A 139,977-nucleotide genomic window follows, 5' to 3' on the forward strand; every position below is an offset into this window, starting at 1 on the left:
GATGGTAGGTTGTTCCATAGGTATGAGGCGCTGATATGAAACGAGTTCCTCAGCGTCTCCGTCGCGAATGTCGGAATATCCAGAGGTATCACCTCCCCCCTAACAGGCCGAAGTGTCACGCGGAAGTCAAAGTATGCCAGTACGTATGATGGTACGGCTGTGTTAAACATTTTTCTTAGGAAACAAACAGTGAAATACTTCCTGCGTCCGGCAGTGGTTAGCCACTGCAACTCCCGCCTGTATGGGGAAATGTGCTCATCTCTTCTTACACCATAGATGTACCGAATTCCTGTATTCACGAGCCTCTGAAGTTTTAGGTCGAGTTCATGCGTCAGGTCACAGTATACGAGGGAACAGTAGTCTATAAGAGGAAACAGGAGGGCCTGCACTAAGTGCTTGCGCAACCTGAGATTGGTGCTTTTCCTGAAAAAGTAAAGCCTGTACATTAGTGTGTGAGCACGCTTACACACTTGTGTAATATGCTCCCTCCACGTAAGCTTAGAGTCGAGCACCAATCCCAGATTACGCACGGAAGATTCAAAGCTGACCTGGGCACCCCCTATGTTAATGAAAGTGTTAGCTGTTGAGGGTAATGCGTTTATGTAGTAGGGAGAGCCCAGGACAATTGCTTTAGTTTTAGCAACATTAAGTTTTAGCTTATTCTGTGCAGCCCAACCAGTAATCCTCTCAGCATTGGCACTCATCTTGTTTGATAAAGAATCGAGCTCTTCGAGGTGGCATTGACTGTAAATTTGCAAGTCATCCGCGTAGATGAGATGGAAAACATCGGTATCAAGGCAGAAACCGATGTCATTGATGTACAATGCAAACAGCAGTGGACCCAGAACGGACCCCTGCGGAACGCCGATGTTGAGACGCCGAGGAGAAGAACGTTCGTTATTGTCACCAACGACGGCCTGCTCTCTACCAGAGAGGTAGGAGGCAAACCAGCGGATGACTTGCTTTGAGAAGCCGAAGGTGGATAGCTTTCTCAGGAGCCTGACGTGACACACAGTGTCAAACGCCTTGCTAAAGTCAAAGAGAAGGAGTAGTGTTACTTTCTTTTTGTTTATCCCAGCTCTGGCATCATCAGTTAGCTTAATTAGGCCAGACTGAGTGCTGTGACCAGTGCGGAAGCCTGTTTGAAGGTTATCTAGTAATAGCCTTGATTCAAGGTATTCTGAGACTTGCCTATGCACTAGCCACTCCAGAGCCTTGGAGAGAAAGCAGAGAAGTGAAATCGGACGGTAATCAGTCAGGGCTGTTGGTGAGCTGACTTTGTTGAGTGCGCGCACAAGTGACATTTTCCAGGCAGATGGGAAGCAGGGTTCGCTAAGGGACAGGTTGAAAATATGACTTAGTAAGGGAGAAAGAACCGGCAAAGCTTTTGAGATGACAACCTGTGGGATGCCGTCGCTCCCCCTGGCCTGAGTGTCAAAGTGCGATACCGCAGCCAACACGTCCGATTCCGTTATAGGTTTGAATTCGAAATGTTCCGGGAGGTCAAGACATTCCAGGGTAACAAGATAATCCTCAACAGCAGGAGCCAGCGGATCATTTGAGATCGCGCTGAAATGCGTGTTAAGTTCATCTGTGGTGAATCTAGATGGTAAGGGGGCCTTGGTGGCAGAAATTCCAAGTTTCTCCAGCTCTTTCCAGATCTCAGCAATATCAGTTAAGGTGGACAGGCGTGAATAGTAATAATTCAGCCTGGCCTCCTCGACTTGTTTGTGAGCATAGTCTCTAGCTAATCTGTAAGCGCGTCGATCTGATTCGAGCCTGGAGTCCCTGAAACGCCTGTAAAGTCTATTGCTCTTGGATACAAGGCCACGAAGAGCCGCAGTGTACCACGGGTGACGTTGTCGTCCTGGAGTCACAGTCCGCAATGGAGCGAGGTGGTTGATGGCGTTAGTGAGGTTAGCGTTGAGTAAAGATATGCAGTCGTCAAGTGATGAGGTGGTGAGAGATGACCAGTCACAGTCGCTAAGAAAGTCTCTCAGCTTCTCAGCGCTGATTCCTTTAAAGTTTCTGTATGAGTATGTATTTGGTACGTAGCGTGGAATCTGTACGTCGAGAGTGGCCGTGATAAGGTCGTGTCCGTTGATGAAAGGTGCGTCTGTCTTCCAGTATGACTGCAGGCGATCCTGCTCGTCGATTAGGCACAGATCAAGCCAGGTGTCAGAACCCTGTTTATGGTGTGTGGCACCATAGGGAACGGACGAAAGGGAGTTCTCATCAATGAAGGCCCTGATGAAATTGGCATCTTCAGATGAGGATAGTTGGTCAGAGTTAAAGTCCCCCATTATAACCTTCGTGGAGTAGTTGTGCATGTGAGTTGTTAGTTCGTTAATAAAGTTAGGGCCTTGGAAAAAAGGAGCATGAGGTGGACGATACACAACCCCCACGAAGATGGGAGAAACTCCCTTGGCCGATATCTCACAAAAGAGGTATTCAGGCTTGCCTGGCTTGCCGGACCATTCACCGTCGGATGTTGAAATAACACTAACCGTCAGAGATTTGTGTATATAGAGGGCCACGCCTCCACCGTTTCTGTTTCTGTCTCGTCTGTAGAGCAGGTAATCATCCAGCGAAGGGATGGATGTCACCTTCTCGCTTAGCCAGGTCTCAGTAACAGCTATTACGTGGAATAAAGAGCGAGTGGATAAAAAGAGCCTGATCATCTCAATGTGACCCGTGAGAGAGTTCGCATTAAAATAACAGACCCTTAGACCTTCAGACAGAGATACCTTAGAACCCGATGAAGACACGGCGGATGAGCTTGATGGCGGACGTGGTGGGATGAAATGTATGTGTGGCAGCTTCATTGTGGAGTGATGTTTACGGCGAGCGGGATCCGAGCTAAAAAATTATCCAGCTCGGCGTCGGTGGTAATGACGGTGGCACGCTCGTTGTCATCGTTGCAGCGGACGAACAGTCTCCCGTCCCTGACGAACGTTCGGCAGCCCTGCCTCCTCTTGGCTTCCAGCCTAGCCCGTGAACGCAGCTTGTGGACGTCGGTGGGGAGTAGCTCATTGATGTTTATGAGCCCTTGGTGGTCAGGGCTCAGAGCTTTGGCCTCCTCCATCACGGTTGCGTCCAGCTCGTTGGTGTGGAGCTTGCGTTTACGAGCTTTGGCAACGACGATTGCTCGTGCTAGTGCACTCGACGAGAGGGTGACGGCCAGTGGTGGCAATCTGCCGTCACTCCTGGCGGTGTTCCGGGGTGCATCGAGCCTACCCATGACCCTGACGGATGCAATATCTCTCCGCAGGACCGTAGGGTCAAGTGCGTTTATGACTGCAAACGCGAGAAGATGCAGCGAGGTCTCACGGGTGTAGTGCAAGCCCGTGATAACAACAACACTATTTGAGGTCTGCTCCTGCCGTCGTTTGACCTCAGCCAGCTCACTGCGGAGGCTGCTAATTTCCGCAGCGCTGCTGCTGTTGTTGCTGTTGTTGTTGTTGTCCTGCTGCAATGCTGGGCTCCTCGATGAGAGATCTTGGACTTGCGCCTGCAACTCAGTGATGGTGGACTCAGCATTAAGTATGCGAGTCTTGAGTGCAGGCAGCTCATCGAGGGCCTTTAGGCGCTTCTCCAGCGGGCTAAGACGTTGCTCAATTCTCGAGATCCTCTCCGACACGATGTTTTGTGTCTGGATGGCTTCCGCATGAGCATTGCGGATGTCATCGAGAGCTTCACGAATGTCCTTCAATGCAGCTTCGATGGTTGGTGGTGAGCGAGTTGGTGAAGTACTTCGTGAAGTGCTGGCTGATGGTGGTGCCGATCTCGTCTTCTGCATCCCCGGTTGTTTTGGGGTCGTCTTAGCCGCTGTTGTCGCAGTCACCCCCGCCGCCGATGTTGACCTGGGCCCCGCTTTGGCACCCTTGGCGTCCGCACAGGGAGGACAGGCTATAAACTGCCTATCGTTTACCACGACTGTCTTGATGTTGATGGTGTTCAGACATTTGACGTGGTAATGGAGCTTGCAAAAAGCACACCTTTTCGGCTCCTTGTGCTGAATAGGCTGTTTACAGCTGCCGCATTGCCGAAAAGGCACTTCCCCGCTCTTTTCGCCGTTTTCACTCATTTTCGTCGATAACTTACTGGCAGTCGGTAGAGCAGAAATTCGTGATGTGATGTTGAGTTATCGACGGAGTGGTAGAGTCGGTGTTCGGTGCAGAGAGAGAGAGAGAGAGAGAGAGAGAGAGCAGTGCGAGGAGACGCGTGTGCGTGAGATAGAGACAGCGCGAGAGAAAACCCTATAGCTGCGCGGCTGCAGCAGGTCGGGCTTGCCACAAGCGGGAGGCATAGCCCGCGCGCGCGCGCGAGAGAGAGAGAGAGAGAGAGAGAGAGAGAGAGAGAGAGAGAGATCACACTGGCCGCGCGAGAGCCGAGTCGAGCGCGTACGTGTGCGAGCGAGAGAGAGAGAGAGAGAGAGAGAGAGAGAGAGAGAGAGACAGACAGAGAGAGAGTGAGGGAGAGAGAGAGAGAGAGAGACAGAGAGAGAGTGAGGGAGGGAGAGAGAGAGAGAGAGAGAGAGAGAGAGAGAGAGAGAGAGAGAGAGAGAGACAGCCGTCAGCGGACTGGACCTGGGCCTGTGGCCCGCCGTCTGTTGCACGAGCGTGGCTCGTGTTTAAGCGTCCCAGTGTAAGCCCTGCGTGGCTAAACTGTGCGCGGGAGGCACTACAGCCACCGTATTGTAGGGAAGGGCTGGGCGAAATACATGTGCAATAAAACTTAACCATTGTGTGTGATCATTTTCCCCTCTCCCTAGCGTTCTCCCAAACGTGATGATCGCGGTCAAATCCTACGTTTAGAAAAATCCTAGTGCATGCGAGGCTCTAGGTGTTGCGCACCTGTGTTGGGAGGCACAGCGTCGCAAAATACAATAGAAATAATTTAAAAATAGTAGTAAATTAGCAATGCGCAATTTGATTTCAAATATAATATACTAAAACGATACCTTGAAAGGATTTTTGAAACTCGAACACTGTATCAACTCTAGATTGCGTTTTTTTTTTGACTTTGTAGAGGTCAATTGCAATTTCGATGTGGAATTAGGTGTGTTAGGTAACATGGGTAACTGCTTGGCTGAATTTGAAGCTTGACCTATTTCATCTGAATCAGAATCTGCCTTATTTGTCTTCAATCTCTTAAACGATGATTGTTTTGAAGAACTCTTAGACTCGACGCTATCTTCAGAATCATATTGCTAATTATGGAGTAATTTTTAGTGAACGAATTCAGGTCATAATTATTAGAAGTGATGATTTCAAGATACGTACGAATTCGCTTAGTTTTTTCTTTGAGCTAGATTCATCAGATTCATGTTCATTGAGTTCATTCTTCGTGGAGAATTTCATTCTGATTTCAGGATGATTAGTCATAATGTGCGAACGTAGATTTGTAGTATTGCCACCAGACTTGACGTGCTTATTGCAACATTTACATTCACCACCATCAGAAGTCTTGATGAATTAGTTCCAAATGTCGCTTCTACACCTTGGCACTAAAATAAGACAATAATTTTGTAATTAACTTATGTTTAATCAATTTTTAAGACCTGACTTACTTTTTCTATCTAGTATCTAGTAATTATTTTACTCAAAATCAAAATCTCCCTCGTCACTTATACTTAGATCACTATTTCCTTCAATTAAAACGGTATCAGCCAAACTTTCATCCGAGGAATATAATTCTAAAATGTAGTCAAATATAGAGCCTAAAAGACTATTAATCAATGAAGTATTGTCCAATAATTTTATTTGAATTTGAATTAGGTATAATTCTTCTGTTTTATCTTTTCCTTTTATATCATTACACCAGGACAATATTAGATCTAAAGTTTTTTTCTTTCTTTTCAGGATTGTCTCTATATCACGCAGTTCTTGAATATCATAAAAAAAAACTAGATTTTAACGATAACCTAAATACTAAACGTAACAATATTACTTTTTCGTCTTCTAAATAATTAAGTAAATTAGCTATAATAGCTACTCTATCATTATTCATATCTGTTAAAAACATGTTAATAATTACGTATATGAAAGGATAAATTTTGAATTTTGATATTGATTAATTACGAAAATTTCAAATTGAAATAATTTAAAACAATGTATAAAATAATATTACATTTTCTTAATTATTTAGTTGGATAATGGAATTAATTTATATGCATACTGTTTTTGGATTGGAGATTGGAAAACAATAATGTCGTCAGTCGTGTTAGAGTTTAAGATGATATGACTATTAAAGGATCCATCACTATAAAAGTTAGAAAATATGATTGAAATTACTATAATAGATATAGACTTGTATAGAATTTATAAATTAATTACTTACAAAGTTAAAGTTACGCCGCAAGCTGTGAACTTGAAAGACTGGCTTGTAATTTACAATACGCTTAAGCGAAGACGAACTGAAGACTGAGGTTGTTAACTGACACCAAGCCACGGATACCCTGCAAGATTTGAAAAAAAATTTAGACATAATCCTAAACTAGAGAAACATTTATACCTAGTTTGACTTTCGCTTATTACTCAGCAGTATACTCAACGCCCGCTTATATAATGTAGTGACTAGTGGGAGTTTGGAATTTCGAATGAAATACGAATCGCGAACGTCAATATTGTGATCGTCAATGTCGTGGGAGAGAAAAAAAACTACTGTCTATCGTGCTGATACAGGCGGTCAACTAGCGTAGCTATAAGAATGCGTGCAATAAATTTCTTTGAACCCGAACAAACCGCAAACGACTAATCGTGTATATATCAGTATACATACATACATACCTGTTAAGTAGTCAACGTGTAGATTTTCGCCGGACCGGCCGGACCGATTCCAAGAACTCTCTCGCTTGTCGTTCTCTACTAGGAACTGCCAAAGTGCACTTTATGATGCTCCGAAATACCGCTCACCGGCTCACCTCGTCGTCGTCGTTGAAAATCGCCCGCCGCGTCTATGTTGATGCGTATGATGAGCTCTCACTCTCGCTTGTCGTTCTCTACAATAACAGGAACTGCCAAAGTGCACTTTTGGTTGCTCCGAAATACCGCTCACCGACTCACCCCGTTGTTGTCGTCTTTGAAAATCACCCGCCGTGTTCGTTGATGCGTAGCTATCGCAGCCGAGTTGCCGAGTGTGCTCCCTCTCTCTCTCTCTCTCTCTCTCTCTCGCGCGCGAATGCGCTTCACGATATCGGTCTATCGGACATAGTCCAAATCTCTCGGCGTTCGTGCCTTCGTCACAACGCAAGCGCGCACTCTGCGCCCCTTATGGAGCTCCTCCCCACTCTCCAGTTTGAAATCTCACTATGTCACTCTTCTTACGTCCCGACGCGACAGAAATTTTTCTGTTGACCAAAAAATTAGGTAAAATAAACTATCGATATTTACGTATAACATATTGATACTTTCAATAATCGGTTAGTAAAATATCGATAAAAAATTCCGATATATTGAAACAAAAATATCGATATTTGCACTTATCGATAATTATCGAACATCACTACACTCGACCCTTGAAACAGGTTGCTATCTCCTTGATAAAGAGATGAGAGTCGTAGCCGCTGAGGTTGTGGAATATCACGGGTATGGTTCTCGAGTCGTTGTAGTTGGTGTTGCACTTATTGTGCGCTGGACCTCTGTATTTGAAACACATACACAGAACAATGTGAGGTTAGAAATAATCAAATTGTGATGACATAATTCAGTATACATACCTCCCAGTGAGGTGACAATGATCCTTGACCTTCGTGTCCTCAGCTGAGAATGGCTTCCGACAGATGTAGCAGACTATAGCTCTCTCAAACTCTTCTCTCTCCGATGCTGTGAGAGCATTCATAGGTTTGGGGTTCTTGTATATCTCTTTCATTTCTACAGTCAAAGCTTGCAGGCTCTTCACGAACCACTCGGCTGAACTTTGCGAGCCTTCGTCTATCTGCCTGTAGCACTTGTACTCGGAACGAGAATCGTCGAAACTAAATCTGAGGTAGAAGCCGACACTGAATGGCTCGTGCTGCTGGTACGCACGCTCGTCGTCGTCGTCGACAGGTCGCGACAGGCACTCGAAGTCGGCGTAGACGACGAGAGGCACTCGCTCTCTGTGCCCAAAGTTTTTGAACTTGAGGATGTTGTCGTGTTTCGTGGGCAGTTTCACTTTGCACTGATTGACTTGTGCGCAGTCGACCTCGTGAGCCCGCAGTTTTAATTGATTACGAAAGTAATGGAGACACCTTTCACAGATATATTGTTTGTGTGCTCGATTCGACAACTGCGCACTCACTAGCCTCGACAGGTCTTTTATCAACACATAGTGAAATTTAGGCAATAGCTCGATGTCGTCATCGTCCTCCACCTCTTCATCGTCGTCGTTGTCGTCCTCATCCACGTAGTAATCTGCTTCTCGAACTTGACGATGTGTTTCGGCGGCACTGGGAAGTCAATACCCTCAAAATTTAATTCGTCCGCGAATTCCTGGTACTTTGAAACTCTATCTACATGATCTGGTACTGGATGCAGCGCAGATAGCACAGCCCACTTGAAACACTGGTTGTCGTTGTTTTTAACGTTGATGCATGCGTGCTTCAACTTGATGAGGGATGGTAGATCGATGTAGGAGCTTCCTCTCATCGGATTCAACTTGTTCACATTCACCGGCATATCGCTCTTGGAATTCTTCGATGTCGCGTTCAATGGGCTGTTGGACGTTCGCGGTGTACCACTCGTTGAAGTCAGTGGTCTGATAAATCGACGCACTCTTCGTGTTGTAGTACTTGATGTCCTTCGTTCCCTCGTCATTCTTGACGATCACGTACTCGGCTGCTAGCACTGTATTCACTTTTACAGCATTGTGTTCACGGAGCGCGAGCTCGATCTTCGAGGCGAAGAGAGCTCTAGCGTCATCCATGAACGTGGATATGTCCAGATGTCTCGCAAAAGCCGACTTCACTTTGTTCCAAGCTACACTTGGCTGCTGGAGGCTTCCACCACGCTTGACACAACAGCTCATTCTGTATCGCAGGGTATGCAGGAGTGCCACTGGCCCTGGTGTCTCCAAGAGGCGCTCGAAGGTAGCGATGTGATCGGGTACAATGACGTTGGTCCAGCGTTCCACGGATGCATCGTCGATGGCACCCTCAACCATGAGACTCAGTGCCTCCTGCATCATTGCGACGGCCTCCCTGCAGTCCTCTACAGAAGCCATGGTGACCCTGAAGAGTGTCTTCTTCTTCGTAGGCTGTTTTTCCTCTAGGTTTTCCGAAGAGTTGTTCACTCCTCGAAAAACTGTTTATACTGAAGAAATCTCGGACCCCTGGCTCCTTATATACACCTAAAGGTGCTACAGGTTCGAACAGATATTGGCAAACCAGCATCGGCTTGAAAGAAATTCTGATCTACGCTCGCAGAGATCTACAGGTTAGAACAGCTTCTCCAGGACCTGCATGGACTCGCAGGGTCTCAGTAAGTTCTGCCGATCGATCGAACATGCATCGACTCACCATAGCAGACGTGGTGGGGTAAGCCTCAGAGAAGGGTATAAAAGCGGTTAGAGCAGCGAATCAGTTGCCATCGAGATGGAGTTTGTAGTAGACGTACAAGGCTTCAAGAGGTCGGTGAACGACTTTGTATTCAAGGAGGTGGCCGTGCTCTCTGCCGTCTGTCTACCTCTTCCAGCCACCATCTAGCTGGGACTACTTAGTTGCCAAGTACAAGAGCGAAAATCGATGGTTGGAGTACAACTACCACGGGATACCCTGGAGCTCGGGTGACATCTGCTACGACGAGGTCGCCACCACAATCCAGAACGTGCTGCGAGATGCGAGCAAAGTCTACGTCAAGGGCCGAGAGAAGAAGAAGTGGTTGATGGGAGTGACGATGACGTACAACATCTACGATCTGGAAGAAGTAGGACGTCCTTCACTGCAGAAGCTCCAGGAAGCCACGATTACCAACACCGTCTGCTCGCATCATACACCGAACTGGGTTCCGATCTGTGCCGTGCACAACGCAAAGATAATGAAACAATGACTACTCAGCAACCGAGGTATTGACGAGGTCGACTGTGGATGGAGCACCGAGTGTCTTGCCCCCTCGTCACCACTCAGAAACTATTACAATGATGTACAAAATATGATTGAATAAAGTTAAAAAAAAGAGAGATAAACGGAGAGGTAAACGAGTCGCGCATGCGCTTCTCACCACTCGTGATAAGAGGCTCATTAGTGACGATAAGTTGGTAGTACCTCACAGGTGAGAGCGAAGGTGGGGGCTCTCATCACCTCTCTAAAAAAAAATTAAACTAGTTCGCGCTATCTCTGAGTGGTAAAAGCAAGCTCTAGGATTCAAGGTCATTATTAATTTAATAAAAAAAAATTTTAAAGTTGTTACTTAAGGACACGTCACAGGCGTCTAATTACTATAACAGATCGATTAGAAAAATCCATCGTCGGCTGTGACTCAAATGGTAGAGTGTCGGACTTGCAAGTCGGAGGTTCGAGATTCGCGCCCGACTCCCGTCACTTTTTTTACAATAATAAAAACTGTAACAAAGTTACGTAAGTGGTGGAAGCATACTATCGGATTCAAGGTCATTTTTTTCTTCTTTTTTTTAAGGAAGTGATGAGAGCCCCTACCATCGCTCTCACCTGTGACAGCCAATCAAGATTACCTCTCCATTCGACTTCCTTTTTTTTATTGTTTTTATTTAAAAAAAAAATACAATTAAAAGTCCTTAAAATCTAATCTGCGGCGCTTGGCGCCAATCACCTGCGATGGTCGGGTGGCCTTGCGTACGCAGGGACTTTCCGGGGAACGTTTACGAGATGCGCGCTTCTTATCAGCAGAGGGTACCGGAGAGCGCACGGGAGAATTTTCTTTCTCCTCGTCGTCACTCGATGGTACGCTCTGCTGACGAGGAGGGCACACCTTCGCCAACTCTTGCATCACGAGATCGCTGTTGCTGGAGAGGTAGAGGTCGCGCTCCAGCAGAGCCCACTTCCCCGGTACCTCCTTCTTCGTCGATGGGAGGCGGGGGAATGAGTCTCCCACCAGCAGGGCCTTCTCCAGAAGGGAAGCCGCCGCCACCAAGCTCGTGTCGGACAGAGCAGAGCTGTGCGCCAGGGGAGACCACGAGAGAGGAAAACCTTCCTCCGAGCTCGTCGTAGCCATGGTCTCGTCGTCGTGTGTTAACTATGAACAAATGTCAAAATTTAATTATTGACAAAAATCTATGTAACATATTGATACTTACGGCAAATGGTGTCACAGGTAGCTCCATCGTCCTAGCCCTCTGCAGACGAGAATCATCAAGATGGTCAGGTAGGCTACAGGAACAAAACATTTCTCTTAGCTCTTACTCTCAGGCAAGTTAGACAAATAATGACAGTTCCCCGCTCTACGACTTCTTTTTATAGGGTGAGTAGTCGAGACAGTCTAGAACTTGCATAGCGATATTGGATGCTGCGAGTACGACGAGCAGTCCCGAACCTGCATACAGGATATTGGGTACTACGAGTTTAACGAGCAGCTTTAACGCCACGCGTGACGTCCAGGTACCCCTGCTCCATGAAAATGACCCGGAAATGACGGCATTGTGCTTTCGTTCGTGCCGGTGGCATAAAGCCGGCACACATGGCCGTCATTCTGACAAAGTTTCGTGCCGTCGCAATGTGAGCAGGCGTGCTGGCACGCTGTGCCGCCAAAATGTCAAAATTATGACTTCCCGGATGGCAGGAAAAAAAAATTGTTGAAAATTCCAACGAAAGATGTCTTGGGGACGTCCCCGATAACATCGCGTGCCAGCATTGTGCTGAGCACAATGCCGTGTCATTTCCGGGTCATGGAGCAGGGGTACCTGGACGTCACGCATGGCCCATTCCGAGCAGTCTCGGTGCCGTCATTCCGTCGACATCATGTTATCGGCGGGGATAATCAGCATGACAGCACGTGCCGGCACATTGCGGTCACAGCGTGCTAGCACACCGTGCTCTCCACCGGCAGAAATTCACTATACATAATTTTTAATTTATATTAATAACATATTTTGTAAATAATAAGAATATTAATTTTAATTTGTATGTTTTTTTATTTTTTATATAATTTTTTGTTCATCATAGACTGCGAAAGAATGTATGAACGAACAACGGGGTCGTCTATAAGGCACTCAATTTGCATCACTTCGTCGCTATCTTCGCTTTCTTCTTTATTTTATTCATTTTTCCCTTCATCATCTTCTTCTGCAGCATAATATTCTTCATTTTCTCCTCTTTCTTCCATATCTTGCGCCTCATACTAAAATTCAGCAACTCTCTCGAAGTCATTCTCTGCACAATTGTTGATATTTTCTATATTCAGGGGGAATGGGAAATCCTCGGCATTCTCGACATTACGAATATCGGCAATGGTGGTTATCACGTTATTATTATGTGGTCTGAAAAACAATTTTTTTCTTAATAAAATAAAAAGAATAGGCGGAAGGCAAAGAAGAAGGCAGGTAAGGAAGAAAGGAAAGAAGGAGGGTGTGAAAGCTAGCAAGGGTGAAGGGGAAGGAGAAAATGAGGAAACAAGGAAGAAAAGGAGGGTGAGAGCTAGGAAGGGCGAGATCGAAGAAAGGGGAAAGGAGGGAAAAATGGAGAGGAGGGTAAAGACGAGAGCTGATAAAGGTGAGAGGTAAGAAGGGGAAAAGAAGAAAAGAAGAGTAGGAAAGAGGTAGAACGGGATGAAGAAATAAGGGAGGAAGGAAGAGATGGATGGAGGAAGGAGAGAAGGGTTGGAGGGAGTGAGAAAGGGATGAAAAAACGGAGGAGGGAAGGGATGGAGAGGGACGCAGATCAAGAAAGACGAAAAGGAAGGGTACAAAAATAGGAACGGTGTTAAAAATATGCCAAATAACTTTAATAAAGGCTACTCACAGTACTAAGGTACTGCTGTGTGACTACAGGATTTGTTCGTTCTGCACCTGCTCCATCCCCCTGCTGCTCTTCGGAGTACTTGCTTCAAAGCGTTCCTTGCTCCCATCCGGAGAGCAAGACCTGGGTCTGGTCTGCCGAGGTGGTTATTTTTTTTAAACTCCACCACGTTCTTTCTCCTCGAAGCGTTTGTTTCAAAGCGATCTTCGCTTCCATTCGGCGATCGAGACCTGGATCTGGACTGTCGAAGTGGTTGCTTTTTTTTAAGCCTCTTCACCTTCCTCCTTAAAGTGCTTGTTTCAGAGCTATCCTCGCTTCCATTCGGCGATCGAGACCTTGATCGTCGAGGTGGCTGCTTTTCAGCAGCTTTTGCTGCAATTTGGCGCCGCAAGTTCTCTTTAAGAGCCTTCAGAGCTTTGGTCACGGCGTCCGAAAACTCCGTGCTGTTAGGCTTTTTAAACTTATGGTGTAAGGACACCGCTTCTGCAAAAGATAAGTAATTATATCATCAACATAATAAGGGGAAAAGAAGGAGGGAGGCAGAGAAGGAGTAAGTGAGGAAAGAAGAGATGAAGGGAGGATGAAAGGAAGGAAAGAAAGAGCAAAAAAAAAAAAAGAAAAAAAGGATAAGGGAGAGTGAAGAAGGGCGTGAAAGATAAAGGAAGAAGGAAGAGGAGGTACAGGGAAGAAGGGCATAAAAAGGAAAAGGAGGGAGAGACGAATGAACGGAGAGAGGACAGGAGTTGGAGGGGAAAGGGAGAGTGAGAAAGAGAGAAAGCAAGGGCTGTATAGAGACGGGAAGAAACATAAAAAGAGGGAGGAAAGAAGACACAGGGGGAAAGGAATAGGGAGGGAAAAGGGTAGGAACAGGGATAGAAAAAGCGAGGGAAAAAGGGAACGAAAAAAAGAGGAGGAAACGAAGAAAGGAAGGGAGGAGGGATGGGAGAGGAGGAAGAAAGGTGGAGAAAGTATTATTATCACAAAAACAAAATATTACCTTGGCAAGTTGTTATAAAGCGTAATTCAGAGAGATTTGTAATATTTTTAGTTCGTTGGCCAAGCCAAGAAAATTTTTTCAGCAAATTCTCCGTCAATGCAAAACTGTTCTTAAGGTATATTGAAATACAATCGTCGACGTTGTGGCCACCCAAATACGCTAGATAATCGACCTGCAAATTATATATTCATTAATACATGTACACACACAAACCCACACACACACACACGCGCACTCAAACACACAAAGCCACACGCACACGCACATATACACACGCGCGCGCGCGCTCAAACACACAAAGCCACACGCAGACACACATATACACACGCATACAAACACACACACACGCACACACAGATTGATGTGCATACAAACACAGGTGCATATGCATACACCTTAATATACTTACAGTTTGATTGTACGTGTCGTCATCCACATTTTCGAAGGAAATCAGATCCTGGACACTTTTAAAAGGCAACCAGCTTGGAGGATTTATTTTGCCAACTTTCTTTTTCGCCGTAAGACTCTGCAACATTGTATTGTTTTCCCTAAAAAATTAAACCATCTTAATAACCAAGAATCTTGGGAATAATTTTCCTTAAAATTTTACCCCCAAAATTTTATTTAGCTACAAAGTTAATTACTTTATTACTTACGTAGTCATACGCTCGCAGACAGATAATCTTTTTCCGAGATCACTACAATTTGAGGAAAATGATAGATTAGTATCGATAAAGCAATTGTAGACTTGTCATTGTCTTACGTCAATGACTGGAGAACTTTTCTTTGGAACTCTTCCGTAGTAAGGTTGGATGTTGAGGCTGTTTAACATTAATAATTGAATTGAAGCATTTTTAATTTATGGTAATTAAGTAGTCTAATAGTCAGTTAAAAATTCAAATTTCGCTTCACAATTGTTTGTAATTTATAATATTTATCGTAATTTTGTTTTTATTATTTGTTATAAGAACATAAAGCGAGAAATTTGAATTTTTAAATATGAGCAGCGCTTTTAAACTACCTTTAGGTATATCGGCTCGGCTACTTGTTCTTTTATCCGTCATCGTCTCGTGTCTACTGTCAGGTGTCATTGTCTCATTATTAAATGACCGTATGTCGTCCACATCTTCCGTTAATATCATGTGTTTCTTTGTCTTACCGTTAGTTGCGTTAGTTGCAGTTCGTATATTCTCAACTGTGTTCTTTGTCTTATTTGTCGGTTTGTTAACGTTCGTCAAGGTGGTGTTTGTCCGCGTAATATCGTTTATACGCGTCTTTTGTTGTTGTGATGTCCTCTGTAGCAGTTGAAACAATTTAGCATTTTCAGCCTTTGTCCTCTCCAAATCAGCCATGAGGTTGGACACAGCTGTCGCAGGAGTAGGCCCCCCGAAAGTTTTTTGTTTATGCGACATCTGTGAACGTTAAATTGTGTTCATTATATATGCTAAGAAATAGTACATTATACAAACAAAGTGAAAGTACAAGATTTTTTTTCGACATGTATACTAAACGAGCATACCATATTTCCGAGAGTACTATTTTTCTCTGGTCACATTAATATTCAATTTCACCAAACATCGAAAGGTTGTGATCCGGAATAATGGAAGAAAACCTACTAATGGGAGGAATAAAGGAGGAATGGGAGGGGGGAAGGGCGGGAGAGAGAAAAGGAAATAATGAAAAATAGAGGATGGAAAAGGGGATGGGTAAGAAGGAGGTAGGAGGACAGACAGGGAAGAATGTTAAGAGGTTTAAAAGGTGAGAGGGAAGTAGGGAAAGAGGGAGGAAAGGAGAGAGGGTGGGAGAAAGGATGGAAGGGAGAGGGGGGGGGAGAGCCGGAAAGAGGGAGAAAAAGAGGTTGAATAGTTTGTGGAAGAGACGGTATAGAGTAGACAAGTGTATAAGAAATAATGGAAAATGGGAGGAGAGAAGGGCAGGGCCAAAGAGTAAATGCAGGGAGGGAGAAGATCGGAAAAGAAGGTAGAAGGCAAGAAGGGAAAGCAAAAAAGGTATGTGAGAGAAAGGGAGGAGGCGAAAGGAAGAGAGAAAGTGCATTAGGGAAAGAGGAAATAAGAGAGAAGGAGAGAAAAGAAAGGAAGAAATGAAGCCGAAAAAGAATGAATGAAGAGATGAAGGACAGATCAGATGGAAGAATGACGGGAGGGAAGGCAAGCGGCAGAGGAAGGGATAGAATGGGGGAGACGAAAGGAGACACTGGGAAGTAGGCAAGACGGTAGGAAGGGAGAGAGATAAATGGAGGAAAAAAGTGAATTGCCACCGCACAGATAGACACCAACACACACACACACACACACACACATACATACACACACACGTGTTCGTATTTAGGCAAACATAACTTAAGTATAGAATTGTGCTACATACAAACATATGTGATATAGTTGCATGGCTGCCAGAAGTTGCTCTTGTACAACTTTCGAGTTGGAGTGGATTCCTCCAAAGTCTAGTGTTTATCAAAATGAGCTGGGTCCTTTATGGAAGGTTTCAGGCATAAAGAATTGTTTAGGCCGTTACAATTCAAAAGTATAGTCTATGTTATTGTCGAGGAGTTAGCCCCTCTCTTATCGTCGAAATATCGCGTGATTGCCACGTCGAGCTAGTCAGTTGCGCCTGCGAGTCTCTAGTGAACAGACGAACTAAAATCAAGCTTTTATTCGCGAGTCCGTACGGCAAAATGTAACTTGAGTCGTAATTTTAAAGACCTACAGAGAACTCTCTAAATTGTGTGTGAATGTGGATTTTAACATTAAATAGTTATTTTTATTATTAAGTGTTTTTATTTCTGAAACCTCCTCATCCCAAGATCGAGCCTTTTCGTATGTCGCGTGGCTTATAACTCTGCAAAAGCACATACAAAATGAAAATAGCTCACAATCTCAGGTTAGGTTTTCGATGAAATTTCACGTTGGTTTAGAAGTTTGCGCATTTTAACGAATTCAAATTACGTTTTTAGATAAAATCTCAGGTTGCCGAACCGTCACACCATTTGAACTCAAAAATAATTATTATTATGTACATGCGAAGAATGTGAATACAAAATCTAATATACTAAACAAAATATTGGAAAATAATCTGGAAATCGAATAGCCTTTTTTTATTACTAGCGACTTTAAACGCTCCACGTCCGTTCTTTTTTTTCATTTCCACTTTTCGAGATTAGGAATTCAAATATACGCAGAAATCGCGCGCGAAAACGAACAACTAACTAGAAAACGAATAAATTGATTACGATGTATTTTTTTAGAGTAGGATATGCGATAATGAAAGGAAATATTTGAAAGAAATAAAATCAAAGACGAGATTAAATGAAATAAATACACGTACTAATCACGATGCGATGATAAAATTTTAGTAACAATGAATATTTCTGAAACACAATCTTTTGTAGGTAGTCGTGGCCAGTAGGGCATCCTAAAACATTTGCTTTCTATTTCTTCAAATCTTATAAGAGAAAGTTGTGGAGATAACTCAGAGCAAAGAAAACATCAAAAGATGAAGAAGGACAAGGAAAATCATACTAGTTTTGAACAAGCTCAAAACTTTTGACCAGAAGATAGAAATCTTTGTCGTTAATTACAATAACATTTTGAACAACGCAAATTGACTTATTTCGAAGAATGAATGTATTATCAGACTGAAAGACTGATAATACCTGAGATCCTCCATAAACTACTTTTTATATTGCCTATAGGTATAATCAATTTCAGGTTCTGGGCCATCTAAATGTGAACTGATAAATTTTAAACAGTTGCTATCAACATGCTTCCTAACGTTAACAGAAGAATTCTTAGCACGGCTTTTGGAAATTTGTTCCAAATGTTGAGCGGGTTTTCTGCACAATTTTCTAAAATACGTCATATTATTTTCATATGGAAATGCAGAGAAAGAATCTAAAGTTCCAAATGATCTCACAACCTCAGCAAGATGTAACAAAACATGGGTGTTCTATGAAAGAAATTCAATGCTCTTAACATCTGATGCTCTATCAACAAATATTTGTATGAACTGTTCTGCTGATGATCCGTATCCACTTGCAATAAATACTCATCCTGCGTACGACGAGCATGATCAAAACCACGATAAACCATTACTCCTGGACGAATAAACTCTCCTCTAACCCAGCATCTGGAACATGGAGCTTTAGAATTATATCCACAGTGACCTAATGAAAAAGATCGCGCAGGTGTATCAGCAATAAAACATCGGAATTTCAAAAATTTAGTTTTGCCCTGAAAATCTATACCAGTTTCAGAAATTCTATTAAAGTCATCGACAACGAGCTGAAAAAACAGTGTAGCATCTGTTGGCTTTTTCTCACCTTTAAAAATACCAACAATCTCTGGAGCACTTTTAGGAATATTTACAATTCTAATTTGAATGGGCCACATAATAATTTTACTAGCTTTATCTAGTGATGCCTCATCAGTGCTCATATCCACTTGCAGAATATCAGGAATCATTTCCGGAGGAGTGGAGAGAATAATACGACTAAGCCCCTATTCAATACCTAAATGAAGATACTCCTCTCCAGCAATTTTCAAAGTAGGAGTAGAGAAATTAGGAGTCTTCAATATTGTTCGGGGATCCTCATGCAAAGTAGAAAAACAATCATGGGTTTTCAGAGCTTTCAAAACAATTTTAATTTGCTGATGATTCATATTGGCTTCTGTGAAAGCTGTGGCAAGATGAGCTTCAAATGCTTCGATATTGCCTAATGCATCGCCTTGATTAGATATTACAGAAGAATTTAACGAATCCAAAGATTCAGTCGTCGATGTATGGTCTGACATATCCTGAAACCTGTCACTACTCTGACCATCATCACTATTGAAAGCTACATCATCGGCCGCGTTATCATTCAAAACATAATTTTCACTGTGCGCTGAGTCACTGAGATTATGGCAAATGAAATCACCACAAGAAGCTTCAGATTCATTACTAATGATGCTTTCAGAGGACACTTGTCGTGCTCTGTTAAATAAACGGGCTCTATGATCATAACCACATAATTCGAGGGGTTTATGAGTACGCATGGATTTGAGTTTATGCATGGTTCAATGAGTTTGATTTAAATAAAATAGTCAATCGAATCAACTAAACTTCAAGTTAAAAAATCTATTAATTCTTAATCGAATCAAATAAAAGTGAATAAAAAGCTAAAAGCAAGATTATTTATATCATAACTGTCAAAAAAATTAAACAAAGGGCCAAAACAGAAGCTACAATTACGTTGATTATAATTACAATAATTTGTTCATCAAAGGAAATAAGAAAATAAGGTCTGTGATTAATGCAATTGTCAAAACAAAATAAATAAATAGCAGGAAAAGCAATTTTTAGATAATGAAATTCACGTTTGTCAATCTAGAAAAGGAAAAAACTAAAGGTCTGATTTCAATTTTCTTCCGGTTAAATGATTTATTAAACTTAAAACTAGGGATGTTTTTACCCCCGACCGCCCCTTAAGCGCAAATAATTGTAAAAAGTAAGGTTAGTAAAAAAAATTTAATAGTTATTTAATAAGAAATGTAGTTTTTATGATAATTAGATATTATACAGCTGCTAAACAAAATAAAGTGGCTAAAGTAAGGTTAGTTTAAAATGTTAATAAATTTTTCACGGAAAAAATATCTATTGTTTTATAAAAGCACAACAAATTATTTTAAAATTATACGGGCGATATCAGAGTATCTGTCTCTCTCTCTCTCTATATATATACACACATCTATGTGTTTTTTGTTAATAATTATTTATAAAAGAGAATATAAAATTTAGTTTTTATGATAATTAATACCGCTGTTAAACAATATAAAGTGGCTAAAGTAAGGTTAGTTTAAAAGGTTAAAAAAATTTTCACGGAAAAAAATATTGCTTTATAGGAATACAACAAATTAATTCTGAAATTATACTGGCGATAGAGTCTGTATATAAACACACGCACACACATATATATATATATATATATATATATGTGCATATGTGTGTGTTTATCAATAGTTAAGAATTAAGTAGAAAAGAGAATAAAAATGAAGCATGTATAATTATTAGACTAACTGACAAAGCAAAATGCATCAAGTACAAAATATATCAATAAAATAAGGTTATTTTGCAAATTTACATATTTTACGACACGGGTTCGACATCTTTTAATTACTTAAACATTGAAATATTATAAAAAACTATGAACGAATGACACAAGAGATAGATGAAAAATAATAATTTAAAGGAAACTTTTACACCTTTTGTAGATGCGTTCCGAGATCCAATACACTCTTCAAAAGCTGCGAGTTTTTTGCAAATCCAAAAATGCAAAGTCCCAAAGTCTTGTCAGCTGCTGCACCACAAGACACACAGACACTCGTATTAATAAATAATTATTCGCTGCAACTTCTTGTACGACTGTTATTTATTAATTTTGCGTGAATGCGAGGAAACACGTGCTTTCGGTGCGAAGGATACACTGCAAATGACGCGATGCAATATGGCGGGGTGAACGTGTACAATTGGCGCAAAAATGCTGATACATGTTTATAATGCCATATACACCAAAAATATCAATGAAAATGTAGATAATAAAAATAAATATATTAAATTTTCTTATTATCTGTGTATATTTGTATTTATTGGCCCGTATGAAATAGCTTTGAGTGTTAGCACGACGTGCCATCCGTGTGCTTTCCCAGTGCCAACCGCGGGGCACAGTTTGTGGAACATGCGTGCTGTTGATGTGCCGTCATATACTGTCAGAGCTTGAAGCTCTACACGCGGGAAGGCACATTGACGGCACAGGGCAGTCATGGAATACTGGCACACCATGCACGCCACACGTGATGTTATCTGGGCGTCATTTCCGGGTCATGAAGCAGGGGTACCTGGACGTCACGCGTGCCCCATTCCGAGCAGTCTCGGTTCCGTCATTCCGCCGACATTATGTTATCGGCGGGGCAGGGGGGGGGGCTGGGCGAGTACGGATGATCGATGAGAGCCAATCGCATTGCGAGTTTATGGAGTTTTGAAATTTTGCGGGTGACTCGGGTGGCGGGCTTTTAAACTAATGAGCGCTTTTTATTCTGCGAGGTTTTGAGTGTTGACCAAAGTAGATAATTTGACGTTTGCAGTTTTGAAATATTGAACTAACTTTTTTTTTGCTTAGTTAATATCGCCAATCGTTAATGCGAGAGGATGGTTTAATTTTATGGAATTTGGATTGTTAGAGTAATGGAAATTTCAAACAAGATTAATTGCATAATAGGCAATGATTTTAATATTCAGTTTAAATTTTATTATGGAAGTCTAACTTTACATACACATGTGTACAAACTTTATATTCACAAGCACAAATATGTTCACAATATATACATGTACACATACATACTTGAACCTTAATCTTATTACAATGATGAGACTACCTTCTTAAACTCTTCGATCTTTTGCTTTAACTCATCGAGCGCCTCTTGATACTTGTCAAAATTATTGCTTTCGATTGCGTCGCTTAACATGTTCATATAAGCGAAATTCATTATAGCCAGGCAATTTTCGCTTCCCAAAATTTGTAAATTCACATCAAACACTTCAACATCCTCATCGTTGGACAGCGCTGATGTTGAGTTTGACGAGTCATTCTGCGGCAAGCTGATAGTTGACTGTAGCGAATCTTTGCCTCCCAAAATTTGTAAATTCACATCAAACTCTTTATCATCCTCAACTTTAGACATCGTTGATGTTAAATTTGACACGTCGTTCGTGAGCTGCGGCAAGCTGATAGTTGGCTGTAGCCACTTTGCCGTTGACTCTGTCCAGTTCAGCATTGATTGTTGGAAGCTCGTTGATGGTTCTTGAGAGTTTAGTGTATATTGTGGCGAATTTGCTGTTGGCTCTGACCAGTTCATTATTCGTTGTGGCAAGTTCGTTGACGGTTGGTGTACACTTAGCATATATTGCGAAAAGTTTGCCGTTGACTGCAACGATCTGAGCGTTGGCTGCGGTGCATCTGACCTTGGCCCTGGCAAGCTCGCCGATGGCTGCTGTAAACTCGGCATATATTGCGGAAAGTTTGCCGTTGACTGCGACGATCTGAGCGTTGGCTGCGGTGCATCTGACCTTGGCTCCGGCAAGCTCGCCGATGGCTGTTGTAAATTTGGTATATATTGTGGAAAGTTTGCCATTGGCTGCGACGATCTGATCACTAGCTGTGGAAAATTTTCCGTTGGCTGCGGCAAATTTACCGATGGTTGCGAGACGTTCGTTAACTGTGATTCGTTCATTGGCTGCGGCGAGTCTTCGTCTTCCAAAATTTGTAAATTCACATCAAACACTTCAACATCCCCATCGTTAGACAGCGTTGATATTGAGTTTGACGAGACGTTCGTTGGGTATGACTCGTTCGTCGGCTGTGGCGAGTCGTTCGTTTCCTGTGGCGAGTCGATTGTTGGCTTAGGCGAGTCTGCCCTTGGCTGTGGCGAATCGTTTGTTGACTGTGACGAGTCGTTTGCTGGCTGTGGCCAGTTTATTGAAGCTTCTGCCAAACCAATAATATTTTTTTTAAACTTATTCAAGAAGAAGAAAAACGAAGATTTAGAGCAAACTTACCATTTGCTGGTTCTTGGTGCTCTAAGAATGTCACCAACGTTATAGTCTTTTGATGCTTCGTTGTTCTCTAAATCTGCGTCATTCTGTTGTTCTATAACAACCATTTCGTCAGTTTTTTTCTGAATTCTTTTGGATTTTTAGCTTTGTGCCAATTCTTTTGCTCCCACAGCTACTGATCACATTGCTCGACAAGTGGATGACATGACCCACACATCCAGAGGCACAGGCAAAATAATTATGTATTATTGCGTTAAAAATAAATTACTGTTGAAACCAGTTCACCTTAGATTGATAAAAATGCATCCATGTATTTTAAGTAACTATCCCAACGATTTTATCAATATTAAATAGAAGAATGTTGATATTTAAAATTACTCAACAGATGTAAACCAAATTGTAATGACAAAGTAAGTATGGGTCATTTGGCTATGAGGATTTATACGTACTGTTCACCTATGTATACGCAATAAGCGTGGTTAGCAGTACCAATATCCTTGCCTTATAGTACACAGTAAATCAAAACTGGGAATTAGCAATTAGCAGTTAGCAAACGTATAAACCAACTTATGCTTTCCGAGAATAGAATCTTTCTTCAATAACTGTATTAAATCATAATACTTCACTGACCAAAAAATCAAAAGAAATATTTACGTTAAAATCATCAACTACTTGAAAAGGAAAACAACACTGTTCAAAGCTCTGAATTTTCGGAACGGTGTAGTTACTTATATAGTTATATATACAGAAGTAATAAATACAGATCTCAAAGTCAAGGAAAAAACTAAGGTCTTTTGGCTCTAAGTATGCTATAATAAATGTGGTTAGGGATATTAATATGCCTGCCTCACAGTCTTAAAATTTTCGATATTCAAAGAATTTAATTGCAAGTATAGTTAAATAAAAATCCAACTATGGTTAAATTAAAAAACCCAGTGATAGTCAGTTTAAAGGCGTAGAAAAAGCCATACAAGAGAAAATAGAATTTCGGGAATGTATAAGATAAATTGATGCAATTCTTATTATTATACAAATTATTAAAAGTAGTACCTCCGACAACACAGGATACCATAGCAAAATTTCACTTTCGAAAGTTGTGAGGTCGATGAAAAATCCAAAAGATCGAGCTCAATTCTGCTTCAGCGGCGAGTTAAAAGCGGAAGAAGAAGGACAGGCAGTTCCAGAGGGATGGCGAAGGGAGCACTGCAGGCCGAGAGAGCGATGCGTATGTCACGAAGGTTCGAACGATAATCGCAACTGAATGTATGTACATACTTGAGTATCATATTTCCACGACTGTCGGCTAGCGTTGCCAGTTCAGCTATATAAGATAAGTACTTATTTTGAAAATGTTCGTTTGGCAACGGAAAAAACGTAGGTTGGCGGGCTTTTAAACTGATGAGCGCGTTTAATTCTGCGAGATTTTGAGTGTTGATGAAAATAGATAATTTGACGTTTTTGGTTTTGAAATATTGAACTAACTTATTTTGATCTTCGGTTAATATGGCCAATCATTGATGCAAGGGGCTAGTTTAATTTTATGAAATTTGGATTATAAGAGGAATGGAAATTTTAAACAAGATTAATCGCAGAGACAATGATTTTGATTTTAAATTTAAATTTTATTACACTATTCTAATTTTATATACATATGCGTATAAACCTTATATTTACATTCACGAATATTTTCACAATATATACATATATACATACATACTATAACCCAAATCTTATTACAACGATGAGTCTGCATCTCTTTGCAGCTCTGCAATCCTTTGCTTTGTGTTATCGAGCGCCTCTTGATACTTGTCAAAATTATTGCTTTCGATTGCGTCGCTTAATATGTTCATATAAGCGAAATTCATTATAGCCAGGCAATTTTCGCCTCCCAAAATTTATAAATTCACTTCAAACACTTCAATATCCTCATCTTTAGACTGCGTTGATGTTGAGTTTGACGAGTTATTCTGCGGCAAGCTGACAGTTGACTGTAGCGAATCTATTGATTTTCGCTTGTCACGGGGACTCGACGTTTTTGATAGTTTCTCTTCTCTTCCTTTTTCGCATCTCTTTTCGAACAACAGCAAATTTGTATTAAAAGTGATTGTCTTCCATAGACGAATCTATTTTCGTTCTCGAGCGTAAAAACCATTAATGTCGCTCTCCTGTTGATGCCAGTAACGCAATTGGTATTGCAATAGAAAACGTAGTCTATTTGGAAGTAATCACGGCCAAGATTCAGCAGTCCTGTAGGCGTTACAATCGATAAAAATACATTATTTGTATCTTCTTGGTACAAGCTACCTCATTGGTAGGTCCCAAACGTAAATTTCATTGACAGTGATTCGACGTGATTATTTTCTGCCAAGTCGATTTCCTTGTGGGCTCGACAGCGTTGGGCTGGTTTATCGCGACTATGGCTAGCCTGAAAGATCGTGCACGCTCGGACACGAAGGTTGAATGAGCTATTTTGCTAAGCAAATTGCACTGGCAGCACCTTATTTATACTTAGGGATACTTTGCGGAGTTGCTTTGAATACTGTGGAGAGAAAAAAATGGTTTCAATATTAGTATTTTGAGTGATACGCGATAGTTGCTGAGATTTAGAATTTCTAAATTTAAACTTACCACAAATGATTTTTTATAGCACTCGTCACGGTTGATGAAAAGTTGAAAATTTAGTTCTCCGGAAAAATCGTCTGGATTAGTTAAAATCGTTGGCGCTTCATTTGTCATCGGCTCTATAGCGGGTACAGCTTTTGACGTGACTGCTTGTTCTCTGTACTGCGCGTTGGCGGTGCATAGATCATCGAGCAGTCTCTGTCCATTTCTCAAGGCATTCGTGGCAAAAACAGCGTGCAGTGAGACTACGCATAGGGCCAATCTTATACGATTCAGCCATTCTTTGCACGTTGATCTGTTGGTATGGAAGAACGTGCGTACAGGCTTGGAGTGCGGCAATAAAGCGACAGCGCAGCCCTCAGCTGCATTATGAATAACGCGCTCAAGATGCTCCAGAAACTCGACCAGTTGTCTGACTCTCGTATGCTCGTGCAGCGAGTAGTCGAGACCGCGTTTATCTTTTTTAGGAATTTCAGCTGTACAGGAAATCTCACGCGCCAGTGTCCTGAGAACGCCTTCAATAGTTGTGAAAGTTTCCTGAGGTTTACCCAAGGTGGTACGGAGTGTTGCGCAGCCTCAAAGCCACCCCAGAAAAATAGGAATGTGCGGTTGGCTAGGGCTAATTCGTACATCTTTGCTATTGTTTCGTTATCTGATATAGTCGGCCAGCACAATATGAAAACTTCTGATAAACCGAAGGCGTCGAAGTAATACTCTAGTAAAAGGAAGGCCATGTAAGTTTTAAAATGTTGAGCTTGCATTTCGCCATTGTTGCTTCGCATATGTAGTCTTTGTGCCAAAATTAAAGATTCGCACGAGTAGTTTTGTATGTTCCGGAATTTCTTGTCATCTGATAGTAAGCCAGCCTTATTCAGTTTTGGAATAACTATGTTCAGCGGAATGTTCATGAGTAGATGTCCATACGTTTCACGGACAGTTTTGTCCAATGAAGTCAAGTGTAGAGTAGCCAAGTCAACAATATTGGAATAAATTTCCTCTGACCATGAAACCTGTTTTGCTTTCAGCAAACTTTCAATATTTTTGCAGACCGCCATAGAAACTTTGTGATTAGTCGTTGCACCGCAAACCAATAAGCTCGAAACCACCGTTTGACATTCTTCAGTTTTACTAAGCACTCCGATATAATTTTCAGCCTGCAAGTAAATCTCCTGTATCAAGTCGAGCAGCAAAAGCAGAGTTTGATCAGGTGCTCTTTTATTTTCAATAGTCTTTGCAATGAGATTCAGAATTATGGACAAATGTCCGCTGGTCGGCGAGACTGTAGGCACTTATAATGTTCCAGAAAAAATGTCCAGCGGACGGCAAGAACTTGTGCCTGTTATTAAACTGGAACTTGGCACGAAATGGTTGTATCTGAAACGAATAAATACTTTTATTTGTAATTTTCCAAAAATTATTGCTGCCAGTAGACAAAAAATTGTTCACTCACCTTGAGCAATGAGTAAAAAGCAAAAACAAGATATGATATTGCAATAACGGACTCTCCACAGACAATAATGGATCGTGTGGTCTTAATTTGACAGCCAAGAGCATTTGGTGAAATAGTAAAAATCAGATATGTGAATTTCATAGATCAGCGTATCATAAAGATATGAACAATTTGAAAAATACCAATATCAGAAAGTGCTCGCAATAAAAATATCAATACGATTTCTGCGTTTCTCCTATGGTACTGCGAATCTGTAAGACGGTTCTCTTGTACAAGAGGCTCGATTCCGGGTATGATCGTCTTATAGGAATTTTCCAAATCGGCGAGGATGTAACGATAAGCCTCCTGTAGCAACGGGATATTCTTGAGACTCAGCAAGCTGTGATATACTCCGAAAACTGCATTTTGAATGACGACAGTGCTTCTAAAACACAGCTTCACGATGGTTGAGTTTTTGCCTAACAGAGTATGCACTAAATCCAGCGGCAGATTGGCCGAGACCTCTTTAATTACTTTGGATATGGTGTTGAGCATAGACACGATGGAATCGTCCCAGAAGATACTGACACGCTGTAATTGCAGATCAATAAATTTGTACAACAGATCGTGGTTTTTGGAGACCCGGCTTTGTAGGTGTCCGAGCAAAAGATAAATGCATTCGTTGGCAACGACGACCAATTCTTCTTTCTCTTCTTCTAGCCAATGCGTCCCAGGCATTTGGCCACCTGTTGTTTTGCTTCGAGACTCGGTCCACTGTACAAAATATGCATAAGAGTTTCGCATATAACATCCAAATTTCGCCTGATGTACCTCTGATTTTCGGGCGCGACAATGCCCTCCTGCAATTGCTTGCAAAGAGCCAGAAAGTGATCGTAGTCATCTTCTCGACACAAACGCCTCAAAAGCTTAGAAATTCTCGAATCCTCTGTCGAAGCAATAATATTTTTTTAAACTTATTCAAAAAGAAGAGGAAAGAAGATTTAGTGCAACCTTACCATTTATTTTCTTGTCATCGTAATACTTGTTTTCTTGGTTCTTCAGCGATTCTTGAAATTTTGGTCTCAATGAAGAATGCGAGTAACTGCTATCGGCATTTGGCTCGCGATCGACGACGGTTTTCTTGAAGGCCCGACCCCTTGTCCCGCCGCTGCTTCCACCTCTCCCACGGTCTCCACTGATACCCCCGCGAGCCATTCGAAATTCATTTCGTGGTTCACCACTGGATCTTATTACAAAACCACATTGCTCAATGAACAAATTTGCTTCATGCAAATATGGTTAGATATAGCAATAAGATCTTTACCTGGTTTTGAACCTCGAAAAACTGTGGTCAGCTGAGAAGGTGCTTGAGTTTCTCTGGCAAATGAACAGAGTGGCTCTTGGTACTCTGAGAATGTCACCAACGTTATAGTCTCTTAATGCTTCGTTGTTCTCTAATTCTTCGTCGTCCTGTTGTTCTATGACAACTGTCTCGTCACTTTTTTCTGAATTCTTTTGGATTTTTAGCTTTGTGCCGATGCTAGTGCTCCCACAGCTACTCATCACATTGCTCGGCAAGTGGATGACATGATCCACACACCCAGAGGCGCACAAACCCTTAGTTTATCTGCTTCTGTCTGCTGCAATAGTACACTTATAGGTTAGAAGTTACTGAAACAATATTTGCGAAAGCAGGTAAATATAAAGAAAACTATTATTTGTAAAATACTTGTTCTATGATAAGGTTAGATTATTTGTTTGCACAAGTGAACAGACATTGGATTATACTGTTGTTTCCGTAGTTATGTGAACTGAACTTGAATTTAGGTCACTTTTTGAACGACATACGACTTTTTTTGTAGTTTGATAAGATCACTTCCAACTCTGTCTATTTACGTTCATATAAAAATAATGTATGTTCTACGTAGATATTTCTCACAGAAAATAAATCAGAAGGTTTGACAATATAATTGATGCTTATTTAGATGAATAAAAAAATAACCTTGAATTATAAATATCACTTATAAAGAGTAAAATAATTATGTATCAGTCTTAAAAATAAATAACTGTTAAAAGCAATTCACCTTAGATTTATAAAAATAAGCATTTATAAACTATTAAATAATAGGACTATTGATAAAATCCTTATCAATAGTTCTATTTTAAAACTCTCTTCTATGGCTTGTGTTTTAATAAGGCATGCGTTACTGCATAATCTCACATATAGTGCCAACTCTAGTTCATTAAAACAGTGTGAGTAATTTTATAAAACTGAATGAATTCATGCATTTATAGTAACTTTTCTAAAAATTTTATAAATATAAATTGATAGTATGATAGTCTACAAATTTCTCAAGAAAAATATTGATTGTAGAACAAAAACCACTGGTTGTAATGCTACTAGTTATAAAAAAAAAACTCGATCACTCTTCAGTAAACAAATCACAATTTTTCAAGAGACTAAGGTAAAACCATGATAATTGTATTAAAATTATTACCCAAATTCAATCGTTCGACAATTATCATTTATCAACCTCACATTGTGAAACAATTCAGCGCGTTCACGACTTAGGGGTATTACACGTAAAAAGGAATAGCGAGGAATAGAGCTGCACGAAGTTCGCGAATAATTTGTATAAATCGTATCGGAAAAAAATTAGATAATTGCGGAATCGTTATAAAAGTTTGTAATCGCAAGTAAAAAAATTGTCAGTTTATTAGTTTATTTATAAAAAATCAAAAACTTTTTACGCCGCGAGAAAGTAGAAAAATACGTTTTTCTTGTAAGATATTGATCTGAGAACATTGAAACCACTGCGAATCGTTTGTAAATTAATTACCGATTCTGTAAATATTGCCTTTATTGCGTTATTCGCTATAGATACTGATTAATAAATTAATTATTTTTTCGTCAACTATGCTACACCAATTCGGGCGGTTCGTGTACCATATTCCGTTCGATGATTCGAATCAGCTGTTCCTATATCGTTACGCACGTGTACTGCAGTGACTATATAATATACGACAACAACGATAAGTCGGTTTGTGCAAGTGCATCGCGGATTCAGAAGTGTGTACAGTGCAGCGATGGTCTCCTGGTGCAACGGCCTCTTCAGGGAGTATTGGCTTTCAATCTTATTCTAACTTTAATAAGTCCAGAAGTAGTGAAAGTGTAAATTACTAGGTCATAACCTACAAATTATATACTCCATCATAATATCTCTTTTATTTATTTAATAAAGTCTAGATAACAAACGGGTTTTTATACTGCAGTAGTCGATTCTTTATTGTAAATAAAGTCACTTATGGCAAAAATATTTTAATTATTAATGTTTTTATCATTTTCTATGTCTCATTTTTTGATGATTAATTTTTTGAAATCTAATCAATATTAGATATTTTTTAATAGAATTTCATGCCTAGTTCTATCACTTTTTATCATTACTTTATTACTTTTACAGTAATCTTCAATAACACCAATCAGTCTACGTGCCATTAGATCATACTTGGATAGAAGAGCTTACCGTTGTAGCTACTACTGTTATAACTACAGGTATGTCCTATCGTACAAAACATTTTGAACCTTCAATGGCTAACTTATAACAAATATTAGGAACTTCGTGCAGCTGAGCGCCACCGCTCCAGTCAGTCCCGCTCTGACCACTCGACCGAACACACATCTGGAGAGACGCAAGAGAGCAGCCAATAAAGAACTCAACCACAACTCCTGCCTTTTCTCTGTTCACCCCGACCACGTCATCCCGACATTGGTGACCCCGACTGCAACATCACCAGGAGCAGCGAACGACGCAGCTCCACGGCTCTCCAGCAGCGGACAACGACGCCTCTCAGCGCGTCTCGGCGGACAGCAACGGGTCGACGCGACCACCGCCATCTTTCCTTTGTGTTCGTGCTGGCACGCCGGCGAACACAAAGACATCACCATCGCCACACATCTTCCTCACATCCTCCCCACGAGGAAATGTGAGACGATTCGAGAAGGAAAAGTTCTCCTTTCTCGTGACTTTCCAAACGCGTGCAGGCACGCCGGCGCGTTTTGGAAAAAGCAACGCTTTGTTGCGCAACGTGGAAGCCCTCGCCGCGGGATTTTGGACTTTTGCGCGAAGCCAACGCCACCGGCGCCTTATTGCATCATTCGCAGCAATCATCAAGCCTCAAAAAAAGGATTTAGCGTGAAGCAACCGACACCGGCGCGTTTCATCAGAACCACATCGGTCAGTTCCGCACTTATTACCGATGAGTAAGGTGCGGCGGAATGCCGCTAGCCTAAACATCTTGGCGGAGTGTAGAAGGAATTGTAAGAATGAAACAGAAGAGTCAAAGATAGCGAAATGTAAACAGCGATAAGGGTAGAGACAAAGGCCTTATTGAAAGCTTGACGCGTCTCATAAGGGAGAACAAGAGCGGACCTCAGTCCGGGTCCGACCGCGTTGGCGATCGCAAGATTCGCGTTTCATCGTTGATGATCGTTGGCCATTGTCACTTTTTTTGTTGTTGCAAGAGTGCTTCTACTTTAGTCTCTTGAAACAAACTAGTCAACTATGATGAGAGAAATCAGCTGAATACACGTCCAGATTCGTCGGCTGTATGCAAGGGCGAAACCCAGGTACTGCATTGCGTCGAGTTCGACAGAAACGGAAAAGGGACCGAAAAAGATACGTCGCTGAACCTCCAATTCACAAAGAACAAGACTGAATGGTTAGCGAATCACATCTTTCCGCGTAAAAAATAAGGGTAAGAGAATTTACAGCCATTCGACGTTGTTCGACGTTGCTAATTTTCAGAACTTCTCTCTCTCTCTCTCTCTCTCTCTCTCCCTCCCTCTCTTCGCCACAGAGACGCTGAGGAACTCATTCCATATAAGCGCCTCATATCTTTGGAACTCACTACCACAACCACCATGCACACATAAGCAACACTACCTCAGTCACCCTCTTTAAACAAAGAGTCAGGCTATACATCTACAACTCAGAAAACTCATAGCTTTCATTCATTAATATTTAATTTATAGCACGCTAACCTCAAAATGCCAACTTTATTGTCGATTTTGAGGTTGTCATGCTATAAAATATCGTATGAGACTGTTGTGGGAGGAGTTGTTCTACCTTGCTCGAGGTTTTTTGCACGAGCGAAGCAAGTGCGAAAAACCTCGAGCAAGGTAGAAAACCATCTCCCACAACAGTGTCATAATATACTATTATGTATCACCACTATCAATCATCGAAGCATCTATAATAATCTAACTCTGTGCTTTTCGTTTGCAGATGGCGGTTGCAGCTGCTGCGGCGTCGACAAAGGACGTCGAACATTTGGACATTTGGGTGTTCGAACGCGTTTTCTACGAGAATCATCCCGGCTGGAAGCGTTTCGACGATTGCGCGGGTCACCTGGCAAACTACGCCATAGTCGAAGATGATTTGGAGAGTCTGCGCGACGCGACTTTGCCGAAGGATATCGAGGGTCTGTGTATCGATTTATCCTGCTATACGTATCGCAAAGAAGACAACGATCCGAAAGTGGAGAATTTCGAAAAATTGAAGTTTCTAAACGTATTGGAAGCCAGCTTGATAAGCCTCGATTGCATCCGCGGACTTCCGGAGTTGCGAGTGCTCGTCTGCAACGGCTTCGCGCTTCAGGCTCTCTCGAGGCTTCGCGACGACGAGCTCGCGACTAGCATCGCCTCCTTGCCAAAACTACGCTGTATCGTCACTTACGATTACGAGCTCTTCCCCGACTCGCTCTTGCTCCCTCACGTTTTTCCGGTGTCTTTGCGCAGCCTAGCCTTGATGAGAGCGTGCAATTACGACTACTCGTTTCTCCTGCACTTGCCGAATTTGGAAAATTTGCACTTGGATCTGAGCAACTGCGAGAATCACAACGTCCTCGACACGCTGCGTCGATTACCGTACAATAGTAAGTTGCTGCGTTTCGGCACGATCGATCAAGAATTACTGCGAAACGTTCAAGCCGACAAGTTGTACTCCACCGCTCAAAACCTGCTCGACGGCTGGCCCAACCTTCGACAATTGAGCGTCGACTTGCCCGGTTTCGGCGTCACGAAACAAAAGACCCTGCGTTTTCCGAGGACTATTCAAGTGCTTAAGTTAACAAACTGTGGTCCTTTTAAGCTCAAGGCTCTGCTACTAGATTACAAGCAGCTCAAATTTCTAGCGGTTTTCACCGATCGCGTCAACTCGAAGGACCTTAAGATTCTTCGCCACTGCTATCGCACGAAAACAATGTTCATGGGCAACTTTAAGGTCTATTTACGCGAAAAGTTCTCTACAACAAGCAAGTATCACTTTATACTGAGCAAAAGTAGTACGGAAGACGGTAGTACATCGTATTTTAATTACGTTTACGAAAATTTCTATAATTGAAAAAATTCAAGTTTGAAACATCGAAAAAAGAATGGAGAAATTTGTGGAAATATAAATAGATTTTAATTCATAATTTACTAATATATTTTTGAAATGCATCGAAACATATTTTGTTGTACCTTTATAGTAATATTGATTAGAATTTTAATATTTAAAACAACAATTGACTTGATTGTTAATTTTACGTATTGTGAGAAGAGCGTTTAAGAGAATACAAAATAAACCAGTTAATTAATATAAATAATAATTAATAGCAATAAGAGCCTTATACTTTTGATTTTATTTATATGCCTACTTTCACTTTCATTCATTTCGTGCCTTTGTCCTTGCAGCTTGTTATGGGATTCATCTCTCTTTACATCAACTTTCAGCCTTTCTCTGGCCTCTATTAAAAAATGGGATACATTATAAAAATTAATCCAGCAGAGGAAAATATTTCCTGTTCGCCGGTCTGGAATACAAAAAAATTTATAAAATTTGCTTAAAATTAACTGAAAACTAAAATAATTGTTAAAATTGCTGCTGCGACGTGTTCGTAACCATTAGATTAGGTCTCGGTGCTAATGCCGGTCAACCCCAGCGTTTGCAATATTTTTTCTGAATATTCTCTCCATCACGTATTGTCGTCATAACGTTTACAAAACTGGTATTAGCTGTTCTGTTGTATCCACTTCTTTATCCTTCCTTTTGTCTTGTAGTCTTTAGTTATTGTTTCTGACCTCACGAGCAAAAGCACGAGGCCGGCCACAAGCTTTGGCTTTCGGATGTGTCTACGCGAGAGTTGCGTAAAGTCGCCGCTGAGAATTAATTGGAACTATCTGAACGAACGCAATGACTTCACGCAAGTCTACGGCCGCTATACAGAGAACTTGCGGTAGCCTCCGACTCGCGTACGGCAAGCTTTTATTTTTTTCTTTTAGCCGCGGATTTCGAACGGCGCGGGTCTAATGCTGGGCGTAAACGGATCCCTGCTGCTCGTGGAAACTCACTGAAGGTGAATATTTCTTGAAAGTGCGAGCTTTCGCTGCGGTCACCGGTCACCCAATACGCTTTTCTCGTAGAGAGTAAGAAGTGCTCGTGTGCATAGCGAGCTTCGAGCTCCGGGCGCGCTTCGCTCGTTGCTCCAGGTTCACCGACAGGAGTTCGGTGAAAAGTCTCGATTCGAATAGAGCACCTTGGTCTGTGGTGACCGTGGTTGGTGAGTCGTACCGACAGATCCAATTGTCGTAAAAGGCACGAGCAACTGTTGCTGCCGTTGTGTCCATGATTGGGATTGCTTCCGGCCATCTTGAATATCGATCAATGATCGTAAGGAGATGAGTGTAGCCGTGGCTATTGGCAAATGGGCCAACTAAGTCCAAGTGTACGTAATCGAATCTCGCGTCTGGCGTGACAAAATGGTTAGGTAGGAATTTGTTATGTTTTGTGACTTTAGATTGCTGACAGTCGAGGCACGATTTGCACCAAACAGCGATATCGCGGCTCATATTGGGCCAAACGTATACTGCTGTTGAATGAGGCGACTCGTGACCTTTACTCCAGGATGCGATTGTGAATGGAAATTTTTGAATTAGGTACAGTGGTGTCTAATACATTTGTACCTTTGTGTCAATTATCGACTGAAGATTACTCAACATCCTTATTTAATAAATTCTTTGGTGAAAATATCCGAAGTGGCTTAGCAATTCCAAAATTTTTAGTTTTGGACTATTACACACATCATTATCTTACAGCAAATGAAGTTTTCAATGAGTACTTACCATACGAAGAATATTTGCTTTTGTGTTACGATTATTTAACTGGGAAAGCTCAAATATTACCGAGAGTTATTATTTATACTCACAACAGATTTTTGATTATCAAAATAAAATATTGGGAATGCATCAACAGGATACAACTTCCATCTGTAAAGAGATTTCATCTTTACTGTGTTATTGTACTAAGTTTACAACAAAATTTAGATGATTTTCAACGCAATTTAAAAAGCATCTTCATTGTCTCCAGTAGTCAATATCAAAGTAAAATTACACATGAGAATTTTGAGCTTATTAAGTTACAAATACAAGAATTAAATGTGGAAACACTTTATAGCAATGAAGAACTAGAAAAAATAGAGAATAAATTCAAACAAATTGTAGACCTTGATAATGTTATCAAAATTAACTGTGATAAGTGTAAATGCATTAAAGACTTTATAGAGAATATTTTTATAGAAGCTAATCAAATAATGATTACACAAAATGATCAATCATGTGAAAATAATGTGTTTTATAATCCACAATTTTGCGAAGAATTGATGAAACTTTGTATGGAATTTGTTCTTTGGTCAAATATTATACAACAAAATAGCATTACAAGTTCATCCTGTGATTTTACTGCACTATTAGATAGTTATAAAGTTGACTTTGATAGATACTTATCACTAAAATTCGAATCAACACCAAGACTAAATGAATATTTATTAAAAAATATTGATTATGAGAATGAAAAGTTAGAATATTTAAGAAAGATTATTCATTCAGAAGCAAGTAGAAAAACAAAAGATAAATATTTTGACTATAGTTACATGCAGTATGAAGAAAATTGGATGGGTCTTAATAATTATCGAGTAAAAGCTAAAGAGGAAAACAATTCAGAAAACTCTTCAAGCAGTGATGATGAAAGTATACTAGACACTAATAATGATAGTGATGGTGTTGATTTTGAAGAAGTAAGTTTGAATATCAATACATTTATAGACTCTGTTTGCCAAGATAATAATGATAATCATATCTCACACACACATGCAGTAATATCTGAAAAGTTGGTTCCCATTGAAAATGAAAATACAAAAGTTGAATCACAATATGTGCATGATAAGCACGATAATAAAATTTTTCAACAAAATGCTGTTACTAAACAAAACAATAACACTAGTAAGAGTAATAAAAAAGTTCAGAAATCAGAATCTGCAATTGCAAAAAATAATTTCAATAGAGGAAAGTTTCTTAGGCCTTGTGAGGATATCTATTTGTTGCAACAAAAACCAACACAATCCTCTATAAAACGTCAAGTTATTAAAAATTCCAATCAATCTACATCTAATAAGATTAATAAACAAAGAAGAATTCTTGCTACTTCAAGTCCTTTTGATAGTCTTTTAAAAATATTAACTTCAGCTTATTGTAATATCCAAAAATTTCAAAATTTTATAACTCAACCAACAAATTATACAATAGAGGAAATCACTGAAGAGTTTTTCAACATTCTTCAAAAATATGTTGAGAATTTCAACTTTAGACAGCTAAGCTCATTGAGAGTGAAATTTGTCGAACAGGCTTTGTGGCTCAGCAAGTCAAAAGTTTTGTTGGAGACAATCTATTGGTGAATTTTATAAAAGAATTATGCCATCAACCATAATTGATAAGTATGAATGTAACCAGTGTAACATCATATCATATCGACATGAAAAATGTATAAATATGTCATCTACAGAAATAATGTCTGAAAATTATATAGAAAATATTATTAAACACCTTCATATACCAGATAAATGTGATAAATGTGGTCATAAGATTTTTATAGCAGATTTTAAAATACAAAATATTTTATGCATTGATATTGAAGACACAGTCAAAAATAGTGGATCATGCTTACTCAAGTTAGGTGAATTAGTATCACACATAAAAATAGAAGAACAATCATTTATTTTGATGGGAATAATTGGTTTTCAAGAACCTTTAGGAGAACAAACAACAAGGCACTATTTTGCTTGTTGTAGAGGCATTCAAGGATTTTGGTTAAAGTATGATAACACAGAAGAATCCAGCAAACCTATCAGAATCAGCGATAAAGCTGCATCACTAAACGGAGCAATATTAATTTACATAGAATTTGATAACAAGGTATAACTAGAGGTTAGTAAAAATTGAATTACTGATGTCCCAATTAATATTAACGTATAGGAAATTTTATAAAATCTTGTATTATTTTTCAGAGATCATCGTCGCAGATAATGTACAATTATATTGCAAGAAACACTGGCAGTCTGTTTTAAAAAATAATTAATGCATGATTATTAATAAATACATTTATTTAATTGTAGTGTAAAAATATTTATTGTACATAATTTTTTCCTCTTCTTTTCGTCAGATTGCATACAAAAAATTCGAGGGTATTTTAATATATGAAGCTATAATTAGTTTTTACGTTAGAATTTTACAAAATTTTCAACTTTTCATTTTGTTAGTTAATTATAACATTCACGATTTAAAAAATTATTGTTAAATACTAAGGTGAACTGTATGAAAAATTATAAAAAAAGTGAATACACACCAAGAGAAGTCAGTGCAGCTAAGAGATTCATTTTAACAAAATTATTTGAACCAAATCACCTACTCAAATCAAAAAGCTGTACATAGGGCTTCAGGTAAACATAAAGAAAATATAACATTATATAAAAATTGATAAGGTAAATAGTTATGGAATGAGTTTTAAAGCATCTGTGCAAAATTTCAGAGCTCTACGTTCAAAAGAAGAGAAATGACTGAAATGTTAATCTTGCTTATTACGATACTTGAGAGTTGTCATTAATTGTAGAGCTCTAAAATTTTGAACAAAAGCTTTACAACTCATTACAAAACTATTAAGCTTATCAGTTTTTATTTAAATTTATCCTCTCTGTACCTTTACCTGGAGACCTGCATACGGCTTTTCACTTTGGAAGTTTGATTTCCTACAAAAGTCTTGTTACAAGGGATGTCTAAATCCTTAATAATTTTTAAATATAATTGAAAAATTTCTAAGGTAACTGGTTAACTAATGGTACCTTTTAGCAGTAAAAAAAAAAGGAAAACATTGAACACGCATTAGTATAAGTCACTGCATTTTAGAGGTTCTCTTTATAATAAATCACCCCCTCAAACTAAAAAGCCGAGCATAGGGCTTCGGATAAACATAAAGAAAGGATACAATTAAATAAAAACTGATCAGGTAAATAGTTTTCTAATAAGTTGTGAAACATCTTTACAAAATTTCAAAGCTGTACGTCAAAAGCAATAGAAATGGCTGGAAAATTCTTGCTTATTTTGACTTATGACTTTCTTCCCATTGACAAAAAATAACAATAAATTTTGAACTAGACAGCTGAAATTTTGTACAGACGTTTTAAAAATTATTTAAAAACTAATTACCATGGCAGTTTTTATTTAACTTTATCCTGTATAGATGATTACCTGTAAACCCACTCGTGCTTTTCACTTTGCGACTCACATTTCTGTGATGGTTTTTTATAGAGAATCTATTAACCTTTGAGACTTGCATTACTGTTATCTAGTATAATTTCAAGTATAGAAAAGCATTGTTACTCAAGCTATACCTTAGTATTTAACAATAATTTTTCCTTTCAAGTATTAGAAATTATTTGCATATTAACAAATTGAAGTATTTTTAAGTTTATATTATTTATAATTGTTCAAAATTATTGTTGCTTTTCCACACTTTAAAATTAAGTAAAATACCTCAATAAAAGTCACTGACAATGATAAATAAAAATTGCTATGGTAGTTACTTTTTTTAAGGATATACAAAACTTGTTGAACATAATGACAATACTATTAAAGTAGTTTTTAATCTAGAGGTCTAAAAACTTGTACAGATGTTATGTTAATCATTAGGAAACTATAGCTATCATGGCAATTTTCGTTTATCTATATTCGGTTCCTATGATCACCTAAACACCTGCTCACGGTTTTTCTCTTTGCAACTGTAATTGCTGAGATGGAGTATCTCTAAGCGTTTACAAGTTCTTTTTTTACTTTCTGCTGTATTTTTAGGACCAGATGGTCATAATTACTTGAGTTGAATTTTCTATTTTCACCTTCTGGACCTAAAAATATGGCAGAACACAGATTTATTTAAGCTAGTCCTGACAGATCCTCTGTGATTAGCTTTTCTAAAGTTTACTCGCAAAATAACATATATCCTGCCAAAGTCTGAGCAGATGAAAATTGAAACAAAATATTCAGTGACATTTTCGAAAGTTATTAAACAAAACATTATGTATTCTAATTAATGAACTTAGAGTTTCAATTTTCATCTGATAATACGCTCTGTATCCTATTTTGATAACACTATTCTAAACTAATCCTACTCCCTCACATTCTAATCCCTAAGTCTATTTCATCCCCCTAAGAACACTTTCGCACTTTCACTTGTAACACAGCGGTCTTCACTCTTGAAACAGATGAAACAGCTATCCAGCTGTCCTGCACTGCATCAGTCGCACTGTTGTTTACACCATCAAAGTTGACGGCCTCGAATCTGAAAAATTAATAATTTTAATATTTTGATCACTTTGTTATATTATATGTATTGTTCTGAAAATGTCCTTCATGATACACTCTTGGCGAAAGGTAATTCAATAAGTATTGAAGACTTCACTCCAGTGAATACGCACAGCAGCACAAATAAGAGTGGATACCGGTGAGACATCAGTGGTGCAGGAACTTATGCAGGAACAGTTTGCTCGTTCGATGAAAAATAAATGAATTAGTATGTTGCACAAGATATTTCAATGAGCCAGGTGACCAGACCTGGCCAAATGTTATTTATGTGATTATTTAGTAATGTGGTGAGATGTTTACGATTTCAGATATTTCAAAAATCAACAAAGAAATTATTATGTAATCTCAATTAATATTTTTTGTAATATAATGATAGTAAGTGACGACAGGTCTGGTCACCCTGATTACAATGTTTTGAAGCACCTAATATTTGTTATAAGTTAGCCATTGAAGGTTCAAAATGTTTTGTACGATAGGACATACCTGTAGTTATAACAGTAGTAGCTACAACGGTAAGCTCTTCTATCCAAGTATGATCTAATGGCACGTAGACTGATTGGTGTTATTGAAGATTACTGTAAAAGTAATAAAGTAATGATAAAAAGTGATAGAACTAGGCATGAAATTCTATTAAAAAATATCTAATATTGATTAGATTTCAAAAAATGAGACATAGAAAATGATAAAAACATTAATAATTAAAATATTTTTGCCATAAGTGACTTTATTTACAATAAAGAATCGACTACTGCAGTATAAAAACCCGTTTGTTATCTAGACTTTATTAAATAAATAAAAGAGATATTATGATGGAGTATATAATTTGTAGGTTATGACCTAGTAATTTACACTTTCACTACTTCTGGACTTATTAAAGTTAGAATAAGATTGAAAGCCAATACTCCCTGAAGAGGCCGTTGCACCAGGAGACCATCGCTGCACTGTACACACTTCTGAATCCGCGATGCACTTGCACAAACCGACTTATTGTTGTTGTCGTATATTATATAGTCACTGCAGTACACGTGCGTAACGATATAGGAACAGCTGATTCGAATCATCGAACGGAATATGGTACACGAACCGCCCGAATTGGTGTAGCATAGTTGACGAAAAAATAATTAATTTATTAATCAGTATCTATAGCGAATAACGCAATAAAGGCAATATTTACAGAATCGGTAATTAATTTACAAACGATTCGCAGTGGTTTCAATGTTCTCAGATCAATATCTTACAAGAAAAACGTATTTTTCTACTTTCTCGCGGCGTAAAAAGTTTTTGATTTTTTATAAATAAACTAATAAACTGACAATTTTTTTACTTGCGATTACAAACTTTTATAACGATTCCGCAATTATCTAATTTTTTTCCGATACGATTTATACAAATTATTCGCGAACTTCGTGCAGCTGAGGAATAGCAGCTTACAGCCAATCAGAAGTAAGCGTTAAACGGACTTGTTCCTTATTGCGGTGGTGGGGAGAGAACTTGAAGGAATGAGTCCGTTTAAAGATTGCTTCTGATTGGCTGTCAGCTGATTTTCCTCGCCTTTTTACGTGTGATAGCCCTTATGCTCATATCATCATATGGCTGTGTCTACATTGGCGCTCTGCGCGCACCGAACGCCTCTGTAAAGTACTAGAACCAAGTGGACAACCTCTAAATGCTTTTGAAAATTAAAATTTTTTGAAAATAGTATATTGAATATTTATGATGAAAATAGGTGAAAATAGATGAAAATATGAAATTCAAGTTTAAATTACAAAAAAATTGTCGAATAAGCTCCATATGCTTGTCGAATATTTTCTCTCAAATGTGGTTTAGTCCACTACCTTCGGAAAACTGTTGCTTTTCTTCGTCTAATTATTAAAGACATACAATAAAGTAGATACCAGCCTACTTCAAAATAAAAAAGAAGATCTGGACGCATTGCTTACACTTTTTGATCAAAAGACTGTATTTTTTTTATTTAACTCATAAAGCTCAACTATTTACTTACTACCCAGCAAAAAATTTAACAAGAGGTTATATTTTCCAAACTGCAATAGCGAAAATAGCAGACGATAAGTATGATGCAGTAGTGTTTAGAAGCTACTTAGTGTAAGAATTAAGAGGTTGGCCGCTTGGTCCTAGTACTTTACAGAGACACTCGGTGCGCGCAGAGCGCCAAGCGCGAGCCAAGAGCGCCAATGTAGACACAGCCTATGGAAAAAGTTTCCTTTCCTCACGAGAGAATTACCAGTAGCTGCACCGATAAATAAGAATATGTTAAACTAAAACTAAAAAACAAGAATCCTAAGAACCAAATCTAGTTACACAAGATTTGAATATCATACGTAAATATTAATATATGCCATAAACTTAAATCTACCTACTCCATGCACAGCGAGATGCAAATGAAAAAATAATACTAAACTAAAATCTCCTTAAACCATTCACACCAGGCACGGCAAGTTGCTAACATAAAACGAAAATATTAAATCCTAAGTACATAAGCCTAAGCAAAAATCAAATTAAATTTTTAAAAATGTCTGCACGTTGAAGAAAGGCGAGCGAGCGCAAGAGTGAGATTAAAAACTAAAATCCTTAAACCCACCTATCCCATTCAGTAAGAGTTTGAGTCGTAAAATATTATTTCAAATACGTCGGCATATTAAAAAGAGGCGAGCGAGCGTGAAAGTAGCATCAAAAACCAAAATTCCTAAACCTACCAACCTCACACAGCTAGAGTTTTGGTTTTATCTTAGTTAATATTATCGTCTCTCTCTGGCTCGCCTCCCTTCGATAAGCGGACGTTTCTAAAAAAATATTTTCTTAGTCAATCTCTTTTTCCTTTAACCTACCCCACGCTCCCCGAGCTCAATCATTTATTTGTAAAAACTCCTCGCGACAAATCGGAGGAAGGCGAGCAATTGCGAGAATTATATGAAAAACATAAACTCTCAAACCCATCTAACCCATGCACTGCGAGTTTACGTACTCGACACAACTGTTCTGACAATCCGAGTTGCATCCACATCAGAACAGTATACAATGATGTCATCTGCGAATGAAATAGTTTTGACATTATGGGTAATCTTATAGATGAGAGCGCAAATATAGACGTTGAACAGTAAGGGACTAAGGATGGAACCCTGTGGGAGGCCCTTATTAGTTGAGCCTTGGTTAAATTTGGATCCATTGAAGAATCCGAATAATATTCTATCATTTATACTATTTCTGATGAACCTCAGGACCCTCGGGGGAATTCCCATTTCAGACAGGATCTTCAGTAATTTCTCCAAGTTGACCAGATCATATGCACCCTCAAGGTCAAGGCTTAAAACACCCAATTTAAGACCTCTTAGTCCAGCCAGTCAAATATCAGTATCTAAAATACTTAAGCAATCCTGGCAAGATCTATTCCTACGAAAGCAATAAAATGAGTTGGGGAGAATATCTTTGTTTTCAGTGAACCACTGCAAGCGGTCATTGATTATTCTTTCCATAATTTTAAGGAAGCAATTAGATAGTGCTATAGGCCTGAAGCTCTTATTATTTCCTTTAGGAATGAAGCATACATTGAAAATCTTCCAACTTTCAGGGAACTTTCCTGAATCTAGAATTATGTTATATAGTTTAGTTATGAAAAGGGTAGTTATCTCGGGAAGATTTTTAATTAAGGCATATGAGATGGCATCCGAACCCGGGGCAGATCTACTTTTAGCCTTTTCGATTGATGAAATTACTTCTGCATCGGAGATTGGTGCGTTGAGGACACTATCTGTGCAGAAAGTATAATTTTCTAAGATCTCGGTATTATGGTAGTGGTAAGATGAAGAAACTTTATCAAAAGTAGCTTTAAGAGCTGGGTCTTTATCAACGGAAAAAGAGAATCCCTAGAAGTAGGAAGATCGTTATAGAATCTATTCTTATATCTTTCAATAAATTGAAAATTTTTAATCAGGGAGTTGGAAGGATTTAACGTACCTAGAATGATTTAAACTTTGAAAATTTGATTTTTGATAGACCTCTAGAGGCATTTTTACAGGTTTTTAAATAATTAGCTAGGTTTTGACTATTGGGAGTGTTTCTAAAATTCCTGAGAGCGTCTCTTCTCTCATCTACCAAGGATGAACAATCCTCATTCCACCAAATACAACTTCTGGGTCGTTTCTTAGGTTTTTTTGGCGATGTCACAAACCTTTCCACCTGATAATGATACTACTTCATATATGGAATTTATGAGTGCAGCATACATTTCAAGGCAGTTGTCTGCATTTAATCTGTCGATATTTGGAGTATGAGTAATCATATTATCCGTAAACTGTTCCCAATTTATCTTAGACAGCCTGATCTTAGATAGATCGTGGGTAAGAAAGATATCCTCTAAGCGGATGGAGTGAAGAAGAGGAAAATGGTCGTTTCCCATTGAATCTTCTAGTATCTCCCAGTTGATTTTACTATGTAGGTCAATTGAAACTAGTGATACGTCTGGGCAACTTTTCTTGGAGAAAATCCTGGTAGCTGATTCATCATTGAGGATTCGAAAGTGTGGTGAGAATTCCAAAAAGTCACTTAAGGTGTTACCCAGTGCATTCTCAAGTTCGCTACCCCAAGCTTTGCAGCAAGATGAACAATTCTCTAACCAATTTGTAAGAATACGTGCATTGATATTATTGTTTGGTGGATTATATATAAAGTTAAAAAAGTAATTTTTAGATTCTACTTTGATAGCTAGATACTCAACAAAGTTGGGAGTGGAGGGTATGGTAATCTTTTTGTATTGGATATTCTCTCTGATATAAAGGGAGAGACCCCCTCTCCTGAAGGTCCTGCGTCCATTGGTTCGAACCTCTTTAATGAGGTTGAAGCCTTTTGCCGGATAGTGGTAGTACTGGTCATTGAGAAAAGTTTCAGAAAGAAATAGTATGTAACACGAGTTAAGAATTTGTGATATATCTGCCCACTTTCCCTTGAGCCCCCTAACGTTCCATGAAATCACCTTAAGTTTATTCATGTTAGATTGAGTATAGCAGATTCATCCAAATTTAAGTCGCTGACTGTAACCTCTGAACCCAGCTCCTGAAGAGCCTTCAGTACTTCAAACTTTCTTTCTTTGGTTTGTTTAGTTTCATTTGAGTTAATTTTTGTAGATACAGGTTTGGGTGGAGAAGTTTTGGGTGATGGTTTTGGTGCTTTCTGAGAGGGGGTGCTTGAAGGATTCACTCTTTTTTGCTTTGATGGGGAGCTGGGGTAAGGTTCATCAAGCCTAAATCGTGCAAATAGTGGAGGGAAGAGGCTTGAATCCTGCGACGGCTGCGACTCATTTCTCCTTGGGGAGGCCAAAGAACCAGGACTGTCAGATTTATAAGAGGGAACATTTTATATTTCTTTGAGAGTTGATTTCTGATGTGAGTTGGAAGATGGATTATTTTTAAGTTTATTTGCAAAAGAGGAGAGTTCAGGAAACATGCTCCCTCCATCTTCATCATCACCTTTAGCTTGGTAAACATTCCCTTTATCTTTTTTTTTTTAAAGGAGTTGATGACATCCTTTGAGAGGGAAGAATTTGAGATGGATCTGTAAAGGATCCATCTTTCAGAGATGACTGGACTCTGGGAGCAGGTGTCCCATCACCCTCCTGCACACCCCGTTTGGGTTCAGCCTCAGTACTGTTCAAAAATGCAATATTATTCATGCCCGAGTCTTCAGAATACTGTAATTCAAACAGCTCTCTCTTATCCAAGAAAGGAGAGTTTGCGTCAAGGAATATTTTAGCCTCTGTGTGCTCTAAAGAAGATTTAATTCTGTCTGAAAATTTCTGTTGAACCAAAACTGTTGCTTTCTGCTTACTAATCTTCTGAACAGTCATCATGGAATTCACCTCTCTATGAAACTCAAACCATATGTACGATCTATCTGAGGCTTTATGAGGGCCCTGGCAATTTGGACATTTAGTCTGATTTGGGCATGAATCTGAATTTGAATGGTCATCCTCACCACAGTTTACACATCTAGGGGTGTTTTTACAGGCACCTGAACCATGTCCGAAACGTTGACAATTGCAGCATCTCAGTGCAGAAGGTACACAATAGAAGAATGCCGAACATAGCTATGTATTTAGGGAGCTGTCCCTTAGCGAAGATCTTTACTTTGTCTGAAGGAGATAGAGTCGGGTTTCCATCCTTAGTTCTGATTACATTAAAGGGGCACACCACCTTTGAAATTAAAATCAAAATTTTTCATTAAAAATGTATAAATACTTATATAAATGAACCAAATTTTTATTACTATTCTTAGACATAATTACCTTTATTTTGATGGTTTTAGACCTTCTATATACCTCTATAATACCTACGTATAGTAGGGAGTCCATAATTCACTTACCGTAAGATTCCAAAGGAACGAATGGCCCAAATGAGCTCAAACTCTAGGATATTATTTAAAAGTACATTAGTTATGGTATGAATGAGGGGATTTGGTTTAAATTTCATAGAAAAAAAGTTACATGATAGTTATGTTAAAATTAATCAAAAATTGATTAAAAAATCAGTAATATGCTTATAAAACTTTTTCTATGAAATTTAAACCAAATCCCCTCATTCATACCATAACTAATGTACTTTTAAATAATATCCTAGAGTTTGAGCTCATTTGGGCCATTCGTTCCTTTGGAATCTTACGGTAAGTGAATTATGGACTCCCTACTATACGTAGGTATTATAGAGGTATATATGTAGAAGGTCTAAAACCATCAAAATAAAGGTAATTATGTCTAAGAATAGTAATAAAAATTTGGTTCATTTATATAAGTATTTATAAATTTTTAATGAAAAATTTTTATTTTAATTGCAAAGGTGGTGTGCCTCCTTAAGTGAGAGTGTCTGCGTTTCAAACACTATCTTGTTTCCATATACAATTAATAAAAGAAGATGCCGCGTACGCGAAATTGGAGGCAGAAATGTTAAATTATTATAGTACACAGTCGTTGTTATATTTTTGTGAAGAAAGTTTTACAATTTCAATGGAAAAATCTGATTCACCAGTGTTACACAAGGAAAAACTCCACGAGTTAAAGCTATGAAAAAGAAGAAGAAGAAGAATGAGGAATCCAAATTTATTTTTTCGATGATATAGTGATAGAATTTTTTTTCATTTTAGGGAAACACGATAATTGCAGTGAAAATAATGGGAAGATGGTTACGAGGAGTAACAGAAGAAGGATGCCCGCAACGATGCCGTCTAATAGATAATGGTACATGTGTGACTCTGATTGAGTCAAACGAGGAAAGTGGCATTTATCTGTTAGAAGCCCGATTTCTTGCCTTACCTCCACGATCAATTTTAGCTGGACTTGCTTTCGTCATGTCCATATCGACAAATGGTCTCCACTTGTTCCGTCGAGACCCGAGGTGTAAGTTCCGCCGTGAAAACGGTGTCGAGCGAACTCAGCGAGGTCGACGTAGAGCATGTGGCTCCATCTCCCGTGCTCGAGTTGAACAAGCGGAGTCGCGACTTGCCGCGCTCGCCGGCAGCGCCGAGTCAGTTGACGATAAGACGCCAAGCTTGACAGCTCGTGCAGTCAAGTTAGCGAATGATCGAACGACACTTTGGCTCTTGCGAACCCGTCCGTACGTCCATCGAGTGCTTCTGGTGCTGGTGCTTGTGCTACTCTCTCTCTATCTCCCTCTCTCTCTCATTCTCTCTAAATCTCTCTAATCTCGCTCCTTGTCTCTTTCGCTGCATGCTACTCGCGTTCGGCTCGCGCCCGGTTCCGCGAATCGTATCTCGCGCGCGTCGAAACGTGCAAGTCGGTAGAACTGCGCTACCGACTTGAGTCAGTGGAACTGCGCCACGGACACGAAGCGAAGATTCTCTCTGAGAATCGCACGAACACGACACACACACGAACACGACACACGTTCTTCTTTTTCTTCGCAGCTTGTAAGAACTTCGAGAGGGGTTTTATGCCTCACGGCTTTCCCCTCTCAATTTGAGCGTGATTAAATATTCTCGATTTTCGCTCAATCGACTTCTTTATTTCTCCCACACCTCACTCCTTGCGAACTCGAACACACACACAAAAAAAGCGGGAATATTCGCCTCAGAAAATTCCGCGCGCGACAATTCATGGTGCCTCCTGTGAGGTGTGGATCGACAGTTCGGCCAGTCAGCTAAGGACAAAGGGTTCATCAAGGTTCCCCAGGTCATCGCATAGACGTCTTCCCCTGGGGTCACCTCTCCAGCTGCCGCTTCAAGGTCAACGCATTGTCAACGCAACAAAAAAAGATAAGTAGCGTTTATCTTTTTCAAAGTGACTCTACGCGTGTGTGAATTTCGAACACAGCGCGGCGTTTGTTTGACTTCGCGCGTAAACACGAGGTCGCGCGTTGCGGCGAGCGGCAAACCGTTGTTGTGCCGGACGAGCGAATTCCGAGAATCTGAGCGCGTCGAGACACGTGCTCGCGCTTCAGTCCGTATAAGGGATTTCGGTATTTATTATTTAGCGTGCGTATTCACTGACTACTAGGCAACATGGACGCTTTAGTGGTACAGTGGAACAACTAGACCGAGCAACTTAGGGATTTATTGACAGACCTGTCGATAGTTATTAAGTCGAAATCTGCTGTTCTTCACGAGTGTAAAGCGCGCATGGAGGAAATCGTCATGCACTACAAGACTCTCGGTAACTTATTCTATAAATTAGATGCAGTCCACAAGGAAGCCGAGAGGGAGAAGTTCAATGACTTGAAGAATTTCTACTTCAAGGTAACCGCGTACATCCGATCCGCCGAGGATAAGCAGAGCAAGACTCTCGGTAGCGATACTACCGTTCCGTTAGGGCATTCGACTCTTCTAGACATCTCTCGATTTTCTGGGTTGCCGACTATTGACTTGCCGAAGTTTGATGGTCGACTAGAAAAATGGAACGCGTTCAAAACGACTTTCAGGAACGAGATGGTGCGATTGAATATCGACAACATCACAGCGTTCCACTATCTAAAAAAGTCGTTAGTCGGAGCAGCCGCTAATTCGCTCCACATCTTGGATCCAAGCGATGGCAGCTACGATGAAGCCTGGCGACTTTTGGGCACGCAGTACGAGCACGTTCGGCTCATTGCTGCTTCTCACATTGACGCAATTTTATATTATCCTGTCATCACGGAGGTCTCCCATCGATCGCTAAAGGACATGGAAACTTCGGTCCGGCAGCATCTGGCAGACTTAAAATCTCTCAAGGTCGTTCCTTCCGATTACTTCGTGATCCGCACTCTCGAACGAGCATTGCCCACAAACATCAAGGACAAATGGATCAAAAGGATGTCCATCGATGCAATTCCCGATCTCGAGTCGTTTTTCAGATTTTTGCAGGAAACTAGCAATTATCTATATGCCCAGGAAGGGGAATCCAAGGACGCCAAGGCTTCAGCCAAGCGGACGGTGGCGCAGAGCGAGAAAGGGACCAAGTTCCGGCGAGGTAACGGGCAAGCTCGAGCGCTTGTAACGAGCTCGTCCATTTCCTGCTACTATTGTAGCGGCGAGCATACGATCTATCGGTGTTCGTCGTTTGCTGCGTTGTCCGTCCAGCAACGATGGGATGCTGTGAGGACGAAAAAACTATGTAGGAAGTGCTTGCGAACGCACGAAGGCAAATGCGAATCCCGCAATTGCAAAAAATGCGACAAGGATCACAATACGCTCTTGCACGAGGAACGAAAGACAGATTCCTCAGGCAAGAAGCCGTGACTAGGCGTAGGAGTCCTTAGCACCGTGTCCAGGGCTCTCCAGTCTCAGCTCATGATGAGTGCTGTTGTTTTGATTAGAGATGCCGATGGGGCGTACATAGAGGCTCGCGCGCTCCTGGACACGTGTGCAAATGCGAACTTTATGACCGCGGATTTAGCTAAACGATTGCGTCTCCCTACTAGGCCTTGCTCGATTCCGATCGGAGCAATTAACGACTTGCGAACTACCACGAAACATTGCGTCGATGCCCAATTTAAAGCGTTGCATTCGGACTTTAATAAGCGTTTAACTTTCCTCACCGTTCCCAACATAACTAGCGTCACTCCGGAGGAACCGTTTCCTCGCGATTCGATCAGGCTACCCAAGAACATCAGGTTAGCGGACTCTCAATTCCATCTCCCTCGACAAGTCGACATTTTAATTGGTTCTGGAGCAACGTTGTCCATGCTTTCTATAGGTCAAGTCAACTTGTCTAGGGAAGGAAGCGAGTTATATCTTCAGAAGACTCAGCTAGGATGGGTGATCGTTGGTGGTATTGACACCGACAAGATTTCAACGGTGTCGTGTCATCTTTCTCAGTTAGAAAAGCAGCTGGTTCAATTTTGGTCTCTGGAAAAATGCTCCAGTCCGGTTGAGCAGGCTGACGACAGGTTAGAATGCGAGAAATGGTATGTCGACACTACGGTTCGACTGTCTGACGGACGGTACATGGTGAGATTGCCGTTTCGGAAAAAGGACCCGGTACTAGGGGACTCGAGGGCGCAAGCTCTCAAGCGGTTCCGGGGATTGGAACGGCGATGCAGCCGTTCGTCCGGCATGATGGAAGAATTCAGTCGTGTCTTTCAGGAATATCTCGATTTGGGTCATATGTCTTTGGTGGTCGACGAGAATGACTCGGAATATTATCTTCCATTCTTGATTGTCGTTAAGAATTTGAGCCTTACTACCAAGTTTCGAGTCGTTTTCGACGCATCCGCTAAGTCGTCGTTAGGTGTGTCTTTAAACGATCTGTTGCACGTTGGACCTACGATTCAGGACAAACTTTACGTTCATCTAGTAAGGTTTCGATCGCATAGGTACGTTCTCACTGCTGACATTGAAAAGATGTATCGGCAGATACTTATCCATCCCGAGGATCGCCGATACCAACGCATTTTCTGGTATCGCGACGGGAAACTACAGGTGTACGAGTTGAACACAGTTACGTTTGGCGTATCTTCTGCTCCATATTTAGCGATTCGAACTATTCATAGGCTCGCGGACGACGAAAGCGCGCAATATCCCCGAGCGGCCGAGATTCTCAAGAGGGATATGTATGTAGATGATCTGCTGACAGGCTCAGATTCTTTAGATGAGATTATGAAGGCGCGTGATGAGATAATCACCGTCTTAAAGCATGGTGGATTTAACATCCGGCAATGGGCCTCTAACCATAACCATGCATTAGATAATTTAGATGAGAAGGTTCTGAGCTTGGCACCAGATGGCGAGGACGCGGTTTTAAAAACATTAGGCGTTTCCTGGGCCTCTAAACGCGACGAATTGGCTATCGTAGTCAAGCCCGTAGAAATCCCGCCTAACGTAACTAAACGCGTAATCTTGTCGGAGATTGCGAAGATTTTCGACCCAGTAGGTTTAGTAGGACCGGTAGGTTTGCACGCGAAGTGGATCATGCAGGAGTGTTGGAAGGAGAAAGTTTCTTGGGACGAATCAGTTCCACAGAGTTTGTTTACGCTTTGGATGGACTTCGCGAGTCAGTTGTCGTCTCTCTCCAGCGTTTCTGCACCACGCCATGTAGTTTGCGTTAATCCCTCGCGCATAGAAATTCACGGTTTCAGCGATGCGAGCAAAAAGGGCTACGGCGCTTGCCTGTACGCTAGGTCCACCGATAAAGACGAAAAGATCACTGTACGATTGATCTGCTCCAAATCTAGAGTCGCCCCTTTGAAAGAGCAGACTATTCCCCGTTTAGAATTATGCGGAGCCGTGATCCTTGTAAGACTTCTTTTAGAAACTCTTCCAGCTTTAGAATTTTCCATTGACCGGATCGTTTTATGGTCCGATTCCACTATAGTCTTACATTGGTTACGGAAATCCCCGCAAGATTTGAAGCTATTCGAAGCTAACAGAGTACGCGAAATTCAAGAATTAGGAGAGCGCGCCAGTTGGCGATACGTCCCTACCCAACACAACCCAGCTGACGCTTTATCCCGCGGGCAACTCCCGAAAGAATTCCTGCGAAACGAAACGTGGTTTACCGGGCCTACCTGGCTACGGCAAACGGAGGCTTCATGGCCCGCAAACATCGTCGAATCGTCTCCGGATATACCCGGATTGAAAAAAGGAGTCTGTCTCTTCGTCGACAGTGCTAAGGATCGCATGTTCCTATCGCGTTTTTCTAAGCACCGCATGATGCTTAATGTCGTTGCAATATGCTTACGATGGCTTCCTTCGGGCCGACAGTACCGAGGAGAACCCATCACGGTCGCGGAGAAACGCGATGCTGAAACCCGCGTGTTTCGAAGCATTCAGCAGGACGCGTTTTCCGATTCAATTGCATGCTTGACGAAGGGTATTCAGGTGAAGGGGTCGCATATTGCGGCACTTAACCCGTGTTTGGACGCGAATGGAGTTGTACGTGTGGGAGGACGTCTGAAGAATGCAGATATCCCTATAGCTAGTAAGCACCCCATACTATTGCCTTCAAGGAATCATGTCACGGACTTGATCATCCGTCAAGCTCACGAGTCGAACTACCACTCCGGTGTTCAAAGCACTCTTTTCTATTTGCGACAACGTTTTTGGTTGATTGACGCAAAAAATCAGGTTCGTCATGTCATCCGCGAGTGTGTCACGTGTATTAGGCACAAGCCCCCTCCAATTCACTGCAAGATGGCAGATCTCCCGACCGCTAGGGTCACCGAATCTCACGTTTTTTCTCACGTAGGCGTAGATTTCTTTGGTCCCCTTTCCATTAAAGAGAAAAAGCGATATAATCGTACAGCCCTCAAGGCGTATGGGTGCGTTTTCGTATGCATGGCCACAAAAGCGGTGACCATAGAGATAACCAGCGATTTGACCACCGAAGGTTTCCTAGGCGCGTTCGCTAGATTCGTAGGACGTAGAGGTATTCCCCAGCATGTATACTCCGACAACGGGACCAATTTCGTTGGGGCCAACAACCAGCTTAGAGAACTTTTCGCACTCCTCAATTCAGAAGAGTTCAAATCTAAGGTGAATGCCAAAGCTCTTTCGTTAGATATTCAATGGCATTTTAACCCGCCCTTATCTCCGCATTTTGGTGGTCTATGGGAGGCCGCGGTAAAATCATTTAAGCATCATCTCAAACGCGTAGTGGGTGGGCAACTTCTCACATTCGAAGAGCTCTATACTCTCGTGATAGAGATAGAAGCAATTTTAAATTCTCGACCCCTCTGGTCAATCTCTGCCGACCCCAATGACCCAATAGCGTTAACCCCAGCTCATATTCTGATAGGTAGGCCTATTACAGTTCTGCCAAGCGCTGATTTAACATCTATTCCAGATAATCGACTGTCCATTTGGAAGTTCATCACCAAAGCCCGACAGGACTTCTGGAAGCGGTGGCATTTGGAATATCTCCACGAGCTCCAGCAGCGTCAAAAATGGCATGACTCTACTGGAGAACTACGGAAAGGAATGGTCGTCATCCTCATCGATAAAAATCAGCCTTGTACGCAGTGGCAGCTGGCAGTCGTTCAAGAGGTGCACCCGGGAACCGACGGACTCGCTCGAGTCGCCACCGTTCGAGCTTCACGAGGGACTCTGAAGCGGAACATCACTCAGCTGTGCCCTCTTCCCACGTCTTCAACGGAAGAAGCTGAATGAATTATATATATTTATACTCACATACATACACACTCAATCACATGTACAACCGTCGAATGTACACCCTCTCGAACGATGATTTCGTTTGCTCGTGTTACTCGCAACGGGGGGAGAATGTTCCGTCGAGACCCGAGGTGTAAGTTCCGCCGTGAAAACGGTGTCGAGCGAACTCAGCGAGGTCGACGTAGAGCATGTGGCTCCATCTCCCGTGCTCGAGTTGAACAAGCGGAGTCGCGACTTGCCGCGCTCGCCGGCAGCGCCGCCGGCCTCGTGTCGCGCGCGGCCGGACGAGCGCCGAGTCAGTTGACGATAAGACGCCAAGCTTGACAGCTCGTGCAGTCAAGTTAGCGAATGATCGAACGACACTGGCTCTTGCGAACCCGTCCGTACGTCCATCGAGTGCTTCTGGTGCTGGTGCTTGTGCTACTCTCTCTCTATCTCCCTCTCTCTCTCATTCTCTCTAAATCTCTCTAATCTCGCTCCTTGTCTCTTTCGCTGCATGCTACTCGCGTTCGGCTCCGCCCGGTTCCGCGAATCGTATCTCGCGCGCGTCGAAACGTGCAAGTCGGTAGAACTGCGCTACCGACTTGAGTCAGTGGAACTGCGCCACGGACACGAAGCGAAGATTCTCTCTGAGAATCGCACGAACACGACACACACACGAACACGACACACGTTCTTCTTTTTCTTCGCAGCTTGTAAGAACTTCGAGAGGGGTTTTATGCCTCACGGCTTTCCCCTCTCAATTTGAGCGTGATTAAATATTCTCGATTTTCGCTCAATCGACTTCTTTATTTCTCCCACACCTCACTCCTTGCGAACTCGAACACACACACAAAAAAAGCGGGAATATTCGCCTCAGAAAATTCCGCGCGCGACAATTCACCACTGGTCACCTCGTTCTGCTGAAATATTTCTTATGGTCGCCGTAAACCGCATTTTAAGATGCGTTTTTGCACAAAAAGGATTATTTGACAATTCAGCTTACGTATTTCTAAGCAGTGTGGGCAAGGAACGTGGAGGTATGGTTCGTGTGAATCCAATGCTTGTCGCATTTGACACAGCCATGAATGATCTCACCGGAATGCATCATCCAATCTGGCCATCAGATAATTTGCGTTAATAATATATAAATTTCATATAAAAATAATAATAATAAAAGTAAACGAAACATCTATCAAACTTATTTTTCTCTTTCTGTCTTTTAACCTTTTTCTTGACAAGAATATTAATAAAATTTAAGACGGAGGAGGAGGAGGAAATAAATAAACATACGTATTTCACGTAAAAATAATTTGAAATACAACTACAATTTTTTCTTTTACAAAAAATTTATTAAATCAGTTGATTGTTACAAAAATATACGTAATACATGAGAAATTCTTAAATCTAGAATAAATGCGGTTATATAATTCACTCATAAATTTTTAATACGTAGTAATGTAAATTAACAAAAGTCAGATTTTTTTCTTTTCTTACAAGATTCGGATTTACAAGATTGAATGCAATAAGAACATGAGTTTGATACACATTTAAATTTTTTCTTTTTTATACTTTTCATAATTTGTTGGAAAATTAACATGCATAATTTGTAGTTACTCCCTGTGTCGCCACAAAAGAGTTTAGAAAAATCCATAGCACAATTATAGGGACACATAAAATACAAAAAATCCACACAATAATTGCCGCACACATCGGAATCGAAACTCTGCAACCGACTTGTAGACCACGTGAATAGTGTACAATTTCATCACAATCCGTCAAGGTGATACGACACGGTTGGTTGTATACCGTAGGAGTCGAAATAAACGCCATAACCGTTTTTGTCAACAAAAATTGCTATCCAGTGAGCACCAGGTAGATGATGTTATTGAGGATAAGCAATAATAGCGACCGGTCTCGTCCACACCCTGGGTAACCGGTCTGCTGGGAAGACTCCGACGGTCTGTGCTGATATGCCCCTCAGTGCCTGCTGAATCTGTAGTGAGTTCATCGTAAGGTTTCGAGTAGTAGGGCTCTTCTTCTACTTCTCTCCCTCTCTTTTTTTCTATTAGCCCCACGACCACTGCCACCAGTACCACTTTTTAGTCTTTTTACAGCTTTTGTTTTTTCTTGCTAGTTCGCCTTTTCTTCTTCTTATTAGCGGTCTTGCGTGCACGACTGACGTACTGCAACTGTGACGCTCGTTTGAGCACCACCCCTTTATAGCCGGAGCCTTCCATAAGTTCGCTTATTTTCTCATTAGCCGTACGTTTTAGTTTCAGTCCAGACACGGCTAGGCGATTGTTGAGGGAATCCTTAAATGACATTATTTTCTGTCACATCGTCGAGGACATTTATACCTGCTCTCAAGGCATCTCGGCCGACAGCTCGGGCTCCTTTCGCCAAAAGCGGTAATGCTCGTCGAAATAGTCCACCCAGGAAGGAACCAATACCATGACCGCGCTGCCCCCGCGAGCCTACATACACACTCGCAATACCTCGCCCCCCACCACCACTCTGTGCACTATAATATGTGTCGTAGTAATTCATTTTTAAAATTCTCTTCTAAAATGAAGTGCAACGGTCAACGTTCTAAACTCGAATGGTATTGAACTCCCAAATTGATCTCTATATTAATATCTATAATTTGGAAACAACTGTTCAAAAGTGGTATATAATTAACAGGTGAATATCGTTTAACAATAGTACTACCGTATTTATAATCCCTTGCTTCAACATTCACAATACTTAACAGAGGCGCATGTGCGTCTCCTACACTACAGGGTTCACAAATGTTTGAATAAATAAAAAGTTGGTCGGGTAAAGCGTGAGCGAGAGTAGCAGGTTGGCCAGCTACATAATCTCTAGAAGGTTGCGACGGTGCCTTTTGCACGTCGCGTGAAGGAAAGTTAGCCAAACGACGAGAACCACTGGCGACAGCTAAGTTGCCAGTGCTCTTCTAAATTTTGTGATATTTTTCTCGAGGCACATCGCGAGTGTGCGTAGTGCACGTGAAAATGGAACATCACCGGAGCGGAGGAAGGACGGCACCGAGGAAGAGAGAAGAGAAACTGAGAAAGGTGTAGAGAGTGGCATTGCTGCGCTAGTGCGGAGATAGGGATAGTGAGAGTGCGAGTGAGAGAGCGTGAGAGGAGAGCGCGTGCGCCAATCGCCGAGCCGAGCCGAGCTTCGCGCCGTCTGGGCAACGAGGAGCGGGGAAAATGAGCGGTGAAAGGCTGATACGCGTCGGTTTTCGGCCGATGGGACCGCGCGCGAGGGGAACCGAGGGGTGGGAGAAGCGGGAGCGAGCGGTGAAGAGCGTGGTTTTCTCCCGTTTGCCCACTTTTTGTATGACGCCCGAGCGGAACACACGCGCCGGAGAATTTGAGTTAGTGTCTTTGTGTTATTTATTGTGGGGGTGTAGAGTTCGAGGGTTATCGCGGGGACGGCTAGAAGAAGACGAAGCGAGCAGCCAGATCGAGAGGACGACCTGGACTTCCGAGGCCACTTCAACCGAGGGAACGAGAGAGGAAGCTGCGCCAAGGTCATACCCAAGAAGTTGCCATTCCGAGTCGAGCTGCCAGAGTCAGTCTAGGCGTCGAGGCGAGAACTAAGTATGTACTCAGAGACGAGTTGGGAGATTCGCGGACGTGATCGTGTGAGGAGCACGGAGGCGAACGTGAGAGAGAGAGAGAGAGAGAGTGTGCTGGTGAGAGAGAGAGAGAGAGAGAGAGAGAGAGAGAACGAAGGAGAGGGAGAGAGATGCGTGATCGCGGACGCGAGGATATCATCGAGCAGTAACCGCGTCGTCGAGGAAATTCGGTTTCGGTCGCGACAATGTGGCTCGCGTGAGAGAGCGTCTTTGTTCTGATATTGCGACGCGACACGCGGGATCGGAGGCGAACGCGAGAGAGTGTATGTGTGAGAGAGAGAGAGAGAGAGAGAGAGAGAGAGAGAGAGAGAGAGAGAGAGAGAGAGAGAGTAAATTCGTAGAGATTTTGTACTGGATCGGAGGACGGGTGAGAGAATAAAGTGCTATAAATAGAGAACTCCGAGAAAATGAGGAGAAAACGTATAAAAATTAGTTGTGCGGGCCTTCGGGCCTCGTGGGAGACTTTCAAATTTCCCCGAGTTTGGCCACGTCACAAATGGCGCCCATAACGTGGGGCTTGGTCGAATATAATTAATTGGAAAATTAATTTTGAGAGATTTTGAGGTGTGAAAGTGTGTGTGTGTAAGTTGCCTTGTGAAAATTTGTAAAATTGCGTACGGATCTAAGGTGGAAGAGCAGAGTAAGTATCTGCTAAAATATCGATTTTTTATATATATATATATATATATATATATATATATATTTTGTGCATGAACTATATTTCTGTTCCCCCGAAAAATTCGTACGCGCACGAAAGAACAACAAACGTCGTGCGTTCCAAGAGGAGTCGCCGAAGGGTCGAGGGGAGGGGTTCTCGGAAGAAACAGAAAGCGCGCGCCGCGGCGTGTTTTTCGAGTAAGCAGGCGCGCCGAGTTGTTTTGATTTTGAGAACAGCGTTCGACTGTTCGGCTTCGCGACCTTTTCTAGAAATATGAGTTCGGTAAACGAGCACAAAAAGGTCATGCGTCGTCTCCTTGTGAGACGCGAGATGCGTGCACTTAAGTTCGAGGTAGGAAAACTAGCCGCTGCGGAGCTCGTCGCCGAGTTAGAAGAGCGACGTTGCAGCACGGCTGGGAACATAGAGGTATTGAGAGACCGTTAGCTGCGATAAATCCGAGTCCTAGAATAAACGACGGAGGATCTAGATCGCATTAATGTGTTGCCATCGAGTCCAGACGGTGCGCGTAACGCGCGTCAACAGCGGCAACGAGAGCCGATCAGCCCGGATAATCATGAGTTAGAGCTGTAGCACTGTAGCGTTGGGAGCGCGACTAGACGTCTCATCGAAACCGGAGAATTCGAGGTGCATAACCAGCCATCGAGAGCATTTGCGGGAGCACCAGGCGCCGAGATAGTGACAACCACTTCGTCTACGACCGCGATTACAACGTCGGTACTCATGACGACGGCCGGTCATGCACGCGCGCCAACGTTTTCGACGGCAGGTGCGCCAATAGTAGGAACATTTAATAGGCCGGTGGCGAACATAGGGTTAGGAGAGCCGCCTCACTTTGCGCCGGCAGAAGTGCCTAGCCTCTATGATCCACCGCAGGCTCAGTGGGCATATTATTATGCGCAAATGATTCAGGGACAAGGATTACCCGTGAGGCCGCCGGAGCCGCTGGCGCCACCGAGACCGTTCGTAGAACAGCCAGCGCGTATCACGCGGGCGGAGAGAGACGGATCGCTGGCGCCGACGACGTCAGTTCAGGTATCACGCATCCCCGTGTTAGGACCGAGAGCGTCGGTTGCAAGGAGTGGCACCGCGTCTTCCCCGAGTACCTCGCGTTGGCATACACCGGCGCAGCACCTGCGGGAATCATCGATTGCGGACGTGACGGGCACAGAGCTTGGGAGTGTAGACTCGCACGCGACGCAGAGCTCTTATCGGGCGATGTATGTCAACAGTCGGCACCGAATTCCGTCGCGGACTCAAACATTCGAGCATGCGAGAGCTCGCCCGTCATGCGTGCCGCGAGAGATGGAGAGAGTCGTATCGTATTTCGATGAATCGAGTGACGAAGAGAAAAACCGCGGATCAGAGGGAAGGCCAGTAAATGAGAGATACGAATTGGGGAAGACCAAACGCACGGAAACGCGTCACGAGGAACCGAGGAGAAAGAGTATTACGAGCAGCTAAACGCGAGCCAAAGCGATCGCGAAGCCAGCGTTCGGAGCGAGAGTTCGAGATTTTCAGGGACGAGAGTATGCGATCAGATGTAGAGAGCGACCAGTCTCTTGAGCGGGAACCGCGGGCTAATCGACGTCGCCGTGATTCTTCACGTGAATGCCGTAAGCAAACGAACGAGAGGATACAGGCGATTAAAACATTGATAAGCTGGGACATTAAATTCTCGGGCGAAGATAAAAATGAGGATCTTGAAGAATTTCTCGAGCACATTGACGAGTGTCGTGAAGGATCAGGAATACGCAAGCGAGATTTGTTAGCTGCGTTACCGTGTTGTTTAGGAAAACGAGCGCGTATCTGGTACCGAACAAATCGAAACGAATTTTATTCGTGGTCGGCATTTTGTCGAGCGTTTCGGCTTCAGTTCATGCAAGATTACGATCGCGAGGAGTTAATGGAGGACTTGTACAAGCAGACATAGGGCGAGGGCGAAAAGATCGCAAACTTTATAGCGAGCTTTTGCTACATAGTTTCTCGCTTTAAACATCCGCCTTCTCGTCGAGAGCAAGTAGGAATCGCGTATCACAAATTGCATCCGAGTTACAGAGACGCGATAGGCGATAAAGTCATAGAGAGTCTTGACGATATCGTGAGGTACGGTCGATTGTATGAGCGCAAGAAGAAAATGGATTTGCGCTACGCTCCGCCGCCACATGCGGATAAGATGCATGTGCCGGGGGCAGCTTATACGGGATCGACGTGTAAGCAGAAAGTAGCTGCGACGAAGGACGAGGAAGTCGCGGCCGTAGACGGTAATCCGCCGAAAAATAACGTGGGAAGTAAGAAAGGTAAGGGCCAGCAGAAGAAGAGTAACGAATCGGGAAGTAAAACAGAGTCCAAAAGCGAGACAGGTCGAAGGCGCCGGCCGGAGAAGCGTATGCTGCCGCTGTGAATCGCGGAGACGCGCAGAGGCAAGGATCGTGGGCATGGCGTACGAATAATCAGGCACAGGGTGATAGCGGGGGTCGAAGCGGACCTCAGGCGCAAGCGAGCGCGAAGCCACCACAGCAGGCAAAATTCTCGTTAGGAGCGGAGGCTTCAGCAGGTAATAAACTGCGCGTATTCGTAGGCGCGTGCTATACGTGTCAAGGCGTGGGACATCGTGCGTCTCAGTTCCCCAAGGTCAGATGCTTCGCATGTAATCAGAAAGGCCACGAGAGCCGCAGCTGTCCTAATAGCGCGCCGGGCAAGGTGGACACGGAGTTCGTAGGCTTTAGGCGGGTGTACTGCCAAAACTGCGGCAAGCAGAATGTTATGTTTCAGACCTGCCCAACGTGTTCAGAATGACGTGCGCGGTTGGGAAACGGGCAGACCGGGGGATTGAAAAAGTAACTTTGATTCCCCGGAGAAATTCTAATTCGCGTAGCGATAGTAGTGATGACGGGATGTTCGTTTTCACGAATCCGTCGATTCGTACAGAGAAAGTATCGTTGAAAGAGTTAGGATCGAAGGTGAGAGTAGAAACCGGGAACGAGAAGTTGAGAGAAAGGGTTGAGTCGTGTGAGCGAGTAGCTTCTCCGGAAAACGGGACGGGCGGCAGAGACAGAAACCGTCGTTACGTTAAAGAGAGCTGACGAAAGGGCCGCCGTGTAAAAGAAATTAAAATCGCGAGGGTTCGGTCAGTTGATTAACGCGAGCGAGTCTTTATCGACATGGCGTGATGGTCTTTCTGCGCTATCGGGAGAAGAGTTCTCGAAACGTAGCATTGAGGTCTTACGGTTGAGAAGCGAGTCGCGTAAATCAGGAGCGCAGAGAGTAGATTCGAGTGACGAGGAAGAGTTAGCGTACATAAATTTAGGCAAAATAGCGAAGGCAATAGAGACGCTTACCGCTGAGCCGGAGTTGAGAGAGAATCGAGTAGAGAAACAGCCTGTCGATGCTGAGAGTAGTAGAATCGCAGACAGAAAAGACGTGTCGGATAAGAGTAATATCTCGAATACGGGCTTGGATCTGAGGCAGAGTGAGGGAGACGGATGCGAAGAAGTAGTTGTGAGCGTAAGCGCGGATAATCGAAACTTCATATTCGTGAGTATTGGTGGTAAAAACTATAAGGCGCTAATGGTCCCGGGCCCGACGCTTTCGATGGTAGGACCGCACGTGGCAGAGAGGTTTAAGTCAAGGCTGCGGCCAACGAATATGCGCGTTAGAACGGCAACCGGGAAAGTTAGCCAAGTGCAGGAAATCATGCGAACGATGCTCGAGATCGACAGTCACGCACATTCGGTTGATTTTAAGGTGGTGACGGATCTCGATCATGACGTTATATGAGGCATGGATTTCTGCGAGAGTTTAAATTTAGATACACGATTAGGTCGGAAGTTATGGCGTGTTTTTGAGGGCGCGTGGCATGCTTATTTGCGTAACGAGAACGCAAAAAGAGGTAACACAGTGATTTTTGCAGAGTGTGCAGGAATTCTCGAGTTAGAGCAGAGTTAGCGTGAAAGAGTCGAAGAACTTGTAGATCGAGTGTTAGCCGACCAACCGAGTAGCAACGGTCTGACACATTTAGCAGAACATCACATCGTCGTGACGGATTTCCGGCCGATTAGGCATAAATTCCGCCGCAGATCGCCGATGATGATGCAAGTAGCTACGGAGGGAGTGGAGAGATGTTTAACGAGGGGATTATCGAGCGTTGTGCGAGTGATTATACGAGTCCGCCGGTTATGATAGCCAAAGGAGATGGAACGTACAGGTTCTGCGTGGATTATCCTGATCTTAATAAGGTAACGAGAAAAGACGCGTATCACATGAAAAATATGGATTCAATCTTAGATCGGCTACGAAACGCACATTACCAGTCCAAAATCGATTTGAAACAGGCGTATTTTCAGATTCCGCTCACGAAAGAAAGTCGAAAATATACGGCGTTTGCTGTACCGGGCTCGGGCCTTTGGCAGTTTAAACGCATGCCATTTGGCCTGTGCAACGCGCCGATGACACTGCAACGGTTGCTGGACGTGCTATTCGGACCGGAATATGAGCCGCACGTATTTAATTATTTTGACGATCTGATAATCGCGACGGAAATGTTAGAAGAGCACTTATATTGGACCGAGAAGGTGTTCAGGAGGTTGAATAGCGCAGGGTTAGTGGTGAATAAGTAAAAGTGTAATTTTTGTTGTCCGAGCGTGCGTTACTTGGGGTTTCTTTTGGATCGAGAAGGGTTGCGAACGGATCCGGAGAAAATTGCGCCAGTAGTCAATTATCCGGCTCCGAAGATTTTTGGGAATGGTCGGCTGGTACGCGCGGTTTATCGCGAAGGATTCGGAATTAAAAGTACCGTTAGCGAAACTCCTACGCAAGGGACAGAAATGGACCTGGGGAGAGGAGCAACAGGCTTCGTTCGAGGCGTATAAAAAGGCCTTGACGGAGGCGCCGGTGCTTGCGGGACCGGACTTGTCGAAGCCGTTCACGTTACAGTGCGACGCGAGCAATCATACAATCGCAGGCGTGTTGACGCAGGAGAAAGATGACGGAGAGCATCCGATCGTGTACGTGAGTTGAGTGTTGACAGCGGCCGGGAAGAATTATACAGTAACCGAGAAGGAGGCACTCACGGTTCTGTGGGCAATTAAAAAGCTGCGACCGTATTTAGCGGGGTATCCGTTTCGCGTGATCTCGGATCACAGCGCGCTTAAGTGGCTACGTAATTTGAAGGATTCGACGGGCAGGCTCGCGCGCTGGGCGATAGAAATGCAACAGTGGGACTTTGAAATTATACACCGTAAGGGCGCGCTGAATCATTTTCCCGATGCGTTATCGCGTGCTACGGAACAGGAGGAGGACGAAGTAGCGGGATTTTCAGAGGTGCGTGATCCGAAGTATTTGCAGATGATGAAAGACGTGTTGCAATTTCGACTTGGTTGAAGGGCGCGAGAGCGACAACACGTGTCTCGAGCGAGACCGACAGTTACGATAGTTTTAAGTGGGAAGAAGGTGAGAAAAAATAAAAAGCAAGCAAAAAAGGAGGAAAGATAAAGTGTAAGAAGAAGTGTGTGAAAGAAGCAAGAAGAAAAAGTGAATAGGAAAAGAAAAAGAGAGGAAGAACAGGAAAGAGGGCACAAAAGGTTAGAAAGCCACGAGTGTCATGGCGGACGGTAAACCGAAAGGAGCGGGAAACAGCGGAGAGAAGAGTGCGGAGAGCAAAGATAAGGAGGAGAAGAAAAAAGTATTAACAAGGCAGTCAACTTTAGAAGGCTTAGTAGGAGGAAGAAAAGTGACGTTCAAAGACGAGGCGGAAGTGAAGAAAGTGTGGGATGAATTAGGAGCAATGAAAGAACAGAACAAGAAAATGAAGGAGAAAATCGCGTAAGAAGGAAAGGAAAGAGATATAGAGATGAGGAAAATAGAAAGTGTAGTGAGAGAGCTGAAAGAAGAATTGAAAAGTGGAAAGGAAAAGATGGAGGCCATGGAAGAGAAGGTGGAAAGTTTGGAGAGCACGGTAGCGGAGCTGAATGAGAGGCTAACGGCGGCAACGGAGAGGCAGGCGGAGACATCAGCCGAGACGGGAGAGGAGCGGTTCGACGCCGGAGCAACAGAGGGCGCGAGAGGCTCCACTTGGAGCTTAAGGAGCGGGACGAGCATGCGGTCGATGCGCAGCGGCAGAAGCAGAGCACGAAGCGGCAACAGCTGGGGCAGCGGTGCGTCAGATGCGTTCTCAGGGAGAGAGGTGAGTCTGATGAAGAAGATGTTATATGATAAGGATAGGGCGGAAAGAGCATGCAACATCGTAGTGAAAGGATTGGCCGAGCACATGGTAGAATTAGAAAGGTTGATAGGAAAGAAAGATGAGGTGAAGGATTGGGTAGAAAAATTAATAGAGGAAAAATTAGGAACAGAAGTAAAGGTAGAGACAGCGAGAATAGGAGGAGGAAGAAGTAGGGTAGATAGAGTCGTAATTGCTAAATTAAGAAGCGAAGAGGAGAAGAGAAAAGTGATGAAGAATAAGAGCAAGCTAAGAGGGACGAACATTTATATAGAGCATGATTTAAGTTATGAGGAAAAGAGAAAGCAGAAGGAAATTAAGAGATGGTGCATGGAAAAGCAAAGGAAGGGATGGAATATAAGAATAGGAATAGGTAGGGTAGCAATCGACGGGCAGTGGATAAGGTGGGAGGAAGAAGATAGATTAAAAGAGATAGAAGCTGAAGACAACAAAAGACAGGAGAAAGTAACAAAGCAATTAGAGTGGATGAGGGAAAATAGAAAGGAGAATAGGTCGGTGGTAACAGAAGGAGAAATAGGAGGAGAAAAAGTGGACGGAGAAGAAAATTTCGAGTAGGCCAGAAATGGAGATCGGAACAAGAGAGGGAGGAAAGGAAGGTAGGAAGAAGAGAAAAAATTTTTACAAGTAAGCAGAAAGAAAATAAAGGGAAGGAAAAATGAAAAAAAAGGGAAGAGGAGAAGAGTAAGGGAGGGACAGGGGAGGCAAACACAAAGAAGCTACTGTTCTGGAATATGGCAGGGTTATGGAATAAGGACATGGATTTTTGGAGATACATCAAAGGGAAAGACTTCGTAAGCCTGTCAGAAACATGGGTGGAAAGAAAAGATATAGATAAAGTAAGAGATTTATTACCAAAGGAGTTCGAATGGGAAATAGTAGAGGCAAAGAGGACACAAAAAAGAGGAAGAGCAGCAGGGGGTTTTATTATAGGAATCAAGAGAAACTGGAGCAAGGAGGAGATAGTAATAGTGGAGGAAATAACAGAAGGCTTAATTAAAACAGAAATCAGGGAACAAAAGGAGACAGTAAAAATTTGGTCAGTATATAGCCAGAAGAACACGGATAAAATAATAAAAAAATTGGAAGAGATAGAAATAAAGGAAGAGGGGAAAGTGATAATAGGAGGAGATTTTAACATCAGAATAGGGGAAAAAGGGGGCTACATAGACATAGAAAACGGTGAAACGAGACATAGGAAAAGCAAAGACAAAAAGTGTAGCAATGAATGGGAGAAAGTAGTGGATTTATGCGAAGAAAAAGGTTGGAAAATTCTAAATGGAAATAAAGAAGGGGACGAAGAAGGAGAATACACTTTTATAGGAGGTAGGGGAGCAACGGTCATCGACTACATAATAGTAAATGAGGAGGTTTGGGAAGAGGAGTCAAGGTTTGAAATTCAGGAGAGCATAGATTCAGACCACGCACCACTAGTTTTAGAATATAGGAATGAAGGTCAAAAGTCAAAAGAGGAAGTAAAAGAAAAAGGAAAAACAAGGAAAGTATTGATATGGGAGGAAGAAGCGGTGGAAAAATACAAGGAAAAAACAAAAGAGCTGTGCAGAGAGATAGAAGAAAAGGAGGAAGATAGCATTGAAACAAGATGGAAAGACACAAAGGAAATAATAAAGAAAGCGTGGATTGTAGAAGAAAGAAGGGTAAAAGAAAGAAAACTAGGCTACAGGAGATGATGGAATAGGGACTGCTCAAGAATGAAAAGGATAGCAAAGAAAGAGTATAAGAAGTGGAAAAAAGGGGAGAGTAATAATGCAAAGTATAGGCTAGCTTGCGACGCTGTGCCTCCCAACACAGGTGCGCAACACCTAGAGCCTCGCATGCACTAGGATTTTTCTAAACGTAGGATTTTACCGCGATCATCACGTTTGGGAGAACGCTAGGGAGAGGGGAAAATGATCACACACAATGGTTAAGTTTTATTGCACATGTATTTCGCCCAGCCCTTCCCTACAACACGGTGGCTGTAGTGCCTCCCGCGCACAGTTTAGCCACGCAGGGCTTACGCTGGGACGCTCAAACACGAGCCACGCTCGTGCAGCAGACGGCGGGCCATAGGTCCAGGTCCAGTCCGCTGACGGCTGACTCTCTCTCTCTCAAGCAAGCCCGACTTGCTGCAGCCGCGCAGCTATAGGGTTTTCTCTCGCGCTGTCTCTATCTCACGCACACGCGTCTGCTCGCACTGCTCTCTCTCTCTCTCTCTCTCTCTCTCTCTCTCTCTCTCTCGCGTGCGCTGGCCAGACGCCTCGCGCAGAAGACGTCTTGGTGTGCGCCCGCACTGCACACCAACACCCTGGTCTCTCGAGTTCTCCCTCTCTAGTGTGCCCGCACCACACTCGTCTCACTCTCTCTCTCTCTCTCTCTCTCTCTCTCTCTATCTCATTCTCTCTCTCTCTCTCTCTCTCTATCTCTTTCTCTCTCTCTCTCTCTCTCTCTCTCTCTAATACTTTCTTACTCGCTCTCTCCCTGGTGGACGTCCGTCGGTGCTCCCGCCGGCGCCTCCCTGACTCTCGTGGACCTGGTGACGGCTAGCTTCCTCGGCTCTCCCACGCCAAGGCTGCTGGTTGCTCTGGTCCTCCGGACAATGATGGCGGACTGGCTAGCTTCCTTCCTCTCGTGCGGATGGTTGCTGGCTCGTCCGGGCGTCGGCACTTGCTCGTGCCAACGCGCTGCACCTGTGACTCTCTCACACTCTCGCACACTCGCACAACCTCGGGAGACTCTCCTAATTCTCCTCGTAACAGAGGAGGCCACGTATCTCTCTCGCACGTCGACGTACTCCGTCGACAGGCGTGAGAGAACTCCCCGATTTCCCGCTCGTTCTCGCGCTCACTCTCCACTCGCGCTCGTCGGGCCCGCGCATCTTCCTCGCGCCTGATTGGCTGGCAGTCCGCGCGGATAGCGAGTCGCACATCGGCTCCCGCTGATTGGCTCGCGACATGCGGAGGACCAATCAGCGCGCGCGCCGACGAGGCTCACTCTCGCGCCAACGATGCTCATTCTCGCGCTAACGTGGATGGTTAGCCGGCCCGTTCTTCGAACTCGAGGTCAGGCTGGCACCGACAACAACAATCCAACTCTCTTGTTTCTTCCGCGCACTCAGAGCTTGGCCGCATCGAACGAGATTCCTCGTATCGACGCGGCTGCGACGTTTGCAACGTCGCAAGCTAGAATAAAACGGAGAAGGAAATGCAGGGAAAGAGAAAAAATTTGGAAAGAAGAACAAATGAAAGAATTAGAGAACATAAAAAGGGAAAGTCAGGTTTGGGATTACATAGGAAAATTTTGGAAAAAGAAAACAAAGAAAGGTATTAAAAATGAAATCTCAGAAGAACAATGGAAAACACACTTTAAAAAACTACTACAGGGATCTGGGACAAAAAAGGTAGGAGAAAAAAGGGAAATGATAGCAGAAATAAAGAGGGAGAAGGTATTACGGCAGACGAAATTTTCCAAGCGTGGAAAGGCATAAAGAGGAGGAAAGCGCCGGGATGGGATGAAATCCCAAATGAAGCATGGATACACGGTAGTCAGGAAATAAAGGAAAAGCTGGTAGCAATAATAGGAAAAATGTGGGACGGTGGGGAGATCCCAGAGGACTGGAAAACGGGGGTCATAGTACAGATATATAAAAAAGGAAACGTAAACGAACCTAGCAATTACATTGTTGCCGACGGCGTATAAAATCTATGCAGAAGTGCTAAGGAAAAGACCAGTAAAGGAAGTAGAAGAAAAAGGGTTATTGTCAGAAAGTCAAGCAGGGTCTAGGGAAAACAGATCGACAACAGATAACATTTTCACACTGGACCATTTGATAAAGAAAAGTAAAAGAAATAAAAAGAAACTATACGCGTTATTCATAGACTTGAAGGCGGCGTTCGACACGGTAAACAGAAAAAAACTATGGAAGATTCTAGGAGACATAGGAGTAAGTAAATATATAATAGAGCAACTGAAGGGAATATATGAGGAAACCAGGGTGAGGGTAAGAACAGAAGGAGGAGTTACAGAAGATTTCTGGACGGAACTAGGACTAAGACAAGGCTGCGTGTTGAGCCCAATTCTGTTCTGCCTATATATAGGAGAGTTAGAGAAAGAGTTTAGGAAAAGGAATATAGGGGGAGTAGAGACGAATGGAGTTAGGATATGGAACCTAGACTATGCAGACGACATCGTACTTCTAGCACTGAATAAGGAAGCAATTCTAGACATGATGGATACTCTAAGAAGATTTTTAAAAGAGAGAGACTTAATATTGAGCACGGAAAAGACAAAGATACTGATTTTTAATAAAAAAGCAAATGAAAGGAAAGAAGTATGGAGATGGGAGAGAGATAGGATAGAAGAGGTAAGAGTATTCAAATATCTAGGATTCACGTTTAATAGGGAGGGCAACTATAAAGATCATATAAAGGAGATGAAAAAGAAAGGCCTAGCGGCAGTTAAGGAAGTATGGGGATTAGGAGAAAGGTCCTGCAAGTATGATATAAAAGTAAGAAAGATGCTATTCAATTATTTAGTGAGAAGTGTAATGGAATGCGGAGTAGAAATATGGGGATGGGAAGAAAAAGTAGAATTGGAAAACATTCTAATATTGTATTGGAGATGGAGCTTAGGATTAGATTTTTGCACGCCTAAGTACTTAATTCAGGAGGAAGCGAAGTTAACAAAGCTAAAGGGAAGATGGGCTCTGAGGGCACTGAAGTACGAAGATAGGATAAGAAAGCAAGAAAACGGGAGACTAACAAGGATATGCTGGGAAGAAAAATTAAAGAACAGGAAAGAAGATGAGTACATGATGAAAAAAGAAAAATATTTAAACAATATAGGACTTAGCACGGTGGAGGTGGAAATTTTGAAAAGATTAGAAAAAGATATAGGAGAAGAGATTATAAAAAGAGAAAAAGACTTACAGAAGCAGTGGCAAAGAGAGAAAATAGAACAGTCCAGATATAATACAAGATACAAAGAGATAGTAACGCTAGGCAGACCAGAGTACCTAAAGAAAGAGAACAGAAACATCAGGGAAATAGCTAGGCTTAGGTGTGGGAACGTGGAAAGTGCAAACAGATACTGGGAAACAGAAGAGAATAGGAAATGCAAGCTATGTAGGAAAGAACTAGGAACATTGGAACACGTAGTCGAAAACTGTGAAATAATTAGGAAATGGGAAACAGATACAAACAAAAATATAGTAATAGGATTAGAGCAACTGAAAGAGGTCTGGGAGGGAAGAAGAAATAAAGAAGTAGGAAAATGGGTAAAAGAATTAGAATTAGAAATCGAAAAAGAGAGACGGAGACAAGGGCAGACATAGGACACAAAATGGGGAAAGAAGGATAGAGGGTAAAATTATAAAAGGGCAGAAAAACAAAACGTAAATAAGTTGTAAAAAGAGAAAGAGCGCAAAAGTAGAGATAAGAATGTAAAAATGCTGTAATAAATAGGAGGAATGAAAATGTAAAAATAAAAAATGTAAGATTGGAAAAGGTATAAGTGTAAAAAAGGCAAATATGTAATAAGGTAAATGTGTAAAAAATGTAAAAATGTAGAAATATAGAAACTGTAAAATAGATGGTGAAATGTAAGATGTAAAATATAAAAAAATGTAAAAGGTAAAATGTAAAAGATAAAAATGTAAATATGTATAGATGTATAATTGTATAAATGTATAAATGTATAAATTTAAAAATGTATAAGGTAATGCCGAAATTAAGTTAAGATAAAACAATGTAAAGGTAATAAATGTAATTGCAAACCATAATGATAGGAGGGAAGAAAGAGGGGAGAGCATGGAAATATAAAAAAGGGAAGCGCAATACTGTAAATAGGGCAAAGATGGGTATGGTTACGTATTGCTACCGTTATGTAATTGCTAGAGTATAATAAAAGATTGTAAAAATTTTTTTGTTAAAATCAAGTCCATTTCTGGGCCATGTAAAAGGCTGAAATAAACCATTATCTTCCTATATTATATAGTCATTTTGGCAAGACTCCCCCCCACCACCCCCCCACTACCCCCCCCCACCACCCCCACCACCCCTCCACCACCCCCCACCTTGGCCCCCCCACCAAAACACGTAAAATTCTTTCATTTTTCTGTTATTTTCGAAAATCTCAAAAACCCCCCCACCACCCCCCACCGCCCCCCCCCCCCCCCATCGCCCCCCCACCATCGCTGTGGCGACTGTGGTAGCTGTGGAGCCACCGGAGCCGGAAGAGCTACGTATGCTGAATGTGTCATTGAAATGGCATAGCGCGGAGCAAACCCTGGCACTCGAGCAAGCAGCCCAGGATCAGTCAGACGATGGGATCAGAGGCGGGGAGACAGAAGGAGTTAAAATTATTGAGACCGAGAAGACTGAAGAGTTTTTGGCAGAGCCGACGAAGAGTTTGCAGCTAAGGGCAAGGAGCGAGCCAGACCCGCAGCTACAACAAGTAGTAGAGGAGAAGAAGGCTATAGTCAGCATATTGTCGGACGAGTATTTCCCGTCTGATCCTGACAAGAATGCCTGGTTTACCAGTAAAGTGTCACCGATGCAGCGTAACAGCAAGGGTCAACCCGCTAAGGGATGGTTGCCAGTCGTTGTTGACGCCAGCAATGACGACGAACTAGCCTGGGATCGAGAAGGAGAAGAACACTCAAGAGAGCCTCTTCGTCGATCGATCAGATCGGTGGTGATCGAGCCAAAGGAGAGAGAACTCGGCAATCACCGTTCGCCGGCGAGGAAATCGAAGAAGAAGAAGGAGAACCCTCGACGACAACTAACGAAAGAGGATTATTTTTCAAGGCAGCCATCTCCTCCAAGGTCAATTACGCCGCCACCTGGTCCGACGCGAAGACGTACCAACCAGGAGCAAATTCCTTGGGACGATTTCCGATCGGAACGAGAGAGAAGAGTTGAGGAGGATAGAGCTACGACAAGATCGCAGTTTCCGATCAAGAGGCGCGGTACATGGGCCGGCGATCTTCAGCCCGTACCGAACAATCCCCTGATAGATCCCCCTCCATTCGCATGCTTTAATTGCTGGCAAGAAGGACACTGTGTAAAACAGGGCCCTCGACCAGTAACGCGAAGCTATTGCCGTAACTGTGGAAGGAATGGAGTGGATGAAAGGACGTGCCCTCGCTGCAGTCAATTGTACGAGGCACATCAGGCGGAGTTGAGGGAACGACGTTCTAGAGACAGCAGCCGAGCTGAACATTCAAGGCAGAGATGTCCAGAAGATCCTCGAGGTCGTTCGCGAAGCAACGTCCGCGACAACCAGGATCTGAGAAGAGAACGACATTTTCGAGAACAAGAGCGAAGAGAACAAGTGAGAAGAGAGCAAGAACGAAGATAGCAGGAGGAGAGACAAAGAAAGGCTGAAAGAGAGAGAAGAGACTTCTTGTTCCAAGAAGAAGCAAGAAGCTGGTATCTTTTTCTTATTCGCACTTATTAAATTTCTCGCTCCTGTAAAGCCAACCGCATGCCCCGGATCAAAATATTGTTTCTCAATTTCTTGCATCATTATTATGTCATTGCAACCGTGATTCATTCCAACGTTTAGTTATAGGAGTAGATGTGAATTGTCGCGCGGGAAGCCCCTTAGGCGTGGATTCCCGCTCGTTCTTGTTTTTTGAAGCTAATCGCGGCGTGCAAGCAGTGATAGAGAGAAAATGAGAGAAACCAAGAGAGGACGAGAGAGAAAGAGAGAAAGAGAGAAAGAGAGAGAGAGAGAGAGAGAGAGAGAGAGAGAGAGAGAGAGAGAGAGAGAGATTAGCTGAAGCACCAGCACCACAACACTCGGCGGACGTACGGAAGAGCGAGATCGCAAGTGAGAAGTCGTTCGATTCGTCGCTAGCTAAAGGCAGCACGAGCTGTCAACTGCTTGGCGTTCGAGAATCGAGATCGAAAACTGTCTCGGCGCTCGTCCGACCGCGCGCGACTCGAGGCTGGCGGCGCTGTTGGCGAGCGCAGCAAGTCGCCACGTAGATTACTCAACTCGAGCACGAGAGATGGCGCCACGGGTTCTGCGTCGACCTCGCGGAGTTCGCTCGACACCATGTTCACGACACCATCTTCTCCTCGGGTCTCGACGGAACATCCTCCCCCCGTTGCGAGTAATGCGAGCAAACGAAATCGTCGTTCGAGAGGGTGTTGTTCGAAAGCGGAACTTGCGATTGAGTGTGTATGTGTGTGAATGTGTGTGTTCAATCAGCTTCTTCCGTTGAAGACGTGGGAAGTGGATACAGCTGAGTGATGTTCCGCTTCAATGTTCCTCGAGAAGTTCGAACGGTGGCGAGTCGGGCGAGTCCGTCGGTCCCCGGGTGCACCTCTTGAACGACCGCCAGCTGCCACTGCGTGCAAGGTTAAGCCTTGTCGATTAGGATGACGATCATCCCTTTGCGCAGTTCTCCAGTAGAGTCATGCCATTGTTGACGCTGCTGGAGCTCGTGGAGATACTCCAAATGGCACCGCTTCCAGAAGTCCTGTCGGGCCTTGGTGATGAACTTCCAAACGGATAGTTGGTTATCTGGAATGGAAGTCAGATCAGCACTGGGTAGAACTGTAAGAGGCCTACCTATTAGAATATGCGCTGGGGTTAATGCTGTCGGGTCGTTGGGGTCGGCAGAGATCGACCAGAGAGGTCGGGAATTCAAAATCGCTTCGATTTCTATCGCGAGTGTATAGAATTCCACGAAGGTAAGAAGTTGCCCACCCACTACGCGTTTAAAGTGATGCTTTAATGACTTTACCGCGGCCTCTCACAAACCCCCGAAATGTGGAGATAAGGGCGGATTAAAGTGATATTGGATATCTAAAGAGAGAGCCTTGGCATTTACTTTAGACTTGAACTCCTCTGAATTGATGAGTGCGAAGAGTTCCCTAAGCTGATTGTTTGCACCAACGAAATTAGTCCCGTTGTCGGACTAAACGTGCTGGGGAATACCTCTACGTGCTATAAATCGAGCGAACGCGCCTAGAAAACGTTCGGTGGTCAAGTCGCTGGTTATTTCTATGGTTACTGCCTTTGTAGCCATACAGACGAAAACGCACCCGTACGCCTTAAGGGTTGTTCGATTACACCGCTTTTTCTCTTTAATGGAAATGGGGCCGAAAAAATCTACGCCTACGTGAGAAAAAGCGTGAGACTCGGTGACCCTAGCGGTCAGGAGATCTGCCATCTTGCAGTGAAGCGGAGTGGGTTTGTGTCTTATACACGTGACACATTTGCGAATGACATGACGAACCTGATTTTTAGCATCGATCAACCAAAAACGTTGTCGCAGATAGAAAAGAGTGCTTTGAACACCGGAGTGGTAATTCGACTCGTGAGCTTCCCGGATAATCAAATCTGAGACGTGATTCCTTGAAGGTAGCAGTATGGGGTTCTTACTGGCTATAGGGATGTCTGCGTTCTTCAGACGTCCTCCCACGCGTATAACTCCATTCGCGTCTAAACACGGATTAAGTGCCGCGATATGTGACCCCTTCACCTTAGTACCCTTCGTTAAGCATGCAATTGAATCGGAGAACGCGTCGTGCTGAATAATTCGAAACACGCGGGTTTCGGCGTCTCGTTTTTCCTCGACCGTGATGGGTTTTCCTCGGAATGGTCGCCCCGAAGGAAGCCATCGTAAGCATATCGTTACGACGTTAAGCAACATGCGGTGCTTTGAGAAGCGCGGTAGGAACATGCGATCCTTATTACTGTCGACCAGAAGACAAACTCCTTTTTTCAAACCGGAGTCGATTCGACGATGTTCGCGGGCCATGAGGCCTCCGTATGCCGTAGCCAGAGTAGCCCGGTAAACCACGTATCATTTCGCAGGAATTCTTTCGGGAGTTGTCCGCGGGATAAAGCGTCAGCCGGGTTGTGCTGAGTCGGGACATATCTCCAACTAGCGCGTTCCACTAATTCCTGAATTTCGCGAACGCGGTTCGCTTCGAATAGTTTGAGGTCTTGTGGGGACTTACGTAACCAGTGTAAGACTATGGTGGAATCGAACCATAGAACGATCCGGTCAATTGAAAATTCTAAAGCTGGAAGAGTTTCTATGAGAAGTCTTACAAGAGTCACTGCACCGCACAACTCTAAACGAGGGATAGTCTGCTCTTTCAAAGGGGCGACTCTAGATTTCGAGCAGACCAATCGCACTGTGATCTTCCCGTTTCTATCGGTGGATCTAGCGTAAAGGCAAGTGCCATAGCCTTTCTTGCTCGTGTCGCTGAACCCGTCAATCTCTATTCGCGAGGGATTAACGCAAACTACGTGGCGTGGTGCGGAAACGCTGAAGAGAGATGACAGCTGACTCGCGAAATCCATCCAAAGCGTAAACAAATTTTGTGGAACTGATTCGTCCCAAGAAATTTTCTCTTTCCAACATTCCTGCATGATCCACTTCGCGTGCAGACATACTGGTCCTACTAAACCTATCGGGTTAAAAATCTTCGCAATTTCCGACAAGATTATGCGTTTAGTTACGTTAGGGGGGACATCCATGAGTTTGACTACGATAGCCAACTCGTCGCGTTTTGAAGCCCATGTAACGCCTAACGTCTTCAAGACCGTGTTTGTTTCGTCACCTGGTGCCTGGCTCAGAACCTTCTCATCTAAGTTATCTAATGCATGGTTGTGATTAGAGGCCCATTGCCGGATGTTAAATCCACCACGCTTCAGGACGGTGATTATCTCATCACGCGCCTTCAAGATATCGTCTAGAGAGTCTGAGTCCGTCAGAAGATCGTCCACATACATGTCTTTTCTAAGAATCTCGGCCGCTCGGGGATACTGCGCGCTTTCGTCATTCGCAAGCCTATGAATCGTTCGAATCGTAAGATAGGGGGCAGAAGATACATCGAACGTGACGGTATTTAACTAGTAAACCTGTAGTTTACCGTCACGATACCAGAAGATACGTTGGTATCGGCGATCATCGGGATGGATAAGTATCTGACGATACATCTTTTCTATGTCGCCGATTAGCACATATCTATGTGATCGAAACCTTACTAGATGAACGTAAAGTTTATCCTGAATCGTAGGCCCTACGTATTGCAGCAAATTGTTCAAAGAAACACCTAATGACGACTTAGCGGATGCGTCGAAAACGACTCGAAACTTGGTAGTAAGGCTTAAGATCTTTACGACTATCAAAAATGGAAGATGATATTCCGAGTCATTCTCGGAGACTACCACAGACATGTGATCTAAATCGAGATATTCCTGAAAAAAACGACTGAATTCTTCCATCATGCCGGGTACACGGTTGCATCGCCGTTCCAATCCCCGGAACCGCTTGAGAGCTTGCGCCCTCGAGTCCCCTAGTTCCGGGTCCTTCTTTCGAAATGGCAATCTCACCATGTAACGCCCGTCAGACAGCCGAACAGTGGTGTCGTCATACCATCTCTCGCATTCTAAGCTGTCGTCAGCCTGCTCAATCGGACTAGAGCATTCCTCCAAAGACCAAAATCGAACCAGCTGCTTTTCCAACTGAGACAGATGACACGACACCTTGGAAATCTTATCGGTATCAATACCACCAACGATCACCCACCCCAGCTGAGTCTTTTGAAGATATAACACACTTCCTTTCCTAAACAAGTTAACCTGACCTATAGAGAGCATGGACAACATTGCTCCAGAACCAATTAAAATGTCGACTTGTCGAGGGAGATGGAACTGAGGATCGGCTAACCTAATGTTCTTGGGTAGCTTAATCGATTCGCGAGGAAACGGTTCTTCAAGAGTGACGCTAGTTATGTTGGGAACGGTGAGGAACGTTAAACGCTTGCTAAATTCCGCATGTATCGCTTTGAATTGGGCATCGATGCAGTGTTTCGTGGTAGTTCGCAGATCGTTAATTTCTCCGATCGGAATCGAGCAAGGTGGTCGAGTAGGGAGACGCAATCGGTTGGCTAAATCTACGGTCATAAAATTCGCATTCGCACACGTGTCCAGGAGCGCGCGAGCCTCAATTTATGCCCCATTGGCATCTTTAACTATAACAACAGCGCTCATCATGAGCTGAGACTGGAGAGCCTTGGACACGGTACTAAGGACTCCTACGCCCAGTCATGGCTTTTTGGCAGAGGAATCTGACTTCTGATCTTCGTGCAAGAGCGTATTGTGCTCCTTATCGCATTTTTTGCAATTGCGGGCTTCGCATTTGTCTTCGTGGGATCGCAAGCACTTCCTACATAATTTTTTCGTCCTTACAGCATCCCACCGTTGCTGAACGGACAACGCAGTGAACGCGGAGCACCGATAGATCGTATGCTCACCGCTGCAGTAATAACAAGAAATGGAGGAACTTGTTACAAGCGCTTGAGCTTGCCGGATACCCCGCTGGAACTTGGTTCCTTTCTCGTTCTGCGCTGTTGTCCGTTTAGCTGGCGCCTTGTCCTTAGCCTCTTCTTCCTGAGCATACGAGTAGTGGCTAGTTTCCTGCAAAAACCTAAAAAACGACTCGAGATCGGGAATCGTGTCGATGGACGTCTTCTTGATCCATTTGTCCTTGATGTTGGTCGGCAAAGCTCGTTCGAGAGCACGGGTCACGACGTAATCAGGAGGAACGGTATTGAGGGTTTTCAAATCAGCCAAATGCTGTCGAACCGAAGTCTCCATGTCCTTTGACGATCGATGAGAAGCCTCGGTCAGAACGGGATAAGCGAGAATTGCGTCGATATGAAAAGCAGCGATAAGCCGAACATGCTTGTACTGCGTACCTAAAAGCCGCCAAGCTTCCTCAGTGATGTTGTCGATGTTCAGTCGCAGCATCTCGTTCCTGAAAGTCGTTTTAAAAACGTTCCACTTATCCAGACGACCATCAAATTTCGGCAAAGCAATAGGCGGCAACACCGAGAAACGAGAAATGTCGAGAAGATTCGAATGCCCCAATGGAACGATAGTCTCATTACCGGAAGCCTTGCTCTGCCTATCTTCGTTGGTTCGGACGTACGTGGCTACCCTGAAATAGAAACTCAACCCCTGGAATTTCTCCCTTTCAGCTTCCTTGTGGCCTGCATCTAACTTATAGAATAACTCACAGAGATTGTCACAGCGCGTGACGATTTTCTCCATGCGTAACTGACACTCGGGATGAGAAGCATATTTGGATTTAATCAAAAGCGAAATATCTGATCATAAATCCTGGAGATGTTCAGTCTGGTTGTTCCACTGCTCCACTAAGCGTCCATATTGCTGAATGGTCAGTGAAGGCACACGCTAGAATAAGGAAAAAAAAATCGAAAACCTATACGTCGAACAACGCTTGAGCGCGTGTCCCTACGCGCTCGAATTTCCAGAAGTCGCTCTACGATGCTTCACGTGTCACGCATCAAATCATCTATTATTAACAATTTTCGTTTTCCGGGATCGTTCGAATAGTCCTCGTTCCGCGGTAATCCTTCACGAAATTCAATCTCTACATTTTTCACTCTATAACTTTCTTGCTATCCACTATAATAAAATATTATTCTATCAAACTTCACATTAGCCAACACATCAAGATGCTTTAAAAATCTCTGTACAAACACTGTTTTACCTGCGGAGGTAGGACCAGCGTAAATCATAGTCCACGGGTGCATAAAACAAGTATCCATTTTAGCATATAATGACACACTAACAAAAAAAGTACTATACACCGTCCAAGACCCTTCTTAACCGCCACTATCCCCACTCCAGGGGCCCTGCCGGGACCCACTCGCTCTTGCGTCATCACCCCCCACCGCGAGACCCAACTAGACTTTCCCCGACGAGACATGGCGCCACCCTCCCCTCCTTTACCTCCCCTACCTGTCTGCCTGGGCTTGCTCGAGCTATTTTGCCAAGAAAATTGCACTGGCAGCACCTTATTCATACTTAGGAACACTTTGCGGAGTTGCTTTGAATACTGTGGAGAGAAAAAAATGGTTTCAATATTAGTATTTTGAGTGATACGCGATAGTTGCTGATTTAGAATTTCTAAATTTAAACTTACCACAAAAGATTTTTTATAGCACTCGTCACGGTTTATGAAAAGTTGAAAATTTAGTTCACCGAAAAAATCGTCTGGATTAGTTGAAATCGTTGGCGCTTCATTTGTCATCGGCTTTATTGCGGGTACAGCTTTTGACGTGACTTCTTGTTCTCTATACTGCGCGTTAGCGGTACATAGATCCTCGAGCAGTCTCTGTCCGTTTCTCAAAGCATTCGTGGCTAATCCAGCGTGCAGTGAGACTACGCTGCACGCTGGATTACGTTTTTCGTTTACGCTACGATAAACGTTTTTCTTACTCAGAAGTCAGAAAACCAACTGTCCATTTACTATGCGATTACAAAAGCCAGTCAAGAAAGCCTATTACATTGTTAAAAAACTCATATGTTCGCACAATCATGAAAGTGACCTAGAGGTGAGAACATGATCTGTCTCAAATAATTAAAAAAATATATTCCATAGAATGTTTTACTGTCAAATTATATATTTTCCAGATGCCTGAAAACGTTAATGCTCAGTTCATGGAATTTTATAAAAATATAATTGAAAAGTATGAGAAAATATTGAAAGATTCTTCTTCTGAGATAGATGACATTGATACCGTAGTGGAAAATATCTTAGGACCTGATTAAGTCTTACATAATCTTCTTAAAGACCATGAAGAAGAGAATATTAATGACACAGATGTTGAAAGAGCTATGAAGATGACATCAATGGAGAAATCTTATCAAAGTGTGAAGAGTAAGTTTAGAGAGAATGTTGCTGAAAATACGTTAGAGAATCACACTCAAGAATTTCAGAAAAACCCTGAAACTATCGAAGATAGTTTTGAAAAAAAGCTTCGTTTGTACAGTAATTTGAAAGAGCAAAAGATGATATGTCGTCAACCCAGTTATAGTCAATTTAACGGCGTAGAAAAAGCCATACAAGAGAAAATAGAATTTCGGGAATGTATAAGATAAATAGATGCAATTCTTATTATTATACAAATTATTAAATGAGATATACTCGTAAAGATTATGCTGAGCCGATAATCCGTGTTGATAAAGTTCACAGGTACTTAGAGCAAAAAGTCCTTGGTCGATATCGGCAGTCCACGCTCTGCCCGGTTGTCCAGTAGTACCTCCAAAAATGCAGGATTATACCACAGCAAAATTTCACTTTCGAAAGTTGTGAGGTCGTCGAAACATCCAAAAGATCGAGCTCAATTCTGCTTCAGCGGCGAGTTAAAAGCAGAAGAAGAAGGACAGGCAGTTCCAGAGGGATGGCGAAGGGAGCACTGCAGGCCGAGAGAGCGATGCGTATGTCACGAAGGTTCGAACGATAATCGCAACTGAATGTATGTACATACTTGAGTATCATATTTCCACGACTGTCGACTAGCGTTGCCAGTTCAGCTATATAAGATAAGTACTTATTTTGAAAATGTTCGTTTGGCAACGGAAAAAACGTGGGTTGGCGGGCTTTTAAACTGATGAGCGCGTTTAATTCTGCGAGATTTTGAGTGTTGATGAAAATAGATAATTTGACGTATTTGGTTTTGAAATATTGAACTAACTTATTTTGTTCTTCGGTTAATATGGCCAATCATTGATGCAAGGGGCTGGTTTAATTTTATGAAATTTGGATTATAAGAGGAATGGAAATTTTAAACAAGATTAATCGCAGAGACAATGATTTTGATTTTAAATTTAAATTTTATTACACTATTCTAATTTTATATACATATGCGTATAAACCTTATATTTACATTCACGAATATTTTCACAATATATACATATATACATACATACACGAACCCAAATCTTATTACAACGATGAGTCTGCATCTCTTTGCAAGATTTCCCTTTGCAGCTCTTCAATCCTTTGCTTTGTGTTATCGAGCACCTCTCGATACCTTGCAAAATCATTGCTTTCGTATGCCTCTCTTAACATCATCTTATAAGAGAATGTCATTATAGCCAAGGAATTTTCGCCTCCATAAACTAGTAAATTCATATTGAACTGTTCAACAATCTTATCGTTAGACATCGTTGATGTTGAATTTGACACGTCGTTCGTGAGCTGCGGCAAGCTGATAGTTGGCTGTGGCCACTTTGCCGTTGACTCTGGCAAATTCATCATTGATTGTTGAAAGCTCGTTGATGGTTCTTGATAGTTTAGTGTATATTGTGGCGAATTTTCTGTTGGCTCTGACCAGTTCATTATTCGTTGTGGCAAGTTCGTTGACGGCTGGTGTACACTTGGCATATATTGCGGAAAGTTTGACGTTGACTGCGACGATCTGAGCGTTGAGTGCGGTGCATCTGACCTTGGCTCCGGCAAGCTCGCCGATGTCTGCTGTAAATTTGGTATATATTGTGGAAAGTTTGCCATTGGCTGCGACGATCTGATCACTAGCTGTGGAAAATTTTCCGTTGGCTGCGGCAAATTTATCGATGGTTGCGGCAGGCTTGTTGATGACTGCTGTAAGCCTGATATGTATTGTGGCAAGTGTGCAATTGACTGCGGCAATCTGAACGCTGGCTGTGGATAGTTCGTCGTTCGTTGTGGCAACTTTTTCATCGTCTGTGGCAATTTCGATGACGACTGCTGTGACCTCGATATACAATGCGGCCGTGGTACTGGATAAAGATCCGGCTTTTCTACTTTTTTGACTCTATTGATTTTTCGCTTGTCACGGGGACTCGACGTTTTATTCTCTTCCTTTTTCGCATCTCTTTTCGGACAACAGCAAATTTGTATTAAAAGTGATTGTCTTCCATAGACGAATCCATTTTCGTTCTCGAGTGTAAAAACCAAAAATGTCGCTCTCCTGTTGATGCCAGTAACGCAGCTGGTATTGCAATAGAAAACGTAGTCTATTTGGAAGTAATCACGGCCAGGATTCAGCAGTCCTGTAGGCGTTACAATCGATAAAAATCCATTATTTGTATCTTCTTGGTACAAGCTACCTCGTTGGTAGGTCCTAAACGTAAATTTCATTGGCAGTGATTCGACGTGATTATTTTCTTCCAAGTCGATTGCCTTGTGGGCTCGGCAGCGTTGGACTGGTTTATCGCGACTATGACTAGCCTGAAAGATCATGCACGCTCGGACACGCAGGTTGAACGAGCTATTTTGCCAAGAAAATTGCACTGGCAGCACCTTATTCATACTTAGGAACACTTTGCGGAGTTGCTTTGAATACTGTGGAGAGAAAAAAATGGTTTCAATATTAGTATTTTGAGTGATACGCGATAGTTGCTGATTTAGAATTTCTAAATTTAAACTTACCACAAAAGATTTTTTATAGCACTCGTCACGGTTGATGAAAAGTTGAAAATTTAGTTCTCCGGAAAAATCGTCTGGATTAGTTGAAATCGTTGGCGCTTCATTTGTCATCGGCTCTATTGCGGGTACAGCTTTTGACGTGACTTCTTGTTCTCTGTACTGCGCGTTGGCTTCGGTGTATCCGGACTTTTTACTACGATCGTCCGGAGCGACTGCATTTGTCTGTGCGTCATTGTAATAAAAGGAGTCTTGGCTCTCATGATAAGGCATTCTGTAAAATAAAAAGTTCAACATCAACAAAATATATTTATATTAGCAAATATATGATTATTTGACGAAAAAAAACTTACGAGAAATTCGGGTAGGTGTATTCAAGTAAAGTTGATACTGGCGGCAAATTTGGGTTCGACGACAAAAACGCCGCCGCGTCAAAGTAATTATCCATGGCTGAGAAAATTATTCAAAGCCAAACTATATTCCATCAGAAAGAAGAGGACGGGCACAAATCGAGTCTTATAACAGACTCAAGAAGCTTGTGTCCTCATTCAGCAACTGCGAAGAACTGATGATCTCCTCTTGCATCTTTAGAGAGTTGAGGATGACTAGGTCTCTCTATCTTCTACGCTCCCTAATAGGAGATACGGTAGGGAAAGGCGAACGGACCAGGTACAAAGAATAAAGACAATGCTGAGAGCTGATTGTGACTAGACTGTAATTATTTATGTACAAGATGTCTAGGTCTGTTCGACCCGGCGGCCAGGCCGTAACTGATTCACGAAAGTGACAAAGCTTCTTAGCTCCCCTCGCGCTCGCCACGTCGTGGTGCTCCGCTAGGCGGCGCGTCGGGTCGCATGTGGTGGTAGAAGGGGACCGCCACAGCTACTCCCTCACCAGTGACAAGGGCGGAGTTCCCGAGGAACAATGATGAGGTTCCTGTAGAGGAGGCCCTGCCTGGAAGGAAGGCTGCGGATGCGTGACTTGGCGCCTGTGCTGATGAGGGCTGCTGAGCCCGGATGAAGCGAGGGTGCGGACGATGGTGATGGTGGTGGGCCAGAGTCGCCAGGTCCTTATTGGATGGAAGGACTTGGGCCCAGAAGTATGTCCGCAGAAGCCTATAGCCGGTGATGCCGAGTTGTAAAAAAAGATGTCAGCCTGGGCTGCAGTGTCCTCGTCCGGAGGTTGATGCGCAGCGTCCAGGTGTCGTTAGCGGAAGGCCTGAGGAGTGAGAAGGTCACCCTCAGGGATGGCCTTGGTTGTCGGCGTTGAAAGGCGTCCTTCGCTGAACATCCTCGGGTACCTGATGTGACAGGACGTCGGTGCCGAGGATGCGGTTGAAGGTGACGCTTCGTGGTGGACTGCTGCTGCCAGGGCGACAATCAGCTATGCGCGTCGACGTCGGGAGGATACTCCGCTGCTGGCAGGGACGGCTTGCTGGACGCAGCAGAGCCGCTTGGTGACGTGCTAGACGATGGTGATCGGCTGCTGGCGATGGGTGTGGAATCCGGAGCGGTGCGCTCGTCGTCGATCTTCGGCGTCGTCGTCAGCGACTCGTTGTGGGCCCCACGATGTGCTGGTCTTGCGCGGCGTCTGTCGCTGCGAGCGAGACGTGCGGTCTGAACAAGTAAACGGTTATGTGCGCGTCGATAGACATAGTCAAAAGGCCGTAGAATGGTTGTTATGGGTTGAGCAGCAGGTAGGCAGGGAAATCATTCATGCCGGGCGTGGACGAGAGTACACCCTTTTGGGTCGTATAAAAGTCGACGGGTTTTTACCGGATCTTCAAAATCTAGAAACCGGTACAGTGTGCCAGTTTCATGGATGTTATTTTCATGGCTGTCCGATCTGCTATCCGTCGCAAAACCGCTCTTTATCGGGTAAATAATAATTGTTTTTCGCAATTATTAATCGCGATTTTCTTGGTTTTTGTGCGAGTGGAGAAGAGAAGGAACGTCAACATGAGGACAAGGAAATTCGAGGGAATCGCCGACAAGCGAGGATCAGTCAAGAGTTTGCAGAAGACCAGCGAGGGGAGAGGATTCCGGAAAAGAGTGTCGCGGGCCCGAAGTGTAGCTCTGCTGCGACTTATCCGTGTGTGTGAGAGAGAGAGTGAGTGAGTGAGACGTGAGCGAGGTCAGCGAGGGAAGGGGCAAGCCCGCAGAAACAGCGCGATTTCAATCTCGCAGCGATCTGCGAGGCTCGTCGGCCGACGTTGCGGCCCAAGGGGAGAGCGCGCTGATTGGTCGCGAGCGGAGAGTGGGACTGAGCGCGCGACTCGAGACGCGCAGCGCGGGATTCCGCAGCTAGCATCGAGTCGAGACGGACGCGTTTTCAAGTTGTTTTCCCATTGTCTAAGTTTATCGTTTTCCGTGAACCGAGGATTAATTCTGGTGCATCTATCCGGGGTGTGAAGCGACTACCTCGAATTGCCATTCTTCGACGGACTTAGACGTGAGGCTCGAGGATCTCGCGGAGATCCTCGCTGAGCGGGTCTACCGGGAGTGGAAGAGCGCGGTGTGTGTTGCGTGAGGGTGTGTGGAGAGAGAGCTACGGGAAAGAGCCAAGCAGAGGAAGTGGTCGAGAGCTGCGAGGGTCTAAGGAAAGATCGTCACGTTGCTAAGGAAGAAGACGAGAGAGAGAGCGAGAGTTGCTGAGGAAGAAGACGAGAGAGAGAGCGAGAGTTGCGGAGGAAGACGACGAACGAGGCCGAGGGGAAAGCCCACCCAGGTGTAAGAGGCTACGAGACGAGTGTAAGTGTTCTTACTCAGGAGCGGCCAGGAGGTGAGAGAAAGTGGTGAGTGCGGGGAACGAGAAAGTGATCGGGGGTTAGAGTGTGTGTGTTAGAGAGAGGAAGAGTGATTGAGAGAGTGAGTGAGAGAATAGAGAGTCGCGGGAAAGCGCGAATAGAAGACGAGAACAAGGCGAGAGGGAAAACGCAAATCGTTCCCGAGAATTCAGGGAAAAATCGCGGGCGTTGACAGGCGAGAAGCGCGCGGCGTCAATTCCGAGAAGCCGGGTCCGCTTTGTGTTGGCGAGCGGGTGCGAGAGGGGAGGCATTTCGGGCGAGCGTGAGCCGCTCTCCGTGCACGGAGAGGTAGCGCTCAAAGTTACCGACTTCGCGAGCGGCGATCGTTTGAGCGTGTGAGAGAGAGAGAGAGAGAGAGAGAGAGAGAGAGAGAAGGATAGGGAGAGCGAAGTGTTGTTGCGCGGCGGAATCTTGTAAACTTTGGAGACCGAAATAAAGAGAGAGTTTCGAGCGTAATTAAATTGACTCATTATTCCGACATTCCCGATTACCCCGATTCGGGTTGATCTAGCGCCCCCCCCCCCCCCTCTGAGATCCAGGCCGGGATCCGGAGGAATATAAATAATAGTGGCGCGGATAAGGGGGCCGTAAACAAAAGAAAATTTGTTTGCGGAGATCGCCACGTCACAAAATAAGATCAAATGGTTTTATTTTAGTTCAAATGTGGGAGCATGACTTTAATTCAAATATAGCTACTTTAAACGCTTTTAAGCGCTTAATTGAAAATCACCCGATCGCTCATAATGAAATTCTCAATCCGCGAGATGCTTTTCACGGTGGTCGCACGGGTAACATTGGGACCTTATACAAAGTCGAACCGGGTGAAAAAATAAAATATGTCGATGTTTGCCCTTTATACCCCTTTATTTGTAAAATAGGCAAGTTTCCGATAAAACACCCGCGCGTATATAACAGCACCGACTGTCTCAAACTAACTGGGCCTAATTTTGAACGTTTTGACCGTGTTGAGGGCTTAGTTAAATATACGATTCTACCGCCGCGTAAACTCTTTCATCCTGTGTTACCGTATCGTCTGCATAATCGGTTACTTTTTCCCTTATGCAGAACGTGTTGTGAAATTTTGAGCATATTATGATACCGATTCCGTCATATACGTATCAAAGGGTGAGCGTGATGAGTACGAACCAGAAACCGGGTCTCTGCTAAGCCAATTAACGGATGAACTGGAAGAGTACGGAGAAGGCTCTTAGTGCGTGCACGCAAAGGCGAAACCTTTGATACGTGTAAACTAAAGGGCATCCGACTCAACTATGAGAATAGTCAAAAAATAAATTTCGACTCTGTTTTAGAGATGATGGAAAATCACGAATTCGATATTATAGACGCAGAGGAGGAGGAGGGAGCGGAGGAGGAGGAGGTAAATGAGGATCGGGGCGCGAATAATTGTATATATGTTAGGAATTTCCATATAGGTCGAACGTCAGTCAATGACATTATTAGTTTTAAGCAAACGAGAAAACTGTTACAATGCCGCTACCCTAAGCGGGTCTGGACGGGTGGGTGCCTATCACCACTACACAGCGCGTCCTTAGGTTGCGGATAGAGGAACAGCCCCTGAGAAAGAGGTTAGCTGCGAATAAATTGAATAAGCAGCCGCGGACAGCCGATAGGAACAGGCGTGGGTGTGATGAGCCCACACTGTCGAACGCATTCATCTAGAAACACTACGCAAGCACCACAACAACAAAAACACTTCACATTATCTCTTATCTCTCAATCTATCTCTTTCATCACACATTACAAAAATGGGCCTAAATCCTGCTGCCGAGGAGGATGCGGGAGCGATGACAACTGCCCCGAAAGGGGATGTGTAGAATGATTCGTCACCTGGTCTTACGCGGTAACGATGCCAGCGAAGGCGCGCTGCCTTGCAGGGGGGCGTTAGGATGCGAGAATGAAACCGTAGTGTGTCTGACGACGAATTGACACTGTCCTCGTCAAAGTCGGAAAGCTCTCATACTTAGTTCTTAGGGGGTTATCACCTCTAGAACGGTGGACTCACCTGCGATCGGAACAGGATCCGAAGCGCGCGGGTTTAACATAACATCATGGCTCAAAAAAATCAAATCCGAACCAAAAGGGACTTAAGGGTCGGAACTTGGAATGTTCGCAGTCTATACAGAGCAGGTGCGTTTAGAGAACTCGTAAAGGAAGCTGATAGGTACAATCTAGATTTGGTAGCAATACAGGAATCGCGGTGGCCAGATGGCGGAGTACTAGCATCGGGTAACTTCACGTACCTGTACGGGGCCGGGAGTGGGGGATCTCTAGGCACCGGATTTCTCGTAAGCAAAAGCATCATACATTCGGTTAAAAGTTTCAAATCCGTCAATGATAGGCTCTCGTACATCATTATCGAAGGTGAATGGTATAGATATGTATTTATTAATGTACACTGTCCTACGGAGGACAAAGAAGCAGAAGCTAAGGATCTCTATTATGAAACTTTAGAGCAGGTAATCGACCAGTTCGCGTCTTACGACACAAGAATAGTATTAGGCGATTTCAATGCTAAAATAGGTAGGGAGGAAATGTTTAGGCCTACTATAGGTAAGGAAAGCCTGCACGAAGCCAGCAATGATAACGGGTCATAAATTTCGCGGCGGCAAAAGATCTTATAATCAAAACTACGTGTTTGAAGCACAAGAACATACACAAGGCAACGTGGACATCGCCGGACGGGGCCACACAGAACCAAATTGATCATTTCCTCATTGAAAAAAGACGTCATGTTGCGTCGCAACACGGCTCACGAGGTGGTGGCAGCACCTGCCGGGCGCTTCGTTCTTGCGCGCGCATTCGCGCCACGTTTTTTGCCATCTTCCCGTGCGGGTGCATGCCGGTCAGTCAGTCGACAGCCATTCCAACGAGCGGAAGTCTTCCTCGTTGTTGACTTTGCTTTACGCGATTACGATTATAAAGTTCAAAACTAATATCGCGAGTTTAATATTCAATTAAATCGCATTTTATTCATAACCGACCCACGAGCGGTTTGCCTTTGTTGTGGCCTAGCGACGTATATACGGGACCCCACGAGTTGCGTGTTGCGTTCATCAACCGACCCACGTTCGGTTTTCTTTTCTTTTGTCAAACTGTGACAGCAACAATAAAATTGAACAATCGTGTGTGCATGTGAATGTGTGATTTGCGTGTACCGCGTGTTGCGTGCGCGCTCAACGGCGTTTTTCTTTGTGTCGACTTCACTCGCAGTTTTGTATTCTTAATCAACGTTTTTTTTTCTTGTGTTCTTCTTAATAAATTGGGTTTTTTATGTCTGCGGACTTTTTCCCATAAAAAGTGTTATTTTATTTTAATTTCCTTCAAAAATATTAAAATCAGTGAAAATCGTAAAATCAGTAATAATAAAATCATTCGAATCTCAATATAGCTAAAAACTTAATTCGGTCTTGTCTGCTCTCAAGGCAAACAAAGACTTCGCGAAATAACTTCTTTTTTTTGATGTTGAATTTATTTTGCAATTTCTTCAAGGGTGCCTCCTGTGAGGTCTTTCCTCACTATCGTTCGCGAGTGACGTCACACAAACAAGTGCCGACCCGTTGTGCGCGTGGCAACCGGTGTATCGGTGGCGATTCTGCGAAAAACTCTCGCGTCATAAAGGGCCGAAAGTTTCGTCGAGCGTGACGTCATCCAACTCTATCAACATCATCATTGTCTTGCCGCCGTCACTCCACGACCAGGTCACCTCTCCACCCAGCTGGCCATCTCGTCGTGAAGGATGTCCAGGATTGTGATTAAGATAAGTTTTTGTTTCAATTCTCTCGCCTCTATTAATCATATACTTGCATTCGTTTGAGTTTTCCGCAAGCGTTTTTTCGAATAGTTATCCGATTATTATATTTTGTTTTCCGGAATCGTTTTCTCCACGGTTTCGGAAATTTATTAGGACGTTGCGTTGCTTCGTTATTCGAAAATAACGATTCGCAATTAGTTATCTTTTCTTGGTCAATTTAATTGAATTTTATAAAGTTTTTTTTTTTTATTTTTTATTGCCTTGTATCATCCTTTCACTTCGTTATAATTTAAATTTTTTATAATAATTAATCAAGTTCTTGAATTTATTCCTTTGCTTGGACTAGAGTAACTTCAGTAAATTAAAATCATTTTGTGTAATCTAAAGGCCAAGCAATTTTTTCGTATAACTAGCTTTTTACGTTATTTAAAAGTTTATTTTCCTTTTTTGGTTACATTCATATTTTTCAACAATGTCTCTCACTGCTGACCAAAGCAAGCGTGTTGCATACATTCAACAAAAATATAAGTCACTCGAATCTCAAATAACGAGAGTCGAAACTTATGTCAAGGGTGCCAACCCAGAGGCAACCAATGCGAAGTTAAGGTTTGATATTTTGTCTTCATTACACAAGGAGTACATGAAGTACAATGATGAACTTTCCCAGTTAGATCCCGACAATCCTTCGATAGGTTCGTTTCCCGATCTCTCTGATCGTTATTTTGAGGTTGGCGCTGCTGTTGAGAAACTTCAACGGAGTGTTGATCCGCCAATCCCAATTGCGAATTCCACTCTGAATGCGAGTACAATCGTTCTCGCGGAGCATCAGGCTCTTCCCAAAATTCCTCAGGTATCACTGCCTATGTTTGACGGTAATCGTGAAACTTGGTCCCATTTCAAGAGCAAATTCACCACGCTCGTTCATACTCGTACGGACATATCGGATGCCGTGAAGGCCGGTCAGTTGTTTTCTCTGCTCACAGGAGCGGCTTTAGCAAAGGTGTCCCATTACGATCCGTGTGAAGCCGATTATCAGAAGGCTTGGACCAGTCTTCTCAGTTTTTACGATCAAAAGCGTATCGTCGCTAATCAACATTTAGATGCTCTGTTAGATCTTCCTCGCTTGCAGAAGGCGTGCGATGAGGATTTGTCATCTTTGGTGGACAACGTTCGCCAACGTCTCAATATTCTTGAGCGCTTGGGAAGAGCGCCTAGCGAAGATTTAGTTGTTAGGATAATAGAGAGGTGTCTACCTCCTGCAGTTTCTAGTAGATGGCAAGATAGACTAGAACCCAATGCTTTCCCTAAGTTGGACGATCTTCTCAAGTTTATTGACAATACAGTGTTCAAACTGCAATCTCTGCATGGCACTTTTTCGACTGCTCCCAATAGCAGAAAACGTTCTGGGCAAGCCGTTCCGCAATCGCATTCTAAGAACCCGAAACAGAACGCTCGTTCTCTGGTCACTTCTGGAGTGTCTTCAACTTCTCAAGCTTCTCAAATCACTTGTCCAAAATGCAAGGGCGAACACAATTTATTCAGATGTGTTGATTTTGAGAAGCTGTCCGTTTCAGAACGATGGAAATTCGTAAACAGCAATAAGGTGTGCCGCAATTGTCTCGGAAAACATCCTTTTCCATGCAAGAGTGAACACCGTTGCAAGAAGTGTTCGAAGGCTCATCACACAAAACTCCACAATGATAAGGGTTCTGGATCGCAGTCGTCGAAGGCGCCAGAGGCGTCAAAGACTTCTGAATCTTCAACTAAAGAGGTTCCTAATTCTTCGAATCCTCAATCATGACTCCATGGATACACATATACTTCTGTTGCTTTTCCCATGGACTCTCAATTGATGACAACTGCTGTTGTCAAGATTCAAGATTTTCGAGGAAATTTTATCGTGGCACGTGCTCTGCTTGATACCTGTTCCAACGTAAATCTAGTTTCAGAAAAATTTGCTAAAAAATTAAATTTAATAGAACATTCTTGCCTCGTTAACATAGGAGCAGTTGACCAACTGTGCACTGTTTCAAAGAGTCAAATTTCAACTACTTTGCAATCGAGTTATAACAAATTTCAAGCTAATTTACACCTTTTGCTAGTTCCGAATATCGCAGAAGCCGTGCCTAACGAAGCTTTTCCTCGCGATCGTTTTGACATCCCGAAACATATTCAACTCGCCGATCCTCAGTTTCATTTGCCTAAACCCATCGATCTGCTCCTTGCTTCTAAAACTACTTTGTCCACCTTTGCGGTAGGACAGATTAAATTGCGTAACGAGGAAACTCGATCGGAGATCATCCTACAAAAAACTAGGTTAGGATGGTTAGTAGCTGGAGGTGTAGACCCGCTTACTTCTTCAAAACAAGCTTCATGTAACATCGTTAAAGTGGACAAACTTCTCGAACGTTTTTGGCAAATCGAAGAATTTCCTAATGAACCCGTAAGATCTCGGGAAGAAATAGCTTGCGAAGAGCATTACGTCGCTCACACCACTCGTGACCCTGTCTCCGGTCGATACACGGTTCGCTTACCCTTTAAGGACAACAAGTTTGAGTTAGGTAGTTCTCGATCACAGGCCCTTCGTCGTTATTATTCTCTTGAACGAAGGTTCGAGAAAGATCCTAAGTTAAAGGCTGACTATTACAAAGTTATGGAAGAATACATCACTTTAGGTCATATGACTCCTAATGACGACACCGAAGACGGCTGTTATCTGCCTCATCACGTTGTGGTCAAGGAGTCCAGCGAAACCACGCAGTATAGGGTTGTTTTCGATGCTTCCTCTAAAACTTCGACAGGCATTTCGCTTAATGATATTCTCCTTGTGGGTCCCACTATTCAAAACACCATCTTCGAGCAAGTTTTACGTTTTCGTAGCCATCTATTCGTTGTAACAGCGGACATCGAAAAGATGTACCGTCAAATTCTTGTCCATCCAGAAGATCGAAAATTCCAAAAGGTACTTTGGCCTGATCCAAAAACAGGAAAATTGAGAACTTGGGCATTAAATACCGTCACTTTTGGCATGGCTGCTGCCCCTTTCTTAGCAATACGCACAATTCATCAACTCGCTCACGATGAAGCGAAGGATTTTCCTCGAGCTAGCAAATTGCTTATTCGCGACTTTTACGTCGACGACTTTGTATCCGGAGCGGATTCGTTCGAGGAGATTTTAGCCATTCGTGACGAAATGATTGCGTTGCTGCGTCGAGGCGGTTTTCTGATTCGAAAATGGGCATCGAACCATCGATCTATTTTGGACAAAATAGATTCAGGAGTTTTCGAGTTGGATCACATGGTCAAAGAGACTCCAATCCAGAAAACGCTGGGAATCATTTGGGATTCCGAGAATGACCAATTAAAATATACAGTTGTAAAAATGGATAACGAGACTACTGTGACCAAGCGAAGGCTCCTATCAGAGATATCCAAGATCTTTGATCCTCTTGGATTGTTAGGACCAATTATCTTGTATGCTAAGGTGTTGATGCAAGACTGTTGGAAATCTAAGGTAAATTGGGATGAATCTCTTTCTCAGGATGTCTATACCAAATGGCATTCGTTTTCTATTCAGTTGCCTCTTCTTACGGAATTCTCAATTCCTCGCACGATTTTGATTGCGAATCCCATTAGGAGCGAGCTTCATGGATTTTGCGATGCTTGTATTTCTGGATACGGAGCATGTCTATTTGTCAAATCATATGACGCTCTTGGACATGTCTCTATTCGATTGCTTTGCAGTAAATCTAGAGTGGCTTCTCTGAAGGGACTTACCATTCCTAAGCTAGAACTCAGCGCGGCTGTAGTTCTTCGAAAGCTCCTTTCTGAGTCTAAATCTCAACTCCATTTTTCCATTGATCAGATCTACCTTTGGTCCGATTCAACCATCGTTCTCTTTTGGTTAAAGAAATCTCCTCACGTATTGCAAACTTTCGAGGCTAATCGGGTATCGTACATCCAATCGTTACCAGACATCGTGCATTGGCGACATGTTAAGTCTGAAGACAATCCAGCTGACTCACTTTCCAGAGGCCAATTACCATCTGAATTTCTAGCTAATTCTTTGTGGAATTCTGGTCCTGATTGGTTACGTCTTCCCGAAGGAGAATGGCCTGAATCATCCACTCCTTGCTCATCGGTAACTCTAGGTCTCAAAAGGGCTGGTTGTTTTCTTACCAAGCCTGCATACAGCGAAATCTATTTGCGTTTCTCGAGTTTTGAACGATTTGTGAGGGTTGTTGCTTTTATTCTGCGTTGGAAACGAATCAGATCTCAAAAGAAACCAGAACGGTTGTTCCCAGAGATCTCCGAATCGAAGGATAGGATTTCCAAGATTCTCCAGTTGATCCGACCATTGGAGGTCTCTGAATTATTAAATTCAGAAGATCAAATCATATTCATGGTTCAATCCGAAAATTTTTCAATTGAAATTCGTCAATTGAAAAAATTTCCCAATCTCAAAACTTGGTTAGGCAGTTTACATCCTTTTATCAAAGACGACAAGTTACTTCGGGTAGGGGGTCGTTTGAAATTGTCGGATCTTCCATACAATCAAAAACATCCAGTTTTACTTCCTAGTAAACATCCGGTTACAGATATGATTATCCGCCAGGTTCATCGTGTCAATCTCCACGCTGGAATTCAATCCACTCTTTCTTCCATCAGATCGAAGTATTGGATTCTCAATGGAAAAAACCAAGTGCGGAATGTTGTTAGACATTGTGTGGAGTGTATTCGTCAACGGCCAACAATCGTTCATGCTCAAATGGCCGATCTACCCAAGACTCGAATAAATGAATCGCCAGCTTTCTCTCATGTAGGAGTAGATTTCTTTGGTCCAATCTTAATCAAAGAAAAAAAGGATCGAAATAGGTCGTTCATCAAAACCTATGGCTGCGTTTTTGTGTGTCTAGCTTGTAAGGCCGTACATATCGAACTGGCGACCGATCTTTCCTCTGAAGGTTTCATGGCTGCCTTTGATCGGTTCATCAGCCGCAGAGGAGTCCCCGAACATGTTTATTCGGACAATGGCACTAATTTCGTTGGGGCTAGTAACGAACTTCGTGAAGTTTATGATCTTTTTGAAACTCCAGAATTTCGAAAGACAATAGGCACTTATGCCATTGCCAAACGGATAGAGTGGCATTTCAATCCACCTCTGTCTCCTCATTTCGGAGGTATTTGGGAAGCAGCTGTCAAAAGCTTCAAACACCATCTTAAGCGTGTTCTCAAGGATCAGAAACTCACTTACGAACAGATTAACACTCTTCTCATCCAAATTGAGGCAATCCTCAATTCTCGTCCTCTCTGTTCGCTTTCTACTGACCCCAACGATCCTGTGTCCATTACTCCTGCTCATCTATTAGTAGGACGTCCATTCAATGTCTTACCAGAAAAATCTGTCTTTTCAGTTCCAGGAAATCGACTCTCGACGTACAAATTCCTTACCAAAATGCGCCAGGACTTCTGGAATAAATGGCATAAGGAGTACCTGCATGAATTGCAAACCCGCCAAAAATGGCATGACTCTACTGCGGAACTCATCGTTGGATCGGTGGTGATTCTAATGGACGATATCACCTATTGTTCAAGATGGCCACTGGGTGTGATCGTCGAGGTACATCCTGGGAGTGACGGCATCGCTCGAGTAGCTTCTGTCAAGACTTCAACCGGCATCTACAAGCGTAACATCACCCGTTTGTGTATTCTTCCCACGACTTAGATTAACAAATTGTTATGACCGTTAGCGACCGCATCGGAACCTCACCATTAGCGTCGTTTTGTAATGCCGATTTTTGCCACAGATGTGCGCGATTTGGCTTGCCATAAATGAGTTGAGCCACGTCGTATTCTGTGTAGCACCTTATATACCTGGCCCGCGAGAAGTAGATCCGGAATTTCTACTGCCAGAAGCTCAGGAGTCAAGCGCGAAGCTTGGCTTTTGCGACGCGATGCTTAATACGGAAAATTCGGGTATTAGGTTTCAAGATGGTTGAGGTTCCCTCTAGTTATTAAGTAGTATTTTATCTTCATAGGTTTAAGCTATCTCTTGTAAATATTGTTCATTAGGATAATCATCTGTGATCAACAGATCAGTCACTCCAAAGGAAACTGATCTTTTACTTGTCTAGTCTGTTCCTTGTCAAGTAAAATCAAGATTAGCGTTAAAATGTAAGTTTAACGTTTGTAAATATGTTATTGTTCGTCGATATAATTAGTTATAAACTTCATGTTGCGATTAATTAAGCGTTGCTTGTATCTTTTTTGAACTCTATTTGCGTCATCTCGTAAAATTATAACTCCGATTCTGCAATCTTCCCCGGGAGTATGTTGCGTCGCAACACGGCTCACGAGGTGGTGGCAGCACCTGCCGGGCGCTTCGTTCTTGCGCGCGCATTCGCGCCACGTTTTTTGCCATCTTCCCGTGCGGGTGCATGCCGGTCAGTCAGTCGACAGCCATTCCAACGAGCGGAAGTCTTCCTCGTTGTTGACTTTGCTTTACGCGATTACGATTATAAAGTTCAAAACTAATATCGCGAGTTTAATATTCAATTAAATCGCATTTTATTCATAACCGACCCACGAGCGGTTTGCCTTTGTTGTGGCCTAGCGACGTATATACGGGACCCCACGAGTTGCGTGTTGCGTTCATCAACCGACCCACGTTCGGTTTTCTTTTCTTTTGTCAAACTGTGACAGCAACAATAAAATTGAACAATCGTGTGTGCATGTGAATGTGTGATTTGCGTGTACCGCGTGTTGCGTGCGCGCTCAACGGCGTTTTTCTTTGTGTCGACTTCACTCGCAGTTTTGTATTCTTAATCAACGTTTTTTTTTCTTGTGTTCTTCTTAATAAATTGGGTTTTTTATGTCTGCGGACTTTTTCCCATAAAAAGTGTTATTTTATTTTAATTTCCTTCAAAAATATTAAAATCAGTGAAAATCGTAAAATCAGTAATAATAAAATCATTCGAATCTCAATATAGCTAAAAACTTAATTCGGTCTTGTCTGCTCTCAAGGCAAACAAAGACTTCGCGAAATAACTTCTTTTTTTTGATGTTGAATTTATTTTGCAATTTCTTCACGTCATACTAATGTTCTTGACGTAAGGGCTTACAGAGGGGCAGATAGCGACTCGGACCACTTCCTAGTAGTAGCCAAATTAAGAGCTAGACTAGTAGCGAATCAAAATAGTAAGCGAGCAAACAATGTAGAAAGCTTCGATATTGAGAAACTACGAGATAGAACAGAGCGAACTAGGTACCAGATAGAAATTAATAACAGGTTTCAGGCACTTGAAGCAAACACATCGCCGGAGGGGAATGACGAACCGAATAGCTTATGGGGGGACATCGAAAAAACGGTAAAAGAGGCCGCGAACAAAGTACTGGGTAAAAAGAAAAAGCCAAAGAGCAAACCATGGTTTGACGAAGAGTCCGAACTCTGGTTTGAAAGGCGCAAAAAGGCTAAATTAGATAGCTTACAAAATAGAAGCGATAAGACCGTAGAAGAGTATTCTAACGTAAGGAAACGGACGAGCGGGATCTACAGAAATAAGAAGCGGGAGTATCAAAAGAATCTTATTAGGAGAATAGAAACTAACAGTAAGGAAAATAACCCCCGCGAAATGTACAGAGGGATTAACGCCATCAGAAAGGGTTTTAGGAGTAGAGCGCAATTGATGAAGGACGAAAACGGGGACCTCGTAACAAATGACAACGAATTACTGTCGCTGTGGAAAAATTATTTCGATAAATTATTAAACGTGCACGAAAATAGCGAAGAATTAGGGGACGAAATTCACACTGCTGAACCCCACGTGGAGGAACCGAGCTACCAAGAAGTAGAGGCCGCGATTAAAAAACTAAAAAACAACAAAGCCGCGGGAAATTACTCTATACCAGCTGAGTTACTCAAATATGGGGGCGTCGAGCTCACTTTCAAAATCTATAAACTAGTATGTGCCATCTGGAAAAATGAAACAATACCCGAAAATTGGAAGGAATCTATCATTATACCGATTTTTAAAAAGGGGGATAAGACAGACTGCAATAACTATAGGGGTATTTCACTTTTAGCAACGTGCTACAAAGTTCTATCAAACGTAATACAAGCTAGACTCACTCCATTCGCGGAAGATATAGTAAGAGATTATCAGTGCGGATTTCGGCGCAACAGATCGACGAGCGATCAAATGTTTACCATAAGACAGTTGTTAGAGAAAAAGTGGGAATTTTGCGAAACCATACACCAACTATTTATAGATTTTAAAAAAGCGTACGACTCTATTAAGCGAAGCAAAATGTATCAAATTCTAGTACTTCTCGGTGTACCGAAAAAACTCGTGAGATTAATTCAAATATGTCTGAACGGAAGCACGGGAAAGGTCCGAGTAGGCGGTAATGTATCAGAACCCTTCATGATACGCGATGGTTTAAAACAAGGGGATGGACTCTCTACGGTGCTGTTCAACTTAACGTTAGAGTATGCCGTTAGAAAAATGCAGGTTAGCCAGATGGGCGCAACGCTTAATGGAACAATGCAGATACTAGGCTACGCAGATGATTTGGATATACTGGGGGATTGTAGAGAAACGGTAGCAAGAAACGCGGAAAACCTCATAAAAGCGGTGGAGTATACAGGGTTAGAAGTGAGTGAATCAAAAACAAAGTACATGATTGTGGATAAGCTAGGGATCTGCAGAGGGGAGGAAGATCTCAGAGTTGGGAATTTTACTTTTGAAAAGGTTAGCGAATTCAGGTATCTGGGTACGACCATAAATGATAGAAACGAGAATAATGTCGAAATAAATAAGAGACTCCATTCGGGTAATGCTTGCTTCTACGCCGTGAGTAATTTACTTAAGTCGAGGCTGTTGTCTAAAAACGTTAAAATAAGAATATACAGGACAATAATACTGCCGGTGGTTCTGTACGGGTGCGAAACGTGGGCTCTCACTAAGCAGGCAGACAACCGTTTTAGGGTATTTGAAAATAAAGTCTTGCGAAAAATATACGGGCCGAAGAAAGATGAGGAAACCGGGGAATGGAGGAGACTACACAATGATGAGTTACACAATCTGTACGCGTCACCAAATATTAACAGAATAATAAAATCGCGCAGATTGGGATGGGCAGGGCACGTAGCGAGAATCGGAGACGACCGTACGGCAGCGCGTGTCATGAAGGGCAGGCCGATGGTAACGCGACCTCTAGGTAGACCTAGACGTAGATGGGAGGACAACGTAAAAGCGGATCTAGTAGAAATAGGACGGGTGGGTGTCGATCGGAGAGGTGCATCTTGGGTGGGGTTGACACAAGATAGGGCAGCGTGGAAGGCTTGCGTAGATGAGGCGATGAACTTTCGAGTTCCAAATGCCATGTAAAAAAAAAAGCAAACGAGAAAATATCGCGCTGTTTTGAAAAAAAGACAATTTGTTAATCATCGATATTTTGTACCATATGGTTATATACATGAATAAAAAATAAAAATAAAAAATTATATCCTATTTTATTTACTCAAACCCTTAAATCCTATAAAATCATAGCATCCCTCAGGGGGCGGCGGGCGGCGGAGCGGCGCGGTGGCTTGCCGATCAGCGGGACCGGGCCCCCCGGCACGCGCTCTAGTAGGCTAGTAGCGAGGGCGCGTGCATGCGCGCAGGTAACAAAGACCTAGCAGGGTCGCTGGGTAGGACGTTTACTCAACGCGCAGGTAAGCGATTTAACCCGGGCACAGGTGAATGACCAGCGGTGTCGCTTCTCGCACTGCAGTTGACCTGTATTTTACAAGGAGACATGCGCCACTATAGAAGCAACACCTGTAGTGGCGCTCTGAACCGAAAATTCGTATACAGCATGGATGATTTTCTTCACTATTTCCCCCTCCTCCTCCTCCTTTCCTCTCTCACCCCACTTATTTTTTTCGCTATAGCAACACTAGATGTAGAGAGAGGGGGGGGGGGGGAGAAACCAAATGTTCGTTTTGCTCTAATAAAATCTGTCATACGTAGACAGTTTGTAGAGATAGCAACACCTGCATCATGAATCCTCTTGGAGTTCTTGCACGGGACATGGATCCTTTGATTCATACAGTTCATTAAGTGAGAGTGTCTGCGTTTCAAACACCATCTTGTTTCCATATACAATTAATAAAAGAAGATGCCGCGTACGCGAAATTGGAGGCAGAAATGTTAAATTATTATAGTACACAGTCGTTGTTATATTTTTGTGAAGAAAGTTTTACAATTTCAATGGAAAAATCTGATTTACCAGTGTTACACAAGGAAAAACTCCACGAGTTAAAGCTATGAAAAAGAAGAAGAATGAGGAATCCAAATTTATTTTTTACGATGATATAGTGATAGAATTTTTTTTCATTTTAGGGAAACACGATAATTGCAGTGACAATAATGGGAAGATGGTTACGAGGAGTAAGAAGGATGCTCGCAACGATGCCGTCTAATAGATAATGGTACATGTGTGACTCTGATTGAGTCAAACGAGGAAAGTGGCATTTATCTGTTAGAAGCCCGATTTCTTGCCTTACCTCCACGATCAATTTTAGCTGGACTTGCTTTCGTCATATCCATATCGACAAATGGTCTGCACTTCAGCTTACGTATTTCTAAGCAGTGTGGGCAAGGAAGGTGGAGGTATGGTTCGTGTGAATCCAATGCTTGTCGCATTTGACACAGCCATGAATGATCTCACCGGAATGCATCATCCAATCTGGCCATCAGATGCTTTGCGCTAATAATATATAAATTTCATATAAAAATAATAATAATAAAAGTAAACGAAACATCTATCAAACTTATTTTTCTCTTTCTGTCTTTTAACCTTTATCTTGACAAGAATATTAATAAAATTTAAGACGGAGGAGGAGGAGGATATAAATAAACATACGTATTTCACGTAAAAATAATTTGAAACACAACTACAATTTTTTCTTTTACAAAAAATTTATTAAATCAGTTGATTGTTAAAAAAATATACGTAATACATGAGAAATTCTTAAATCTAGAATAAATGCGGTTATATAATTCACTCATAAATTTTTAATACGTAGTAATGTAAATTAACAAAAGTCAGATTCTTTTCTTTTCTTACAAGATTCGGATTTACAAGATTGAATGCAATAAGAACATGAGTTTGATACACATTTAAATTTTTTCTTTTTTATACTTTTCATAATTTTTCGGAAAATTACCATGCATAATTTGTCGTTACTCTGCGACGCTGTGCCTCCCAACACAGGTGCGCAACACTTGACGCGTCGTACGCGCCAAGATTTTTCATTAATCTCGGGATTTAACGTAATCGCCGACGTTTGGGAGAACGTGGGGGAAAGAAGGAGGAAGTAATCACACAATTTATTAAATTATCTTGCACGTATATTTATCCTAGACCTTCCTTACAACGTGGTGGCCGTAGCCGCCCACACACAATAGCCACGCAGGGCTCGCCGTCACACCTCCACTCTCACATACACGCGCGCGCCTCGAAGCTCTCGCCTCTGACGTCGCGCAGTTTAACCCGTCTATTCTCTCTCTCACACACCCGAATTTCGGCTCAGCGCGACCCGCTCTAGTAGCTACACGGCCGGCGCGCTCTCTCTCTCTCTCTCTCTCTCTCTCTCTCTCTTTCATCAGACGCCAATTTCATCAAGGCTTTCATCGACGAGAACTCCCTTATTTCTGTGCCATATGGTGCAACTCATCATAGACAAGACTCTGACACCTGGCTTGACCTTTGCTTAATCGATGAGCAGGATCGCCTGCTCTCATACTGGAAGACTGACACACCTTTCATTAATGGACATGACCTTATTACAGCCACACTCGACGTACAGATTCCACGCTACGTACCTAATACCTACACTTACAGAAACTACAAAGGAATCTGTGCTGAGAAGCTAAGGGACTTCCTTAGCGCATGCGACTGGTCATCCTTCACCACACCATCACTTGACGAATGCATCACCATCCTCAACGAAAACATCACAAAAGCCATAAATCATCTCGCCCCATTAAAGACTGTGACACCTGGACGTAAACGTCACCCGTGGTTCACCGCGGCTCTTCGTGACCTTTTAACTGAAAGGAATAGGCTCTACAGGCGTTTTCGCAGAAGTCGTCTACCTTGGGATCTATACTTTTATAGAATCGCAAGGGATGCCGCTCATCAACGGGTCGAGGAAGCCAGGCTGAATTACTATTATTCACGCTTGTCTACTCTAACCGACGTTGCAGAGATATGGAGAGAACTTGAAAATCTTGGCATTACCACCTCTAAATCTTCTCCACCTGCTCGGTTCTCTCCAGATGCTCTCAACGAACACTTCAGTTCCATCTCAAATGACCCTCAAGCTCCATCTGTCGAGGAGTATCTGCGGACCCTCGAGAGTCTAGACCTCCCTGAACACTTTATCTTCAGGGCCATCACAGAATCGGACGTGTTAGCTGCAGTTTCACATTTCAATACCCAGGCCAGGGGAAGCGATGGCATCCCACAGGTTGTAATCTCTAAAGCACTACCAATACTCACTCCTTTAATCTGTCAAATTTTCAACCTGTCTTTGAGTGAGGCATGCTTTCCCTCTGCCTGGAAATCATCGCTCGTAAGAGCATTAAACAAGATCAACTCTCCTACAGCTGTAACTGACTACCGACCGATTTCCCTACTTTGCTTTCTATCCAAGGCGCTGGAGTGGCTGGTGCACAATCAAATCTCTGAATACCTTGAAACTAGACTCTATCTTGATAGTTTCCAAACTGGTTTTCGCACTGGCCACAGCACGCAGTCCGGCTTGATTAAGCTGACTGATGATGTCAGGCTTGGAATGGACAGGAAGAAGGTCACCCTTCTGCTTCTTTTTGATTTTAGCAAGGCCTTTGATACAGTGTGTCACGTCAGGCTACTCAAAAAGCTACCCTCCTTCGGCTTCTCCAAGCAGGTTATCCGCTGGCTTGCATCTTACCTTTCTGGTAGAGAACAGGCCGTCATTGGTGACAACAACGAACTCTCTACATTCCTACCACTAAACACCGGTGTCCCACAGGGGTCAGTCTTGGGCCCCTTATTGTTCGCGTTATACATCAATGACATTGGCCTCTGCCTTGACTCAGATGTATCCCATCTAGTCTACGCGGATGATCTGCAAATCTACTGTCAATGCCCCCTTGAGGAGCTCGATTCCTGTTCTGACAAGATGAGTGCTAACGCCGAGAGGATAATGGGCTGGGCAGCACTAAACAGACTTAAGCTGAATGTTAGTAAGACTAAGGCGATCGTCCTGGGCTCACCCTACTATATCAATGCTCTACCTTCTACTGCTAACACCTATATAAATATAGGGGGGGCCCAGGTCAACTTTGAATCATCTGTGCGCAACCTGGGGCTGGTGCTTGACTCAAAACTTACGTGGAAAGAGCACGTTACACAAACTTGTAAACGTGCTCACTCTTTAATGTATCGGCTATATTTCTTTCGGAAGAGCACTAGCCTCAGGTTGCGCCAACATTTGGTGCAAGCACTCCTATTTCCCCTCATCGACTACTGCTCACTTGTTTACTGCGACCTGACTCAAGAGCTTGACTTAAAACTGCAGAGGCTTGTCAATACGGGAATCCGATACATCTATGGTGTAAAGAGGGACGAGCACATCTCCCCTTACAGGCGTGAGTTGCAATGGCTCACCACCGCCGGACGTAGGAAGTACTTCATGGCCTGTTTTCTTAGAAAAATTTTCAACACCTCAATACCAGCTTATCTACTAGCCTATTTTGACTTCCACGTCGCACTCAGGCCTGTCAGGGGCGAGGTGACTCCACTGGACATCCCGTCCTTCAAGACGGAGACGCTGAGGAATTCATTTTTCATCAGCGCCTCCTACCTCTGGAACAGCCTTCCATCTCAACTTCGCGACACACTATCCATATCACACTTCAAACAAGCAGCCAAAAATTATTTCTTTAATTTGGAAAACACATAAACATCGCACAAACATACACACATTCTCATTCATCTCATTTCACTTCATTCCATTACACACTCTTCACACGCACTAGCACCCTTACACAAAATTTTTATTCTTTTTATAATATACTATAATTTGTTATATGTACAACAAAATGTACAAAAATAAAGAGCAATTAATCTAATCTAAATCTCTCTCTCTCCCGCACGTATACTCGTGAGCACAGCGCGTGCTCACTGCGGCGTTGCCGGCCGAACCAACGCGGTCCCCTCTCTCTATTCTCGGGCACGCACACACATATCTGCGCGCTCACCAACAGCTCGTGCCAGCGGTCCCGGCCTGGCGATGCCTGAACCGACGCCGGCGTAGCTATCTGCTTTCCCCCCTTCTCTACTCTCTCCCGCTCTTCTCGGAGCTCGCGCACACCGACTTTGCCTCGCGTTGGCAGCAAGCCCGAGCTGCTGCTACCGAGCAGCGAGGATTTCTCGGACGCCCCGATGCCTCTCTCTCTCTCTCGCTCTCGCACTCACACACTCTCCCGCGTTTCTTCTGCGCTGCGCTGTTCTCTCTCTCTTTCCCGCTCTCGCGCACGCTGGCCCGATGCCCCGCGTGGATGACGTCGAGGTGTGCGCTCGCACCGCACACCGCTCTCTCGTCTCGCTCACTCTTTCTCGTACACACCCGTGGCCTTCTCTCTCTCTCTCTCTCTCTCTCTCTCTCTCTCTCTCTCTCTCTCTCTTCCCTCGGCGGCCTAATGGCTCGCACCGAGAGTATCCCGAGCAACCCAAGGGTTCTTACCTGGTGTAGGAGAGACGAACACCAGTCTCTCGTCCCCCAATGGAAGCCTCGCTAGCCCAGGAGGTGCTGGCTTCCCGTACTCTTTCTCTCTCTCTCTTTCTCTCTCTCTCTCTCTCTCTCTCTCTCTCAGGTGAGTCTCGCACGCGTGTCAGATCGCTCCATCTTCGAAACTAGTTTTCGCCTGTTTTCTGACTGACTCCGTGTGAGTCTGTATATTTTTAGAAAATCTGGCCTCCCGCAGGCTCCACGTGCCGGAGTATAACTGCATGGCTCCTTAAAAAAGAGTCAGGGAGACCGTGTAAAAGTTGAAGTGTTCTGGAGAGGTTAGGAGGGCAACAGAGCAATTCGGCGGGATTCTGGCAGACTTTCCATCTTGGCCGTTGGCATCCCTGCTCCTTGGTGGTGACGTCAAGACTGGCGCGTAATTTGAACATCATTCAATTGGATACCGCAATGGCACCAGTGGTTTGCTCAGTCTGCAATGACGACTCCAAGCCACCAACAAGTACGTGCCCGACCTGCCGTCTTCCGTGCCATACCCGCTGTTCGAGCAAGAAGATGAACGCGGTGTGTAATAATTGTCGGAAGACGGAGACGCTAGAGACACTTCCGCCAGAGACCTCTACTCCTGCCGTGTTGACGTCTGCAACCAAGTCCATCCCGGAGAGTGACAAATCAGCACGGAGGAAGCCTTCCCCGCCTCCTGGAAAATCTCAGGTGAGCGTTCGCACCGGGCCAGTGCTCCGAACCAAATCGGCAACACCTCGAGTCTCTCCCCACCACCAGACGCGGCTTGCGGCGTCGACGCCGTGTGCAAATACGCGGTCAGGTGTTCGGAGCGGCAGTTGCGCGACAACCAGTCCCCCTCTCCTCCCTAACACGAAGAAGGAACAGCGAGAGAGTAGCCTACAGAGCTGCGATACCTCTGCCGGGCGGGTCACTGACATCCAGGTGCCGGCTTTGCTGACTTCGGCGTCGGCTGACGAGTCATCTGCACAGGACACCGTGAACACACAGAAGACTCGAGCAAAGGATGCGCCATTGGGTGACACCAGCCTTTTGGGTGTCTCTAATATTTTAATTCCAGTGAGTACGATGGAGCTTTTCTTTCAACGTTTTGACATGCTCCAGGATCAGCTTGATGGGCTGAAGGCTCTCGTGAGCAGGGGTTCGGTGCCACATAGCATCTCCTCTGCCCTAGCAGAAGGGGGTGCTACAGTCGGCACGGAGGAATTGAATACCCGTATATCTGCTCTTGAGACCCAGCTAGCCGATAACATCAGTGTGTCTAATAGATTGTTTGACGCCAACAAGCTGCTTCTGGATGAAAATAGTATTCTTAGGGACGAGTTGCAACAAACGCAACAACTACTCGGAAGGCTTCATCGTGCTCGCCAAGACTATGACACGGGCTCGACACCGGTTTCGGACAGCGGTCCGATGCTGTCCTCGGGTCCTAGTGTTACCACCAATCGTGAAGCCACCGAGGTAGCGGGAGCACGAAAATGCTCCCCTCCTCGGTTGGCACCCACTGGCGGCGGCGCGGGGTCGGAGAGGGACGGAGCCGAGGGGTGCGAGGTCATTATCAATGGCCTAATACATGATAATTTCGACGAGAAAATCTCGGATGTAGCTGCCTTTGCACTGCTCGGAGCCGTCCTTCCGGCCCTGAAGAAAAGCGACATTGCCAATACTCGAGTACTGCGCATGCGTAGACCAGATAGGGCTCAGAGAAACGGCACGACCGCGACAAAACCGGCGACTCCTCGTGGTGTGCTGCCATCTCTCGTGGTCAGGCTTGCGAGCCCGGGCTTGGTCAGGGAAGTCATGCGAGCGAAAAGCGCGCTCGCAAACAACTACCTGACCACAAACAATATCAAGCCCGGTGTTCTAGACCCGGAGGCTGCTGCCTGCTTATCCGGGCATAAAGTTTTTATAAATGAAATGCTGTCCCAAGAAAAATTCTCGCAGTTTAAAAACTTGAGGCCCATTGCACAGGGACTGGGCTTCAAATATGTCTGGCACGCAGGTGGCAGGTTCCTGGCTAGGCGAAGGGGGGGGGGGTGAACGCGCGCACGTGTTCGCATCTGCTGCCGATTTGCAGGCCATTCTCACGGCGTGTCAGGCCGGCTTGAAACAACCTCGACGACAGAAGATTTGCATGACAGTCACTGAAAAGGACGTTAACTCTGACACTACTTCATGTAACGGATCTGAGTCGGACATGTCAGGCAAGTCGGCTGCAGCTCTGCCGATATCGTCGCCATCATTGACGACTGTATCATCTGCACTAACATCCATACAGTCGTCATCATCGTCATCATCACTTGCGCCCACTATATGACTCGCGAGGCCCTCTGACAATGCGCCGGGTGTTGCGTGTGGTTTGAGAGCGGGCTTTCTCAATGTGAACTCGCTCAGGGCTCGCATTGGGATCGTCCGTAATTTTTTGGCAGAGCGCCCATCGTTTGACATCTTTGGTTTTGCGGAGACATGGCTGGGTCCGATTGTGGATGATAGCCTAGTTAGCATCGGGGGATTTTCCATCATTAGGCAGGATCGAAATGTAAACGGAGGTGGCGTCGCCTTGTTTGTGCGCAATGGATTGAAAATCAAAAAGCTTGCTTCATCTGATACTATGGGTCTAGGAAAACCTGGAATCCCAGAGTATCTTTTTTGTAGCGTACAAAGGGGCGACTCACCTCCGGTACTACTCGGAGTTATTTACAGGCCCCCGAAAATTCCGATGCAAAAGGACTCAGACCTTCTTGATGTATTGCAGGACTTATGCGGCGAATTTAGTCATAAGATCATAATGGGTGATCTGAACTCGGATTTACTATCCGACTCGGACGACGCTGCTACTATCAAGCGCCTGTCCGAAGAGTTATCTCTTCAGATCATCCAGCATGGTCCCACGCATCATACCTCATCGTCTCACACGTGGATTGACCTCATTATGACCGACGAGAACGACACGATCTTGGACTCTAAGAATGAGTGGCTGCCTAGTTTCGGCAAGCATTGTGTCATAGATGTCTCGCTAGACATCTACGCTCCCACTCCTACGAGTGACACTTTCTCGTACCGGGATTACAAGTGCATTGACACAACTAGTCTAGTAGACGTCTTGTCTTGTTGCGACTGGACAGCCATGAATTCCATTGAAACAGATCTGGAGGGCGCTTTATGCGTTCTTAATAATAATATAAAACTAGCAATTGATGAATTGGCGCCTTTGAAAATGGTTTGCCCACGTAGGAAATATGCTCCTTGGTCTGGACCAGAGCTGAGGCTCCTCATGGATAAACGCAATGCTACACTCAGGCGCTACGAGCGCACGGGGAGGGCGGAGCTTTTCGATGAGGTCCTTCGACTCACATACGAGGTTGACATGCGTTCTGCTCAAGAGCGTGAGTCCTTCCTTCGCCAACAACTATTAGACGCCCTTGATGAAAATAGAAATATCTGGAAGGTAATGCGTCATCTCGACCTCCTGCCTGGGCGTAAGGAGGAGGAGTTTTTTGGTTTTACGCCGGGAGAGCTGAACGAGCACTTCGCGGGAGTATCGGTATCACCCCTCGAAAATATACACGATGCAATGGACACTATTTTACTTGCAAGTGAGGAGGGCTTTACTTTTAGCCCTGTTAGTATGAGTGACGTCGTCCTTGCTATATCACATTTTTCCTCCCAAGCGAGGGGTGTCGATGGTATTCCATGCGGGGTGGTCGTCAAAGCCCTCCCAATTATTGGCGAATTTATTCTTAATCTATTTAACTGCTCCTTCGCTCAGGGGATCTTTCCGAGAATCTGGAAGCAGGCACAGTTGATCGCGCTAAGAAAGACCAGCGCTCCTTCAAACGTTAAGGACTTTCGTCCGATTGCATTGCTCTGCTTCCTCTCAAAGGTACTCGAGAAAATTGCACACACCCAGATCACGGAGTATCTTAATACAAATCATATACTCGACCCCTTCCAGGCCGGTTTCAGAAAACACCACAGTACGCAGACTGCGTTATTAAAAGTGACCGACGACGTACGCATGGCTATTGACAAAAAGAAGGTGACGCTTATGCTGCTGTTTGACTTCAGCAAGGCCTTTGACACCATCTCACCTTCCAAATTACTATCTAAGCTGAGACAGTTCTCTAGGGCGGCTGTCCTGTGGATTAAATCATATTTACAGGGACGATCTCAGATGGTGATTTCGAATAAAAACGGAACTTCAGAGTTGCTTGAAACCAATCTGGGAGTTCCACAGGGTTCTGTCCTGGGACCCTTGCTATTCAGCCTCTATGTCAACGACCTGCAAAATATACTCGACGGCAACGCAATTAAACATCTTTTTTACGCGGATGACCTCCAGATCTATCTACACACCAACAAAGATAACTTCCTGGACGGCGTGGCTCGACTGGCTGAAGCGGCACGGCTGGTTTCGGACTGGGCGGAGAGCTCCGGTCTGCGACTTAACTCCGGCAAAACTAAGTCTATATTTTTCGGGTCCATGAAGAACGTTAATGATATTAAATCATGGAACATGCCTGGGGTTCCGTTGCCGGACGGAGTGATCGTCCCATTCAGTGAGACGGTCGTGAGTCTCGGTGTTGTACTGGATAGCAAACTTACTTGGAGACCGCAGGTGGATGCTATCACGAAAAAAGTCAACAAAGCCCTGTATAGCCTGCGGTTTATCAGGGGCTGCACCACTGAGACTCTCCGCAGAAGGCTAGTTGAGACACTTATACAACCGCACATCGACTACTGTGCTGTGACTATCCTGGACGCGTCTACCGAACAACGAATACGGTTACAGAGACTGAGCAATTCGTGTGTGAGATTCATCTTCGGGGTTGGGAGGGATGAACACATCAGTCCCTACCGGAGGCGTCTAGAATGGCTTCGCACCGATTCCAGAAGGCTCTACTATGAGGCCATTCTACTCTACAAGGTAATTCGGATCGGTGAACCCTCGTATCTGGCCTCATTTTTCAGCAAACACGAGCCGAGACCCTCCAGTAGGAGAGTTCCCCCGGAACTGAGCATCCCTACCGTCAGTACTGAAACCGGGGCTAGGGCCTTCCAGGTCCAGGGTGCTCGGTTCTGGAACTCTCTCCCTTCTACTCTACGAAACCTGCCATCTCTCGCTTCCTTTAAGGGGGCACTACGGCGGCACCTGCTGGCCACGGAATCTTGACGACTCTGAGCCCTCTGGCGCTTGATTCTTAACCTTAATCTAGTTTTAATCTAGTCAGACTCGGCCCTGAGGCCGTAAAAATTCATTCAGTATTACGTAATTTAGATTTCCAATGTGCAATACAGATAGGTCTATGACCAAACCATAAATGTGCAACGTAATATTTGAAAAGTTTTATGTGATAATTATATGTGACCAAATATGTTTTTATGTGATTATATGTGACGATATTTGTATATATTGTATTTTATAATTTTGTTAGACTGTAGCGACACAGTCTATGTGACCTTAATTGTATTATTTTTTTTTGCCTTAGCAAATAAAGACCTATCTATCTATCTCTCTCTCTGCAGACTGGGGAGTGAAGGCCTGGCTCCCGTTCTGGCTTCCTTTCTCTGGCTGAACGGCTGGACGGTCGTCTCCGGGGAGGGATCTTTTCCTCGGGGCGGTGGTCCAGGTCGTGGCGCTGCTGCTCTCTCACTTTCACTATTTTTCGCAATTCCCTCTCGCGCACTCTCGTCACGTCGAAGTGTTATCGACAAGGCTCGGAAAGGAACTGCCGAGCCGCTCTGCTGCGCGCGCTCGGCGTCTCGCCGTCGGCCGTCGAGCCCGGCTGATAACGTAGCCCGATTGGCTGCGCGAGGCGCGAGACGTGCTAATTGGCTGCTCGTTTCGCGCCAGCTCGAACCGGCAAGCTCCCCCCTTGGGTACGTCGGCCAGCGAATTCCACGAATTCCCGGGACGTAGCTCGCGTCCGAGAAAACGCGGGCCTCGCTGGAACCGATCGCCTTTTCTTCCTCGCATCGAGTGAGGTTGCCGCGCAAACAACAACGCGCGATTTGCTCGGCTGCGACGTACAACGTCGCAATCCCCCTCCCTTCACTTTGCTACCCCCAGGAGAGACGGACCCCATCGTAGGTCCAGGAAAAGGACCGTCCAACTCATTCTCATTGGAGTGGGTTTTAAGTTGGGCGGGGGCGCCACCCTACATCCTCCCACTCGCCCCGGGGTTGCGTTTGGAGCACAACCGCAACCCCGACTTCTCTTCCCTCTTGTCTCTCTCGTGGCTCTCTTCTCTCTCCTCTCTCTCTCTCTCGGCTCTCTCGCCTGTTCCTATCGGCTGTCCGCGGCTGCTTATTCAATTTATTCGCAGCTAACCTCTTTCTCAGGGGCTGTTCCTCTATCCGCAACCTAAGGACGCGCTGTGTAGTGGTGATAGGCACCCACCCGTCCAGACCCGCTTAGGGTGGCGGCATTGTAACAGTTTTCTCGTTTGCTTAAAACTAATAATGTCATTGACTGACGTTCGACCTATATGGAAATTCCTAACATATATACAATTATTCGCGCCCCGATCCTCATTTACCTCCTCCTCCTCCGCTCCCTCCTCCTCCTCTGCGTCTATAATATCGAATTCGTGATTTTCCATCATCTCTAAAACAGAGTCGAAATTTATTTTTTGACTATTCTCATAGTTGAGTCGGATGCCCTTTAGTTTACACGTATCAAAGGTTTCGCCTTTGCGTGCACGCACTAAGAGCCTTCTCCGTACTCTTCCAGTTCATCCGTTAATTGGCTTAGCAGAGACCCGGTTTCTGGTTCGTACTCATCACGCTCACCCTTTGATACGTATATGACGGAATCGGTATCATAATATGCTCAAAATTTCACAACACGTTCTGCATAAGGGAAAAAGTAACCGATTATGCAGACGATACGGTAACACAGGATGAAAGAGTTTACGCGGCGGTAGAATCGTATATTTAACTAAGCCCTCAACACGGTCAAAACGTTCAAAATTAGGCCCAGTTAGTTTGAGACAGTCGGTGCTGTTATATACGCGCGGGTGTTTTATCGGAAACTTGCCTATTTTACAAATAAAGGGGTATAAAGGGCAAACATCGACATATTTTATTTTTTCACCCGGTTCGACTTTGTATAAGGTCCCAATGTTACCCGTGCGACCACCGTGAAAAGCATCTCGCGGATTGAGAATTTCATTATGAGCGATCGGGTGATTTTCAATTAAGCGCTTAAAAGCGTTTAAAGTAGCTATATTTGAATTAAAGTCATGCTCCCACATTTGAACTAAAATAAAACCATTTGATCTTATTTTGTGACGTGGCGATCTCCGCAAACAAATTTTCTTTTGTTTACGGCCCCCTTATCCGCGCCACTATTATTTATATTCCTCCGGATCCCGGCCTGGATCTCAGAGGGGGGGGGGGCGCTAGATCAACCCGAATCGGGGTAATCGGGAATGTCGGAATAATGAGTCAATTTAATTACGCTCGAAACTCTCTCTTTATTTCGGTCTCCAAAGTTTACAAGATTCCGCCGCGCAACAACACTTCGCTCTCCCTATCCTTCTCTCTCTCTCTCTCTCTCTCTCTCTCTCTCTCTCTCACACGCTCAAACGATCGCCGCTCGCGAAGTCGGTAACTTTGAGCGCTACCTCTCCGTGCACGGAGAGCGGCTCACGCTCGCCCGAAATGCCTCCCCTCTCGCACCCGCTCGCCAACACAAAGCGGACCCGGCTTCTCGGAATTGACGCCGCGCGCTTCTCGCCTGTCAACGCCCGCGATTTTTCCCTGAATTCTCGGGAACGATTTGCGTTTTCCCTCTCGCCTTGTTCTCGTCTTCTATTCGCGCTTTCCCGCGACTCTCTATTCTCTCACTCACTCTCTCAATCACTCTTCCTCTCTCTAACACACACACTCTAACCCCCGATCACTTTCTCGTTCCCCGCACTCACCACTTTCTCTCACCTCCTGGCCGCTCCTGAGTAAGAACACTTACACTCGTCTCGTAGCCTCTTACACCTGGGTGGGCTTTCCCCTCGGCCTCGTTCGTCGTCTTCCTCCGCAACTCTCGCTCTCTCTCTCGTCTTCTTCCTCAGCAACTCTCGCTCTCTCTCTCGTCTTCTTCCTTAGCAACGTGACGATCTTTCCTTAGACCCTCGCAGCTCTCGACCACTTCCTCTGCTTGGCTCTTTCCCGTAGCTCTCTCTCCACACACCCTCACGCAACACACACCGCGCTCTTCCACTCCCGGTAGACCCGCTCAGCGAGGATCTCCGCGAGATCCTCGAGCCTCACGTCTAAGTCCGTCGAAGAATGGCAATTCGAGGTAGTCGCTTCACACCCCGGATAGATGCACCAGAATTAATCCTCGGTTCACGGAAAACGATAAACTTAGACAATGGGAAAACAACTTGAAAACGCGTCCGTCTCGACTCGATGCTAGCTGCGGAATCCCGCGCTGCGCGTCTCGAGTCGCGCGCTCAGTCCCACTCTCCGCTCGCGACCAATCAGCGCGCTCTCCCCTTGGGCCGCAACGTCGGCCGACGAGCCTCGCAGATCGCTGCGAGATTGAAATCGCGCTGTTTCTGCGGGCTTGCCCCTTCCCTCGCTGACCTCGCTCACGTCTCACTCACTCACTCTCTCTCTCACACACACGGATAAGTCGCAGCAGAGCTACACTTCGGGCCCGCGACACTCTTTTCCGGAATCCTCTCCCCTCGCTGGTCTTCTGCAAACTCTTGACTGATCCTCGCTTGTCGGCGATTCCCTCGAATTTCCTTGTCCTCATGTTGACGTTCCTTCTCTTCTCCACTCGCACAAAAACCAAGAAAATCGCGATTAATAATTGCGAAAAACAATTATTATTTACCCGATAAAGAGCGGTTTTGCGACGGATAGCAGATCGGACAGCCATGAAAATAACATCCATGAAACTGGCACACTGTACCGGTTTCTAGATTTTGAAGATCCGGTAAAAACCCGTCGACTTTTATACGACCCAAAAGGGTGTACTCTCGTCCACGCCCGGCATGAATGATTTCCCTGCCTACCTGCTGCTCAACCCATAACAACCATTCTACGGCCTTTTGACTATGTCTATCGACGCGCACATAACCGTTTACTTGTTCAGACCGCACGTCTCGCTCGCAGCGACAGACGCCGCGCAAGACCAGCACATCGTGGGGCCCACAACGAGTCGCTGACGACGACGCCGAAGATCGACGACGAGCGCACCGCTCCGGATTCCACACCCATCGCCAGCAGCCGATCACCATCGTCTAGCACGTCACCAAGCGGCTCTGCTGCGTCCAGCAAGCCGTCCCTGCCAGCAGCGGAGTATCCTCCCGACGTCGACGCGCATAGCTGATTGTCGCCCTGGCAGCAGCAGTCCACCACGAAGCGTCACCTTCAACCGCATCCTCGGCACCGACGTCCTGTCACATCAGGTACCCGAGGATGTTCAGCGAAGGACGCCTTTCAACGCCGACAACCAAGGCCATCCCTGAGGGTGACCTTCTCACTCCTCAGGCCTTCCGCTAACGACACCTGGACGCTGCGCATCAACCTCCGGACGAGGACACTGCAGCCCAGGCTGACATCTTTTTTTACAACTCGGCATCACCGGCTATAGGCTTCTGCGGACATACTTCTGGGCCCAAGTCCTTCCATCCAATAAGGACCTGGCGACTCTGGCCCACCACCATCACCATCGTCCGCACCCTCGCTTCATCCGGGCTCAGCAGCCCTCATCAGCACAGGCGCCAAGTCACGCATCCGCAGCCTTCCTTCCAGGCAGGGCCTCCTCTACAGGAACCTCATCATTGTTCCTCGGGAACTCCGCCCTTGTCACTGGTGGGGGAGTAGCTGTGGCGGTCCCCTTCTACCACCACATGCGACCCGACGCGCCGCCTAGCGGAGCACCACGACGTGGCGAGCGCGAGGGGAGCTAAGAAGCTTTGTCACTTTCGTGAATCAGTTACGGCCTGGCCGCCGGGTCGAACAGACCTAGACATCTTGTACATAAATAATTACAGTCTAGTCACAATCAGCTCTCAGCATTGTCTTTATTCTTTGTACCTGGTCCGTTCGCCTTTCCCTACCGTATCTCCTATTAGGGAGCGTAGAAGATAGAGAGACCTAGTCATCCTCAACTCTCTAAAGATGCAAGAGGAGATCATCAGTTCTTCGCAGTTGCTGAATGAGGACACAAGCTTCTTGAGTCTGTTATAAGACTCGATTTGTGCCCGTCCTCTTCTTTCTGATGGAATATAGTTTGGCTTTGAATAATTTTCTCAGCCATGGATAATTACTTTGACGCGGCGGCGTTTTTGTCGTCGAACCCAAATTTGCCGCCAGTATCAACTTTACTTGAATACACCTACCCGAATTTCTCGTAAGTTTTTTTTCGTCAAATAATCATATATTTGCTAATATAAATATATTTTGTTGATGTTGAACTTTTTATTTTACAGAATGCCTTATCATGAGAGCCAAGACTCCTTTTATTACAATGACGCACAGACAAATGCAGTCGCTCCGGACGATCGTAGTAAAAAGTCCGGATACACCGAAGCCAACGCGCAGTACAGAGAACAAGAAGTCACGTCAAAAGCTGTACCCGCAATAGAGCCGATGACAAATGAAGCGCCAACGATTTCAACTAATCCAGACGATTTTTCCGGAGAACTAAATTTTCAACTTTTCATCAACCGTGACGAGTGCTATAAAAAATCTTTTGTGGTAAGTTTAAATTTAGAAATTCTAAATCAGCAACTATCGCGTATCACTCAAAATACTAATATTGAAACCATTTTTTTCTCTCCACAGTATTCAAAGCAACTCCGCAAAGTGTTCCTAAGTATGAATAAGGTGCTGCCAGTGCAATTTTCTTGGCAAAATAGCTCGTTCAACCTGCGTGTCCGAGCGTGCATGATCTTTCAGGCTAGTCATAGTCGCGATAAACCAGTCCAACGCTGCCGAGCCCACAAGGCAATCGACTTGGAAGAAAATAATCACGTCGAATCACTGCCAATGAAATTTACGTTTAGGACCTACCAACGAGGTAGCTTGTACCAAGAAGATACAAATAATGGATTTTTATCGATTGTAACGCCTACAGGACTGCTGAATCCTGGCCGTGATTACTTCCAAATAGACTACGTTTTCTATTGCAATACCAGCTGCGTTACTGGCATCAACAGGAGAGCGACATTTTTGGTTTTTACACTCGAGAACGAAAATGGATTCGTCTATGGAAGACAATCACTTTTAATACAAATTTGCTGTTGTCCGAAAAGAGATGCGAAAAAGGAAGAGAATAAAACGTCGAGTCCCCGTGACAAGCGAAAAATCAATAGAGTCAAAAAAGTAGAAAAGCCGGATCTTTATCCAGTACCACGGCCGCATTGTATATCGAGGTCACAGCAGTCGTCATCGAAATTGCCACAGACGATGAAAAAGTTGCCACAACGAACGACGAACTATCCACAGCCAGCGTTCAGATTGCCGCAGTCAATTGCACACTTGCCACAATACATATCAGGCTTACAGCAGTCATCAACAAGCCTGCCGCAACCATCGATAAATTTGCCGCAGCCAACGGAAAATTTTCCACAGCTAGTGATCAGATCGTCGCAGCCAATGGCAAACTTTCCACAATATATACCAAATTTACAGCAGACATCGGCGAGCTTGCCGGAGCCAAGGTCAGATGCACCGCACTCAACGCTCAGATCGTCGCAGTCAACGTCAAACTTTCCGCAATATATGCCAAGTGTACACCAGCCGTCAACGAACTTGCCACAACGAATAATGAACTGGTCAGAGCCAACAGAAAATTCGCCACAATATACACTAAACTATCAAGAACCATCAACGAGCTTTCAACAATCAATGATGAATTTGCCAGAGTCAACGGCAAAGTGGCCACAGCCAACTATCAGCTTGCCGCAGCTCACGAACGACGTGTCAAATTCAACATCAACGATGTCTAACGATAAGATTGTTGAACAGTTCAATATGAATTTACTAGTTTATGGAGGCGAAAATTCCTTGGCTATAATGACATTCTCTTATAAGATGATGTTAAGAGAGGCATACGAAAGCAATGATTTTGCAAGGTATCGAGAGGTGCTCGATAACACAAAGCAAAGGATTGAAGAGCTGCAAAGGGAAATCTTGCAAAGAGATGCAGACTCATCGTTGTAATAAGATTTGGGTTCGTGTATGTATGTATATATGTATATATTGTGAAAATATTCGTGAATGTAAATATAAGGTTTATACGCATATGTATATAAAATTAGAATAGTGTAATAAAATTTAAATTTAAAATCAAAATCATTGTCTCTGCGATTAATCTTGTTTAAAATTTCCATTCCTCTTATAATCCAAATTTCATAAAATTAAACCAGCCCCTTGCATCAATGATTGGCCATATTAACCGAAGAACAAAATAAGTTAGTTCAATATTTCAAAACCAAATACGTCAAATTATCTATTTTCATCAACACTCAAAATCTCGCAGAATTAAACGCGCTCATCAGTTTAAAAGCCCGCCAACCCACGTTTTTTCCGTTGCCAAACGAACATTTTCAAAATAAGTACTTATCTTATATAGCTGAACTGGCAACGCTAGTCGACAGTCGTGGAAATATGATACTCAAGTATGTACATACATTCAGTTGCGATTATCGTTCGAACCTTCGTGACATACGCATCGCTCTCTCGGCCTGCAGTGCTCCCTTCGCCATCCCTCTGGAACTGCCTGTCCTTCTTCTTCTGCTTTTAACTCGCCGCTGAAGCAGAATTGAGCTCGATCTTTTGGATGTTTCGACGACCTCACAACTTTCGAAAGTGAAATTTTGCTGTGGTATAATCCTGCATTTTTGGAGGTACTACTGGACAACCGGGCAGAGCGTGGACTGCCGATATCGACCAAGGACTTTTTGCTCTAAGTACCTGTGAACTTTATCAACACGGATTATCGGCTCAGCATAATCTTTACGAGTATATCTCATTTAATAATTTGTATAATAATAAGAATTGCATCTATTTATCTTATACATTCCCGAAATTCTATTTTCTCTTGTATGGCTTTTTCTACGCCGTTAAATTGACTATAACTGGGTTGACGACATATCATCTTTTGCTCTTTCAAATTACTGTACAAACGAAGCTTTTTTTCAAAACTATCTTCGATAGTTTCAGGGTTTTTCTGAAATTCTTGAGTGTGATTCTCTAACGTATTTTCAGCAACATTCTCTCTAAACTTACTCTTCACACTTTGATAAGATTTCTCCATTGATGTCATCTTCATAGCTCTTTCAACATCTGTGTCATTAATATTCTCTTCTTCATGGTCTTTAAGAAGATTATGTAAGACTTAATCAGGTCCTAAGATATTTTCCACTACGGTATCAATGTCATCTATCTCAGAAGAAGAATCTTTCAATATTTTCTCATACTTTTCAATTATATTTTTATAAAATTCCATGAACTGAGCATTAACGTTTTCAGGCATCTGGAAAATATATAATTTGACAGTAAAACATTCTATGGAATATATTTTTTTAATTATTTGAGACAGATCATGTTCTCACCTCTAGGTCACTTTCATGATTGTGCGAACATATGAGTTTTTTAACAATGTAATAGGCTTTCTTGACTGGCTTTTGTAATCGCATAGTAAATGGACAGTTGGTTTTCTGACTTCTGAGTAAGAAAAACGTTTATCGTAGCGTAAACGAAAAACGTAATCCAGCGTGCAGCGTAGTCTCACTGCACGCTGGATTAGCCACGAATGCTTTGAGAAACGGACAGAGACTGCTCGAGGATCTATGTACCGCTAACGCGCAGTATAGAGAACAAGAAGTCACGTCAAAAGCTGTACCCGCAATAAAGCCGATGACAAATGAAGCGCCAACGATTTCAACTAATCCAGACGATTTTTTCGGTGAACTAAATTTTCAACTTTTCATAAACCGTGACGAGTGCTATAAAAAATCTTTTGTGGTAAGTTTAAATTTAGAAATTCTAAATCAGCAACTATCGCGTATCACTCAAAATACTAATATTGAAACCATTTTTTTCTCTCCACAGTATTCAAAGCAACTCCGCAAAGTGTTCCTAAGTATGAATAAGGTGCTGCCAGTGCAATTTTCTTGGCAAAATAGCTCGAGCAAGCCCAGGCAGACAGGTAGGGGAGGTAAAGGAGGGGAGGGTGGCGCCATGTCTCGTCGGGGAAAGTCTAGTTGGGTCTCGCGGTGGGGGGTGATGACGCAAGAGCGAGTGGGTCCCGGCAGGGCCCCCTGGAGTGGGGATAGTGGCGGTTAAGAAGGGTCTTGGACGGTGTATAGTACTTTTTTTGTTAGTGTGTCATTATATGCTAAAATGGATACTTGTTTTATGCACCCGTGGACTATGATTTACGCTGGTCCTACCTCCGCAGGTAAAACAGTGTTTGTACAGAGATTTTTAAAGCATCTTGATGTGTTGGCTAATGTGAAGTTTGATAGAATAATATTTTATTATAGTGGATAGCAAGAAAGTTATAGAGTGAAAAATGTAGAGATTGAATTTCGTGAAGGATTACCGCGGAACGAGGACTATTCGAACGATCCCGGAAAACGAAAATTGTTAATAATAGATGATTTGATGCGTGACACGTGAAGCATCGTAGAGCGACTTCTGGAAATTCGAGCGCGTAGGGACACGCGCTCAAGCGTTGTTCGACGTATAGGTTTTCGATTTTTTTTTCCTTATTCTAGCGTGTGCCTTCACTGACCATTCAGCAATATGGACGCTTAGTGGAGCAGTGGAACAACCAGACTGAACATCTCCAGGATTTATGATCAGATATTTCGCTTTTGATTAAATCCAAATATGCTTCTCATCCCGAGTGTCAGTTACGCATGGAGAAAATCGTCACGCGCTGTGACAATCTCTGTGAGTTATTCTATAAGTTAGATGCAGGCCACAAGGAAGCTGAAAGGGAGAAATTCCAGGGGTTGAGTTTCTATTTCAGGGTAGCCACGTACGTCCGAACCAACGAAGATAGGCAGAGCAAGGCTTCCGGTAATGAGACTATCGTTCCATTGGGGCATTCGAATCTTCTCGACATTTCTCGTTTCTCGGTGTTGCCGCCTATTGCTTTGCCGAAATTTGATGGTCGTCTGGATAAGTGGAACGTTTTTAAAACGACTTTCAGGAACGAGATGCTGCGACTGAACATCGACAACATCACTGAGGAAGCTTGGCGGCTTTTAGGTACGCAGTACAAGCATGTTCGGCTTATCGCTGCTTTTCATATCGACGCAATTCTCGCTTATCCCGTTCTGACCGAGGCTTCTCATCGATCGTCAAAGGACATGGAGACTTCGGTTCGACAGCATTTGGCTGATTTGAAAACCCTCAATACCGTTCCTCCTGATTACGTCGTGACCCGTGCTCTCGAACGAGCTTTGCCGACCAACATCAAGGACAAATGGATCAAGAAGACGTCCATCGACACGATTCCCGATCTCGAGTCGTTTTTTAGGTTTTTGCAGGAAACTAGCCACTACTCGTATGCTCAGGAAGAAGAGGCTAAGGACAAGGCGCCAGCTAAACGGACAACAGCGCAGAACGAGAAAGGAACCAAGTTCCAGCGGGGTATCCGGCAAGCTCAAGCGCTTGTAACAAGTTCCTCCATTTCTTGTTATTACTGCAGCGGTGAGCATACGATCTATCGGTGCTCCGCGTTCACTGCGTTGTCCGTTCAGCAACGGTGGGATGCTGTAAGGACGAAAAAATTATGTAGGAAGTGCTTGCGATCCCACGAAGACAAATGCGAAGCCCGCAATTGCAAAAAATGCGATAAGGAGCACAATACGCTCTTGCACGAAGATCAGAAGTCAGATTCCTCTGCCAAAAAGCCATGACTGGGCGTAGGAGTCCTTAGTACCGTGTCCAAGGCTCTCCAGTCTCAGCTCATGATGAGCGCTGTTGTTATAGTTAAAGATGCCAATGGGGCATAAATTGAGGCTCGCGCGCTCCTGGACACGTGTGCGAATGCGAATTTTATGACCGTAGATTTAGCCAACCGATTGCGTCTCCCTACTCGACCACCTTGCTCGATTCCGATCGGAGAAATTAACGATCTGCGAACTACCACGAAACACTGCATCGATGCCCAATTCAAAGCGATACATGCGGAATTTAGCAAGCGTTTAACGTTCCTCACCGTTCCCAACATAACTAGCGTCACTCTTGAAGAACCGTTTCCTCGCGAATCGATTAAGCTACCCAAGAACATTAGGTTAGCCGATCCTCAGTTCCATCTCCCTCGACAAGTCGACATTTTAATTGGTTCTGGAGCAATGTTGTCCATGCTCTCTATAGGTCAGGTTAACTTGTTTAGGAAAGGAAGTGTGTTATATCTTCAAAAGACTCAGCTGGGGTGGGTGATCGTTGGTGGTATTGATACCGATAAGATTTCCAAGGTGTCGTGTCATCTGTCTCAGTTGGAAAAGCAGCTGGTTCGATTTTGGTCTTTGGAGGAATGCTCTAGTCCGATTGAGCAGGCTGACGACAGCTTAGAATGCGAGAGATGGTATGACGACACCACTGTTCGGCTGTCTGACGGGCGTTACATGGTGAGATTGCCATTTCGAAAGAAGGACCCGGAACTAGGGGACTCGAGGGCGCAAGCTCTCAAGCGGTTCCGGGGATTGGAACGGCGATGCAACCGTGTACCCGGCATGATGGAAGAATTCAGTCGTTTTTTTCAGGAATATCTCGATTTAGATCACATGTCTGTGGTAGTCTCCGAGAATGACTCGGAATATCATCTTCCATTTTTGATAGTCGTAAAGATCTTAAGCCTTACTACCAAGTTTCGAGTCGTTTTCGACGCATCCGCTAAGTCGTCATTAGGTGTTTCTTTGAACAATTTGCTGCAATACGTAGGGCCTACGATTCAGGATAAACTTTACGTTCATCTAGTAAGGTTTCGATCACATAGATATGTGCTAATCGGCGACATAGAAAAGATGTATCGTCAGATACTTATCCATCCCGATGATCGCCGATACCAACGTATCTTCTGGTATCGTGACGGTAAACTACAGGTTTACTAGTTAAATACCGTCACGTTCGATGTATCTTCTGCCCCCTATCTTACGATTCGAACGATTCATAGGCTTGCGAATGACGAAAGCGCGCAGTATCCCCGAGCGGCCGAGATTCTTAGAAAAGACATGTATGTGGACGATCTTCTGACGGACTCAGACTCTCTAGACGATATCTTGAAGGCGCGTGATGAGATAATCACCGTCCTGAAGCGTGGTGGATTTAACATCCGGCAATGGGCCTCTAATCACAACCATGCATTAGATAACTTAGATGAGAAGGTTCTGAGCCAGGCACCAGGTGACGAAACAAACACGGTCTTGAAGACGTTAGGCGTTACATGGGCTTCAAAACGCGACGAGTTGGCTATCGTAGTCAAACTCATGGATGTCCCCCCTAACGTAACTAAACGCATAATCTTGTCGGAAATTGCGAAGATTTTTAACCCGATAGGTTTAGTAGGACCAGTATGTCTGCACGCGAAGTGGATCATGCAGGAATGTTGGAAAGAGAAAATTTCTTGGGACGAATCAGTTCCACAAAATTTGTTTACGCTTTGGATGGATTTCGCGAGTCAGCTGTCATCTCTCTTCAGCGTTTCCGCACCACGCCACGTAGTTTGCGTTAATCCCTCGCGAATAGAGATTGACGGGTTCAGCGACACGAGCAAGAAAGGCTATGGCACTTGCCTTTACGCTAGATCCACCGATAGAAACGGGAAGATCACAGTGCGATTGGTCTGCTCGAAATCTAGAGTCGCCCCTTTGAAAGAGCAGACTATCCCTCGTTTAGAGTTGTGCGGTGCAGTGACTCTTGTAAGACTTCTCATAGAAACTCTTCCAGCTTTAGAATTTTCAATTGACCGGATCGTTCTATGGTTCGATTCCACCATAGTCTTACACTGGTTACGTAAGTCCCCACAAGACCTCAAACTATTCGAAGCGAACCGCGTTCGCGAAATTCAGGAATTAGTGGAACGCGCTAGTTGGAGATATGTCCCGACTCAGCACAACCCGGCTGACGCTTTATCCCGCGGACAACTCCCGAAAGAATTCCTGCGAAATGATACGTGGTTTACCGGGCTACTCTGGCTACGGCATACGGAGGCCTCATGGCCCGCGAACATCGTCGAATCGACTCCGGTTTGAAAAAAGGAGGTTGTCTTCTGGTCGACAGTAATAAGGATCGCATGTTCCTACCGCGCTTCTCAAAGCACCGCATGTTGCTTAACGTCGTAACGATATGCTTACGATGGCTTCCTTCGGGGCGACCATTCCGAGGAAAACCCATCACGGTCGAGGAAAAACGAGACGCCGAAACCCGCGTGTTTCGAATTATTCAGCAGGACGCGTTCTCCGATTCAATTGCATGCTTAACGAAGGGTACTAAGGTGAAGGGGTCACATATCGCGGCACTTAATCCATGTTTAGACGCGAATGGAGTTATACGCGTGGGAGGACGTCTGAAGAACGCAGACATCCCTATAGCCAGTAAGAACCCCATACTGCTACCTTCAAGGAATCACGTCTCAGATTTGATTATCCGGGAAGCTCACGAGTCGAATTACCACTCCGGTGTTCAAAGCACTCTTTTCTATCTGCGACAACGTTTTTGGTTGATCGATGCTAAAAATCAGGTTCGTCATGTCATTCGCAAATGTGTCACGTGTATAAGACACAAACCCACTCCGCTTCACTGCAAGATGGCAGATCTCCTGACCGCAGGGTCACCGAGTCTCACGCTTTTTCTCACGTAGGCGTAGATTTTTTCGGCCCCATTTCCATTAAAGAGAAAAAGCGGTGTAATCGAACAACCCTTAAGGCGTACGGTTTTCGTCTGTATGGCTACAAAGGCAGTAACCATAGAAATAACTAGCGACTTGACCACCGAAGGTTTTCTAGGCGCGTTCGCTCGATTTATAGCACGTAGAGGTATTCCCCAGCACGTTTACTCCGACAACGGGACTAATTTCGTTGGTGCAAACAATCAGCTTAGGGAACTCTTCGCACTCATCAATTCAGAGGAGTTCAAGTCTAAAGTAAATGCCAAGGCTCTCTCTTTAGATATCCAATATCACTTTAATCCGCCCTTATCTCCACTCGGTTCTCTCCGGATGCTCTCAACGAATACTTTAGCTCCATCTCAAATGACCCTCAAGCTCCATCTGTTGAGGAGTATCTGCGAACCCTGGAGAGTCTGGACCTCCCTAAACACTTCATCTTCAGGGAAATCACAGAATCGGACGTGTCGGCTGCAGTAACACACTTTAACACCCAGGCCAGAGGAAGTGATGGCATCCCACAGGTTGTAGTTTCTAAAGCACTGTCAATACTCGCTCCCCTACTCTGTCAAATTTTCAACCTGTCTCTGAGCGAGGCACGCTTTCCCTCCGCCTGGAAATCATCGCTCGTAAGAGCACTAAATAAAGTCAACTCTCCAACAGCTGTAACTGACTACCGTCCGATCTCTCTACTCTCTTTCCTGTCTATCTACGCGGATGACTTGCAATTCTACTGCCAATGCCCCCTTGAGGAGCTCGACTCCTGTTCTGTCAGGATGAGTGCTAACGCCGAGAGGATAATGGGCTGGGCAGCACTAAATAGGCTTAGGCTGAATGTCAGTAAGACTAAGGCAATCGTCCTGGGTTCCCCCTACTATATCAATGCTCTTCCCTCTACTGCCAACACCTATATAAATATAGGGGGAGCCCAGGTCGACTACGAATCATCTGTACGCAATCTGGGGTTGGTGCTCGATTCCAAACTATCATGGAAAGAGCACGTCACACAAATTTGCAAACGTGCTCACTCTTTAATGTATCGTCTCTACTTTTTTCGGAAGAGCACTAACTTCAGATTGCGCCAACATTTAGTGCAAGCACTCTTGTTTCCCATCATCGACTACTGTTCACTGTAATCGGAAATTATAACACTCGAGTTCTCAATATATAGCACTTTATTCTCTCACCCGCCCTCCGATCCAGTACAAAATCTCTACGCATTCTCTCTCTCCCTCTCTCTCTCCTTCGTCCTCTCTCTTTGTTCTCTCTCTCTCTCTCTCTCTCTCTCACCGCTCATCTTCCCCGCTCCTCGTTGCCCCGACGGCGCGAAGCTCGGCTCGGCTCGGCGATTGGCGCACGCGCTCTCCTCTCACGCTCTCTCTCACTCGCACTCTCACTATCCCTATCTCCGCACTAGCGCAGCAATGCCACTCTCTACACCTTTCTCGGTTTCTCTTCTCTCTTCCTCGGTGCCGTCCTTCCTCCGCTCCGGTGATGTTTTTTCACGTGCACTACGCACACTCGCGATGTACCTCGAGAAAAATATCACAAAATTTAGAAGAGCCCTGGCAACTTAGCTGTCGCCAGTGGTTCTCGGCGTTCGGCTAACTTTCCTTCACGCGACGTGTAAAAGGCACCGTCGCAACCTTCTAGAGATTATGTAGCTAGCCAACCTGCTACTCTCGCTCACGCTTTACACGAACAACTTTTTATTTATTCAAACATTTGTGAACCCTGTAGTGTAGGAGACGCACATGCGCCTCTGTTAAGTATTGTGAATGTTGAAGCAAGGGATTATAAATACGGTAGTACTATTGTTAAACGATATTCACCTGTTAATTATATACCACTTTTGAACAGTTGTTTCCAAATTATATATATTAATATAAGAGATCAATTTGGGAGTTCAATACCATTCGAGTTTGGAACGTTGACCGTTGCACTTCATTTTAGAAGAGAATTTTAAAAATGAATTTCTATGACACATATTATAGTGCACAGAGTGGTGGTGGGGGGGTGCAGTATTGCGAGTGTATATGTAGGCTCGCGGGGGCAGCGCGGTCATGGTATTGGTTCCCTCCTGGGTGGACTATTTCGACGAGCATTACCGTTTTTGGCGAAAGGAGCCCGAGCTGTCGGCCGAGATGCCTTGAGAGCAGGTATAAATGTCCTCGACGATGTGACAGAAAATAACGTCATTTAAGGATTCCCTCAACAATCGCCTAGCCGTGTCTGGATTGAAACTAAAACGTACGGCTAATGAGAAAATAAGCGAACTTATGGAAGGCTCCGGCTATAAAGGGGTGGTGTTCAAACGTGCGTCACAGTTTCAGTACAGAGGTGTGACGGCGAGCCCTGCGTGGCTATTGTGTGTGGGCGGCTACGGCCACCACGTTGTAAGGAAGGGCTGGGATAAATATACGTGCAAGACAATTTAATAAATTGTGTGATTACTTCCTCCTTCTTTCCCCCACGTTCTCCCAAACGCCGGCGATTACGTTAAATCCCGAGATTAATGAAAAATCTTGGCGCGTACGAGGCGTCAAGTGTTGCGCACCTGTGTTGGGAGGCACAGCGTCGCAATTGGCATCCCTGGTGGGGAACTCGTGATCGCCGAGGTGGAGAGGAGGAGAAATTGGGAGTGTAGAGAGCGTGCGTGAGAGTGAGAAAGCGCGATGAATCGAGCGGCAAGTAACGAAGCACATGCTACCGTAATGCAACGGCTGATGCATAGCTCGCGCGAATTTAGCGCGATGAAATTTAAAATCGGCCGTTTGTCAGAGTACGAACTCGATGAAGAGCTCGAGGCCAGAGGTTTTGGCTTGCGTGGCTCTGCTGAGGTTCGTTGCGATCGATTATTACGCGCGTATATTTCGGAAGCCAACCCGACTTTGGACGGAGTGCCGTGGTATGAGTGGGATATCGAAGGCGAGAGAGTTGCGATATCCAACGAGGAAATAGAGCGGCGTATTTTGGGAGAAATTCCACAAAAGAAGGGAAAGAAGAGAAGGGTAAACAATGACAACCAGGTAAGGTTGATCAATCCACGTTCTAGCGAAAGCGAGAACGGAGGAGACGATCACCGAAGCGGTGTCAATTTAAAAGTGCCGGCGTTATCAGGACGACCGATTACCTCCGCAGTAATTGGAAACTTGATATCGCCTCCGACTCCCGCACCGCATGGCTACCGGTTTGAGAACCGCATGCCAGTGAGACATCCGGGAGCGTGGGAGTATTTCTCGGCTCGAATAGTACGAGGTATAGGCGAATCACCTATTGCCCGACCGGGACTCAGAGAAATTCCGAGCAGAGTTCCTGTCGCCGAAAGCCGACCTCCGCTAGGAAGAGAGCGGTGGTATACACCATCGACCACTCTAGCGGGAGGAAATGTTTCTGCGACAGCCAACTGTAACGAGCAGAGAAATGAGGAAAGCTCGTCAGTAGCCAAAGAGCGGGAAGAAGTTTGGTTGAAAGCGAAAGAGAGAGTGAGAATCGGTATCGGGAAACGAACGAACGCTTGAATGAACGCGTGACTCGTAAAGGGGAACTCCGCGCGAACGGAATGACCTACGAGCAAGCCAGAGAGAGGGCCCTTGAAGAGGAGCTCGAACTTGAAGGCCATCGCGTTTTTAATCAAGTGATGAATGAGTTCGATATCGAGGTAGAGGAAGAAGAAGTGCAACGACGGCATCAACGCAATCTCCAACAAGTGCGTGAAGAAGCATGGAACAAGGCGTGCCAAGTGATTCGCCAGCAAAACAGCTTGCGTAGAGAGGAAGAGATGAGATCGGAAGGTCTCCGACGAACCTCGACGCAGGCTATAAAACGGCCAACATTGCAGTGTCCGAGGTGGAGGAAGGAAAGAATAGCGGAGCCCGTTAGTCAGTCAGAGAACCAGAGAGAAGAGAGAAAATTGTTCTTCGACAGAACGAGGCCAACCGACAGGAGTTCGGAGAGTCAGTCGGAGGTCCCTCACACGAGCGAGAGTCGCGCGAAGAGGATCCGGAGAAGCGAGTTAGGGCAGGCAGGAAGGAAAGAGAGTGCCGCGAGAGTACGAAGTCCAAGAGGAAGCTTGAGTCTATTGAGCGGCAGCGACAGCGAATTCGAGCATAGCTCGAATCATGCGTCGACGGGAAGACTCTCGGTGAGAGGTTCTCAGAATGAGAGGATGTACAGCGCCCGAGATATCACCAAAAAACTCAAGGACTGGGGTTTCCAGTTTTCCGGCGAAGGTCGAAACGAGGACCCAGAAGAGTTTTTGGAGAGGTTAAGTGATTGCCGAAGAGGTATTCGAGCTTCGGATATCGATTGGATAAACGTGTTGCCTTGTATTTTCCAGGGCGAGGCGGGCCGTTGGTTCCGAGCCAAGAGAGAGAAAATTCAGACGTGGACGGAGTTTTGTCGAGAATTCAGGCACCGCTACGTTATTGAATATAACAGGGAAGATTTAATGGAGGATTTGAGGAGGAGGACGCAACACAAAGGTGAGAAAATCACGACGTTTCTCGCCAAATTTGAGTACATTGTGTCACGCTTCCATCGACCCCCATCCAAAAGAGAATTGTTGCAGATAGCGTATCGCAATATTCTACCCGAGTATCGGAAGGCTATCGGTGATAAGCTCATGATAGCTTGGAAGATCTCGAGAAGTATGGTCGCCGGTGGGAGAAGCAGCGAGACTTGGACAGTCGATATGCTCCACCATTGCCAGCTGAGAATATGCACGTTCCCGGCGCGACATATACAGGAGGGGTGACTAAGCCCAAGGTCGCTGCAGTCGAGACGGTAGACAAGGAGAAATAAAGTGAGGAGACTCAGAAGAAGGGCAAGAAGTCGAAAGCTAAGAAAGCTACGATTTCAGCGTCCGCTTCTGAGTCGGAAAAAGTCGCGAGCGCAAGCACTAACGTCGTCTCTGGTAATAAATCAAAGTCGACGGGAAAAGATGCTGCATCGAGCCAGGATTCGACCAATAAACCGAAGAGCGGAGGAAATCAGCCACGCACCGGAAGGAATCTAGCGGCGGGGGCGGGTAAATCGCCCTTAGGACCGACCAACGTGAACGCGGGAGAGTTTTTCGGCGCGTGCTTCACGTGTCACCGTGTAGGTCATCGCGCCTCACAGTGTCCCGAAGTAGTCTGCTATAGATGCAGAGAGAAGGGGCACACCTCGAGGAACTGCACAACTCCTCCGACGGCGCATACGAATTCAACTCCTGCGCACTGGATTAGGGACGTTCCTAAGACCCATTGTCAGTGGTGCGGATGAGAAGGCGTCACTTTACTCTCGTGCCCCGACTGTCGTGTGATAACTACAGCTCTGGGAAACTTGAAGTTGGGGGCCCAGAAATAAAGAAACCGGCGCCCCCAGAACAAGAAAGAACGGGAGGAAAGGAGATTAGAGGAGTTACGTTTGCTCAGCCACTCGTGAAGCTCGACGAAACCGAGATGAAAGACGAGGAAGAAGCGCGTCGGTTTGCCGAGTTGAGAAAGGTTGAGGAGAAGGCCACGAGTTTACTGAGCGAAAACGAGAAGGAAGAGAGGAGAAGGTGGGACCTGACCGCAGTCCAATTAGACATTAGAGGCTGCCAATAGTTCAAACCGTTAGGAGTAGAGAAAGAGAGCGAGAGACGGAACGCTGCGAGTAGCGAAAGACTTCAAAGCTCGCCGAAACCGCTTTTTGTACCAGGCATTAGTACGAGGGAAAGTGCGGATGAGGGAGAAGTGGTGGCCGGAGCAAATTCGGAAAATAGGAATTTCCTATCAGTGAGCCTAGGCGGGCATGTGTATCAGGCACTGCTCGATCCTGGGGCAACTCTATCGTTGATTGGTCCAGAAATCACCGAGAGATTTCGGGAGCGGTTAACGAAGAGCACAACTAAGCTCTGCACAGCTACGGGGCACATTCACTCAGTGCTTGGAGAATTGGAGATGATACTCGATATAGGAGGTAAAGAACAAGCTATATCTTTCAAAGCCGCACCGTCGCTCGAACAACCAATGATCCTCGGAATGGATTTTTGTAAGAAGTTCGATTGCGACGTGCGACTGGGAAGAGGTTTGTGGCGTACGGAAGAGGGCGAGTGGCGACCATTTGCTGATACAAACAACAAAGAGGAAGCTACCGTGTACGCGGAGTGTGCCGGCCAGTCGACTATCACGGAGGAGGAATGTGCGGAGGTGAGAGAGCTAGTGGAAGAGATCCTTAAAGACCAAGGCTCATCGATAGGGCTCACGCATCTTACGGAGCACCATATCGAGCTGATGGACTTCACGCCGATTCGGCATAAGCCTCGGCGTGAATCTCCAGCAAAACAGCAAGCCGCGGTCGAGGAAGTTGAGAGATTGTTCCTTGAAGGAATCATAGAGAGATCGGCGAGCGATTATACGAGCGCACCTGTCATGATCCGCAAAGCCGACGGAACATGGAGGTTTTGCGTCGATTATCGAGATTTGAATCGAGTCACTATTAAGGATGAGCATCCAATCCCTAATATGGACTCGATTACAGATAGGCTACGCAGTGCTCGGTATCTATCAAAGATCGACCTGAAGCAATCCTATTACCAGATCCCGTTGTCGCCAGAGAACAGGAAGTATACGGCTTTTTCTGTGCCGGGCTCGGGCCTGTGGCAGTTTAAGCGTATGCCGTTCAGTCTGTGTAACGCGCCCAGGACCCAACAGAGATTAATAGATGCTTTGTTTGGGCCTGCGTGCGAGCCAGCAGTGTTCGCCTGCCTCGACGACCTGGTGATCGCCACGGAGACTTTCGAAGAGCACCTAGAGTGGCTCGAGTTTGTCCTGAAGCGACTCACGGGCGCGGGGTTAGTCGTGAATGAGGAGAAGTGCGAATTTTGTTGTTCACAGATCAGGTGGCTGGGTTTCTTATTGGACAAGGAGGGACTGCGTCCTGATCCCGAAAGGGTAGAGCCAGTGAAAAACTTTCCGGCACCGAAAAACGTCAAACAATTAAGACGATTTCTGGGCATGTTGGGCTGGTATTCGCGCTTTATCGAGCGCGAATCCGAGCTCAAAGTCCCGCTCGTCCAACTGCTGCGAAAAGATCAGAAATGGGAGTGGGGAGATGAGCAACAAGAGGCTTTTGAAGCTCTCCGACACGCGCTCACCGTGGCCCCTGTACTTGCTCGGCCTGATTTTACAAGGCCGTTCCAAGTGCAATGCGATGCCAGTGGCGCGGCTATCGGGGCCGTTCTGACTCAAGACCATGACGATGGCGAGCACCCGATAGTGTATATTAGTCGTGTACTAACTTCTGCCGAGAGAAATTACACGACGACGGAGAAAGAATGCTTGGCAGTGGTCTGGGCTATCAGAAAGCTGAGGCCGTACATTGAGGGGTACGACTTCAGCGTGATAACAGACCACAAAAGTCTGCAGTGGCTGAGGAATTTGAAAGATCCCAGCGGTCGCCTAGCAAGATAATTGAGTTGCAACAGTGGCAATTTGACGTGATTTATCGAAAAGGTGAACTAAATCATTTTCCGGATGTGTTATCCCGAAGCGACAACAATGGCGAGGACGCTGTTGCCGCTTTCGAGGAGGTACAAGATCCGGAATATTTAAAATTGCGAGAACAAGTTGAAAAATTCCCGGAGAAGTACCAAGGATGGCGTATCGAAAATGGAGTGCTTTATCGTTGGCACAAGGATGCCTTGCTGGACCCGATAACACACCGCGAGGAGGCGTGGAGATTGGTAGTGCCGGAGGAACAGAAGGAGAGAGTAATAAGAGATGCACACTGTCCGCCTTCCTCGGGTCACTTGGGAATAGAGAAGACATATGACCGAGTGGCTCGAGAGTACTATTGGCGAGGAGCCTATCACGACGTGTACAAATTCGTACAGTCGTGCGAGGAGTGCCAAAAATATAAAACGGCGCAAAGCGGAGCGAAAGGGCTCATGGGACGGCGAGTCGTCGAGCGGCCTTGGGCCATCGTCGCAGCTGATCTCATGGAGTTTCCTCCGAGCAAAAATCGATTCAAATATCTAGTCGTGTTCCAAGACTTGTTTACACGCTGGATCGAATTGAAGCCGTTGAGGAAGGCGGATGCGAAGTCAGTAGCCAGAGCGTTTGAGGAGTTGATTTTATTCAGGTGGGAAACCCCTGAATATTTTCTAACCGATAACGGAAAGGAGTTCGACAATCACCACTCCGCCTTATCATCCTCAGGCAAATCCCGTCGAGCGTACGAATCGCACGCTTAAAACGATGATCGCGATGTATGTAAAAAACGATCATCGCGACTGGGATTTGCATCTCCACGAGTTTCGCCATGCCATTAACACGGCGACGCAAGCTTCTACTCGAGTCTCTCCGGCGTTTCTCAACTACGGGCGACATCCTCGTCCGGTGTTGGGTTTGCGACGGGAGATCGAGGGAGGAAAACCCATGGAAAGAAGGGAGCCAGATGAGTGGGTGGACAGGATGAAGAGATTAGATATGCTGCGAGATTTGGTGTGGGAAATACACGAGCGCTGCAACTGAAAAACAAGAACGCGTTTATAACAAGGGACGGAAAAACGCGCAATTTCAAGTAGGAGATGAGGTCATGCGAAAGGCCCATGTCCTATCCGACGCAGCCAAGAGTGTTTCTAAAAAACTAGCTCCGCACTGGGAAGGCCCGTATGAGATTGTCGAGGTTAAATCCCCGATAGTCTATGTACTAGGCTACAGTGACGGAAAATCGCGACGGTTGACAAAGGCTTACGTGGATGAACTTAAGCGCTGGGTACCGCCGCGAAAGGCTAAGCAAAAATACTAATTCATTTGTGATTTTAGGATGAAGCGAGCAGAGGACGAGAGAGAGACGGTGCCGACCGGGCCGCCACCGACCAGCATTGCACCGCCACGACCGACGTTCGCCCAGGTAGCAAGATCACCAGCAAGACTGCCAACGCCAGCAACGTCGTCGACGCCTCTGCAGGTTTCAGGGGCGGGGATAACCAGCCTGAGGATCGGCGCGACCACACCAAGGCTGCGCCTGCGCCAATCCACAGCTGGTCTGATGACGAGGCCAGCGAGCAGCCAGCAGCGAGATGGGCGCAACGAGGAGAGGCCAAGGACGGAGATGATCACAAGACTAAGCCAGGCGATCTCGACAGGGGCAATTCCCCGGCGTTTGGGCTTAATCCGAGAGGAGGTCGCGAGGGAGAAGGAGAGTAGGATTCGGATGGAGAGGCAGAAGCCATCCGCCGAGTCACGAGGGAAAGAGAGCTCGGAGGCAGAGGAAAGCAGACGGGCGCAGAGGGAGTTGGAGTTGTACGTCGCCAAATCTCCTGTTGTTCCCGCTGCCGCCCCTACTCCGAGGGGCCAGACCAGAGTAAACTCGGGCGGGGGTCCACCGACGAAGAAGAGGAGGAAGAATAAGAAGAAGAAGAGCAAAAATTCTCGGTATATCTGTCCAGCTCGGACGACGATGAGCCGGGTTCGCCGATCAGAGGCTTCTTCGGCGGTGTCTATTCTGGAACGGCCGAGATAGATTGGGATAAGTGGTCCCCGATCCGTCATCAGGAGGAAGAGAACCAGACACCGGAAAACAACGAAGACGAGAGGAGGAGAGGAGAGGAGCAACAAGGAGAGGAAGAGAGGCTGGAGAACGAGAAGAAGAAGAGCGGCGAGCCCGAGAGGAGGAACAACGACTACGCGAGGCCTGCGACGACCAAAAGCGGCTCAGAGCTGAGCGAGCCGCTGCCGCAGCAGAGGAGAGAAAGAGAAAGATCGAGAAGGAGAAGAAGGAGAGAGAGGAAGCTGAGCGTCGTCATCAAGAGGAGCAGCGGACGCGAGACGAAGCTGCCTACACGCTCGTCGACCAGGAGCAGATGAAAGCAGATCCACCAGCATCTGCTGCAACCCCGGAGAACGACATGAGCCGGGAGGAGGCTGTAGCAGCGAGGAACGCACGACGCAACGCAGCCAGAGCCGCCCGGAGAAGAGAAGCGAGGCGTATCCAGAGAGAGACGAGAAAGAAGACCGACGCCTGCCTACCATCCCGAGACCAACCAGTCCCAGTGGCGAGGACAGCGGCCAACGGCTCCGACGAGAGAGGTAGAGAGAGAGAGAGAGAGAGAGAGAGAGAGAGAGAGAGAGAGAGAGAGAGAGAGAGAGAAGAGACGCGAGGAACGTCATCGAAGATCGTTCGGCGGATCGAACAAGGAGTCGCTCCTCCAACCGCAGGACCCTGCCTGTAAAGGAAAGGGGAGCGTGGTTCGGAGGACTCCGACCGATTCCGACAAACCCGACGATCGACCCGGCCCCGTACAGTTGTTTTAACTGTTGGCAGCCGGGCCATGGTGTTACCACGTGTAACAAAGGGATCACCCGTGGCTTCTGCGGCAATTGCGGGAGACACTGAGTCCAGGTGACCAGCTGCCCGCGATGCGCCGAGGCCTTTCGGAGCCGCCAGCAGCGAGGAGGAGTTTACGTTCCTATCGAAACGGCCAGTGGCGTCAACGTCGCCTAAGAGAACTGGGACGGAACCGATGACCGTCAGCGAGAGGAGACGGAGAGACGGGACCATCGCCAGCGAGAAGAGCGAGAGGCTCGTCAGCGTCAAGAGAGAGAAGAGAGAGAGGAACAAGAAGCGAACGATCGCCGCATACGAGAGGAAAGGCAGCAGCAGGAAGCGACGTATCGGAAGGAGGTCGAAGGGCTGGTGACACGAGAGCTGTATCAACAGCTATACCAACAGCAGGAGAGGGAGCGTCTCCGCTGTCTCCGCCCAGAAGTAGACACCCAGAATCGCTCGATCCACGTCGTCAGGGAGGTCCCTAACTATAGCCAGCAAGAGGAGAGAAATATCCTCCTTCAAATCTTGCGAGGCTTAGAAGGAGTATCACCTGAGACGAGAGAGCTCGTCCTTCGGTGCATTTACGGAGGACGTTGTGAGGATCGAGGTGGATGAGGGTGTGATGAGCCCACACTGTCGAACGCATTCATCTAGAAACACTACGCAAGTACCACAACAACAAAAACACTTCACATTATCTCTTATCTCTCAATCTATCTTTCATCACACATTACAAAAATGGGCCAAAATCCTGCTGCCGAGGAGGATGCGGGAGCGATGACAGATCGACGAGCGATCAAATGTTTACCATAAGACAGTTGTTAGAGAAAAAGTGGGAATTTTGCGAAACCATATACCAACTATTTATAGATTTTAAAAAAGCGTACGACTCTATTAAGCGAAGCAAAATGTATCAAATTCTAGTACTTCTCGGTGTACCGAAAAAACTCGTGAGATTAATTCAAATATGTCTGAACGGAAGCACGGGAAAGGTCCGAGTAGGCGGTAATGTATCAGAACCCTTCATGATACGCGATGGTTTAAAACAAGGGGATGGACTCTCTACGGTGCTGTTCAACTTAACGTTAGAGTATGCCGTTAGAAAAATGCAGGTTAGCCAGATGGGCGCAACGCTTAATGGAACAATGCAGATACTAGGCTACGCAGATGATTTGGATATACTGGGGGATTGTAGGGAAACGGTAGCAAGAAACGCGGAAATCCTCATAAAAGCGGTGGAGTATACAGGGTTAGAAGTGAGTGAATCAAAAACAAAGTACATGATTGTGGATAAGCTAGGGATCTGCAGAGGGGAGGAAGATCTCAGAGTTGGGAATTTTACTTTTGAAAAGGTTAGCGAATTCAGGTATCTGGGTACGACCATAAATGATAGAAACGAGAATAATGTCGAAATAAATAAGAGACTCCATTCGGGTAATGCTTGCTTCTACGCCGTGAGTAATTTACTTAAGTCGAGGCTGTTGTCTAAAAACGTTAAAATAAGAATATACAGGACAATAATACTGCCGGTGGTTCTGTACGGGTGCGAAACGTGGGCTCTCACTAAGCAGGCAGACAACCGTTTTAGGGTATTTGAAAATAAAGTCTTGCGAAAAATATACGGGCCGAAGAAAGATGAGGAAACCGGGGAATGGAGGAGACTACACAATGATGAGTTACACAATCTGTACGCGTCACCAAATATTAACAGAATAATAAAATCGCGCAGATTGGGATGGGCAGGGCACGTAGCGAGAATCGGAGACGACCGTACGGCAGCGCGTGTCATGAAGGGCAGGCCGATGGTAACGCGACCTCTAGGTAGACCTAGACGTAGATGGGAGGACAACGTAAAAGCGGATCTAGTAGAAATAGGACGGGTGGGTGTCGATCGGAGAGGTGCATCTTGGGTGGGGTTGACACAAGATAGGGCAGCGTGGAAGGCTTGCGTAGATGAGGCGATGAACTTTCGAGTTCCAAATGCCATGTAAAAAAAAAAAGCAAACGAGAAAATATCGCGCTGTTTTGAAAAAAAGACAATTTGTTAATCATCGATATTTTGTACCATATGGTTATATACATGAATAAAAAATAAAAATAAAAAATTATATCCTATTTTATTTACTCAAACCCTTAAATCCTATAAAATCATAGCATCCCTCAGGGGGCGGCGGGCGGCGGAGCGGCGCGGTGGCTTGCCGATCAGCGGGACCGGGCCCCCCGGCACGCGCTCTAGTAGGCTAGTAGCGAGGGCGCGTGCATGCGCGCAGGTAACAAAGACCTAGCAGGGTCGCTGGGTAGGACGTTTACTCAACGCGCAGGTAAGCGATTTAACCCGGGCACAGGTGAATGACCAGCGGTGTCGCTTCTCGCACTGCAGTTGACCTGTATTTTACAAGGAGACATGCGCCACTATAGAAGCAACACCTGTAGTGGCGCTCTGAACCGAAAATTCGTATACAGCATGGATGATTTTCTTCACTATTTCCCCCTCCTCCTCCTCCTTTCCTCTCTCACCCCACTTATTTTTTTCGCTATAGCAACACTAGATGTAGAGAGAGGGGGGGGGGGGGAGAAACCAAATTTTCGTTTTGCTCTAATAAAATCTGTCATACGTAGACAGTTTGTAGAGATAGCAACACCTGCATCATGAATCCTCTTGGAGTTCTTGCACGGGACATGGATCCTTTGATTCATACAGTTCATTAAGTGAGAGTGTCTGCGTTTCAAACACCATCTTGTTTCCATATACAATTAATAAAAGAAGATGCCGCGTACGCGAAATTGGAGGCAGAAATGTTAAATTATTATAGTACACAGTCGTTGTTATATTTTTGTGAAGAAAGTTTTACAATTTCAATGGAAAAATCTGATTTACCAGTGTTACACAAGGAAAAACACCACGAGTTAAAGCTATGAAAAAGAAGAAGAATGAGGAATCCAAATTTATTTTTTACGATGATATAGTGATAGAATTTTTTTTCATTTTAGGGAAACACGATAATTGCAGTGACAATAATGGGAAGATGGTTACGAGGAGTAAGAAGGATGCCCGCAACGATGCCGTCTAATAGATAATGGTACATGTGTGACTCTGATTGAGTCAAACGAGGAAAGTGGCATTTATCTGTTAGAAGCCCGATTTCTTGCCTTACCTCCACGATCAATTTTAGCTGGACTTGCTTTCGTCATATCCATATCGACAAATGGTCTGCACTTCAGCTTACGTATTTCTAAGCAGTGTGGGCAAGGAAGGTGGAGGTATGGTTCGTGTGAATCCAATGCTTGTCGCATTTGACACAGCCATGAATGATCTCACCGGAATGCATCATCCAATCTGGCCATCAGATGCTTTGCGCTAATAATATATAAATTTCATATAAAAATAATAATAATAAAAGTAAACGAAACATCTATCAAACTTATTTTTCTCTTTCTGTCTTTTAACCTTTATCTTGACAAGAATATTAATAAAATTTAAGACGGAGGAGGAGGAGGATATAAATAAACATACGTATTTCACGTAAAAATAATTTGAAACACAACTACAATTTTTTCTTTTACAAAAAATTTATTAAATCAGTTGATTGTTAAAAAAATATACGTAATACATGAGAAATTCTTAAATCTAGAATAAATGCGGTTATATAATTCACTCATAAATTTTTAATACGTAGTAATGTAAATTAACAAAAGTCAGATTCTTTTCTTTTCTTACAAGATTCGGATTTACAAGATTGAATGCAATAAGAACATGAGTTTGATACACATTTAAATTTTTTCTTTTTTATACTTTTCATAATTTTTCGGAAAATTACCATGCATAATTTGTCGTTACTCTGCGACGCTGTGCCTCCCAACACAGGTGCGCAACACTTGACGCGTCGTACGCGCCAAGATTTTTCATTAATCTCGGGATTTAACGTAATCGCCGACGTTTGGGAGAACGTGGGGGAAAGAAGGAGGAAGTAATCACACAATTTATTAAATTATCTTGCACGTATATTTATCCTAGACCTTCCTTACAACGTGGTGGCCGTAGCCGCCCACACACAATAGCCACGCAGGGCTCGCCGTCACACCTCCACTCTCACATACACGCGCGCGCCTCGAAGCTCTCGCCTCTGACGTCGCGCAGTTTAACCCGTCTATTCTCTCTCTCACACACCCGAATTTCGGCTCAGCGCGACCCGCTCTAGTAGCTACACGGCCGGCGCGCTCTCTCTCTCTCTCTCTCTCTCTCTCTCTCTCTCTCTCTCCCGCACGTATACTCGTGAGCACAGCGCGTGCTCACTGCGGCGTTGCCGGCCGAACCAACGCGGTCCCCTCTCTCTATTCTCGGGCACGCACACACATATCTGCGCGCTCACCAACAGCTCGTGCCAGCGGTCCCGGCCTGGCGATGCCTGAACCGACGCCGGCGTAGCTATCTGCTTTCCCCCCTTCTCTACTCTCTCCCGCTCTTCTCGGAGCTCGCGCACACCGACTTTGCCTCGCGTTGGCAGCAAGCCCGAGCTGCTGCTACCGAGCAGCGAGGATTTCTCGGACGCCCCGATGCCTCTCTCTCTCTCGCTCTCGCACTCACACACTCTCCCGCGTTTCTTCTGCGCTGCGCTGTTCTCTCTCTCTTTCCCGCTCTCGCGCACGCTGGCCCGATGCCCCGCGTGGATGACGTCGAGGTGTGCGCCCGCACCGCACACCGCTCTCTCGTCTCGCTCACTCTTTCTCGTACACACCCGTGGCCTTCTCTCTCTCTCTCTCTCTCTCTCTCTCTCTCTCTCTCTCTCTCTCTCTCTCTCTTCCCTCGGCGGCCTAATGGCTCGCACCGAGAGTATCCCGAGCAACCCAAGGGTTCTTACCTGGTGTAGGAGAGACGAACACCAGTCTCTCGTCCCCCAATGGAAGCCTCGCTAGCCCAGGAGGTGCTGGCTTCCCGTACTCTTTCTCTCTCTCTCTTTCTCTCTCTCTCTCTCTCTCTCTCTCTCTCTCTCTCTCAGGTGAGTCTCGCACGCGTGTCAGATCGCTCCATCTTCGAAACTAGTTTTCGCCTGTTTTCTGACTGACTCCGTGTGAGTCTGTATATTTTTAGAAAATCTGGCCTCCCGCAGGCTCCACGTGCCGGAGTATAACTGCATGGCTCCTTAAAAAAGAGCCAGGGAGACCGTGTAAAAGTTGAAGTGTTCTGGAGAGGTTAGGAGGGCAACAGAGCAATTCGGCGGGATTCTGGCAGACTTTCCATCTTGGCCGTTGGCATCCCTGCTCCTTGGTGGTGACGTCAAGACTGGCGCGTAATTTGAACATCATTCAATTGGATACCGCAATGGCACCAGTGGTTTGCTCAGTCTGCAATGACGACTCCAAGCCACCAACAAGTACGTGCCCGACCTGCCGTCTTCCGTGCCATACCCGCTGTTCGAGCAAGAAGATGAACGCGGTGTGTAATAATTGTCGGAAGACGGAGACGCTAGAGACACTTCCGCCAGAGACCTCTACTCCTGCCGTGTTGACGTCTGCAACCAAGTCCACCCCGGAGAGTGACAAATCAGCACGGAGGAAGCCTTCCCCGCCTCCTGGAAAATCTCAGGTGAGCGTTCGCACCGGGCCAGTGCTCCGAACCAAATCGGCAACACCTCGAGTCTCTCCCCACCACCAGACGCGGCTTGCGGCGTCGACGCCGTGTGCAAATACGCGGTCAGGTGTTCGGAGCGGCAGTTGCGCGACAACCAGTCCCCCTCTCCTCCCTAACACGAAGAAGGAACAGCGAGAGAGTAGCCTACAGAGCTGCGATACCTCTGCCGGGCGGGTCACTGACATCCAGGTGCCGGCTTTGCTGACTTCGGCGTCGGCTGACGAGTCATCTGCACAGGACACCGTGAACACACAGAAGACTCGAGCAAAGGATGCGCCATTGGGTGACACCAGCCTTTTGGGTGTCTCTAATATTTTAATTCCAGTGAGTACGATGGAGCTTTTCTTTCAACGTTTTGACATGCTCCAGGATCAGCTTGATGGGCTGAAGGCTCTCGTGAGCAGGGGTTCGGTGCCACATAGCATCTCCTCTGCCCTAGCAGAAGGGGGTGCTACAGTCGGCACGGAGGAATTGAATACCCGTATCTCTGCTCTTGAGACCCAGCTAGCCGATAACATCAGTGTGTCTAATAGATTGTTTGACGCCAACAAGCTGCTTCTGGATGAAAATAGTATTCTTAGGGACGAGTTGCAACAAACGCAACAACTACTCGGAAGGCTTCATCGTGCTCGCCAAGACTATGACACGGGCTCGACACCGGTTTCGGACAGCGGTCCGATGCTGTCCTCGGGTCCTAGTGTTACCACCAATCGTGAAGCCACCGAGGTAGCGGGAGCACGAAAATGCTCCCCTCCTCGGTTGGCACCCACTGGCGGCGGCGCGGGGTCGGAGAGGGGCGGAGCCGAGGGGTGCGAGGTCATTATCAATGGCCTAATACATGATAATTTCGACGAGAAAATCTCGGATGTAGCTGCCTTTGCACTGCTCGGAGCCGTCCTTCCGGCCCTGAAGAAAAGCGACATTGCCAATACTCGAGTACTGCGCATGCGTAGACCAGATAGGGCTCAGAGAAACGGCACGACCGCGACAAAACCGGCGACTCCTCGTGGTGTGCTGCCATCTCTCGTGGTCAGGCTTGCGAGCCCGGGCTTGGTCAGGGAAGTCATGCGAGCGAAAAGCGCGCTCGCAAACAACTACCTGACCACAAACGATATCAAGCCCGGTGTTCTAGACCCGGAGGCTGCTGCCTGCTTATCCGGGCATAAAGTTTTTATAAATGAAATGCTGTCCCAAGAAAAATTCTCGCAGTTTAAAAACTTGAGGCCCATTGCACAGGGACTGGGCTTCAAATATGTCTGGCACGCAGGTGGCAGGTTCCTGGCTAGGCGTAGGGGGGGTGAACGCGCGCACGTGTTCGCATCTGCTGCCGATTTGCAGGCCATTCTCACGGCGTGTCAGGCCGGCTTGAAACAACCTCGACGACAGAAGATTTGCATGACAGTCACTGAAAAGGACGTTAACTCTGACACTACTTCATGTAACGGATCTGAGTCGGACTTGTCAGGCAAGTCGGCTGCAGCTCTGCCGATATCGTCGCCATCATTGACGACTGTATCATCTGCACTAACATCCATACAGTCGTCATCATCGTCATCATCACTTGCGCCCACTATATGACTCGCGAGGCCCTCTGACAATGCGCCGGGTGTTGCGTGTGGTTTGAGAGCGGGCTTTCTCAATGTGAACTCGCTCAGGGCTCGCATTGGGATCGTCCGTAATTTTTTGGCAGAGCGCCCATCGTTTGACATCTTTGGTTTTGCGGAGACATGGCTGGGTCCGATTGTGGATGATAGCCTAGTTAGCATCGGGGGATTTTCCATCATTAGGCAGGATCGAAATGTAAACGGAGGTGGCGTCGCCTTGTTTGTGCGCAATGGATTGAAAATAAAAAAGCTTGCTTCATCTGATACTATGGGTCTAGGAAAACCTGGAATCCCAGAGTATCTTTTTTGTAGCGTACAAAGGGGCGACTCACCTCCGGTACTACTCGGAGTTATTTACAGGCCCCCGAAAATTCCGATGCAAAAGGACTCAGACCTTCTTGATGTATTGCAGGACTTATGCGGCGAATTTAGTCATAAGATCATAATGGGTGATCTGAACTCGGATTTACTATCCGACTCGGACGACGCTGCCACTATCAAGCGCCTGTCCGAAGAGTTATCTCTTCAGATCATCCAGCATGGTCCCACGCATCATACCTCATCGTCTCACACGTGGATTGACCTCATTATGACCGACAAGAACGACACGATCTTGGACTCTAAGAATGAGTGGCTGCCTAGTTTCGGCAAGCATTGTGTCATAGATGTCTCGCTAGACATCTACGCTCCCACTCCTACGAGTGACACTTTCTCGTACCGGGATTACAAGTGCATTGACACAACTAGTCTAGTAGACGTCTTGTCTTGTTGCGACTGGACAGCCATGAATTCCATTGAAACAGATCTGGAGGGCGCTTTATGCGTTCTTAATAATAATATAAAACTAGCAATTGATGAATTGGCGCCTTTGAAAATGGTTTGCCCACGTAGGAAATATGCTCCTTGGTCTGGACCAGAGCTGAGGCTCCTCATGGATAAACGCAATGCTACACTCAGGCGCTACGAGCGCACGGGGAGGGCGGAGCTTTTCGATGAGGTCCTTCGACTCACATACGAGGTTGACATGCGTTCTGCTCAAGAGCGTGAGTCCTTCCTTCGCCAACAACTATTAGACGCCCTTGATGAAAATAGAAATATCTGGAAGGTAATGCGTCATCTCGACCTCCTGCCTGGGCGTAAGGAGGAGGAGTTTTTTGGTTTTACGCCGGGAGAGCTGAACGAGCACTTCGCGGGAGTATCGGTATCACCCCTCGAAAATATACACGATGCAATGGACACTATTTTACTTGCAAGTGAGGAGGGCTTTACTTTTAGCCCTGTTAGTATGAGTGACGTCGTCCTTGCTATATCACATTTTTCCTCCCAAGCGAGGGGTGTCGATGGTATTCCATGCGGGGTGGTCGTCAAAGCCCTCCCAATTATTGGCGAATTTATTCTTAATCTATTTAACTGCTCCTTCGCTCAGGGGATCTTTCCGAGAATCTGGAAGCAGGCACAGTTGATCGCGCTAAGAAAGACCAGCGCTCCTTCAAACGTTAAGGACTTTCG

At 44.7% G+C, this 139,977-nt stretch overlaps 17 protein-coding genes and 1 long non-coding RNA gene across 38 annotated transcripts; 10 read left to right on the forward strand and 8 right to left on the reverse strand.

The window, feature by feature from the left end:
- Positions 1–6,266: 6,266 nt before the first annotated feature.
- LOC116415994 lies at positions 6,267–9,204 on the reverse strand. Its single transcript, XM_031922096.1, has 4 exons — positions 8,621–9,204; positions 7,721–8,431; positions 6,792–7,642; positions 6,267–6,460 (listed from the first exon to the last, which is right to left on the reverse strand). Exons 1-3 carry the CDS (start codon positions 9,202–9,204, stop codon positions 7,507–7,509), a joined length of 1,431 nt encoding a protein of 476 aa, XP_031777956.1. The 3' UTR covers positions 6,267–6,460; positions 6,792–7,506.
- LOC116415974 lies at positions 9,187–12,006 on the reverse strand. The gene is made up of 2 exons (XM_031922025.2): positions 11,251–12,006; positions 9,187–11,189 (listed from the first exon to the last, which is right to left on the reverse strand). Exons 1-2 carry the CDS (start codon positions 11,338–11,340, stop codon positions 10,722–10,724), a joined length of 558 nt encoding a protein of 185 aa, XP_031777885.1. The 5' UTR covers positions 11,341–12,006; the 3' UTR covers positions 9,187–10,721.
- An 89-nt stretch (positions 12,007–12,095) lies between these two features.
- LOC103317663 lies at positions 12,096–16,383 on the reverse strand. Of its 2 annotated transcripts, none has more exons than XM_016983642.2 (8): positions 16,290–16,383; positions 14,926–15,316; positions 14,668–14,725; positions 14,561–14,602; positions 14,314–14,452; positions 13,905–14,076; positions 12,911–13,390; positions 12,096–12,429 (listed from the first exon to the last, which is right to left on the reverse strand). In XM_016983642.2, exons 1-7 carry the CDS (start codon positions 16,293–16,295, stop codon positions 12,915–12,917), a joined length of 1,284 nt encoding a protein of 427 aa, XP_016839131.1. In that variant the 5' UTR covers positions 16,296–16,383; the 3' UTR covers positions 12,096–12,429; positions 12,911–12,914. The 2 variants fall into 2 exon arrangements, with proteins under 2 accessions (XP_016839131.1, XP_031777884.1); XM_031922024.1 differs by lacking the exon at positions 16,290–16,383 and having other exon boundaries at positions 12,097–12,429; positions 14,926–14,981; positions 15,064–15,173.
- A 1,450-nt stretch (positions 16,384–17,833) lies between these two features.
- On the reverse strand, positions 17,834–18,385 carry LOC107980616. The gene has a single exon (XM_016981483.1). The coding sequence runs from the start codon at positions 18,383–18,385 to the stop codon at positions 17,834–17,836; it is 552 nt and encodes a 183-aa protein (XP_016836972.1).
- A 2,799-nt stretch (positions 18,386–21,184) lies between these two features.
- LOC100678853 (dystrophin-like protein 1) lies at positions 21,185–24,075 on the reverse strand. Of its 9 annotated transcripts, none has more exons than XM_031922330.2 (3): positions 23,562–24,075; positions 22,515–22,605; positions 21,185–22,440 (listed from the first exon to the last, which is right to left on the reverse strand). In XM_031922330.2, exons 1-3 carry the CDS (start codon positions 23,581–23,583, stop codon positions 22,359–22,361), a joined length of 195 nt encoding a protein of 64 aa, XP_031778190.1. In that variant the 5' UTR covers positions 23,584–24,075; the 3' UTR covers positions 21,185–22,358. The 9 variants fall into 9 exon arrangements, with proteins under 9 accessions (XP_031778190.1, XP_031778193.1, XP_031778192.1 ...); XM_031922333.1 differs by having other exon boundaries at positions 22,515–22,683; positions 23,562–24,014; XM_031922332.1 differs by having other exon boundaries at positions 22,515–22,720; positions 23,562–24,011.
- Positions 24,076–24,725: 650 nt separating this feature from the next.
- On the reverse strand, positions 24,726–29,168 carry LOC100677819. Of its 9 annotated transcripts, none has more exons than XM_016981080.3 (6): positions 29,061–29,168; positions 27,887–28,202; positions 27,579–27,808; positions 26,584–27,508; positions 25,140–26,507; positions 24,788–25,050 (listed from the first exon to the last, which is right to left on the reverse strand). In XM_016981080.3, the coding sequence occupies exons 2-4, from the start codon at positions 28,123–28,125 to the stop codon at positions 27,279–27,281; spliced, it is 699 nt and encodes a 232-aa protein (XP_016836569.1). In that variant the 5' UTR covers positions 28,126–28,202; positions 29,061–29,168; the 3' UTR covers positions 24,788–25,050; positions 25,140–26,507; positions 26,584–27,278. The 9 variants fall into 9 exon arrangements, with proteins under 9 accessions (XP_032454231.1, XP_016836569.1, XP_016836574.1 ...); XM_016981085.3 differs by having other exon boundaries at positions 27,579–27,802; positions 27,887–28,233; positions 29,061–29,162; XM_016981078.3 differs by having other exon boundaries at positions 27,887–28,233; positions 29,061–29,160.
- Positions 29,169–29,404: 236 nt separating this feature from the next.
- LOC116416025 lies at positions 29,405–33,231 on the forward strand. Of its 4 annotated transcripts, none has more exons than XM_031922325.2 (4): positions 29,405–29,746; positions 30,024–30,115; positions 30,176–31,317; positions 31,848–33,231. In XM_031922325.2, the coding sequence occupies exon 4, from the start codon at positions 31,848–31,850 to the stop codon at positions 32,961–32,963; it is 1,116 nt and encodes a 371-aa protein (XP_031778185.1). In that variant the 5' UTR covers positions 29,405–29,746; positions 30,024–30,115; positions 30,176–31,317; the 3' UTR covers positions 32,964–33,231. The 4 variants fall into 4 exon arrangements, with proteins under 4 accessions (XP_031778185.1, XP_031778187.1, XP_031778186.1 ...); XM_031922327.2 differs by having other exon boundaries at positions 29,405–29,734; XM_031922326.2 differs by having other exon boundaries at positions 29,405–29,681.
- A 576-nt stretch (positions 33,232–33,807) lies between these two features.
- LOC116416023 lies at positions 33,808–37,779 on the forward strand. The gene is made up of 2 exons (XM_031922323.2): positions 33,808–36,859; positions 36,940–37,779. The coding sequence occupies exon 1, from the start codon at positions 34,519–34,521 to the stop codon at positions 36,328–36,330; it is 1,812 nt and encodes a 603-aa protein (XP_031778183.1). The 5' UTR covers positions 33,808–34,518; the 3' UTR covers positions 36,331–36,859; positions 36,940–37,779.
- Positions 37,780–38,276: 497 nt separating this feature from the next.
- LOC116416026 lies at positions 38,277–40,694 on the reverse strand. Its single transcript, XR_004226534.1, has 2 exons — positions 40,124–40,694; positions 38,277–39,861 (listed from the first exon to the last, which is right to left on the reverse strand). It is a non-coding gene; the product is annotated as an uncharacterized LOC116416026 (long non-coding RNA).
- Positions 40,695–49,072: 8,378 nt separating this feature from the next.
- LOC116415995 lies at positions 49,073–52,885 on the forward strand. Its single transcript, XM_031922097.1, has one exon. The coding sequence runs from the start codon at positions 49,073–49,075 to the stop codon at positions 52,883–52,885; it is 3,813 nt and encodes a 1,270-aa protein (XP_031777957.1).
- A 10,161-nt stretch (positions 52,886–63,046) lies between these two features.
- LOC116415996 (golgin subfamily A member 6-like protein 6) lies at positions 63,047–63,991 on the forward strand. Its single transcript, XM_031922099.1, has one exon. It carries the CDS (start codon positions 63,047–63,049, stop codon positions 63,989–63,991), a length of 945 nt encoding a protein of 314 aa, XP_031777959.1.
- Positions 63,992–69,676: 5,685 nt separating this feature from the next.
- LOC103317659 (vicilin Car i 2.0101-like) lies at positions 69,677–70,792 on the forward strand. Its single transcript, XM_031922100.1, has one exon. The coding sequence runs from the start codon at positions 69,677–69,679 to the stop codon at positions 70,790–70,792; it is 1,116 nt and encodes a 371-aa protein (XP_031777960.1).
- An 8,270-nt stretch (positions 70,793–79,062) lies between these two features.
- LOC116416024 (cellular tumor antigen p53-like) lies at positions 79,063–83,915 on the reverse strand. The gene is made up of 3 exons (XM_031922324.1): positions 81,035–83,915; positions 80,688–80,955; positions 79,063–80,600 (listed from the first exon to the last, which is right to left on the reverse strand). The coding sequence occupies exons 1-3, from the start codon at positions 81,127–81,129 to the stop codon at positions 79,221–79,223; spliced, it is 1,743 nt and encodes a 580-aa protein (XP_031778184.1). The 5' UTR covers positions 81,130–83,915; the 3' UTR covers positions 79,063–79,220.
- A 3,816-nt stretch (positions 83,916–87,731) lies between these two features.
- LOC116415997 lies at positions 87,732–89,060 on the forward strand. The gene has a single exon (XM_031922101.1). The coding sequence runs from the start codon at positions 87,732–87,734 to the stop codon at positions 89,058–89,060; it is 1,329 nt and encodes a 442-aa protein (XP_031777961.1).
- A 36-nt stretch (positions 89,061–89,096) lies between these two features.
- On the forward strand, positions 89,097–92,984 carry LOC116415998. The gene has a single exon (XM_031922102.1). The coding sequence runs from the start codon at positions 89,097–89,099 to the stop codon at positions 92,982–92,984; it is 3,888 nt and encodes a 1,295-aa protein (XP_031777962.1).
- Positions 92,985–111,198: 18,214 nt separating this feature from the next.
- LOC116415990 (cellular tumor antigen p53-like) lies at positions 111,199–114,409 on the forward strand. The gene is made up of 3 exons (XM_031922081.1): positions 111,199–112,437; positions 112,517–112,784; positions 112,872–114,409. Exons 1-3 carry the CDS (start codon positions 112,343–112,345, stop codon positions 114,249–114,251), a joined length of 1,743 nt encoding a protein of 580 aa, XP_031777941.1. The 5' UTR covers positions 111,199–112,342; the 3' UTR covers positions 114,252–114,409.
- A 3,993-nt stretch (positions 114,410–118,402) lies between these two features.
- LOC116415999 lies at positions 118,403–119,161 on the forward strand. The gene has a single exon (XM_031922103.1). The coding sequence runs from the start codon at positions 118,403–118,405 to the stop codon at positions 119,159–119,161; it is 759 nt and encodes a 252-aa protein (XP_031777963.1).
- Positions 119,162–119,281: 120 nt separating this feature from the next.
- LOC116416000 lies at positions 119,282–120,301 on the forward strand. Its single transcript, XM_031922104.1, has one exon. It carries the CDS (start codon positions 119,282–119,284, stop codon positions 120,299–120,301), a length of 1,020 nt encoding a protein of 339 aa, XP_031777964.1.
- The last annotated feature ends 19,676 nt before the right edge of the window (positions 120,302–139,977 follow it).

This window comes from Nasonia vitripennis, chromosome 1 (assembly GCF_009193385.2).
Source record: "Nasonia vitripennis strain AsymCx chromosome 1, Nvit_psr_1.1, whole genome shotgun sequence".
Classification (NCBI taxonomy): domain Eukaryota; kingdom Metazoa; phylum Arthropoda; class Insecta; order Hymenoptera; family Pteromalidae; genus Nasonia; species Nasonia vitripennis.

Excerpts from the sequence above, each read along its gene's own strand:
- LOC116415994 (XM_031922096.1), bottom strand. The coding sequence starts at position 9,204 with ATGGCTTCTGTAGAGGACTGCAGGGAGGCCGTCGCAATGATGCAGGAG. Across the intron at positions 8,432-8,620 it reads GTTGAATCCGATGAGAGGAA|TGCCGCCGAAACACATCGTC; the intron begins GCTCCTACATCG and ends TTGACTTCCCAG. Across the intron at positions 7,643-7,720 it reads CATTGTCACCTCACTGGGAG|AGGTCCAGCGCACAATAAGT; the intron begins GTATGTATACTG and ends TTTCAAATACAG.
- LOC116415974 (XM_031922025.2), bottom strand. The coding sequence starts at position 11,340 with ATGTTTTGTTCCTGTAGCCTACCTGACCATCTTGATGATTCTCGTCTG. Across the intron at positions 11,190-11,250 it reads TACCTGTGACACCATTTGCC|TTAACACACGACGACGAGAC; the intron begins GTAAGTATCAAT and ends ATTTGTTCATAG.
- LOC103317663 (XM_016983642.2), bottom strand. Across the intron at positions 14,453-14,560 it reads GTCTGCGAGCGTATGACTAC|GGAAAACAATACAATGTTGC; the intron begins GTAAGTAATAAA and ends TTAATTTTTTAG. Across the intron at positions 14,077-14,313 it reads ACGACACGTACAATCAAACT|GTCGATTATCTAGCGTATTT; the intron begins GTAAGTATATTA and ends TATAATTTGCAG.
- LOC107980616 (XM_016981483.1), bottom strand. The coding sequence starts at position 18,385 with ATGATTCCTGATATTCTGCAAGTGGATATGAGCACTGATGAGGCATCA.
- LOC100678853 (XM_016981076.3), bottom strand. The coding sequence starts at position 22,189 with ATGAACGAATCACAGTTAACGAACGTCTCGCAACCATCGGTAAATTTG.
- LOC100677819 (XM_032598340.1), bottom strand. The coding sequence starts at position 26,188 with ATGGCGGTCTGCAAAAATATTGAAAGTTTGCTGAAAGCAAAACAGGTT.
- LOC116416025 (XM_031922325.2), top strand. The coding sequence starts at position 31,848 with ATGGCGGTTGCAGCTGCTGCGGCGTCGACAAAGGACGTCGAACATTTG.
- LOC116416023 (XM_031922323.2), top strand. The coding sequence starts at position 34,519 with ATGGAAATTTTTGAATTAGGTACAGTGGTGTCTAATACATTTGTACCT.
- LOC116415995 (XM_031922097.1), top strand. The coding sequence starts at position 49,073 with ATGAGTGCTGTTGTTTTGATTAGAGATGCCGATGGGGCGTACATAGAG.
- LOC116415996 (XM_031922099.1), top strand. The coding sequence starts at position 63,047 with ATGAGGAAAATAGAAAGTGTAGTGAGAGAGCTGAAAGAAGAATTGAAA.
- LOC103317659 (XM_031922100.1), top strand. The coding sequence starts at position 69,677 with ATGCTGAATGTGTCATTGAAATGGCATAGCGCGGAGCAAACCCTGGCA.
- LOC116416024 (XM_031922324.1), bottom strand. The coding sequence starts at position 81,129 with ATGGATAATTACTTTGACGCGGCGGCGTTTTTGTCGTCGAACCCAAAT. Across the intron at positions 80,956-81,034 it reads TACACCTACCCGAATTTCTC|AATGCCTTATCATGAGAGCC; the intron begins GTAAGTTTTTTT and ends TTTATTTTACAG. Across the intron at positions 80,601-80,687 it reads GCTATAAAAAATCTTTTGTG|TATTCAAAGCAACTCCGCAA; the intron begins GTAAGTTTAAAT and ends TTCTCTCCACAG.
- LOC116415997 (XM_031922101.1), top strand. The coding sequence starts at position 87,732 with ATGTCTCTCACTGCTGACCAAAGCAAGCGTGTTGCATACATTCAACAA.
- LOC116415998 (XM_031922102.1), top strand. The coding sequence starts at position 89,097 with ATGGACTCTCAATTGATGACAACTGCTGTTGTCAAGATTCAAGATTTT.
- LOC116415990 (XM_031922081.1), top strand. The coding sequence starts at position 112,343 with ATGGATAATTACTTTGACGCGGCGGCGTTTTTGTCGTCGAACCCAAAT. Across the intron at positions 112,438-112,516 it reads TACACCTACCCGAATTTCTC|AATGCCTTATCATGAGAGCC; the intron begins GTAAGTTTTTTT and ends TTTATTTTACAG. Across the intron at positions 112,785-112,871 it reads GCTATAAAAAATCTTTTGTG|TATTCAAAGCAACTCCGCAA; the intron begins GTAAGTTTAAAT and ends TTCTCTCCACAG.
- LOC116415999 (XM_031922103.1), top strand. The coding sequence starts at position 118,403 with ATGTTGTCCATGCTCTCTATAGGTCAGGTTAACTTGTTTAGGAAAGGA.
- LOC116416000 (XM_031922104.1), top strand. The coding sequence starts at position 119,282 with ATGTATGTGGACGATCTTCTGACGGACTCAGACTCTCTAGACGATATC.